The sequence below is a fragment of the Lotus japonicus genome, chromosome 3 (genome assembly GCF_012489685.1).
Source record: "Lotus japonicus ecotype B-129 chromosome 3, LjGifu_v1.2".
Taxonomy (NCBI): domain Eukaryota; kingdom Viridiplantae; phylum Streptophyta; class Magnoliopsida; order Fabales; family Fabaceae; genus Lotus; species Lotus japonicus.
In genome coordinates, this window is record NC_080043.1 from 79,005,670 (window position 1) to 79,149,221 (window position 143,552).

The window sequence follows — 143,552 nt, forward strand, 5'->3', positions numbered from 1 at the left end:
TTCCCAACACTCCACATCATCTTCTCTCTCCAATTCAACACACTTTCAACAAATACCCACTCCAATGGTTTTCTCTCTCAACACCCTACCCCACCACTCACCCTACCCCACCACTTTTTATTTCATATTTTTATTTAATTTTATGTTTTTGTTTTTTTTATTTACATAAAATTACAATTATTATTTTAAATTAAATTAAATAATAAACACTTAACGAATTAATTTTTTTTAATATAGATAATAATTTATTTTATTTCCTTAACTAAAAAATGGAAGACGATAAACGAAGCACACAATAATTTATTTTATTTTCTTAACTTAAAATGCAAGACAACAAACTAAGCACACAACACACAAATAACGTAATTAGTACGATACAAATCATCTTCCATCACGAAGCATTTGCAAACTTTGTCCATATGTGCTTCACTAGATCTGCTTGCAGTTCGTGATGAACGTTCGAATCACGCAACTCGGATCTAGCACGCACATGATTTGCAAAAGCGGGTAACACCTCGGTCGAGTATGGTTGCGGTGTACTAGATCCACCTTCCCCAGATTGCTCAAAATCGGTCCAACGTTGAGCAAATGTATCTCGTTCATCCTCAACAATCATATTATGTAATATGATGCATGACCTCATAATGATACCCAAATCAGCTATGTCCCACAAACGAGCTGGTTCACGGATGATTTTAAAACGAGCTTGAAGAACTCCAAATGCACGTTCGATGTCCTTCCGACATCTCTCCTGAACTTGTGCAAACAACTTATCCGGTTCACTTTGAGGAAGTCTGATCGATTTGACGAAAGTTGGATAAGAAGGGTAGATACCATCAACTAGATAGTATGCCATATTATAGGGACGTTGATTCACAATGAAACTCACAGTTGGAGCCTTTCCCTGTTCCACATCATCAAACACTGGTGATCGATCTAGAACGTTTATGTCGTTCAACGTTCCCGGACATCCAAAAAAGGCATGCCAGATCCATAGATCATGAGATGCAACTGCTTCAAGAATAACTGTAGTGGTTCCCTTATCCCCTCTAGTAAATTGACCTTCCCATGCTTTAGGACAATTTTTCCACTCCCAGTGCATGCAGTCAATACTCCCGATCATGCCTGGGAACCCCCTTTGTTCACTAACCTGTAGTATTCTTTGCAGGTCCTCTTGAGTTGGTGCTCTCAGGTACTCGTGCTCATACAATCGTATGATTCCATTACAGAATCTACGTAAACACTCCAGTGCTGTAGTACCTCCTATTTTGATGTACTCATCGACTGCATCTGCTGCCACACCATATGCTAACATTCGCATTGCTGTGGTACATTTTGCTAAGGGTGATATACCTTCTTTCTTGGCTGCATCAACTCGCTGGGTGAAGTAGTTATCACTACTTGAAAGGTCCCCAACGATTCGAAGGAAAACGTGTTTTTGCATCCGGTACCGACGACGAAACATTGAATCGTCATATGTAGGCTCATTGGCAAAGTAGTCGTCAATTAGCCTTCGGTTTGCTGCTGCATGATCTCTACGGACATACTTTCTACGAGGTGCACTATCTTCCAAATTTTGGTTTGGACCCAACCCTAATTGGTTGAGTATAAAAGCTTCTTCAAGTTGAGAATTTTGAAGGTATGTTGCAATATCAAAAGGATTTTCACAAGGATTCTCAAAAGGATCAAAAGGATCCATTTGTTGTGAAATTCGAAGTAGAAAGTAAGAGGTTTTGGATAATGGTACAGACTTGCCATCACTGACAAATTATTAAAGCAAACACAACATACTTGACGACAACACTGACAAATGGTTAAAGCAAACACCACAGACTTGACACCACTGGCGGGTTTGACCGAATACAGACAAATACTCGATTGAAATTAATTACCAAATAGGTCTTGGGCCAACTTACTCAACAGCTCTTTCTTACGGTCATCGAGATCCTCTTCAGAACTTAGCTTGAGATACAAATTGGTTTTCATCAATTGGTTAGTTTGTTCTTGCACCATTGTTAGCTTATCAATTCGTGCAATCTCTTGAGCCTTCAAATCTTTGTATTCAACCCAAACTTTCCCCTTTCTCCTCAACGACAGGTTCTTTACTTTTCTTTTTATTCTTTCTTTTAGCTGCCTCCCTACCCATTGGACGAGGAATTGATCCTATAGTGGTTGAGCCACATGCATCACTGTCGTGAGATCTCTTAGATCCACTACTTGCTGAGCCACCATTTCCTCCTACTTGACTACAAAAACGTGGTAGATCACGGAGAGCGATCCATTCTTCCATCAAAGTAAATTGAATATTCTTCCCACATGCGAATAATTCCTGCGCTTTTGCCAAAACATCATTATCCGACCAACCGCTTCCTTGTTGACGCTTAGCGGCATCATAAGCGCCAATCCATTTACCCAGTATTTTGTTCATATAATTCCAACGGTTTCGACATGCAATTCCATCACGCGGAGGATCGAATGAGCAATGCTCATTACAATACTCAGCAATATCTCTCCAAAATGTTTCTCCTTTCTGGTTTTTCCCCACAACACTGCTTGTTCCACAGTTAATCCACCCACTAATTAGCACCATATTTTGTGCAGTGTTCCATGCGGGTGCATGCGTTTTTTTGCTCTTAGGAGTGACTTCATTGACTTCATTATCAGCTGACCCGTCACCAAGATTGACTTGTGTTGAAAATTCCGGAAATTCCGGTCCATCAACACTAGGAAAATTTGCACGAACCATTGGCATATAACCACTAGACTGGGGTGTTTGAGATGGATATCTCACAGATCCATAAGATGGATGAAAGTTTGGAACAAATGATGACTGGTTCGAATACTGATTTGGATCTGGATAATAGTTTGGATTTTGAGGATGTTGGTTGGAGAATTGATGTGGGACTTGAAAATAGTTTGGATTTTGAGGACGTTGGTTGGAGAATTGATGTGGGACTTGATAATTGGTGGGATTTTGAGGACGTGGGTAAGAAAATTGATTTGGATCTTCATAGTTGTTGGGATTTTGGTTGGAAATTGGGTAGCTTGAAGAATTCTGGGTGTTGTAATGGTGATTGTTGGGATCCATTTCAAAACAAATGCTAATAGAAGGATAATAAGATGGTGAGAGAGATAATAAAGATGAGGAAAAACTTGGTTTTTTTTTCTGTGTCCAAATCTATCAAACCAAGTCTCTATTTATAGAGAAAAAAAAGTTATGAATTTTGGTAAAAAAAAAAAAAAAAAAAAAATTTCAACAAGATAATTCACTTTAAAGTTTTTTAAAAAAAAAAATCCGGCTGGCCAATGGGACGCTGCCACGCGTCCCATCCTCACCCACTCGGTCTTCTCTCTCCTCTCCCACTGACACGCCACGCGCGTTGTCGGCGCGTGTCCTGCACGCGCCTAGCGTTCTCCAATCCGGAGCTGCCACGTGGCTCCGGATGCTCCTCTCAACAATGTTGAACGGTTTCAACATTTTCCCAACTTCAACAACATTCAACAGACCAATGCAAGGGCTAAACATGTTTCAAAAACATTCAGCATCATTTTGAACAGACCATTGTACATGGTCTAAGTGAAACAAGGAAAAGGGAAAACACGGTTTCAACAAAAAGAAAAAAAAAAAAAAATGAGCAAACCAGCTATAGAGGCCGAAAGGAGAAATTGTGTGTGAGACAAGGATGATGGAGCAGTGGTTGGCAGTGTGGGAGATCTGAACGCAGATCTTGGTGGTGAATAGCTTTGAAGGAGGTCTGTAGCTAGGGTGGATCATATGTTGATGCTGCCATGGTTGAAGGATGCTAGAAGAAGTGTGATGAGATGAAAGAGTTATTGAAATTGAGGAGGAAAATTGTGTGTTCTTCTGTTCTGTTCTGGTTCCCCTGTTTTTCTCTCTTTCACTCTGTTTTTTCCTCTTTCTCCTTATCTATTCACTCTTCTCTTTTTCCTAAAATCCCCTCTCTTCTGGCTCTATTTCTGATTATTGCTCTCTGTAAAAAAGAATTGGAGGAAGAAGATCCTCTTTCTTTGTGCTTGGTTCCCCCCTTTTATAGACTCATAGTGATGGGAAATTTGTCAAGTTCCCTAAGCAAAGTCCTGCAAGTTTTTGTCTTCAAATTTTTCAAAAGTTTCGGCTACCCCATTCCCTGCTTCTCTCTTTTTTTAATCATCATGTCATGTGCCCTGTTTTTACTGCCACTGCAAGTGGCTTGCTTTTCCCCTTCTCTTCTTTCTTTTAATGTTTCTTGTTTGTACAATTGTACTATAAGAAGATGAAGGTGGTGAAAATTAATTGATCACACAGCTTACTCATGATGAGCCCCTAGGATGAGAGTCTTCCAACTTGCAGCATCATCTTCTGTACTGTCTAATTTCCACAATATGTCCCCTTTTTCTATGACATGCCACCGCCACTGCCATTAATTATTTCTCCCCAATTTCAACATTGTATTTCCTTGCTCTTAAGCTTTCCTTGCTACTCCTTTTCTTTCTTTCTTTTTGCTTTTTTTTAGTCACTTACGTGACTTCATTTTCTTCTTCTTTTTGTATTATATTTTTTTTTTGTATTTTTAACAACTAAAAACAAGTAATAATAACAATGATTATAATAATACTAATACTAATAATATAATTAACATAAATAAATGAAGGATAAAATTGAGTGCTGACAATATTTATATTTAATTTAAAATATTAGAAATTGAAAAATTTAACCATTACTAATTAATAAAATGAATAATAAAGTAAATGCATTTTTTTTGTAAGTTTTTATATTTATTATTTAATGTATTTAATACAAAGGATTTCCTTTATTGCATAATGCATTTAATACTATGGTTCAAGCCTTCTTTACATACGAGTGTTCTTTACCCGTGCGTTGCACGGCGATGCGTTGCACGGCGATTAATTTTATTGTAAAGATAAATCAGTAGTAATGCGTTTTTAATTTAGTTTAGACTCTTTTCAGTAAGTATATATAAAATATATGGAATAGAACATATGTTACAAACATGTAGATGAATTGACCACAGTAAATATATTTATTCGATGAGGTTGTAGATACCTCACATGGACTACACTTGAATAGTAATAAAAACCACGTTTTTAAGTAATGCATTACATGAAAATTGAAATAAGATAAAAATAACAATGACAACAACATGAACCTTTATTCAAAATTGTAGTCCATGATTAACGATAAAGACTTCATAACCGAGCTTGTTGTCAATCAAACATATTTGTGCTATAGAACCTAGAAAGGAAGGAAAAATTATTAGTATAATAATCAGTAACTAATACGAATATAATTATTAGTATTATTAGATGATCAATAACTTGCTTGATATCTTTTTATGCTGTAAAACAATAAAAAGAATAACCATATCAGTATTTCTATTTCTACCATTTAAATTGAAAAAAACATTGATAAATAAACACTTACATGTCAAATATTATCGAAGACTTCTTGATACACTACGTTGCGTCTAGTGTTAGTTACAACTCCTTCGTCATCTATGATGAGCATCTTCAACCCTTTTCTAGATTTAACTCTAGAAAGTGCAACATATAACTGCCCGTGAGTCAGATCAACAAATTTGAAAGTGCAACATATAACTGCCTGTGAGCCGGAGAAACAACGTGACGATTACATGGCTCACAGAAATACATACCGTCGGCAGGATATACCTTCTTGCTACACTTGCACGCAGGGTAGTACCAATCCATACCCTCTGCAATATACTTAACAGTACTAAGAACAACATAATAGGACTTCTGAAAAATTAAAAACAATAATATATTTTAGAATGTGTGATATATGTTGCATTTAAATAGTGTAGGCATGCTAAAGAACTTAGATTGTATGGATTTCAATTCATACACATGGTATATGTATTCAAATTTGAACTCTGAATCACATTAACACCATTTAAAATGCCTGAATTAATTCAATCAATCATGAATTCTAAAGGGGCTTACTCAATAAAATGACTACCACTTCACAAACATTTTCAATGCCGTAAAAGTCATATATAGATTAGTTTTTTGGTTCATAGCAAAGAAAGCATCAGTGATTGGTTTTAGTAGACCCTAAATCTCATAAACTTTAACGTGGTTTATTTTCTGAAGTTGGCATCAATGATTCATTTTTAATGCTGTTTATGATTTATTTTCTGAAGTCAAATATAGGTTATAAATTTAAAGTGATATACCTTAAGACTTATTAATTTTTTAATCGGTAAAGATTTTGAAATTTCTAAAATTTCATGAACCCTCTGAAAATACAGTGGGTGGTTATTGCAGGCAGCATTGATTCCAGGGAAAAATTAAGTTTAAAAATAAAAACATATGAACCCATATACATACCTATGCAAGATCTTTTAGTTGCTCGATGGTTTTCCCATCATTCTGCTTTAGAAAATCATCTTCAAGGGTAGATTTCTTTGCAGAATCTTGCAGAGGACTAATGACATGCACCGTATTATCATGTGATTCCAAAAACCTAGAAGATAGACGATTAAATAATTTGATATCAATAAAAAAGGAGAGTAATTTAAACAACAGAACTGAACTCACCGAGTTCGGAGGGGAGCAGCTTCTTCTATGAGATGATTAAAAAGAACATTTGTAGCTCCATAAACATTTTGGAGACTTGTCTTACCTGTAAAATAAAAATTATGAATGTTTTCAAAAAAATTGTCACTGCACTTTAATTATTTGACACCAGATGAAGCTTTAAAATACCTTTAAAGGGCTTTACTTTGACACAACTCACAACAACAACGGTATTGGTTGCATCAGCAGATCCAAGGTAACCAACGACCTCATCAACATACTTTCCAAAAAAGGCGCATTCAACCCGAGCCCTATTATGACGAATGAGAAATTATAAAACCATAAAAACTTAATAATCAAAGATGTACAAAATTTGAAATAAGGTATGAAATTTGGGTGTACCCGTCTTGGTCAAGTTCAATAGTAATTCTTTTCTGCTTCCCGCCATCTTTTTCGAATTCTTGTTCAGCACTTGCACCAGTGAGAGTTCCAATGACATCTGCAAAATCATAGCAATATTAATCCAAATCCCAGAATAGTAATTTAAAAATCAAAAGGGCCAAAAAGAATATATACCTATAAGAAAAGACGTATCAAGATCCTTGAACATTATATCAGATATCGGCACAAAATTGTACGGGCTTAAATCGATGGCCCTGTTGGGAACCAAGCGCACAGATGTATGAATATCAAAGTTGATCTTGAATGGATGCCCGGTTGGTCGGAAATCACGTCCGCTTTCACCAACGCCAAAGAACGAAATCTGATATACACGACCCTCACTTATCAAAGATTGGAATCGGTATATCAGAGTCTTCCTAACGGTCACATGAATCTTACAACCCTAAAATTCATTAAAATGAGAACATTAGAGATTTATAGTTTAAGCAAAAAAGGACGTAAAACATGATGTTTATGTGAAAAGTGATTTACCTTGTCATCCATAAGAATCATGTCCATGGAAAATGGAAGCTTGGATCCATATAAGCTCGGACTAAGCCACAAACGGTTCACCTTTGCGACAATAGACCAGTTTTCTTTTGAGGCATCGATGGTGGCGAGATCGTCGATTGCCATTCGAACAAAGTATATTTCAAAACCAATAGTTGGTGGGAAAAAAATGATGAAATTGAAGAATACCATGAGGTGATTTATATAGGAATTTGAGAATTAGGGTTACTGGTATATTCATCTTAAAAAAGGATTAAAAAAAAAGTAACGAAGAGATTAGTTTGTAACGAAAAAATAATTATATGCGGAATTGAAACTCCATATTCATTCTTGACTTTTGCTTGTCACGATTAAACGCAGAGCATTAAATGTATATTTGACAGAATTCAAATTTTCTATGTAATTTTCATTAATTCCACCATTTTAAATAAGGAATGATTTAAATATGAATAGCATATCGGGGCATTTTGGTCAATGAAATTATTCTCTTTACACAATATGCCTTCAATTTTTTTATTTAATGTTATGCGTACACCACCACTTAATTTTATTGTAATAATGATTTGGTCAATGCATTTACACATTTTGCATTCAATTTCATTTAAAACATATTAGGAAAATTATTCAGTTTTTATTGGTTGCAAAAGAAGTCAAGTAATTCGAATTTTCCATGCTTACACATTGCTGGAATTATTTTGAATGCAATAAATTAAGAGTCATAAACCATAAAAACAAAATCATTAAGATTTGATTATTGGGCCTCCATTAAAAAACTGAAATTAAATTGGGCTTCTATTATTTTGGTCCAAAATAATCAGAAGGTGACACTTGTCATGTAAAGAGGGGGGGGTGTTGGAGAGTAATTCTTGAAGTGCCAAGTCATGGAGGTGGGGCTCACAGCCTTCCTCTTTTCTAAAGTATATAGATATAGATGTATATAGAAGATTTATTTCTTATTCACTCTTTTTCACAAGAGAACACTCCTTAAATATGAAAAGGACTTTTATCCTTAAGACCTTAACCTACAATACAATCACTCACCACAAGGAAAAAAAAATTACAATAGAGAGAAAGGGGTTCCACTTGTGCCAATTTGGATCCTCTACTGTTGCAGATATTCTTTACCACTCCCTCTGCATAATTATAGGCCCTTGATTTTTACAATCAATGGCTAGGATTATTGTAAATAATAAATAGCTTATTTATTTAAGGATTTTATAATGATTTATTTGGACTGTTTTTTTCATAAGCGATTTATTTGGACTATAGTAGAGGCAGCAGACAATCTGAATGGAAGCATAATTAGTATGTTCCAGAATGTCCCAACAAAGAAGTTGTATGTTCTTGTACCAATTTCCATGCCATAATCACATGGTGTTCCTCTGTTAAGGTGCCACCAATTTAACACCTGATGAAGAAAGCTCCTTCAACCTTACCTTGAGTCATGTATGCCTTGCCTGAACTATTAATTGAATCCAGCAATTTCTGATTGATTTCATTCACCAAATCTTCAGTGATCATAATTTCCCCATTGTACTGAGAATTTGTACCATTGGACCTCCAATTAGCAACTGCTACTGGTGAAATCCTAAAGCAAACCAGAGAGAAACTTCTGGGGGCAACAATTTCAAACCTTGCATCCATTTTCACTAGCTTATCAAAGGTTTTGGCAGTTTGCACATGATTTCTAAAGAAGTTCCTCAGATTTTCGATGCCGTAGCTTCGAAGAACAAACCACAATTTGAGAGCATTGAACTTCCTGCTTAAGGTTACCTGCCAATCTTTGTAGTCAATCACTTGCTTTGATTCAGAAGCCTTGTTCCTCAAGAATTCAGGAGTTGTTGTCAAAGATTTGTTCAAGGCAGTGTGATCTTTCACCCAAAGACAACAACATGATAAACCAGTTAGAAACCACTTGTGAGCATTGAAGCTGAACGAGTCTGTCTTTTCAACTCCATCAATGCAATGGCGAAACTCAGGGCAAATGCAAGCAGGACCTGCATAAGCAGCATCAACATGGACCCAGATTCCATACTCTTTTGCCACATCACATAATGGTCCTATAGGATCAATGGTTGTTGTTGCAGTTGTGCCCATATTGGCACATAAGAAACAAGGAATCAACCCATTTTCCAGATCCTGAAGAATAGCAGAGAGCAAAGAGTCAGTGGTCAAAGCAAATGCACTTGACCTCTTTGTTTTAATGGCTCTGAAGTTTTGGGGATGAATTCCAGCAATTTGAGCTGCTTTCTGAAGTGCACTGTGTGTTTGGTCAGAGCCATACACAACAAGTTTTGAAATATTTTCCTTCCCAACTTGGGAAAGCTTTTGGTCTCTTGCAGCAACTAGTGTGCACAAAATGGCCTCACATGTTGTCCCTAGCAAAACACCACCACCACCATTCTTTTCAGAGAAAAGAAAGGTTTTTGGGAGGTTTAGAGCCTGTCCAAGCCAATCCATGACTATAGTTTCAAGCTCAGTTGCAGCTGGTGATGACACCCAATTGAATCCAACAGCATTGAATCCAGTACTTAGAATCTCTCCCATTAACCCTGCTATGCTACTAGTGCTGGGGAAGTAGGCATAAAAGTTGGGACTCAACCAGTGTGTGATGCCAGGGAGGATATGCTGTTGCACATCTTCCAGTATGGATTCAACTGATTCTGGGTGTGATGGGGCAGAAGTTGGCAATCTTTTTTGAAGATAACCAGGTTCCACGTTACTTAGAACGGGATAGCTATTGATATTTCGATAGTAATCAGCAAGAAAGTCAATCATCATGTAACCTTGCCTCTTGAACTCTTCAGGGTCGAGAAGATTCATATTCTTTGGTGAATCACTTTGAGGTTTAAGATTTGTTGTGTTCATCATTTCCATCTGGATATATGTAAAACCAATAATGCTCACAGGGTATTTCTGGTTTTTATGAAACAAAGGTATGCAACATATGTCAATACTTGACAGTATATATAGGTGTAGGAACATATAACTTTTTAGAATTGGGTGTTGGTTGGTTACCCATCTAATATGTATTAACACTTAAAACGTACTCACAAATAGAGATAAGAAAAGGAAAAAAATGAGTAATATGATCAATGATATGATAGGAAGTGAAGAGAAAGATAGAAAGAAAAAAATGAGATTCATTGTTTTCACAATTGCTAGGTTGAGGAGAAGATGCTTTCGTAAAAAAAAATCTCTTATAACATATAACACTCATCTTTATGCAAAATGACTTTCATTTTTAAATTTTTAGATTTAGAAAACTTGTTTATTTTTTACTTCCTAGTTTCATTTTCACAGCTACCATTATCGTCATTACCACCACCGCAACCACTACCACCAACATCCATGACCATCGTTTTTCATCGCCCAACTTTTAATTTTTTTCTTTTTCTCCGAAAATGAAAATGTCCTTTTTATTTTATTTTTAGCTCATACTTTAGAAAGTTTTTTAAAAAGAAAATGTTTTCTAAATATTAACCAAATATTTGATAATGAAAATAGAAAATGGACAAACCAAACAACCCTAATACATATAAATGATCATTATTAACCTTCATGATAACATTAAATTTTTATTTATTTTATTTCTTCCTCTTTACTTTAGTACATGAGAAAATAAAGACAAGCAAACGCAAACTTGCATCCCCGAATGATAGTTTAAGTGAGGTAAGAGTTAACGAATACATAAGTTGGGTGAAGGGTCCAGGGATCAATCCCTGAAGGTGTAATTTATTTTTCCAATATAAAAATAAAAACGCAAACTCCTGCTCCTGCAAATGGATACTAATTAAATTCATATAAATGAGCAAATATTATTGTTATACTTTCTAAGTTGTAGCTAAGGGGAACCACCACACAATATGGAGACTCATTAATCACTAGAATTGAAAGATTTGGCCGCCACTAAACATATTTTTATAGAGTATGACACAAATGAATAAAAATTGACATGGCCCTTCGCATTAGTTGCCACGTCAACTAATGAGTAATCATGTGAGCCATATGAACTCATACTAAAATCTTATGTCTGAATACAATGTCATCAATCTTGTCTCACGAATCATATTTTGTCACTTCAATTAAAATTGGCACACCAACCTCCTCAAAGGTTGAATAATCAATGCCCTACCTCCATTTTCACCAAATCGATCCATGAGATCATGCAAGAACTGCATTGAAGTAGCGATGTCATGACAAAGAACTGCATTGAAGTAGCGATGTCATGACAAAGAATCCTATCAATCTCAGAATGCCACTCGCGGCGAGTTCCGACAGACTCAACTTCTCGTAGGCTTAAGAAGGGAAAGAAAACTGATAGAATAGGAATATGTCAATTATTCCATATTTGTTTACCTGTAATTACTCTGTAATTAGGCTTAGCATTTATGTATTAGTCAATTATGCTTTGTATAAATATTGTAACATTTCATCAATAATATTCACCAATTCATATTGTCTTACATGGTATCAGCCTAATTCAGATCCAATACTGCTTCCGCTATCTCTTTCACCTTGCCGCCGCCGTCTTGCATTCCTTTCCTCCCTGCTTGCCGGCCGCCGCCTCTTATTCTTCTCCCTTCACAGAATTGGTCCTCCATTCTCCTCTTCTGTTCGTTGCTTCTGTTTTGGACACGCCCGCGCCCACCGGCCACATCCAGCCTCCAACCACCCTCCAGCGCTGCTGCCTGTCACCTTCCGGCCGCCGCTCGCCCAGCCAGCCGCCGCCAACAACCTCCAAATCTCCTTCCTCTGCACTCAGGTCCTCAAACCCGTCACGGATCCGCTTCCTGTGCAGCTCAACGTGACAGCCTAGTCACGTGTTTTTTTTTGCCACACCCGGTTCACCCGAATCGGCCCCTGTCTCCGGTTTAGCTTTCAATTTCTGGTTTAACCGGACCAGTAACCTTAAAAAAACCCTATTTTCCTTTAATCTCAGCCAAACTCCTCATCGCCATGTCTTCTCAAGCCTCCTCGGACAACACACATGTGACTGTCACCACTCCTACGGCAGTCACCCCGGTGGCCCCTCCTGTCCCACCGGCCAAACATGATTTCCACCCTGCGCTTGTGGTTACGAATATTAGGAATCACATTTCTATTATGCTTGACGTTGAGACTGATCGCTATGACACTTGGGCGGAGCTTTTCCGCATTCATGCTCGTTCCCACCGGGTTCTGCACCACATTGTCCCTGTTGCCGACAAGCCTGCTCCGCTTGTCACTGACCCTACTTACGAGTTATGGACCACTTTGGATGCCATAGTCCTTCAGTGGATTTATGCCACCATCTCTGTTGATCTGATGACTAGCATCATGGAGCCTGACTCTACTGCTTGGACGCGTTTGGCGAATTTATTTCAGGATCTCGTGCTGTCACCCTGGAGCAGGAGTTCTCTACTGTTCGCATGGAGGCATTTCCGACTGTTTCCGCCTACTGTCAGCGTCTGAAGACGCTTTCTAACCAGCTCCGTGATGTCGGGTCTCTTGTGAACAATCATCGTCTGGTATTGCAGCTCATCTCCGACCTCACTGATGCATACAAGGGTGTTGCCACTTTGATTCGCCAGAGAAATCCGCTCCCCTCGTTTCATCAGGCTCGCTCCATGCTTACCTTGGAGGAAGCTGGCATGGCTAAATTGAAACCTGTTGAACCTCCTGCTGCCTATGTTGCTACTCAGCCGCGTCCTTCTGATGCATCTTCTCATAGTCCTGATCGTCGGTCCTCCAACCATTCTCAATCCCACAACTCTAAGGGTCGTGGTGGGAATCGTGGCAACGGTGGTGGATCCCGCAGTGGCACCTCTCAGAGATCCTCTCCTCCGCTGCCACATCGGTCGCAGTACTTTCCGTACCAGCATTGGGGATGGGCCCCGCCTCCATGGGCCATGCCTCCGTGCCCATACCCTACCTCTCAGTGGACTCGTCCGTCTACTCCTCCTCAGCAGCCTGGCATTCTGGGCCAACGCCCCCAAGCTTATGCTGCTTCAGCCTCACCCGTGCCGACTGACATTGCCACTACCATGCACACCATGACACTTGCTCCTCCGGACAGCACCTGGTACATGGACACTGGAGCATCATCTCATGTGACATTATCACAAGGTAATCTCAAGTCTTATTCTAATTTAAGTCATCTTTATCAGAAACTGTATGTTGGTAGTGGACAGAGTATTCCAATTCAGGGTTCTGGACACACAACCCTCCCCACCTCCCATAAAACAAGCCTTTGACCCTTTCCCATGTTTTGCACACACCAAATATTGTTAAAACTTTGATTTTTGTGCGACAACTTGTGACGCCCTGAGCTGAGAAGGGCGAGGATTGATCGCCTTCTATGTGGAGGGACGCACCACACCCGAACAAGAGGTATTCCGAGACTGTGTAGGGATGGACTATACAGTTGAGGAAGGCATATATGATTTGATTGTACTACCCATAACAACAAGTTGCAACTTCTTTTCGGGAGCCCAACTCATAACAAGTTGCAACTTCATGGTTAAGTGTGCTAGCCTTGGAGCAATATTATGATGGGTGACCTCCTGGGAAGTTTTCCCAGGAAGCGCGCGAGTGAGGACAAAGCGCGCTGAAAAGACTCGTGTTGTTACCGTGAGGCCAGTTGTCAGATCAGGATGTTACAATTGGTATCAGAGCCAACCTCTCCCAGTACGGTGTGGTTTGGGGACGAACCAAGCGGAAGCTGGTGGGCCTGTGACGCCCGGGGCTGACGAGGGCGGGGAGTGATCGCCGGTGCAATGAGGCACGTACAAGGAGCGGCTCCTGGTAGGCTTCTAGGAGGAGGGGCACATGAAAGAACCGATCTCACACCCGAACAAGAGGTATTCCGAGACAGTATAGGGATGGACTATCCAGTTGAGTAGGGCATAAAAGATTTGATTGGTACTAGTCATGACAACAAGTTGCAACTTCTTTTCGGGAGCCCAACTCATAAGAACTCCATGGTTAAGTGTGCTAGCCTTGGAGCAATATTATGATGGGTGACCTCCTGGGAAGTTTTCCCGGGAAGCGCGCGAGTGAGGACAAAGTGCGCTGAAAAGACTCGTGTTGTTACCGTGAGGCCAGTCGTCAAGTCAGGATGTTACACAACTCACTACTGATAACAATGTTTCTGTTTGTTTTGACCCATATGGTTTTTCGGTTCATGATTTTCAGACGGGGATTCCACTCATGAGATGTAATAGTTCGGGCGATCTCTACCCAGTCACTCCGTCCTTTCCATTTGTTGGTCTAGCTCAGAGTCTCTGGCACAGTCGTCTTGGTCATCCCAGTTCTTCTGCCTTGCAGTCTCTTCGTAGTAATAAGTTCATTAGTTTTGAGCATTTAAATTCTAGCACAGTTTGTGAGTCTTATGTGTTTGGAAAACATGTTAGGTTGCCATTTGTTTCTTCTAATAATGCTACTGTGATGCCTTTTGACATTTTACACATTGATTTATGGACTTCACCTGTTTTATCTTCCGTCGGTCATCGATATTATGTTTTATTTTTGGATGATTTTACAGATTTCCTGTGGACGTTCCCTTTAAGTAATAAATCTCAAGTTTTTGAAATGTTCACTTCTCTGAAAAATGTCTTCAATGTGATAATGGGCGAGAATTTGACAATAAATCTTTTCATGCTCATTGTGTTGCTAATGGTCTTATTTTCCGCTTCTCCTGCCCACATACATCATCTCAAAATGGCAAGGCGGAGCGCAAAATACGCACCATTAACAACATGATTCGCACTCATCTCGCTCATGCGTCTGTTCCTCCGTCTTTTTGGCATCATGCTCTTCAAATGGTTACCTATCTACTTAATATCACTCCTCGGAAAGCTCTGTCTCATCTCTCTCCCACTCAACTTCTGTATCGTCATGACCCATCTTACACACATCGTCGCGTTTTTGGTTGTCTTTGTTACCCTTTAGTTCCCTCCACTACCATTAACAAATTACAACCCCGCTCCTCCCCGTGTGTCTTCCTTGGGTACCCACTTCATCACAGAGGTTATAAGTGTTTTGATTTGTCGCACAGAAAAATCATTATTTCCCGACATGTCATCTTCGATGAGACTCAGTTTCCCTTTGCCACCATGACTAATCCTCCTCCCTCCACATATGATTGTTTCTCCGATACTATACATCCCTCTATCCTTCACCAGTTGACTAGTCCTGACCCTAGCCCTACTCCCGTGGTGCCTCCAGCCCTGCCCACACCACAACTCCCCATGACCCCTTCCTCCTCTTCTAACTCCCTACCATCTTCTCCTTCACCGACTCAGCATGTACCTCATATTCGTACCATGGCCACTCGCAACATGCGTGGTATCTACAAACCCAGAAAGCTCTTCAACCTTTCTGTCACCATTGATGATCCCACCATCTCACCTATTCCCAAAAACCCAAAGCTAGCTTTTTCATATCTCAATTGGAAATCTGCAATGCAGTCTGAATTTGATGCTTTAATTAGAAATAAAACTTGGGATTTGGTTCCTCGTCCTAGTGATCATAATATCATTCGCTGCATGTGGATTATTCGTCATAAGACGAAAGCTAATGGTTGTTTTGAGCGTTATAAAGCTCGTCTTGTAGGTGATGGCAGGTCACATATTGCATGTGTTGATTGTGATGAGACCTTCAGTCCTGTGGTGAAACCAGCGACCATTCGCACAGTTCTTACCATTGCTCTCTCCAGGTCTTGGCTCATTCATCAGCTAGATGTTCAGAATGCTTTCCTCCATGGTGATCTGCATGAGACAATCTACATGCATCAGCCCCTGGGTTTCCGTGACCGTACTCATCCTGATTATGTGTGTCGCTTGCGAAAATCTCTATATGGGTTGAAGCAAGCGCCTCGCGCTTGGTACCAACGTTTTGCCGACTATGTCTCCACCATTGGGTTTCAACATAGCACCTCTGATCACTCTCTTTTCATTTATAAACGAGGCTCTGACATGGCTTACCTCCTGCTTTATGTTGATGACATCATCCTCATCAGCTCCTCTCATGACCTTCGCAAATCTATCATGGCCCTTCTTGCCTCAGAGTTTGCTATGAAGGATTTGGGACCGTTGAGCTACTTTCTTGGCATTGTCGTCACCAGACATGCAGGTGGACTTTTTCTCAGTCAGAGTACCTATGCACGTGACATTATTGCTCGAGCCGGTATGACATCGTGCAATCCTTCTGCCACTCTAGTTGACACCAAGCAGAAACTCAGTACTTTTGCTGGTACTCCGTGTGATGATCCTACTTTATATCGGAGTCTTGCTGGTGCTTTGCAGTATATCACATTTACCCGTCCTGACATCTCTTATGTTGTTCAGCAGGTGTGTCATCACATGCATGCCTTCTGCACAGAGCATATGCTTGCACTGAAGCGCATCTTGCGTTTTGTTCAGGGCACTTTACAGGTTGGTTTGCATCTCTATTCTTCTCCTATCGAGAAGATTATTTCTTACACTGATGCCGATTGGGGTGGATGTCCTGACACTCGTCCGTCTACTTCTGGCTATTGTGTGTTTCTCGGCGACAACCTCATTTCTTAGTCGTCCAAGAGACAACCCACGCTTTCCCGGTTCAGTGCTGAGGCTGAGTACCGAGGCGTTGCTAATGTGGTTTTCGAATCATGTTGGCTACGCAACCTGCTTTTGGAGCTTCACTTTCCTCCTTCTTATGCTACTTTAGTCTATGGTGATAATGTTAGTGCCATCTACTTATCCGGCAATCCTGTCCAACATCAGCGCACTAAACACATTGAGATGGACATTCACTTTGTTTGAGAGAAGGTCGTCCGTGGTCAGGCACGCATCCTTCATGTTCCTTCACGCCACCAGATTGCAGACATCTTCACTAAAGGCCTCCCTCGAGTTCTCTTTGATGATTTTCGGTCCAGTCTCAGCGTTAGTGAACCTCCCGCTTCGACTGCGGGGGTGTGATAGAATAGGAATATGTCAATTATTCCATATTTGTTTACCTGTAATTACTCTGTAATTAGGCTTAGCATTTATGTATTTGTCAGCTTTGTATAAATATTGTAACATTTCATCAATAATATTCACCAATTCATATTCTCTTACAAAAACAACTACAAAAGGTGGAATTTACAGCACTACTGCCGCAATTGGTCTTGTGAGAGGTCACGGGAGGACCAAATATATATGCCGCAATTGGTCATGTGTTGGTTTTGGCGATTATGTATGTTTACGCAGCTATACATATGGCAATTCTTTTAGTGGACATGGTCTCCTAAGCGCTCTTAATATCATGTTGAATTTCGGTAATTGTTAAAAATGTCATTAATGAAATAGCAAAACTACTAAAATGTCATTAATGAAGAAAAAACAACATAACAACTCTCCACCCTCATCCGCACATCATTTCTCGTCTTCTTCTTCCTCTTCCTCACCAACACCACTCATCTTCATTATATCCTCATACTCATCTCCAAACACAATCTTCATCTTCTCGTCTCTCTCATTTTTCGCCGCCCCCGTTGTTGGCCGTCGCCATTCTGAATTTTTTCTACAACTAATTAAGTGCACTTTAAAGTGCGTAGTTAACGCGCTACGCGCTTTAAGGGGCGTTTAGCTGCAAACAAAAATGTTTAGCTGCAAATTTCTACAAAATTGATATTAGATGATTTTTAAAAATTATGAGACCACCACAATAAATTAAGATAGAATATTTGGAGATTTATGGTGGAATAAAAAAAATTGAAATTCAAAAAAAAATTACCAGATGAAGAAATTTGGCTAAATTCCACAAATCTTACTTTATTTTTCTCTTCAACTTTTAGTTCACTACGTTTTGACCTGAGACTGAAAAAATTCAGTTTTTGGGATTGAAACGCTTAAATTTTCAATTTTCACACTTTAAAGTGCGTTACCTACGTACTATAAAGTGTGACCCTAACGCACTTTAAAGTGTGAGCGAAAAAAATTTAAAGGCATTTTCAAATTTTACATATTTAAGGAAGCTGGTACTAGATGTTGGGGGTGAGAATAACAATTACCTTGAATTTCATATATAAAAAAAGGGCAAACAAGTTCATAGTAGTTTTGATGGAACAAGTCGGTAGTTTTTTTTTTTTGAAATTGGCATGCATATAAATTAAATCAAAGTAGGCGAAGACGCCAATACATCATTGATCACCAAGTGATCTACATCATGATGAACCTCCTCCACCCAAATAGAGTTGGGGAAATCAGAAGCGTTCCTTTCCAGAAAAAAATAAAAAGAATGTAGGCAGTTGTTATGAAAAGGTAGGTAGATGTTGATTTCACGTATTTATTCTTTTTTTTTTTTGCTACAATGAAGGGAAAGAAAACCCCAAAACAACAAAGCTAAGAGAGATCCACAGAAGGATCAGCAGTTGGACAATTATCCTAGCTCAGAATGGAATGACATTCCCCAAAAGGAGACTCAAAATAATAGAGACCATGCTGGAGATCAAGGCTGACCTTAGCTAGATAGTCTGCAAGAGAATTGGCTCTCCTCAGTGTATGCTGGAAAACAACGTTCCCATGGTCCTGCTGCAGTTGGAGGATGCGCGAGGCCACCTGCCCGTAGTGGTGAGAGGCCAACTCTGTAGGCGAGCTTAACAGGCTGATAACCTTTAGAGATTCTGACTCAACAATCACCTGAGGTAGCTCCATGCCCATGGCTAGCTCCAAACCCGTCACTCTGTGTAAAAGACGGTAGCAGTACCAAGGATGCCAAGATGACGACCAAAACGCTTTAGCCAACGGCCCTCACCGTTGCGAACCACACCACCACGTATTTATTCTAAGGTATAAATGAAAAATCTAACAGTTGTCTATTGAATTTAATGTATAGCACTGCTACATGGCACGATGCCAAGGAGTGCAAGAGACCACGGTATTTGCATTGGTTTAAGATTTAAATTTTATAATTTTTAGCTGTTTAAAAAATATATTATTTTGTTAAAAACACTAGTCGTAACCCTATCGTGCCTTCAATCTCGTGCACAATAGCATTTGTGTTTAATGTATTATTAGAAAAAATGTGACTTTAACACATCAACTTCAACGTAGATCCACGTTAAGTTCACACATTGCATAGTTTATGTATTTTTATATTTAATTATTTAGAGATGTTGGTTCTAAATAGAATATTAGGCGTATTTATATTATTAAATATTTAAATATCTTTTATAAATTTTTGAACTTGGTCATTAAATTGAAAGTTCTAATAAAGTTTCGTACATACAAATTAATAGGTAATTTTATCATTATGATTTAACATTTTACTAATATGTTGCCTTGTATTGTACGAGTGCTATTAATATTTATTAGTACACAAATGCTTAATGGTACGAGATGAATGTGCCTTATATTTTTTGATCGGTTGGTTTAATGATAGGAAAATGTTGTGTGGCACGACGTGGGTTCTCGTGCACCACGCACGAAGCATTTTCTGGCGGTTTGAAACCGCCAGAAACTGTAGCTGTTCTTTTTTTTTGCAGTTATAATTTTGTGGCGGTTTTTTCAACCGTCATTAAATGAGTCTCGTGCACCTCTCGTATTTCTTTTGTCGTGCCACGTAGCATTGCTCTTAATGATATCCCTCTTTCTATCCCCTGGATCCACTTGTGGTTTAAGCAATGTCATTGGCTAATTTAAAATTTGTTACATTCGTAACATTAAAACTGTCAAGCCAAAAATCATTACTCTTTAAAATTATATGTTATAGTAATACTTAAGTACTTAACTAGTCAAGTGGTTTTCATTTAAAAAAAATTAAGTTCGAGTCATGTGTATTGTGAAAATCTCAATCAATGCTAGAGGTAAGTTCTTAAGCTAAACACAAAGAATCAAGTTTTTAAGCATCGAAAATGATTGATGTGGAGAAGAACTAAGAACCTAGCAATGGAGATTCTCATATTTCTTAGTTCTTAGCACTATTTATATGAGTCTTAGTTCTTAGCACTATTCATGTGGGTCCGTACTGTCACATGTGTTTAAGCAACTTTTTGCAGATTTTGCTATAACCATGAGTTTTTAGTTCTCACAATACCATTATATTAGTGATATTTTTTATTTTCATATAATTTTGATTTAATTTTAAATGTTAATTCAATACTTAAATTAAATGAGTTGATGAATGAGAAAAAAAAAAATTAATGTTTCATGCTAAGAACTCAAAAAGTAAAACTCCTTATATAAGAACTAGTTCTTATTTTAAGAACTAACAACTTCACATCAACCCCCTCCAATGATTTAGAACTCAGTTCTTAATTCTTGGCTTAGAAATAAGAACTAAAAACCTTACATTGGAGATGCTATTAGGCGAATTAACTTTACATGAATGAAATTATTTAAGTCTGATCAATACCTCGTGGAGAGAAAACCTATTTTAGATTAAAAAAAATCATTTTATCAGACATATTTATATTATTAAATATCTTTTATATAAATTTAGAATTTGGTCATTAAATCGAAAGTTCTTATGAAGTTCCGTACATAAAAATTGATGGGTATTTAATTATGATTTAACATTTTACTAGTATGTCTCTTTGTCTTGTACGAGTTCTATTTATATTTATTACATAGTACTTACAATTTAAAATCTTATACCATAATTTATTTTCTATTTTTAAAACTAAACACAAACAACATTTCTATATGTTATTCTTTTATGGCTCGTTTGGTATGACGTATCAGGCATGATAGTATAAACTTATATAATATATTATGAACTTAACCACCGCCACCTCCACCACTACTGCCGCCGCCACCACTATCGTCGTCACCACCACCACACTCCACCACTGATATCATCATCGTTACTGTCACCACTACCACGCTCCACCAGTGATATCGTCATCGTTACTGTCACCACCGTCGTCTCCGCCACCCTCCACCACCGCCGCCATCACCACTGTCATCACCACCCTCCACCACTACCATCATCGCCGCTACCGCCACTACTACCACCACCGTCGTCACCACTACCATCCATCATCACCGTCATCATCATCACCATCCAATACCACCACTACCACTACCACCATTGTCGCCATCAAATTACACAATGTGTGACCAAACGCGGTATAATATTAAAATTTTATCAAGTCTAATAGAATCAAACTTTATACTATCATACATTATACTATACAACATACCAAATGTGCCACCAAATTTCATGCATATTTTTTATTTGATAAAAATTATTCTGAAATATTATTTATGTCATAAATATTTTGAAAATGATAATATCCTAAAATGACGACAACAAATTGATATAAATTAGGGTTAAAATATATAACAGTCCCTGAACTTTGAACGAAATCTGAAAACCGTCCCTCGCCGAAAAATTATCTGAAATCCGTCATAGTACTATCAAAAACAAATTTGACCCATCCCTCCGGCCGCCTTAGCTCCGGCAAGAGTCCTTTTTTTATTTTTACCCATCCCTGAACTTGGAGCCAAATCTGAAAATCGTCCATTTTTATTTTTATTTTTTAAAATTAAAATTCCCTAATTTCTAAGAATTAAATCTACCTAATTTGAAAATTCCCTAATTTGAAATCTAAACTTTGAGCGAAATCTGAAAATTCCCGAATTTCTAAGAATTAAAATTGCAAATTTTTTCTAACAACAAGAAGAAGACGATGTTGTTGTTGGTGGAGGAAATGAGATGAAGATTAAGATGAAGAAAGAAGAAGAGAAGAGAAACAGGATCTGAAGGAGAGAGAACTTGGGAATTGTGGTTAAATTGGGATGAGTTAGGGTTAGATTAAGGGATTTGTGGTTAAATTGGGAATTCAGGCTTAGATTAAAAGGGTATTAGATTTAATTCTTAGAAATTAGGGAATTTTAATTAAAAAATAAAAATAAAAAAGTACGGTTTTCAGATTTCGCTCAAAGTTCAGGGATGGGTAAAAATAAAAAATGGATCCCTCCGGAGCTAAGGCGGCCGGAGGGATGGGTCAAATTTGTTTTTGATAGTACGAGGACGGATTTCAGATAATTTTCCGGCGAGGGACGGTTTTCATATTTCGCTCAAAGTTCAGGGACGGTTATATATTTTAAGCCTATAAATTAATGCAACTACAAAATCATTGATCTCAATTTTTGTTATTATAGATACCTAAAATTTTGGTTCTTTTATAATCTGGTCATTAAAATTATTAAGTTTTCTAACATCATTCAATCTTATTTATAAATCAAGACAAACTCAAATTGATTTTTATAATCATTATTGAGATTAATGTTTATACACAAAATCATTGATCTCAATTTTTGTTATTATAGATACCTAAAAATTTGGTTCTTATAATCTCGTCGTTAAAATTATTAAATTTCCTAACATCATTCAATCTTATGTATAAATCAAGGCAAATTCAAATTTGTTTTTTATAATCATTAATGAGATTAATTTTTATACACTCACGGTGTAGAAAAATTCACACTGGTTATAGACAAACTAATTTTTATGCACTGACGATATAAAAAAATTTATACGCTAACGGTGTAAAAAGTTTCCTAACATCATTTACTCTCAGGTACCCACTAGGGTGGGCAACCTTTTTTCTCACCCTAGTGGGCACCTCAATCTCATTGTCACTAGGAAAATCACGGGTTATAGAGAAACTAGTTTTCCTGATCGAGGTGTTAACCTGTAAAGTCTATACGAAACCAAACTTTATAAACATAACCAAATTCTTCACCACCAAAAAGATTCTCATAGGAGCAAGTTGCATTTACACCAAATGAGACGCAAACCTAATTGCCAAACTCATAATCTCCTTATTGAATATGGGAACTTTGGTCCGATCAAAAGTATGTAATGTTGGAACTTGGAAGTTACTGAGAGCAACAGAGTTTGGAGAAAATGGAAATATGTTTATTGAATTAAAGATCTCAGTATTTTTGGAAAAGTATATTTGTTTTTTTTGAACTCAACAAAAACCTTATATAAAATCAAATCAGATCCGGTATAGAAGCCAATACATCAGAAAGCATAAAGCTAGTAAGCTCCGGCGGACCTTCCTCTAACCAGACAACATCCTGAAAGGTAGAGGCGTGTCAGGCAAGATAATCAGCACAAGAGTTCCCTTGGCGACGAACAAAAGAAAAATCAACATAGTCAAAAGCTGAAATTAAACTACGACAATCATAAATAATTGAAAATAAATAAGAAGTTCCATTCGCCTTCTTCCAAGCCTGAAAGAGGCGTAAGCAATCCGTCTCAAACTGAACGCGTCTGAACCCAAGATCCACAGACAACTCCATAGCCTACCTAAGACTCAAAGCTTCAGCCACCGTTGGATAAAGAGCAAGTGTTGGAAATTTTGCAGCAGCCGCGAGCACCTCCCCGGCGTTGTCCCTCGCCACCATACCAAACCCCGCCATCTTGTCCCTCCCCACCGCAGCATGATCGTTGACCTTCACCACATCAACCGCAGGCCGGACCCATTTCCCTGGCCCTTGACCCCGCCCACCATGCGCCAAGGAGAATGACGCTGATGGGGGGCACACTAGTGTAGCAACACGAGCCAAAATCGAAGCCACAGACCAAGGTTTCTCCACAAAGATCAGTTTATTCCTTGCCTCCCACCATACCAAACCTCCGTCAGCAGTACCCAACCAGAAAAGACAATCAAACGAATCCTGATGTCGAATAGATATAGACAAAATTCTAGCAGCTGTGGTAGGACAAAATGTCCACTCAACTAAAGGAATATTCCAACCGCCATGGTTCGGAAGGAGGAGTTCAGCCACCTTAACCAACTGTTGCTCATCGATAATCTCTTGACGAAAATTAATGGGAGGGCCGCTAGGGAGCCAATTATCATCCCATATTCTAACATGTTTGCTGTAAGACCCGGATAATTTATACGATTATTAACTAGTTATTTATCGGTTTAAAGACGATAAGCGCTATTAAGTTTAAGTTGATGTATTTATTGTGCCTTATGTGTTTATGTAAAAATTATTGTATAATTAAGTATTATTATTTTCTTACTTGAATTGAAATAAAAGAAAATTTAAAATTTAGTTAAAAGAAAAAAAAATGAAAGAAAGAAAGTCACGAAAGTGACTTAAATGGAAAGAAAAAAAAAATAAAGAAGAAAGTAACGAATTGAAGAAAATGTTTATGTGATTCGTATATGTGTATATATAACTTGTTAATACCTTGTCTCTTGATCACTTAAACTTGCTCAAAGTGATCTTAAATTATATCATAGAGTTCCTAATCATTTTTAGGATAATGTTTCATCTTTCGCGGTTGTCTAAATGACCCTTGATTAAAAATGGGTTAAATCACCCTTTAATAAGGTGTTCCAAAGATATTGTAATATGTGTTTTTACAAATTCCAACTCATTTCAATATTCTTTTTCTTTTATATTTTTATAATACTCATTTTATTAAATAATCTATTTGCACAATAAACCAATTAATTAAGATAATAACACATAACTCCTTTTCCCTAAAGAAACAATTGAGAACCCTAATCCCTAATTCTTCCATGTGATCTATTATATTTTTATTAATTAAGATAATAACACATAACTCCTTTTCCCTAAAGAAACAATTGAGAACCCTAATCCCTAATTCTTCCATGTGATCTGAATACGTTTTGCCCGCTCTTCTTCTTGGCCTCCTTGCTTAAGGAATTGATCACGAGATCTGGCAAAGAAAATCAATAAGGCTTGCCGGAATTAATCTTGTGTGCAAAACTCAACCAACAAGGATATGATTGATACCAGATTCAATTATTGTTGCAGTGCTACAACATTGCAAAGCGGTGATCATGGTCAGATGAAAATTAGCTAGACACAACATAGTTTTACTATTATTTTCTTAAACTTAAAAAATTGATTTAATTGTTGTTCCATACGACAATTATTCTTATATTTTAAAACCATTAGTGCTGTTGCGGCTATGGCAGGTTAGAAAAAAATGGCAGGGCTTGGAGAGCTTCATAAATTTAGTAAGGATTCTTAGGGTTTTTTCTTTAAAAGGAGTTATGTGTTAAATAATCTTAATTGATTGGTTTATTGTGCAAATAGATTATTTAATAAAATAAGTATTATGAAAAAATAAAAGAAAAAGAATATTGAAATGAGTTGGAATTTATAAAAACACATGTTACAATATTATTGGAACACCTCATCAAAGGGTGATTTAACCCAATTTTAATCAATGGTCATTTAGACAGCCCCTCATCTTTCTAATATTTATTTCTATAACTCTATGAGTTAAATCCTACACTATCCAATTAACAATAACACTTTACTTTATCCTATAAGTCTAACCATTCTGATTCCAACTTTGTTTTAGTATTCATTTACCATTCTTTTGTCAGAATTCTCGTGGCCTTTGGGGGAGTACCACGTGCCCAACTCCCCACTCAAATCTTGACACAACACACACTACAACCCATGACTACTCGACACCTAGACCAAGGACAACAGTTCACCCTCTCATAAACCTCTAATTAAGAAAAAGAAACTGGACAGATCATGCTTCTTTGCATGTTCCCTCCTTGTCTTCCACCACATGCAACCACCACATGCTTCTTGCATGCACACCTCATGCTTGTGCCTTACACCTCCTACTTTGCTGCATGTTAGACGTGTTACATGCTGCTCACTTTCCTTCACTCTTAAGTTTGGATGGAGGCCTATAAATAGCTTGCAATGTGGGTGGCTTTAGTGGAGAAACACAAAAAGAAATATAAACATGAGAGGTTGCAAAGAAACCTAAGCATAGAAAATTGTTGTGTCATTAGCTTTGGTGCAATTTCTCTAGTTTTGGGAGCGGATATTAGAATCTTGAAGCTTAGCATTTTTGAAAGCGATTAATTTTCTAAGGATACGAAGTGCGATAATGTGTTCGTGTCGGAGCTAAAGAATGGAAGTAAAGCTAGACGGTACGAGGAGCGATGACTTGATTGGATCGAAGTCGCAACTTAGGAAAGAAAGTGGCTAAGGTAAGGGTAACTCAGTTTTAGCGCGTCTTTGAGTCTTGCATGCTTTTATCGCACTGCATGCGTTTGAGATGAAGGTGTTTAATTTGATTGGCAATTAATTGAAATATTGGTATGCTTGCTATGTTGTATACTTGCTTATTTGGAATGCTTTCTGAGACTTGTGTCAAATGTTTTCTGAGGTTAAGGCCGTTGTTAAACAATAGAGGCATGCGTCTCCGTTTTCTGGGCTTCGGCCATTGGTTATTGTTGAAATTATGAATAACATGTGGTTATTCTGAGTTGATTATTGGTTTGGAAATTGTCGTTGACTGACTTGGCATATAGGGAAAGTGACAATGAGGTGGGTGTGGTCCCACGTGATTGTCCCGTCTTTCGAGGCGTTATAAAGTGGCAATGAGGTGGGTGTGGTCCCGTGGGATTGTCCCATCTTTCGAGATGTTCTAAAGTGGCGATGAGGTGGGTGTGGTCCCACGCGATTGTCCCGTCCGTAGTGGCGCTAAGTGGCGATGAGGTGGGTGTGGTCCCGCGTGATTGTCTCATCTTGTGAGACGTTATTGATCGATCCATTTTGGTAGCAGCATATAGTTGCATTATAGGGAACTAACATCTGACCCTATGTTGTTGGATTTTAGTTATTGGTTTATTGATATCTGATTTGATGTTATATTGTTGAGGTTATTATTATTTGGGCTAATCTATGTTAAGTTGTTGATATATGAGTTTAGTTATATTGCTGGTTTTGTTGATATCTGGATTAACTTAAGTTGCTAGTTTATTTACCATGCTAGGTAATTAAATTTGAATAGCATGATTTTCTCCTTTATATGTGGTAGTTGCATGGAGTTAACCCTTTCTGTTTGCTACATGTTGTTTGGGCGCTTAACGCTATTAGGCGATGAAGAGCCTTCTGGCGATGCTTAGCCATGCTGAGATGGAGGAGGGATAGTAACCGGCGGAGCAAGGATGGAAGAAGCTGTATAGTTTTCCTCTTAGTAGTTTATGCTTGAGTCTTCTTTGTTATCTAAAAACTCTGTTACTAAAACCCTGTTTTCGCCATTGTTTAAGAGTGCGTACTTATTTTGGAAACTTGCTTATGCTATTGTAAGACACTATTATTATATGTCGGGAACGGGTTGTTTAATTAAGACTATGTTATGTATTAAACTGTGTTTAGTTGTTTTGAAAAGAAAAAAAATTATCGTGTTTTCTTAGGATTATGAAATAGTCCTTAGACTTTGTTAGGAGCTTTTACCTTTCGAAACTCCCTTTGAAGAAAGGAGCTTTTAAAATCCCTTTTTTACCCCAAGGTGTGCGCCTGTGTGCGCCAATGCTGCTCGTGAAAAAGAAGGATGGATGATCGCGGCTATGCGTTGACTATCGACAATTTCACAATTAAGAACTGGTATCCCTTGCCAAGGATCGACGACTTAATAGCTCAATTGAGAGGTGCTATTGTTTTCTCGAAGATTGACTTGAGGTCAGGATATCATCAGATAAGAGTCAAAGATGAGAACATTCAAAAGACCGCGTTTAGGACGCGCTATGGACACTACGAGTACTTGGTGATGTCTTATGGAGTTACGAATGACCCTGCTGTATTCATGGATTACATGAATAGGACCTTCAATTCATTTTTGGATCGTTTCGTGGTGGTGTTCATCGACGACATTCTAATCTACTCAAAGGATCACAAGGAGCATGAGGAGCACTTACGACAGGTTCTTAAAGTTCTCTGGGAGAAGGTCTTATACGCGAATGCAGCGAAGTGTGAGTTTTGGTTGGAGGAAGGGAAGTTTCTAGGGCATGTTATCTCAAAGGAAGGTATTGTTGTGGATCCTAGTAAGGTGGAAGCTGTCACTGCTTGGGACCGTCCAAAAAGTGCAACTGATATAAGAAGTTTCGTGGGATTGGCTGGTTACTATCGACGATTCATCGAAGGCTTTGCTAAGATTGTGGGGCCAATGACGAAGCTAACTCGTAAGAACCAACCTTTTGCATGGACCGAGGAGTGCGAGGAAAGTTTCCAAGAAATGAAGAAGCATTTGACGACCGCGTCAGTTTTAACCTTACCACATGAAGAAGAACCTTATGAAGTGTATTGCGATGCGTCATATCAAGGTTTGGGTTGTGTGTTGATGCAACACCAGAAGGCTGTGGCGTATGCATCAAGACAATTGAAGACGCATGAGCAAAAGTACCCTAAGCATGACCTGTAGTTGGCCGCTATAGTTTTTGCACTCAAGATTTGGAGGCATTACCTGTATGGATGTACATTCACTGTGTTTAGTGATCATAAGAGTTTGAAGTACCTGTTCGATCAGAAAGATCTGAATATGAAACAAGGACGTTGGATGAATTTCATCAAAGACTATGATTTTAGTCTGTTATATCATCCCGGAAAAGAAACTATGGTGGCCGATGCCTTAAGTCGCCAGACAATTCATGTGTTGTCCCTAATGATTAAGGAGTTGGAAATGATTGAGACTTTTCGCGATTTCAGCCTAGGCGTAGAGGTGACGCCTGGAAGACTAAGTTGTATGGTGACGGTAACAAGTGATTTGCTAGGAGAGATCAAGCAAAAGCAATTGTTGGATGAAGAGTTGGTCGAGAAACGAAGTATGATTTTCTTGGGGAAAGCACCGGATTTCGAAGTAGGAACTGATGACATCTTACGCTGCAAAGGAAGGGTATGTGTGCCACGTGACGAAGAGTTGAGGAAGTTGATTCTCAATGAGGGTCACAAGATTCGTTTAAGTATTCATCCCGGAGCAACTAAGATGTACCAAGATCTAAAGTCGAATTCCTGGTGGTCAGGCATGAAAAGGAATGTAGCAGAGTTTGTGGCGGCATGTCTGACGTGTCAGAAGGCGAAAGTAGAACACCAAAAAAACTACGGGTATGTTACAATCACTTGATGTGCCGGAGTGGAAATGAGACAGTATCTCTATTAGATTTTGGTAGCATTACCAACTATGAGGAAGATATTTGATTCCATCTGGGTCATTGTAGATCGTTTGACAAAATCAGCATATTTCATACCGGTAAAGACAACATATAATGTGGAGAACCTTGAAAAGGTGTATGTTGCTGAGATTGTACGACTTCATGGGGTACCTTCGAGCATTGTTTCTGACAGAGATCCGAAATTTACTTCGCATTTCTGGAAGGCATTGCACGAGGCTCTGGGCACAAAATTGAGGTTGAGTTATGCTTATCAACCTCAAACGGATGGGCATACAGAAAGAACGATACAGTCATTGGAAGACCTGGTGAGAGCTTGTGTTTTAGATAGTCAAGAGAGCGGGGATGAGCTGTTGCCTTTTTCGAGTTTACTTATAACAATAGTTTTCATTCCAGTATTAGAATGACACCTTATGAGGCTTTGTACGGAAGAAGATGTAGAACTCCTTTATGTTTGTTCCAAGATGGCGAACACCTTCTTGTTGGCCCTGAATTGGTGCAACAAACAACCGAGAAGGTGAAACAAATACAAGCGAAGATGAGGCCGTCACAGAGTAGGCAAAAGAGTTATGCCGACACACGGCAGAGAGAGTTAGAGTTTGAGGCGGGAGACCATGTGTTTCTTTGCGTGACACCAAGTACCGGAGTGGGAAGAGCGATGAAGTGAAGGAAGCTGACACCGAAGTTCATTTGACCGTACTAGATCATCGAGTGAGTCGGTAACGTAGCTTATTGTATTGTGTTGCCATCTTTTCTATCCAAGATTCATGACGTGCTACACGTGTCACAATTGAGGAAGTACATCCCTGATCCCTCTCATATTATCAAGGAAGACGATATTCAGCTTAGAGACAACCTGCCTTTTGAAGTGACGCCAATAAAGATTGAAGAACGTATAAGGAACTCTTCGTTGAGGCTTAAGTTTCGAGGGCGAAACTTTCTTTTTGGGGGGTAGTAATGTAAGACCCGGATAATTTATACGATTATTAACTAGTTATTTATCGGTTTAAAGACGATAAGCGCTATTAAGTTTAAGTTGATGTATTTATTGTGCCTTCTGTGTTTATGTAAAAATTATTGTATAATTAAGGATTATTATTTTCTTACTTGAATTGAAATAAAAGAAAATTTAAAATTTAGTTAAAAGAAAAAAAAAATGAAAGAAAGAAAGTCACGAAAGTGACTTAAATGGAAAGAAAAAAAAAAGATAAAGAAGAAAGTAACGAATTGAAGAAAATGTTTATGTGATTCGTATATGTGTATATATAACTTGTTAATATCTTGTCTCTTGATCACTTAAACTTGCTCAAAGTGATCTTAAATTATATCATAGAGTTCCTAATCATTTTTAGGATAATGTTTCATCTTTCTAATATTTATTTCTATAACTCTATGAGTTAAATCCTACACTATCCAATTAACACTAACACTTTACTTTATCCTATAAAGTCTAACCATTCTGATTCCAACTTTGTTTTAGTATTCATTTACCATTCTTTTGTCAGAATTCTCGTGGCCTTTGGGGGAGTACCACGTGCCCAACTCCCCACTCAAATCTTGACACAACACACACTACAACCCATGACTACTCGACACCTAGACCAAGGACAACAGTTCACCCTCTCATAAACCTCTAATTAAGAAAAAGAAACTGGACAGATCATGCTTCTTTGCATGTTCCCTCCTTGTCTTCCACCACATGCAACCACCACATGCTTCTTGCATGCACACCTCATGCTTGTGCCTTACACCTCCTCCTTTGCTGCATGTTAGACGTGTTACATGCTGCTCACTTTCCTTCACTCTTAAGTTTGGATGGAGGCCTATAAATAGCTTGCAATGTGGGTGGCTTTAGTGGAGAAACACAAAAAGAAATATAAACATGAGAGGTTGCAAAGAAACCTAAGCATAGAAAATTGTTGTGTCATTAGCTTTGGTGCAATTTCTCTAGTTTTGGGAGCGGATATTAGAATCTTGAAGCTTAGCATTTTTGAAAGCGATTAATTTTCTAAGGATACGAAGTGCGATAATGTGTTCGTGTCGGAGCTAAAGAATGGAAGTAAAGCTAGACGGTACGAGGAGCGATGACTTGATTGGATCGAAGTCGCAACTTAGGAAAGAAAGTGGCTAAGGTAAGGGTAACTCAGTTTTAGCGCGTCTTTGAGTCTTGCATGCTTTTATCGCACTGCATGCGTTTGAGATGAAGGTGTTTAATTTGATTGGCAATTAATTGAAATATTGGTATGCTTGCTATGTTGTATACTTGCTTATTTGGAATGCTTTCTGTTGGTAAATCCGCAAGTGTACGAATCCACCCGGTTTTAAATATCGAACCACAGGGATTGTGAGTGAATGGATTCGGTTCAAGCTTTGAGTTTGAAGGTTTGTTTTATTGAGGGAAACATATGTCGAAGTAGTAATAAGGAAAAAGAAAATATAAATTCAGAAATGAAACAGAAAATGAAAAGAAAGAGTGATTTACTTTGGGTTCTTGCTCAACTAATCAATTCAAGCACATCATTCTAAGCACATGTTCTCATGAATCTCTCCTTGATGTTATAGCCTAAGCAACTACCTATCGATGCCACGCATAGATAATTCTTTCAAACCAAAAGATAAGTCCAATTCCTTGTGTACTTAAACATTTGTTTGAAGCATAAAGATTATAAAGTTCAGGCCAACAAACCCCAACCCTTCCTCTATTCCTAGTAGCAAGTATAGAAGAGGTAATCCCATAACAAATCCCTAATCTATAACAAACTTCCGTTCTATTATAGAAAAGCATAAAGCTAGCACATGTTCTAACTTGAAACATAAAGCATGGATATGGGATTCAAGGAAAGAAGAAGAACATTTGGGAAAGAACTTAAGATTATAACTTAAAAGGAAAAGTCTTACAAGAAATCCAAAGTAAAGAAGAGAGATTAGCCAAGCATGGCAAGAGCCATGCTTGGCTAAGAACCTGAATTACAAGCTTGGAAGCCCTCTCTCACTCTCCTAGATGATCCTCTACCTCTGAATTTACAAAGTATCAAAAGATTCCAAAAGAAAATGACTAAAATCCTATTTATAGGCAAAATAAACGAGGCTGGGCTGTTCTGGGCGCTCAGGCGCCAATTCAGAGCGCATGAGCGCCAATTGCATGCCCAAAACATGCTCTCTGGAGCTAATTGGCGCCTACCCAGCGCCTGCCAACGCCTAGGCGCTCCAGCTCGCTTGGAAAAGACTCTTTGGCTTCTGTAACTCCTCTTTCAATCCTCTTTAAGTCCTCCTTCAATTCCATGCTTCTTGGCCTTCTATTACCTTCAGTTTCTGCTCTCCAAACCTAACCAACAAGTCAAGGAAGAATCTAGAAGCTCAAAGAGCTCATTAGCACAAGAGGTCCTTCATAAAACAAAAGAAAATCATGCAAGTCCTAAACTTAACTTAAAATGCAAGAAAACTCCCTATAAAACTACAAAATTACCAAAACAAAACAAAGACTCAAGAAAAGATAAAAATGCATGAGAATGCATGAAACACTACATGAGACACAAGAAAAAGACTCAAAACCTACAAAGAAATGACCCTAAAAACACTACTAAATCCGGGTCATCACTTTCTGAGACTTGTGTCAAATGTTTTCTGAGGTTAAGGTCGTTGTTAAACAATAGAGACATGCGTCTCCGTTTTCTGGGCTTCGGCCATTGGTTATTGTTGAAATTATGAATAACATGTGGTTATTCTGAGTTGATTATTGGTTTGGAAATTGTCGTTGACTGACTTGGCATATAGGGAAAGTGACAATGAGGTGGGTGTGGTCCCACGTGATTGTCCCGTCTTTCGAGGCGTTATAAAGTGGCAATGAGGTGGGTGTGGTCCCGCGGGATTGTCCCATCTTTCGAGATGTTCTAAAGTGGCGATGAGGTGGGTGTGGTCCCACGCGATTGTCCCGTCCGTAGTGGCGCTAAGTGGCGATGAGGTGGGTGTGGTCCCGCGTGATTGTCCCGTCTTGTGAGACGTTATTGATCGATCCATTTTGGTAGCAGCATATAGTTGCATTATAGGGAACTAACATCTGACCCGATGTTGTTGGATTTTAGTTATTGGTTTATTGATATCTGATTTGATGTTATATTGTTGAGGTTATTATTATTTGGGCTAATCTATGTTAAGTTGTTGATATATGAGTTTAGTTATATTGCTGGTTTTGTTGATATCTGGATTAACTTAAGTTGCTAGTTTATTTACCATGCTAGGTAATTAAATTTGAATAGCATGATTTTCTCCTTTATATGTGGTAGTTGCATGGAGTTAACCCTTTCTGTTTGCTACTTGTTGTTTGGGCGCTTAACGCTATTAGGCGATGAAGAGCCTTCTGGCGATGCTTAGCCATGCTGAGATGGAGGAGGGATAGTAACCGGCGGAGCAAGGATGGAAGAAGCTGTATAGTTTTCCTCTTAGTAGTTTATGCTTGAGTCTTCTTTGTTATCTGAAAACTCTGTTACTAAAACCCTGTTTTCGCCACTGTTTAAGTGTGCGTACTTATTTTGGAAACTTGCTTATGCTATTGTAAGACACTATTATTATATGTCGGGAACGGGTTGTTTAATTAAGACTATGTTATGTATTAAACTGTGTTTAGTTGTTTGGAAAAGAAAAAAATTATCGTGTTTTCTTAGGATTATGAAATAGTCCTTAGACTTTGTTAGGTTACTAATGTGATTCCTCAGTCGAGAAATTGGGGCGTTACATTTGCCATCACCAATCCTCCAACAACTACCTTTCTGGACCATGGATGAAGTTTTAAGGATGCTACTCGAGGCATAACTCGGGCGATAACCCTTCTTAGCATCAATTAAGTTACTAGAAGGAAAATAAACGGCTTTAAAGACCCGCCCCAAAAGTGATTCCGGGTAATTCTGAATGCGCCACTAATTTTTAGCCACAAGAGCCATATTAAAATATTTAAAATCTCTAAAGCCAAGACCCCCCATCCGCTTGGGCTGGCACATAGTTTTCCAATTATTCCAATTGATACAACGACGAGTAACATCCCCCCAATAAAAGCGAGATACCATACTCTCAATCTCCTCACACAAGCCATCCGACAAGATAAAACAGGACATAACATAAGATGGGATGGCCTGGGCCACTGCCTTAATTAACACCTCCCGACCTGCACGAGACAAAGTTTTTTCTTTCCACGCATTAAGTTTTTTTCACACTCGTTCCTTCACAAAACTGAAAATCCTACTCTTTGACTTCCCAATAATAGTGGGTAATCCCAGATACTTGTCATAGTTATCTACCACTTTTACTCCCAACATCTGTTGCAATTCAATAAAACAATTCTCTAGCATATTCCGGCTAACTGACAGCATAGACTTATCTAAATTGATTACCTGCCTAGAAGCTCGTTCGTAGGTCGCCAGAATCGATTTGATACATTCTGCTTCCTGAACATTAACCCGGGCAAAAATAACACTATCATCTGCAAACAAAAGATGAGAAATTACAGGTGCTGAACGGGCAACTTTAATCCCATGCAAGGAAGAACTCAAAATGGATTTTTGGATCAAAGCTGAAAAAGCTTCTCCACAAAGAATAAATAAATAAGGAGAGAGACGATCTCCTTGTCACAAACCCCGCTGGGGTGCGAAAGTCGGTTGCGGTTACCCATTTAACATAATAGAAAAATGAACAGAACTCACACAATCCATAATTAAATTAACCCAATGTGTAGGGAAGCCCATATGAGTGACGATACTCCTAGAAAAAGGTCACTCAACTCGATCATAAGCCTTTGATATATCTAGCTTAAGAGCCATCATACCACTTCTACCTGAAATACGCTTCCTCATGTAGTGAAAACACTCAAAGGCTATCAAGGCGTTATCAGATATTAACCTACCTGGGACAAAAGCACTCTGAGCCTCACAAATTAAATCATGCAAAATCAATTTCATTCTGTTTGCAATGGTCTTAGTAATAATCTTGAAAATAACATTGCAAAGACTTATCGACCTATATTGATTTGCAAGTATTGAATTCTTAACCTTTGGAATAAGGACAAGTAGAGTTTGGTTCACCATACCTGGCGACGTCTCCCCATTAAGCACCCGGAGACAGAAATCAGAAACATCGTCACCAAGGATATGCCAGAACTTCTGATAAAAAAGCGCAGGAAATCCATCAACTCCCGGAACCTTGGTAGGGTGCATCTGAAACAACGCTTCCTCCACCTCATCCCTAGAGAACGGTAGAGAGAGAATTCTCCTATGAGCATCAGTTACCCTCCCAGCCACCAGAGTGGCAACATCCTCAACCCCAACAGGATCAGAGGTTGAAAAAATATTTTTAAAATACCCCTTCAACACGCGAGCAATATCCGCATCCTCACAAATTTCCTTCCCTGATCATCATGAATTTCCTCGATCAGGTTTCGCTTCCTTCTTTAGGTAGCTTTTGTATGGAAGAACCTTGTATTCCTATCCCCATGCTTCAACCAATTAGCTCTCGATCTCTGGCTCCAAGCTATCTTCTCCTGTTTTAACAAGTCATCTAACGCTTTCTCTGCCTCCTTGTAAACCAAAACCACTTGCTCAGTTTGGACCTGCCTTTGCAGCCGTTGGAGAAGGGCCTTAGCATCTGCAGTTTTCTTTGGCAAATCTCCAAATTTTTCTCTACCCCATGCATCAAGGGAGCGGCCAACCAGCTCAATTTTCGAGAGAACTGATAAATCTTGGTTGTCCCACCCTTCTGTAACAATTTACGTACACTCATCGCCGCTCTCAAGCCAAACCTTCTCAAATCTAAACATCCTCGTTCGGTGTCTATGAATCTCAGAGCTGCGAGATCCACAATGAAACACAATTGGGCTATGATCAGATTGGTGTCATATAAGATGAGACACTCTATTTATTGGCCACAAATCAGACCAAGCCTGGTTCACTAAAGCATAATCCAACCGCCCTCAACTCGTCCTGGTCCGACTCTGTTATTGGACCAAGTAAAAGTATAGCCCGAAGAGGGCACCTGATGAAGCCCAGAATCTGCACAAGCTTGGTTAGCAATCTGAAGCTGCCCCACATTAGGGGGATCCCCACCAAGTTTGTCAGACGGGGAAAGAATGTCATTAAAATCTCCAATACACAACCATGGTTGAAGACCCATGGGGTGTGCATGGCGAACCAACTCCCACGTTCTTGGTTTGTTAACAGTCTCAGGAAAACCATAAATAGCATAAACCTGCATAGGTACAGCCAAGTGGTCCGAATGGACAACAGTAAATAGAATATGATGTAAAGAAGCATTAATAATAGTTACCTCAACCTCCGAGCGCCATAAAATGCAAAGGCCTCCCGCTCTAGACCTTCCACGACCCCCACATTGAACCGGGAAAATGTTTGAAAGACCTCCAATCCCACGATGTCGTAACATCTCCGAAGTATACACTTTTGTTTCCATAAGAAACGTAATATCGGGAGCTTCTGAGTGGATGAGCTTGCGCAAAGCCCGTTCTGCCTCCAGGTTCCCAAGCCCGCGGCAGTTCCACGATAAGATCCTCATTGAGGTGGGCGGGACCGCTCCACGGTCTCCGCCAATCCCAATCCATCAGAGTTCAGTTTCTTCAAAGGGGGAGAGACCCATGTGTTACTCAAGCCAAGTGCTGAAGAAAAAACGCTGGCTCTCTTTCGCTGGTTCATCATCAAGGAATCATCATTCCTCTTATCAGAGGTTCTGGCACTTTTGAAAGCATCTCCCATCAGCTTCTATTTAGGTGTCTCCTCTTCCTTATTCCCATCTGAGTAGTACTCCTCATCCTCAAACCAATACTTCTCATTCTCCAACACGGCCTTCATCTTTTGATCAATAATTGGGACATATGTCGCCTCGGTTTCCATGGCCGGTTTCTGTGCATCATCCAAGCCTAGCACATCCCCACTGGGCTTGCTTCCTTCTTCACGATTCACTCTACTTGGTCCCCCAGCAGGCCTATTGCTTTTCCCTCGCGGTCTAACAATTTTTTCTGACGGAGCTCGTAGCCAAGCTCCAAAACGAGACGGGATACCACCCTCCGCACGCGGCACATCACAGTCATTGATAAGGTGGTCCAAATTGCCACATCGGAAGCAGAAGTCGTACAGTTTTTCATACTTAAAAATAGCTTTGTAAGGATCCCGGCCGGCAACCGCAACCATCTGTCCCTTACGTAAAGACTTTCCAACATTTACCCAAACTCGGACTCGAAGACATTCCTCATCCCGACGTCGGTTCTAGTCGAGGAAGCCTTCAAAGCCTTTTGCCAGTGATCGGGCCACTATTACTGTTCTGAATGTCGAAGGAAGACAGTGAACCTGTACCCAGAAAGGGACCTGGGTTATGGGAACCTCCAGCGGATTACTAGTAGCATCAAACTTGTTCAGCGCTAACATGTGTCTATTAAAGAACCATGGTCCAGATTTCAGGACCAGGTCACGATCCTTAGTGGATCTGAACCGGAAGGAGAACAAATTGGTGCCGACATGCCGCACCTCCAAGCAGTTATGAGAGTTCCATAAACCCAACATCATGGCTCTAAGAGGACCGAAACCAACACGGGAGCGGGTAAGGGCCTTGCCAAGGAGCCAGACGTCCTCACCCAGCAGAGGATCAACCACGATTTCACCAATATTAATCACCTCATTCTCGTCACCTTCAAGCACCACATCAAAGTCGTTCACCATCGAAACAAGAGCCGGAGGAACAACGCACAGCAGCAGTTGCTAAAACAGGGAGAAAAAACAGGGTATATGCTGCAGCCGAGTCGCAGCAAAGGAAAAGAAAGGAACTGGACGTGAAGACCCCAAACCCGTGGTGGAGAAGTAGTGTCGTTGACTCTGTAGATTGCGGCGGCACGACAAGGGAAGCCAGCGGCGGCGCATGCAACTCCTAGGCGTGGACCAGTGAGCAAACCCTAGCAGAGTCATAACGTTAATCCTTATTTAGCTTTTATTTCCATCCACAATCACTGCATCATGGTTCGCCATAGCCAACGGTAAGGGAAACATGATGCTTTGCCAGAAAAAGCAAGGTCCCGTTCAGGTAGCCGTTGACAGGGAAAGGATGTGGTGTCGTCTTGCGGAAAGTAGAGCCTGAAGACAAGAAGAGATGGTAAACGCGTGACTCTCGAGAGGAAAGCAGTCGTTAAGAGACAACCACCGTCACCGTCCGTGTGAGTCGGCGCCGCCAAAACTTCACGGAAACTTAGAAAAAACCTAAACGTTGACTAGCCGCCTGCAACCCTAGCAGAGCCACACGTAGGGAACTCTTTTCTTTTCACACTCCAGCGGGGTTTGCGGCAAGGAGATCCTCTCTCTCCTTATTTATTTATTCTTTGTGGAGAATCTTTTTGAGTGTCAACGGTGCGAAATTACATGTCAATCTAACTGACTAATTAGTAATTACCGAGCATTACTGACTGTGACTGAATAAGTATAGGTGAATTTTGTGGTACTAATTTTTATTGAGTTTAATGGATATGCACTGTCAGTGTAAAATAGTTTTACACTGACATCCAATCAATGTTTGCCACGTAGGAGAGAGAGTTGCATTCGTTTTTAATTTTAATTAAAACAAAAATATATTTGCTTATTCGACGGAATTCAATTGGATGTCAGTGTAAAACTATTTTACACTAACAGTGCATATCCATTAAATTCATTTTTATTTTATTTTGTGGTACCTCATGTAGTATTTTAATTTGAAATTTTGTTATTTTGTTGAAAAAAGACGGAGGATTTATTGTTGTAATTTTTTAAAATTTAAGTTCAATGACTCAATGAACTAGTAACATATTATTCTTAAGTTTATTTATGTTATTCAATGCACGATTGAAAAACTGGGGTTTTAAGTTTAACTTGCAACTCTAGGAGATCATCTAAATTCCTTTAATCCTTTCTTGCCAGGATCCTCTTCCTCCATACCCCATCCATGTTGAACTTTGTAAATCTTCCTCCATCTTCTTCCTCTAAGTTTAAATTGTATTTTTTTCTATTAATTTATATCATTTTAAGTACCACACTTTATTCTATCTTAAGGTACCACAACAAATACCATGAGTATATAGTTAGATTGATGTCCTGGAGAATTCTCGCTATAGAAGGGCACCTTCATCGTGTTGCTGCCTTTGCGTTAGAACCATCATTTGCTAGTTTTGTTGAAAAGTTTCCTCACGGACAACGCCAAATGTTTTTCTTAGAATCAAAATAGGAGGTTTTCCTCATCTTAGTGCGCAATGAGTGCATCGTGGAGAGCTTCTCCTATACCACAACGTGGCCTTGTGTGATGTACTTACAGAAGACTATTCGACGCTCAAGTCATTGTGAGTGCAATGAGGGAATCCACGAGTCTTAGAACAAGCCAAAGATATGCTAGAAAGTATAGTAGTTAAGTAAATGAATGAACACACTTGTATTTATAGGCTCTAACCTCTGTAAGTTCAAGGGAAGTCCTTATGAGAGAGCTTCTGAGATCATGGTTGGCCTTTGGCCACCTTGCGTTGCTCGCTGTATCTCGCCATGTGCATGACCGCTCGGACACTGGCTAGGATGAAATATTCCTTCATTAAGTCATCAAGTCCGCCCTTATGACACATACTTAAGAGCAAGTTCTTTGAGCCGACTGTGATACTATCGGGCCTTCTGGCTTAGAAGCCGACCGAAACACATGGAATTCATGTAGAATTGGGGTGCATCTACTAAGGAATCATCAAAGATCCCTACCTCAACCTCCATTAGTTTCCAGCCCTAACAACTCTTATGAATAAAAACTTCATTCATCTCGTCATTGAAGTTAAAAAGTAATAAAATTTGTAAGTTGCATGAAACACATTTCCTTTAAAAACATACTCTTATGATTATTTATTACTTGATACGTCTCGTACGGTTAATGGAAAAAAATCTATAAAATGCAGACAGGATAAACTTTTTTTAGTGTTTTTTATATCTCTTAAGGATGAAGTGTGTAATTTAGTGCACCGGAAAGAATCAACTATATAATTGCCAAGTGTGACCGTTTATAACTAAACTATATTTTATCCACTACTTTTCCACCTCCACTTTCGATAAATAGGAAGAAAATGTTTTTTTTTCATTTGGTTGAGCTAAGGGTAGAAATAGGTGTTGGAAATGGAGGTCTAGGGTTCGAACTCTGAGAATGAGCATTTATAATTACTAACAACTAACCACTAACATCTGCCTATAAAAAAAAGAATATTAAAAATGAGTGATATGATATGTCATATGACAGAAAATGTAGAAAGAAATAAAAAGAAAAATATGTAAAAATGAAATGAGAGAAAATAAAGTGTAAATGAATCATTACTTACTCCGCTTATAATTTGAAAAATATTCAGAACAAATTTATTAAAGCACACCACAGTAAGTGATAATGGTGAGGGTGCGATGTGATTGGTAGACCCCTAACATATTTCAAGTCTTTTTTTAATAGAAGATTGCTTCACCAACTCACTTATATGTTACAACAATCAATTTAGGATATGGTTCAAGTCCAAAAAACACCAAACTTAAAAACCTTTATACCCACAGTTTTAACACATAAGATGATGATGGATACGATCATATCAACATTAATGAATTGGATCCAGGGACGGATGTATGTTAGCAGTGGGTGGGGCATTTGCCCCACGTAATATTGACAAAATGTATCATAATATATACTCATGCATTGCATTTCTACTGTTCTCATAAAAATTCAGTGCAAAGAATTGCCCCCTATGCCCCCACCAAAATGTTATACTTGTGAGTTGTGATGCTATCTTTTTTTTTTTTCTTTCCCAAATGATTTATAATTTGGACACTAGACTACAATATGCTAGTTAGAGTAATAAACAAGAACACTGAGTTCAAAAAAAAAATAATAATAAACAAGAACACAACATTGGGCCTCTTTTTCTGATATCAATTCAGTAGTGGCGTGATGCTTCCCCCGTCCCTCTTTTTTCCTGTTCGTGTCTTTCATAGATTTCCCCTTAGGCCTCTTCTTTTGTTTTGTTTTTCTTTGCTTTGTTGGGTTCCTTTTCCTTGTAATGGTTTGGGGCACCCATTGTGCCCCTTATATATATATATATATATATATATATATATATATATATATATATCAATTAATTGGCTTTTCAAAAAAAACATATATATATATTATATCAATTAATTGGCTTTTCAAAATAAAAAACATAACATTGGACTAATGACTTGAGAAGGAACATATATAAAGAAAAAGAAATGGGAGAATCAATGATATAACCGCTTCAGCTCTTTACCACCAAAAACTCTAAAAAAATTATTTTAATGGAAAAATTTGTCAAGCACCAACACATGTATCAAATCACATATCTTTATTATTCATTTTAAATATTTTTAAATTCTAATTTAATTATCAGATAACGAATTGGTGAATTCTGATTGGAGTTGTGTAAAACCTTTTTATAATGTATGTGCATAGTAATAAAACTCAATTTTTAATAGTAATGTGTTATAGAAGTTGTTACAAATGTATGCTTTGAAAAAAAATATTTATACATATTCTACCCACAACATAAAATTTCTGAACCCGTCACTGATTGGATCCCATTAGAATTCTTAAATTAAGTGTGCTTGGGTGAGAATATTATTAAAATAGGTGATCTCATGGAAAGTCATAGTGCTGCTTCCCAAAACTGGTTTTTTTATATAAAAAACAAAAAAACCCATAAGATATTCTTTGAAATTCCTTCTAAACTTTTGAAATTATGGGTGAATATTGTTGTAACTTGTGTGTTGTTTCAAAAGTCAAACGTCCCACATTTCTCAAGTTAAGAACCTCCCAATAGTTTATGTAACAAATTTGAACTTAGAGGTGGAAAAATGCTAGTGAAAATATTGAAACCGTCCGATCATCCACATTAAACCACCACTGTCCAAACTTCATTAATACTAACATTTTTTCCCGACAAATAGTGACACACTTGAGTCTTCTAATCATCAATTAGAAATATATCTCCTTGCCTCTCTTCTTTTATTACTTCTTCTGGGTTACAATAGTTTCGAGTTCCAGATCAACGATCAAAATGAGCTGTTAAATTGTAAGGAGTCTTCATAATAGTGTCAAATGACAACCTAGGAGAATCCTACCTACATGATGTAATTAGAAGCTGTAAGCTCATAGCTGTGCATTTTAATTTGTTTTCTGTTTCACATGTCAAGGGGACTGGCAACAGAGTTGCTGATTTTCTAGCAAATTTAGCTTTTAGTTACCATGACCAATGTTGGATTGAAGAAGATCCCTTGGGGCTTCTAACTTGATTACTCTTGATGTATCTCCAGCAGTTTCATCTGCTTCTTCTTGAATGAGAAACAGAGGTTTGAACTTCAAAAAAAGTGTCAAATGAACTCCTGAGAAATAGTGAATCAAATTCATGTCTCACCCTATTGTTTCTCCACTACTTGAATCCTCTTCGTTGTTGTTTATCAACCAGGTTTCAACAGTATACTCATGCGACAATTCAAACACCTAATTTGATTTGAGAGTTGTGAACGAAAAGTGTCTTGATTTCTTTTCCTAAATAAGTTATATAGAGCTACAATGAATTATTGTACACGAATATCCTTAATAAAATTCTAATTTCTCCTTAGCTACATTTTGTTAATACACAAAGGTAGACTTTATAAAATGGGTACTCTTTTTCCTTTCTAGGTTTTTCCAAGGGGGTTTTATCCTAGTAAGGTTTTAATGAGGCCCATTTTATATTGTCTATTCTTAAGGAAGTGGGGGTGGGTAGTATTGGTCTTTGGGAGGCCTTTAACCTACACAAGTAAAAATTTGTGTATAGTTACACAAGCCCCTTTTTACCTGTTATGGGAGGTTTTCCGGTTTTTTTATAAAAAAATAATTCAAAATACTTATTTTCTTAATCAAACATTAATCCTAAAATTTTCAGAAAATTCCAAAAATATCTCTCTCACCATTCCCAGATCCCCCATTCACCTCACACTTCCAAAACCATTCCCAGATCTGATTCCACAACCCTTACCCTACCACTTTTGTTCTTCAACAGAAACCACCACCGCCACCGCAAGATCCATTTCAACACCAGCATCATCATCCAAAAAACTTCAACATCCCACGCATCAAAACATCACCGATTCAGAAGCAAGGGTTCAAGTTCAACCTCAAGAAAAATCTCATCTCAACACCATGATGCCCAATTTCTCTTCCGTCGCGTTCTCTCCACGCAAGGCAGCGCCGCCGCCGGAGAGGGTAAGGATCAAGGGTTTGGGATCAACGGTGGAGGGCGGGTGTTTGTGGAGGTTGCGGTGGGGATGGGTTGTGGTTTGCTGGTGTTGGTTGCGGTGGGGGTGGTTCTGGATTGTGGTGGGGATGGGGTGAGGTTCGGTGTGGGTTCGGTGGGGTTGGGTGGTTCTGGGTTGTTGGGAGGAGGGAAGTACGGCGCCGCCGCGACAGTTGGCCGGAGTTGATGAAGGCTCGATGGTGGGGGTTGCTGGGACGAGGACCTGACTCAGACGGGAATCGGCTTCCGAGTTCAGAGTGAGATGCATGCGCTTTTTGGCTGTTGGTTCTGGTAGCTTCTGGAAATGAGAAAGAGAGAACCAAGCCACCGTGGTGTCGCCGGAAATGATGGAGGTGCTACCGTGCTAGTGATTGTTGGTTCTGGTAGATAGATCTGTGAAGATTGAGAGGGAGGAGTTGGGGATGAGGATGAACCCAGATCTGATTAACCTAAACCCTTCATTAACTAATTCACTAATAAATGTTTTTTGAATTATTTTTTAAAACAAAATCTGGTTAACCCACAATAATAGGTCAAAAGTAGCTTGTGTAACTATACACAAGTTTTTACTTGTGCATATTAAAGATTTCCTGGTCTTTGTAGGGTTGTTGTCTTGTATTTTTTTCTTTTATCTAGCTTGTTGTTTTCTTTCTCTTTTATCTTGTATTGGGTTGAAGTACCTCTTGTACTTCTATTCAATATAATTTCATTGTTTATAAAAAAAGGCTTAATCCGGTTTTTGGTCCCCAATCTTTGTCATAAATATGGCTTTAGTCCCTCGCCGGAGTAAAGGTGAGGATTGGTCCCCAGTTTTTGGAAAAATGATTGGTTTTGGTCCTTCTGGCCGGTTGGGTCAACGCCGGAGCTCCGCCAGCTGATGTGGGCCCTTGCCACGTCAATTAATCAGCATCGTTGGATTTTTTTTTCTTTTTTCATTAAATTAAAATAAAATTAAGATACTACTAACTTCCTAATTATTTACATATTTTAATAAATAAAATGCAAATTAAATAGTTCTTGGGTTCCTCTTCATCTCTGTTCTTCACTTCTTCATCTTCATATTCATCATCTTCTCCAGCATTAAGAACATAAAATTCATAAAATAAAATAATTCATCATCACAACCCCTTCTTCCATTTAATTCACCAAAAACCTTAAAATCAATGCTCAGAACTAGATCTAGGGTTTCCTCATCCCAAATCACAACCCCCAATTCGTGGAACATGAACAGCAACAAAACATCCCAATTCGTGGAACACAATAAGCAGCAAGAAAAGCTAGCAATAAACTCAATGGTGGCCGGCGGCGTGATTTGGGGAAGAGGAGAAGGTCGTGATTTGAGCCGGAGGTGGTTGGGTGAGGTCTCAACGGCGCCGGATAGGGGAACACGGAGCGGCGGCGATGCGATTTGGACAGAGGACGTGGTTTTGGTGGTGGTTGTGGAGATTTGGGGGAGAGAGAAGTGGTGGTGGTTCCTGTTAGAAGAGGAGCATGAGCTTCAAAGGTTGGATTTTTTTTTGGCAAATCCAATTTCCTAGTCAATCTGATTTGTGATGTTAGAAGGTTGCTATAGGAGGAAGGAGAAGAGGACGTGGTGTGGTGGTTGAGGTTGGTGCATAAGATTTGGGATCTGGAGATGAGGTGGTGGCTCTTGAGAAATAGATTTTGGGTTTGGGACTTTTACGTTGTTGGGGATTTTGGGTGGGTTATGGTTTTTAGATTTTGTTCTTTTTGTTTCCCCCTTTTTCCTTTCTTTCTGGAAAATTGTTGAAGAAATTTTTTGAGAGTATGGAATGAAAATGAAGAACAGAGATGAAGAGATCTAAGAAAACTACATTGAAGAAAATATTTTTGACAAACAGAGATGCAGTCTAGTTTTCTATTTAATTTGCATTTTATTTATTAAAATATGTAAATGATTAGGAAGTTAATTAGTGTGTCTTAATTTTATTTTAATTTAATGAAAAAAGAAAAAAAAAATCCAGCGAGAGGCTCATTAATTGACGTGGCAAGGGTCACATCAGCCGGCGGAGCTCCGACGTTGACCCAACCGGTCGGAAGGACCAAAACCAATCATTTTGCCAAAAATTGGGGACCAATCCCCACCTTTACTCCGGTGAGGGACTAAAGCCATATTTATGACAAAGGTTGGGGACCAAAAACTGGATTAAGCCAAAAAAAAAACAAGGTATGCCCTTTAAATAATCCAAAACTTATTACTCAGTTAACATAAAATTATATCTGAAAACATTAAAACCATATACCTGTGTTGGGCTGTCCAACATTTTTTGAACCGACCGAATCCGACCAGCCCGTTACAAAAAAAGGCCTCCTCGGTTCGGGCGGGTCGGGTGGCGGGTTAAGGATTAAAAAAACCGGCTCTGGTTGGTTTGGTTCGGTCGGTTACGGTTTGGAGCCTAGTCCGACCGAACCTAATATAAAAAAAAATTCAACCGGCCCAAAAAAATTCAGCCCAACCGCAAAGCCCCAAACCCAAACCCTAGTATTAACATGACTCCTCTCTCTTTCACTTCTTCATTTCTTCTTCTTCCCTTACCCTAGTTCTCCCCGCCGCCACCACCTTTCTCCTCTTCTTCTTCTCTCCAAACCCTACCTTCTCACCGCTCCTCTGCTCCGCCACCACCCTTCTCCTCATGACCTCATCCTCTGCACCGCCACCACCCTTCTCCTCATCCTCTGCGCCGCCATCCACTGCGCCGCCACCACGCTTCTCCTCATCCTCCCGCCACCACCCTTCTCCTCCTCCTCTCTGCCGCCACTTCGACATCTCCATCACACATCTTAGAATCTCCTCACACATCTCAAACCCTAGCCACTCCACCACCACAGTGCATCTGCATGCTTCATCCTCCATGCTTCTCTGATCCGGAATAGTTTGTTCATCTTCGTTACCATCGATTCTGATGTGAAATCGCAAGGACGAAGTGAACAATCTATTTCGCATGAGGAAAGCAATGGAATCGTTCTCTCCGGATCTGATTTGACATCGATTTTGTTCTTGGTTTGGTTTATGTTCATCTTACTGAAAAATTAGGGTTCTATGTTCATCTTACTGAAAAATTAGGGTTCTGACTATGTTCATCTTACTGAAATTAGGGTTCTATGTTCATGAAATTAGGGTCTCTGCAAAACCCGGTGTAACCGACCCGACCCGCCCGTTACCCGACCAACCCGAAACCGATCCAAACCGACACATCTCATGGTCGGTTACGGGCCCAGTTTTATGTCATGCGGGTTCGGTCAGTGGAGCTTTTTGGGCCCGAAACCGACCAAACCCGACCGGTGGACAGCCCTATACCAGTGCATGGCACTACTGTATTTTCTATATCATCACTATTCACCAGTACAACTAGAGAGTATAATCATGAACAACACCTCCAAGTAAGTCTAGTTGACTACACGCTATACATCCTAAGCTGATTCAACTCATACTCAAGTAGTTTATTCTAATTTCTGTACAAAAGAATCTTACATAGAGCTTAACTAGGAAAAGTTTCTTACATGATATTTACATAATGATCTTTGTGGCCATCTTTCATGGTAATGATGATACTATCATCTTTGGTGCATGAAGGGTAAGTTCTCAGTTGCAAAAGAATACAATGTAATAGTATGACTTCTTTCAGGCTCGCACTCTTTTTCCAAGTTCAGAGACGGTTCGGTTGAAAGAGTGCTTTCCTTTATGATATCAATGACCCTCCTTCGAAATTGGCCACATGGAACTTGCAGCAACATGTCTTTACTTTGTATGCCTAAAAAAGGAAAAGAAATTTCTAGCCTAGTTTTCAGAAAGACAAAAAAAGCCTTTGGAATTAGGGGACCTCGCCAGCATAGAAGCAACAGCACCACTATGGTTAACAAGATATACAATAAATGCAATCCAGGCTGCAGCACCAAGGCAGACCAAAAAACCAAACAACAGTCCCTTCACTTCAGAGAGGAAGAAATCTAATAACATATATCCATAAAGCACAATTACCAGCACAGCCACAGTCCAAGACACCCTCTGGATCACAAAATTGACAGAGTTATAGATAAGTATTGAGACAACTATATCATTTGGAAGGTTTACTCTAAGTGAATGTCTTGATAAAGAATTTTGTAGGAAAATAGCACGAAGAGAAAAAAATTCATTTTCAAATTAAAAGTTATATGTATGTCAACGAAAGTGAACAAAAGTGCAATTAAAATGATGCCATGTAACTGAGGTCACAAGTTCAAGTCCTGGAAATAGTTGTGTAAAAAAAAAAGGTAAGACTGTGTACAATAGATCATGTGGTCAGACCCTTCCCCGTCCAGCGCATTACTAGAGCTTTAATGGACTGAGCTTCCCTTTAAATTAAAAGGGCTATATCTATGTAAATGTAATGAATAAAAGTGCAATTAAGCTAGAAAATAGACCAAAAATGCAATTAAGTCTAAAAATTACCCAGTAAAATAATTGAAACATCTTCATTAGCGTTTAAGTTAATCATAGATCATTTAATTCAGTCAGTATTAAAATTTTGGATAAGAAGTAACTGAAAGGTTATATGGATATAGCTTACCTCTACTATAGGCCCTATTCTGAAAGTCCCCATGACCTCCTCCTTGGACACCAAAGTAAGAAGGGGGATAAGTGCAAAAGGAATCTGTATTGATTGCAGCACATTAAGCCATTCATTCAAGGTATCCAATGAACCTTCTGATGTATTGAAAACAATTGACACTATCATAGTTGGAACAATTGCACAACTTCTAGTGATCAATGCCCTCAACCACTTCTTAATATTGAGCTTCAGAAATCCCTCTGTTATAAACTGTCCAGCATAAGTGCCAGTGATGGTGCTACTTTGTCCAGCTGCTAACAAACCAATACCCCATATATACAGAATTGGAAACAACCCTCCTCCATACCTCTCCTCAAGATATTGTCCTGCATTTACTAATCCTATGCCCTTGGCCTGTTCTGTACCATAGAACACCCGAGCAAAAACAGTTATCACACATAGATTGATCACCAAGGTGACTAAAAGTGCAGCTGAGGACTCAATTGAGTAGTAATTCAGAGCCTCTTGAACCTGGCTTTTGTTACGGATATCAACGTCCCTTGATTGTACCAAAGCAGAATGGAGGAATACATTATGTGGGGTTATGACACAACCCACAATTTCCACAGCCTGGCGAAGTGTCTTTGAGCTAACTCTTGGGATCAAAAGACCTGCAATAAGCATCCAAATCTGTCAAACAAAAAGGCACCAGTGTACAATTTTTTATCTTAAATCTTACAATCAAATGGATGTGCCTAAACTGCTGTTATGAGATAAGTCTGTACCCATCACAAGTTCTTCTTCACTTGGCTTTGTATCAAAGAACATCCATGCAAAAGAAAAGGCCATGGTTCCGATGAAAACCGCGAAAACTCCTTCCAACTTCCTCACTCCATAATTCTCGAGAAACAGAAAGAAGAAACTGTTCAACAAGAGACAAAACCAGGATCAAAATATCAGCTAACCATAACTTTCACTTAGTCACTTTCACAAACACAATGTGATCGCAAAACCATGATGAACAACAAAACCATATGATAAAATCAAAATCTATTTGGTTGGCTTACCAATCAAAGGCTGTGATGATCACACCAGCCCAAATGGGAAGAACCCCATGGCTAAGAATCTTGATAGCAATAGCACTGCCAATAACCTCTTGAATATCAGCAGCAATGAGAGCCACCTCAGCCAGGAACCACAGCACCAACCTAGCCCAATTGGAATACTCCTCCCTGCACAGCTCCGCCAGGTGCCGCCCCGTCGCCACGCCAAGCCTCGCCGACAGAAGCTGTATCAATAGCCCCATGATGGTCGACCACATCAACAGCCAAAGTAGCGAGTACCCTGCAATTGCACCAGCCTGCAGGTCCCCTTCCAGGTTCCCAGGGTCCAAGAACGCCACACTCATCAGCAGCCCCGGCCCCGTGAACAGCCACAGCTTCTTCCAAGAAAACGGCGGCACCGCCGTGGAGCTGGAGCCGCCGCCTCCGGCGGCGGACTCCAGGTCGAATATCCGGACCTTGTCCTTGTCCGCATAGACGAAATCCTCTGCATCTCCATCCTCCGGGGTTAATGGTGATGAGAGGGGAGAGGAGAGTGGGATTGTCTCGCATTCGGATTGTAGTAACCGGTTTTCTTCTTCCTCTTCTTCTTGTTCTTGTTCTAGTTTTTCGTGTTGGTCTTGAGTTTTGTGTGACTCTGTATTCATGGTTTGTGATTGTTTTCAAGAATGTAGAAGTGGAATGTCGTGGATCATGGTAATGGTGTTTGTTGGGGTTGATTGATATTATTCCGTTTGGTTTGGATTGTGTTGGTAGGAGAAGAAGATGGAGAAAATTTAGAGGAATTATCATGGCTGCGCAAGGGAATGGTGAGGTGAGGTGAGGTGAGCAAGGGAACGTTGCATGTTCACCGCATGCTATATTTGTAGTATTTCCCCTCTTTTAGGGACGCTATATTTATGCCAATTGCTAAAAGTGCTATATTTTGGATATAGTGAATTCATCTAATGTGATTAGAAATATTTTGAGGTTAGTGTAAGGTTAGAGCATTGAGCATCTCCATGCTGGTGTCTAAGATGAGACATTAAAATAATTCCTTAGAGTTGAAGAATGGAAGGAAAAGGGATGCTTTGACATAACACATGGTTAGGAAGTTAGAACAAAATTTAGCAATAATTTCCCCATGTTGTGAATATATAATGGGGTTAAATAATGTTTTGGTCCCTTATAATACAATAAGTTTGAAAAGGATCTCTCTTTGGAATAAAGTTTAAGTTCAGTCCCTAATGTTTGAGAAACTACTTAGTTTTGGGAATTTGGTCCATGTCAGAGGTGACGGTCCAGTGACCTTTGCCACTAACTAATTAACATAACCCGACAAGATTGGTGAAGTCATGTGGCAATTACGCGTAGGATCGATGAAGCCATGTGGCAAAGGTCATTGGACCACCACCTCTTGCAGGGACTAAAACTAGGTAATTTCTAAAACAATAGGGGCTGAATTCAAACTTTGCTCTGAGGAGGGATCATTTTCAAACTTAGCATATTATACAGGGACCAAAATCTTATTTAACCCTTTATAATTTTCTTGTTTATCATATTTGGTAAGAAATTTTCTTTTCCGCCATGTTTTCTCTTTCTCTGTTAAGATGTTTGAATCGACTTCTATTTTCTTATAATCTATTTTAGTACGCATAAACAATTTATCAAGGTTTCTTCCCAAAATTAATTTTTAGTTTATAATCAATTATAAAAAGTTTCTCAAGCATACTAAGTCTACACCAAGTAGCATTCTATTCGGCATGACTTATCAATAACATCATTGCACACGCATTCTCAACCCCTTCCACGAATAAAATCTAAAAAGAATGAAGCTTCATTCACACTTAAACTAACAGCAAGCATGAATAACTTCCAGTATGTTGGACAAACATTACCATAGAAAGCAGAAACTTCAAAATCACATAAACTAACCAACATAGCTTCTGCAAACCCTTTCAAAAATGAGGCCAAGATAGACTACTTTTCAGTTTCATATTAGCCTCTTCTATTCCTTGTCTACGCCAAATTCTAGCAAGACGACATCCAAATTATAATCCTTAGCATTGCACAATTGGAAACTCAGTCCTTAAAACTAATCCAGGAGACATAATCAACAAAACCAGATTCTGTGTACTGCAACATATCTTATTACATAGCATGATGCCACAATTTCCAATCATCATACAGTACAGTACACTAAGTAGAAACGAACATTTTCATATCAGCAATTAACTTAGCAATTAGCATTATTTAGTATTTACTAGACTAACGTTATAGGTTCATTTCTTGACACAAGAGTTTATTTACTAACTATAAAATCTCAGTCCAAATGTTCAACTATGCAATAGCAGAACACATGAGACTGGAAAATGCTAGTTTGTTGCTAAAGCAATGCACTTTCAACACCAAGTGTTTAAATATCAAGCATTCACATTTGAAATTCAAATGATATAATCTGACCATTCAGACATGAAGGAAGTATGATCCATGGACTCCCCAGGCACATCTTCATGCTTAGACGGCTTCTCCTTGCCACCAACCAACCTCGCCGGGTTCCCAACAGCAGTCGTCCGCGGCGGCACATCGATCAAAACCACCGAGCCAGCACCAATCTTGGCACCTTCCCCAATCTTAACATTCCCCAGAATGGTAGCACCAGCACCAATTAGCACCCCATCACCAATCTTCGGGTGGCGATCCCCACCAATCTTCCCAGTCCCACCCAGTGTGACGTGGTGCAGGATCGACACATTGTTCCCAATCACCGCCGTCTCCCCCACCACCACTCCAGTAGCATGGTCGAACAGAATCCCCTTCCCAATCGTCGCCGCCGGGTGAATGTCCACCGCGAAAACATCAGCAATTCGAGAATGCAACGCCAGAGCCAACGGCCGCCGCGACTGCCCCCACAGCAGGTGCGCCACGCGGTGAGCCTGCAACAATCAAACACACAAAATCACAAGCAGCTCGAGAAATCAAACAATTAGGATCGAAAACATATATACACCCCTAAAATCAAAGATTAAGCATGGAAAAATCAGCAAAATTGAAGAATTAGGGTTTGGTAAAGTGAAGAATTGAGGGAACCTGACAGGCGAGGAAACCCTTGTAATTGAGTAGGCAGTGGGAGTACGACACACAAGCGGGGTCGCGCTCCCGGGCGGCGCGGAGGTCAGCGACGGCGGCGGAGCTGAGAGAAGGGTCGGAGGAGAACGCGTTGAGGAAGAGGTCGTAGAGGAGCGTGGAGAGAAGAGTGGAGGAGCAGAGCTTGTTCCCGAGGTGGAACGACAGTGACCGTTCTAGAGACGAGTGTGAGAGAATCGTGGAGTAGAGGTAACTCGCGAGCGCTGGTTCAGACTCAGCGTCACGGCGTGCCTCCGCCTTGATCTGCGCCCACAGCCACCCCTCTTCTTCGAACCCGCCGCCGGAGGAGGAGTTAGACATCGCCGTCGGCGGCGGTGCGTAGCGGAGTTCGCCGGTTGGCATTAGTCGATGGGTGGCGATGATGAGAGTGTGGTTTAGAGAGACGGCGGCGAGACGGTTACTGCGGCAGTGACACGGTGGCGCGGTTGATAGGGTGGTGTGGAATTTCCAAGAAACCAGCATAAACTGAAGTTGTGTGTTTTCTGTTTGTTTTTTGGGGTGAGATTTGTTGTAATAACTGCTTTCTTTACTTGTGTTGTGTGTGTTGTGTGCGTATATTCGACAATGGAAGATCACAAAAGACAAAACTCACAAAACGTTTGGATGTCATGTTTATGTTAGTTGTTACCTATCTTATCCAAAAGTATTTCACTTTGGCTTCTCAAGAGTCAAGCCTTATATTTTACGGATAATAAAATTAAATAAACTGATTCACACGTTTGAGAAAATAATTTTTTAAGGTAAAAAGGGTTGAGTAGGTTTGTTTATCTATTAGTTTTTTTTTTTTACATTAAAAAGATAAATTGCATCCTGTCGAAATTGATTCCAGGACTCTCCACCCAATTCTTATGTCTTCTAACTCTTACCATTTGAGCTATCATTCGGGACATTTGTTTATCTATTAGATTGGATGTGCTGGTTTTTCTCAATTCAACAACTTAGCTCAATGGAAATAAATATTTAGGAAAGTAAAACATGTGATTTGTACACTCTTTACTTTTTCGATGTTAATTGAGGTATTTATACGGTGACGGCTGTGAGCCTATGAGACTTATCTTTCACCTCATTTTTAGCCCAACAAACGGTGAGATGATGGTCTTGTGTTATTACCCAACGAAAACATGAACCACTGTTAAATAATATTTAGTTTATGTATTTGTAACAGTTCAATTTCTATCCCTAACCTGAAACAATTTTGACTTTTGCCCACGTGTATACGGAAATGTTAAGACAAGTCCTCGTCAGAGTCAAGAGCTCAGGTGACTTGCTTGTGTGTTCGACTAGAGCTAGCATGACATGTCCACATGATGGGTGATCTATCAATAAAGGAGCTAAAACTGAAATTGAACATTGCTTATCGATATACTTTAATGATTAACATTGCTTGACCATGAGTTTAATTTACGGATTGAAAAGCTAATTAAGTATAAGAGAAATTACTCATATCAGTGCTATACTATGATGTGTACTATTAGGTTTTCCTATATATTCAATTAGGTTAATCTATTAATCAACTTCTCTACACTTTATGTTTTCTCAACTCTAACACTTATATAAGACCAACTTTACAACGGGTTTTGAGGAGAACTGTTACGCTTAGTTTGGTAAGAGAGAGTTGAACGAGAGAGAGATACGATAGATGGAGTTAGATGTAAGATTGTAATTCCACCCTCATTTAGTTCATCTAACACTATAGCAGAAAGAGAGAGAATTATGGTGGGTCACCCCACCTGTTAGCAATCTCTTCATTTTGAGAAGAAATGATGCATATGTTGCTTCACTTTTTTATTCTCTGATTTTGCCCCACTTACCATTTTGATCATTTATATAAATATTTAAAACACTTACGGGTAAAAATGTTTTTTAATATGAAAAGTATCACTCTCTTCTCTTTTTCTCATCTATATCCACCATACCAATCAACTCATAAAATTTACTTTATTTCTCACATATTTCTTTCTACTCATCTTTTATATCTCTTTATTCTCTACCAAACAAAACGTTAATACGCATGACCAACCTCATTAACAAGTTGAGAGGTAGAATTAGCAATCATAGAAGTTCAAAACTAAAGTAAAATTGTGAGGAATGATAATTACATACCATTGTAACCTAGTAATTCTTAACTTGCTTCTAATGTCTAATTTTATTTCATTTAAATTGTTTTCTTTCAATCCTTACATGACTCCCAAACCAAAATCTCATTTGCCCAATAGAATGTGGACTGGGCGGGCTAGTACAAGCTTATAGAACCCGCCCAGTAGGCCTGACACCTCATAAGTAGAGATGGGGTCCTCGTATGAAGATGTGGGTCCAGGTTACTTTGTCTTGTTTATAATAAAGATATAAGCATTTGTCTTATTCTACATAGGGATTTGAGCCTTGCATGTAAGACCCAAATCCATGAATATTCTAGATAAGGACCACCCCCACTATAAAAGGGGTGTCCTCACCTTGTACTAGACATCTTTTTTATCATTAATGAGATAATTTCCTTATTCATATATCACATATATTCTTTTAGCTCTGCTAGGGTTCATCAAGGACACTTTATATCCATTGTTAGACCTTAGACAAGAACATAATGAATAAGTCTCTAATTATTAGTGTTCATATTTTAGTCATTTGGTTTCGATAAATGAGATTCATCCCTATATTATTCTTGTGATAATGTGTTTGAAACGCAACAAATAATCTATTAATTAGTTCAAAAAATTAGAGCATGTTTTATTACCGTTGTTGAAAATTATTTTTTATTTTTAAAAGCTGAAAATTCAAAAACCTACTTGTTTTTAAAAACAAAAAATAGAACAGCTAAAAGTGGGTTTTCTGATTCAAATTATTTTTTTTAAATGTTGGAAAACAATCTCACTCAAACAGTTTTTTATTGAAAAAACAGTTTCTAAAAACAGATTTTAAATACAATTTTCAAATTAGGGTCTGCTTGATTCCAGTTTTAGTTTTCAGCTTTTAAAACAGTTTTTAGAAACAACTTTTAAAAACAGTTTTCAGAAGAAGAAAACGATTTAAATGACATGTTTTCTAACATTTAAAAAACTAATATCTGAAAATTAAAAACATTTTTTAGCTGTTTTAGTTTTTTAATTAAAAAACTAAAATGAGAACTGTTTCTAAAAACATGTTTTCAGTTTTTGAAAACGGTAAACATTACGAAGCTCTCTCTTAATTCTGGAAACAAATTTTTAGCATCAGACCCAATACCAGAATAATATCATATCACTGAAACATAGTTCTGGAAATTAACTTCCCGAGATATAAACAAATTTAAATCCCAAAATTTATAATCGGGAATTACATGAAATATTATTCCGCAATATATAATCCACACTTCCCTTGGTCATTCAAAATTTGCATAACGCATTACCTAAGGAAAACCAGATAGTATAACAGATTACAAAAGTTCTCAAGTTACAAGGTATTTATGAACTACAGTTCTTTATGCTTCTTTGGATCAAAAAGCAATTAAGAAAATCTCCCCCTTATTCAGAGTCTGTATCTGGGTCTGCATCCACAATAGCAGGAAAAGGATCATCCTCAGCCTCTGAGCTGCCATAATCTAATTTAAATGCAAATTCCCTGGTCCTTTTGGAGTCTGATGTTCCTATCAATGAACTGTTCCTATCAGGCATGGCACTGTCAGAAACAACCCTCTCAGATATCTCAGTAGCTACAGCACCGAAGTGAGCGTCAATGTCAGGGATGCTTGTGGTGCAAGAGACGGGTTCTTTAAATAGCACCGTAGAATCTCCGGGTTGACCTGACATGAAACTGAACGCACCCTCCTCGGTCCTCATTTCAACATCTTTGCCGGTGGCAGTCTCAGGTGCCATCTCACTCCTCTCTTGGATGATGGTGTCAGAGGACAGGTTTGCAGAAAGCACTTTGGGGTCATTATCTCTGCAAGCTTCAGAAGGCCTTTTGGTGTGTTCTGCCTCTTTAGCCAATGACATATCAGCTTCATTATTGCCATTTCCCAGCCAACTAGCATATAAATTATCTTCATAGTCTGGAGGTGCAGTTTGTGGTAAACCAAATGCGCCGCCGCTGTTCCAGCTAGTGTATTCATCTTGGAAATTGCGCTGAGCTTCATTGTTAATTGCACAGTCATAATTTAATAGTGGAAGTGCCCTAGGATGTATCAGCACTTCCAAGGTTAACAGAGCATGGGCACAGAACTCAGCAAGTTTAGTTCCTGTTTGTTGCCTTCCTACACGCACAGATTTCATAATTTTTAATCAAACAGGGAGGAAGATTAACATAATATAACATGAAATTGTGGGCAAGAGAAAGGTTTGAATTGCTATCAGAAAGTCACATCAGGAATCTAAAATGCTAATATTTATTAGATAATCATAATTCTACACGGAAGAAACATAATTTATTGATGCTAATTATGTTTTGCATATTTGTTGTTACCTTTTTTTTGAAGTAATATTTTCTGTTGCTAATAAAGACCTAATTTGAATCCTAGCTTCTAGGAATTAGATATAAATCATGTAATATATAATAATTATTATTTATTAACAGCAAGTATACAACACAAGACAGGAGATACTTTCCAACAACCGCAACACCAATTCTTCAAGTTATAAAACCTTAAACATCTTGTAACACTAATAACTATCATTGAAATGTCTTATTTACACCATCAATGAAACCCAATATTTTAGCACTCTATAGTACCAATAAGGATAGCAATATCAGTAAGAACGAAAGAAGGCCGTGTTGATTAAGAGAAGTACCTCTACGGAATAGTCCAAGGCCCTGGGATATATATGGAGGTCGCACCCGAGCAAACGAAAGAAAAGATGCCAAAAGAGCACGCAATGCAGCAAGCTGCAAATCTGCGGCAGTTGCAGCAGGATCCTTTTGCTGAAGCACACTTATTTCTTCACTAGATGGTCCTTCTTTGAAAGAATCATTTGCTATGTCCATCAAAAGACTATCAACTTTTTGTCTCCACCGTTCAGATCTTAAAGCACCAGCCTGTGAAAAATTATAAGACTTTCATACAGTTCCCTTAAGATTTTGAGAAGAAAATTTCAGGGATGGATTTAATGTGAAATTTTCATACCCGAACTTTTCAGGTAAATATTATGGGGATACAAAACTCCAGAGGTAGAAAACAAGGGACTTCTGTAAGCACTGTAATACTTACCCATTTAAAACAGAATATCTTTTCATCTTTTTTGGTTTTTGGCATGTCACTTTGTCTAACACATGTAAACTAGACAAGGGTGGCCTCACGCATAACAGTAGCATATAGTGAATCGAACTATGCAAACTACAAAGTATGAATAGCCATTGAAGGTAGGGTATGGTTGACGAAAGAACATCATTAGTTTTTTCATACAGAAGAGACATACCACAGTAACAAGAGCTTCTAATGCCTCGAGTGCAGCTATCCTCAGAGAAATTGGAGTTAGTGGACGGTTCTTGGGATCTTTCACTCCTAAACCAACACTTTCGACATGCTCCTGAAGAGACCCAGCATTACTGCTATGCTTCCTTTTTCTATGATTTGTTGGTGGTGGCACTCTAACAGAGACGTCTGAATTTGAACCATTCAATGTGACACTATTCTTATTCTTAATGGTGCTCAGATCAGCAATAGCATTGTTGACAACTTCCTGCTCGAGGTACATAGCTATTCCTGTTCAGGATGATTGATTAGTAAAAGCCATTATGTATGTCAAATTAAACATGGCTTATTCAAACAGGCTAGGAAAGGGAACAAATGAAATTGGAGCATAAAAAAAGTGACTGAAAAAGGAAAAAATCATCAATAGTCTATAAATAAAGTTGTTGAAACAGTCTATGGAAAAAAAGGAGAAAAAAAACATTATTACATGAAACGGTAGAAGTATGCCTTCAGTCCAGTGAAATTGTCAATACTTAGTTTTAGTCCCAATTGAAATGAATCATATTTCTAATAGAGAATATGATTGATCTGTACTATTATTACACATGACTTAAAAGTTAGAAGTACAATATATAGATTGTGCCCTAATCTATCTCAACATTTAGGGTTCCTATTCTATCTAAAATATTATCTACAAAATTAATCCCCACTGGTACATGATAGCATGATAGTAACTAACATAAATAATCGTATCATAACAAAACATGTCACAAATCTAATCTTATCTTTGTCATAATAACAACACTTCCCATAAAGCTGAGGAATGGATATCAATCATTCCAGCTTACAAGTGAGTTCTTGAAATGGCTTTATGGAAAGTTCCCTCGTAAACTCATCTGCCAACTTTAATTTTGAAGGGGACATATTCTCTTCCTTAGCAACTCCAAGTCATCCTCACCGTAGCAACGATCGAATCGTGGCCAGAGAACTAGTGTCAAATGGCTTACTCAAAACAAAGTGGCTTACTCAACGATAAAGTAGTATTCTTAAGAGTTGCAGGCACTTCAATTCATCCAAGCTAAGCATTCAGGCTTCCTCATCAGGTGGATCTGTCCTAACAACCTCATACCCGGTCTGGCTTTCCTGCCTTGGGTGAATACCCCTGAGTCCTCCCATTTGACTGAGAACATTGCCCTTCCCATGAAGTTTGAAGGTCTTCCTGTTATGGCTGGTCTTACAATACATGCACCACCTGTCTTCTCGGTTGAGCTTCCGAGGAGTCTTTTCATAAGAGAATGAACCTGCTCTAGGAGTTTTACCAGAGGCTAATGTCGATCTTTGAAGGTGTTTTTCATCCAACATGACCGTTCTACGACTTTCATCTCCTTGAACAGTGTAGAAAACCTTTTGGTTTTCATTTTCATGATAAGTATATTAATTCCCGGCACAACGATTCCCAGTGCCTAAAGGGTGGCAGACTTTGTTAATGTATCTGTTAGGACCCCATTGCAAGGTATGGGACTTGAGTCCCACATTGGAAGTATGAGATTCTAATGTGGGGTTTATAAGGCCTTGGGCTCTCCAACTACAACAGCTAGCTTTTGTGGTGTGGTTCTCCCAAGGTTCTTATCAATGGTATCAGAGCCTTCCACCATGTCTCTAAGCTGCAAACGAGCGGCGCGGGTGGTGACGCCGGCATTGCAGTGTTCGCCCGGGACTAGTCGTGGGGCTAGTGCACAGCCAGCCCGCGTGGGCGTCGGGGCTGCGGAGCGTGGTGGGATGTTAGGACCCCATTGCAAGGTATGGGACTTGAGTCCCACATTGGAAGTATGAGATTCTAATGTGGGGTTTATAAGGCCTTGGGCTCTCCAACTACAACAGCTAGCTTTTGTGGTGTGGTTCTCCCAAGGTTCTTATCAGTATCTTTTATGAGTAATGGAAGCTTCTCTTTGCCAAAAAAATTGACCTCGAATGGAATCATATTCAGAATTTTAGGCAGACAAAAACTTCAAAATGTGTGCCCTCGCAATGAACTGGCTAAGGGTTGCAGTTCATCTTCAAATTCTGATACAGGCCTAAGTCAATCGATAAGACATTTAGAACCTCATAGTAATCAGTCGCCGAGAAAGAACTCAATGTTCAGTATAAAAGATCTTGTTTTCTAATTCATCATAGGTAGAGGTGTCCTATTTCATAGAGCAGGTCTGACTCAAGTATTCCCAAATTTCCTTTGCAGTAGCAAAGATCACGCAATTGAGGGGCTGATCTCCGGAGTCATCTAGTGCCATAGCCATGTCATAATGAGGGAGTCTTCATCATCCCAAGCCTCAAACTTCAAAGCAATACTTGTTAGGGGTTGTCCCTTCAAGGTGACTCGGCTTCTTAAATCTTAAGAGCCTTGAGAGTAGTCCGAACAAGGTTGGCTCATTGAAGGTAGTAGCCGCCGTCAAGGCGGTACCCCCTAGTCCGAACGTTGAATACTCTTAGCTACCCCAAAAGCTAGCTTGGGCCATATTTCTAGTCAATCAATAGGTTACCTTAACACACCACCTTCACACCTAGGGCTAGACATTTGAAGCGTGAAGTTTGCAGGACTGGACATCTGTGGTTTATGGGTGGCCCAATAAACAGATCTTGGATGGGCTCTGATATCATCTTAGAATTCGGATTAGGCTTAACTCTACTCCAGAAGCTAGCCCAAGGGTGAGGATTGCTTTAGCCTGTATAAGGACTTATTTGGTCACATCTGTACTCAATGTGGGACCTGATCTGAACAAATACGAAGAAAAGACGAAGAGAGCCGCAAAACCACCAAGGGTAAACGATTAGGGTTTCCAACAACTGCCAATCAGTCAGGCTGATGAGCCTACCGACCTCAAGAACGGAACTAAGGGAGGTCAGTGACCAAGTCTGCGGTGGTGCGGCCGCAAAAGCAGGGAGGGAGCACGTGAGATGCATGCACTAGAAACCTACCACCATAACTAATCTTATCATGACAAAACATATCTCAAATCTAATCCTATCTTATCATAATAACAACAGTCCCTACTTTTTAAAACGCCACGTTTGTTCTAATTTTTTGAAACACTTCAATCCTTGATTTGTTCATTACTATTAAATTTTGAGTTTTAGTGCGAACTGATATGTTTTGGACAACTATGATGGACAGTACCATACCACCTTTTTTTTATGGTTTGGCTCACTATTTTATTGAACTCTGAGTACAAGTGAGGTTATTTCACAAGAGAGAATAAATGGAACTAAAATTTAAGACACTTAGCCTCATGCATCTCTTTCCTCCCTTTCACTAGCCCTTTCTCTACCCGTAAATGTTTTTCTGTTTGATATAAAATAAAAGGGAAAGTTGCACAGGAGTTCTAGGTAAAAATAAAAATTCCACTTATGTTCAAAGTGGTTGATGAATAACCACCAACAGATATGAAATGCGACAAAGTATAATTAGGGGGAGAGTAAATATATCTCTAAAATAATAAAAAAAAAGAAGCAAAGAATATGAAAAGAATAAAAAAGAAAATGATTTTCCAATGCCCAAACTTTTTAACAAGATAATACGAATGTAAAAGAAACTTAATTTAGAAATTTCATATACCAACACCCATGGATATGAGCAGAGTCTTTGTCACTGAATAGACCTTAATCCTTAATTCAGGCAATGCACATGTCTTGAAGTACTGTGTGATGATACGCACAATAGAGGCAGCATGTGGTATTAGTTCACTGCAAGACAAATATGGGCGATAAGTAAAATTCTGCATTATTTCAAGAAATAAATACATAAAAGACATATATTAGAAAGAACATGGAAGCCGTGCATAGGAACAGGAATGAGACATCATAATCGTGCAAGACACGCTCTCTAGGTGATAGAAGACACATTAAGATAGAACCAGTCATAATGGCATTAAAATAAAAAGACCAAACCTACTATTCTATGGTGTCAAGGTTCCAGGAACTGTACATTTAATTTATAAAGACCCCTTTGTCATTTCATTTTCCCACTTAGCCCATTTTTCTTTTGAAAGGACAAGGTGAGGATATCATGCAGTCATACCTTCCACTGCCCTTTATGACAGCCATAAGCAATTCCATGCTACACAAGTGCAAAACTGGAAGTTCTGAACAGATGTTCTCTTGCTGCATCGAGGTCATGAATGGAAAAGACATTTGTGGCAAAGAGCCATTTACACTCAAAATTCTCTCAACAAGGGCCAATAGCGAGCGTACAGGTACGTTTACCTGACATTTCATGTCATATTACTTTTCATCATTCTTATCCCAAATTAAGAAGCACACAGAACTGACTATTGAAGGAACATAAATTGGGTAAAATAAACTGTACCTTAACAGGATATGAATTTGTAAGCATTGTGCAACAGCCAAACATAAGCACTGAGACATTAGACATTAGAGATTGTTCAGACCTCTTTGCTTCTTTGTTACTAGCTTCTGCCAAAATATGTCCTCCTAAAGGTGGTGGAGGATGTGTTCCAGGGGGAACCAACAATCTACTAACCTCATTACGTTTGGTGTCTGCAATGCATAGAGAAAGATGGTCACCTACTATTAAGAGAGGCTTTTATGAGACAGAAAATACCAGCATCTACCTTCTTCTAAACCTTGAAATGCCAAATTTAATTGATCATTTATTAAAATCAAAACCTTCTGCATCATCAAAGACCAGCTTTCTTCATCTCCTCTTGATTTTGGAAGTAATGCAAGGCAGTGTACAAGATTCTGGATGCGCCATACCAACCACATTAGAGAACATGTCAGAATAAGACTATGTGCATATTTATTTATATTTATCAGACAAATTTTCCACGCAGCATGAGAATTCAGTCTTAAGGATGAGGCATACTTCTAAACTATAAAAAGAAAATAGAAGAAAAATCCATGTGCTCTCAGCATTTTGATATTGACTAAGGGAACTCACTAAAGCCATCAAATGCTGAAACCAACATTAAAGACAAGATTTCCGCCAAACAGTTGATGAATGTGTGATGATGCGTTTTAAAGTTCACCTCAAATAATTTTCTCCCCATGGTTCACACACAATGTTTACCTGCTTATCCGATGAATGTCACATCGGTTTCCCCCATATCAGTAGGTTTTGTAACTCATCTTTCTTTGAATTTTCAGTATCTTTTATTTCTTTCTGTTTTTGTTATGAGAAATATCACAGAACAAATGGAAAGTAGGAACATAAATTTCATATTGAATACATTACAGATCAAATTAATACAATAATACATGAATAATTTCCAACTCTTTATACTAATGAATCTATTCTGGATCATGAAATACTCTGTCTCTCTTTTAGGAACTATTTCACTTTCTTGGTCCACAAACTAATTTGGCCCTAAATAAACAATTGGATCACAATTAATTTTGTTTCAAATTCAGAGACATTGATTAAAAACCATTATTGGCTTGTATGTCCATTGTGTTTCAGAAGTTCCGACGGTGTGGGTTATTTATTTTAACACTACCTAGTAGCACGATGTAATACTATCTTTGGAAGTTTAGGTCAAAATGGAATGAGGGATTTCATAAGAGAATCAAATGAAAGGGAGTTGGGAAAAATTACATGGAACTGTTTTTCCTCGACTTAGTTGACTGGAAGTTGAATAAAAATGTTATGAAGGATGGAATGGAATGGAATGATTAGAATTGTAAATTAAGAGCTACAATATAATCCCTATCTGATAAAATGCACAAACCAACCATAGAAGAGAGGCTCTTTGAAATTTGATAATCACATTACCTTCAGCATATCAGGACTGAATCCTCCGGACAAAAGTTTTGAAGCAATAGCAGATTCAACCTGCATAAATTCAAAACACTAATCAAATCTGACAAATCGTGAATACAGCAGCAAGTAAACTCTAATCCTCTCCAGCACATATTTCCTCATAAAAACAAAAGGCAAAGTTGGTAACAATCACATGCAAATATGCAATGGCAACTTTGCAGTTCTTTTTTAATCATGAAAGACATAGAGTAAGAGTAGAGTCTTGGACTAGAATAAGATAATCAGTATCAATATATGCGCATTTTCCGGTACAAGCTGCAAAAGCATCAACGTCGCAAGAGTAACTACACTCGTGCATCTCTTGTTTGTATTAAAATTCTTTTTTTTGATCTAAAGATATACTTGTCACTTGTTAAAGCCTTTATAAGCTCTACTTGGGTCATATCTCTAGTCGATTTGGAATCTCAACACTTATCTTGAAGCAAAGATAAATAAAATACTAGAAAACAGCTATTTAGAAAAGTTAAATACTCTGAAATGATAGTATATTTGTCTTGTATTGATGTAATCAAATTCATCTGTAAAACTATATACAAGGGAGGTATAATTGGAACCCCTACAAAATTAGGAACAAAATCAGTAACAACTAGCTTTCTATTGAAAGTATATTAAGAATAAAGGAAATAATATAATACAATTACAATCAATACTACCCCTTTAGCTGGAGTGTGTGTGTGTGTGTCTATATATATATATATATATATACCATGCATCTAGGTTGTGACATATATAAGCTATCCAAGGTCTCCCATAAGGATATAGAAAAGATATCAGCTTTTTGATCCTTTGAGCTCAAAGAAGATGTCTTGATGACACCTGAGAGAATCTTTTCTCTGATGAAATGATAGTCAAGTTTCATGTGTTTAGTCCACTCATGAAAGTTTGGATTTGAAGAAAGATACAAAGTGAGGGGGGCAACATTAGGCCAATCCAAATTGTCTTTGGCCTTTACCACTGCTAACCACTATCATACTATTTATAGGGGGCCAACATAACCATTGGCTTTGATACAATCTTGAATTCAGGTCTTGACCTAACCCAGAAGCTAGGTTTCCAAAGTGAGGATAAATGAAGATTTTATGAGGACTATGTTGGTCATGTCTATTGTCTATGTGAGATCTTAACACACCCCTCGCAACCAGAACTGGACATTTGCAGTGTCAAGTACTAGAGTGTGTAAAATTGACGGCTGCAATCAAGGCAAACTAGGGTGGTCACAATAAAGGCGGCAAAGGCTCCAGAATGAAGGAGGGACTTTGGTTCACTATCAGAGCTATGATAGGCTCTAATACCATCTTGAAATTCGAGCTAGCTCTTAGGGTTTACTTAGGCCTAGCAAAATTTACGAGAAAGGCTGTGTTTATGGATTTGCTTTAATGTTCAACCAATGGTTGCATCAAGGGATTTGCCATTTCTAGTATGCCGGGAGATTGAGGCATGATAGGAACTTTATAGTACCAAGTTGCCCTTTTAAAAGACTGCGGCAGACTTTCAACATCTTTGGTTTTGAATGCTCGCGTTCACTTTTAGAATTTTCTGTTTTAAAAAATATCTAATTTTCCATCCTGTTGTACTTTACCTCTTTCCTTTCTAATAAATTATATTTCCGATCAAAATCTGAACCAGGTACTTATAAAAAGTTGCACCTCATATTGGTTGAGCTGCTCTATGGGATGCTTTGCATCTAGTTGAATGCCTAGGTGGCCTTTAGTAGTTTTGACATGCCCCACTGATAGGAACCTTATCTCTAGTAAGAGCAAGGATTACTCTAAGGTTTACAAGCGTAGGGGTAAAGTGGGGATAAACATTAGTCCCACTACCTTAGGAGAGTAGGGTAACTAATTGTGAGCTGGCAGATTCCCTTTGCAGAGAATCAGGCCAGGTGGTGTGTATAAACACCAAAGGAAGAGAGAGAGAGAGTAGGCTAGAATTGGATTAGTCTTGGACTAGGAGAGAATTGAAGCACACTCGAATTTGCTTCTGCTATCACTGTTATTTCCTTTCTTTCTGTACTGTTTCTACACTGATTCTTGGTGATTTCACCAGAATCCTAGTAAATAATACAAGTTTCCTTCTGTTCATTCTTCATCTTTCTCTGAATACCTATCATTGGTATCAGAGCTCCCGATCCAAAGGGAGCTTTGTATGACCTTCACCCGCGCACAAATGGAGAACCGTATGGAGAGCGTTGAGAAGAACGTCTCTGAGATGATGACTGTTGTCGACGAGCTCCGACAGCTGATGCTCCAACAGACGCGACGCCGGAGCAGGGGTAGATCTAGAACGCCCCGTCGCCGTCACCGCTCTGGAAGTCAGCACTCGTCGATCTCCGGCGATGACTCTCGTAGCTCCCGATCTGTTTCGCTGCGACACGAGGATGCTTCCCCGAGGAGGCATATTCGCACTGGAAGGAAGATCGATCTCCCTGTGTTCAATGGGGATGATGCTTACGGGTGGATTGTTCGGGTCGAGCGATTCTTCCGACTCAACGAAGTTGACGATACTGAGAAAGTGCGACTCCTGGTGGTAGCTATGGAGGAACGTGCTCTGAACTGGTTCCAATGGTGGGAAGAACAAACCCCGGAACGCACTTGGGAAGCGTTCAAGGAGGCTCTGGTTCGAAGGTTCCAACCCGGGTTAGTGCAGAACCCGTTTGGACCATTGTTGAGCATCAAACAATCCGGAAGTGTGATGGAGTACCGCGAACGATTCGAGATGGTCGCAGCACCGCTGCGTCACACCGACCGAGATATCATCAAGGGAATCTTCCTTAATGGCCTCAAGGAAGAAATCAGGGCCGAGCTGAAGTTGTACAGATCTGGAAAACTGGAGGAGATCATGGACCGCGCGCTGTTATTGGAAGAGAAAAATCTGGCTATGCGCAACAGCAAGGGTGGAGATGAGGACAAGCGAGGATGGAAGGAAAAGGGAGCATCCTCGAGCAAAGCACATCAGACTTGGATAGATGGAAACAAGTGGAAGAGCCAAATTGCAGGATCTACAACTGCAGAGAAAGCAAGTGCAGATAAAAGCTCTACTGAAGCTAAAACAGGGGAGAATAAGGGACAAGAGAAGAAGTGGACGGGGGGCCAGAGGTTGTCTCAATCCGAGCTCCAGGATCGTAGCAGGAAGGGCCTATGCTTCAAGTGTGGAGAAAAATGGAACAGGGAGCATGTATGCAAAATGAAGCACTACTAATTCGTGTTGATGGAGACGGTAGATGAAGAGGAAGAAGAAGAAGATGGACAATTCTTTGAAGCAGAATCTGAACTTGCTGTAGAACACAAAACCTTACTCTTATCCCTCAAGAGCAAGGAAGGCATCACCACCAGTAGATCCTTCAAGCTACGAGGTCAACTGGGTCAGAGGGAAAAAGCAAGGTCAATCCTCATACTCATAGACTGTGGTGCCACAAGCAATTTCATATCACAGGGACTGGTCAAAGAGATGATGTTACCCATCACTGAGACTGTGACCTATGAAGTGGAGATTGGCAATGGAGATAAGATTCAGAATCAGGGGGTTTGCAAGGACCTACAATTGCTAGTGCAAGGGTTGAGTTTGACCCAACAATTCTATGTCCTGGAACTGGGTGGAACAGATTTAGTATTGGGCATGGAATGGTTATCCAGTCTAGGGGATATAAAGGCAAATTTCAGAGAATTAACCTTGCAATGGCAGGTTGAAGGACAGAAAATGATGCTAAGAGGGGACCCCTCTTTAAGCTGTACTCCAACTTCACTGAAGGCTTTATGCAAAGCCTTGCAAAACAAGGGAGAAGGGTTCTATGTGACATGTGAAAATCCACTAATGGATACAGAAGATGAGCAGGGAATCTCAGATGACATGGCTGCCATTCTAGCAGAATTCCCAGAGGTTTTTCAGGGGTCTCAAGGACTGCCACCAAGAAGGGATTGTGACCATGCTATAACCTTAAAAGAAGGGGCTACCATCCCTAATATCAGGCCTTACAGATACCCTTATTATCAAAAGAATGAGATAGAGAAATTGGTAAAAGACATGCTGAATTCTGGAGTCATCAGAACTAGCAACAGTCCCTATAGCAGCCCTGTAATTTTGGTGAAGAAAAAGGATGGGGGCTGGAGGTTCTGTGTAGATTATAGGGCTCTGAACAAAATGACAATCCCAAACAAATTCCCAATCCCTGTTATTGAGGAGCTACTTGATGAGTTGGGAACAGCTCAAGTATTCTCCAAGCTGGACCTTAAGTCTGGAACTCTGGATATCACCAAGTAAGGATGCAAGACCAAGACATTCCTAAAACTGCATTCAGGACACATGAGGGCCATTATGAGTATGTGGTCATGCCCTTCGGGCTAACCAATGCACCATCCACCTTCCAAGCTTTGATGAATCAGGTGCTCAAGCCATACTTAAGGAGGTTTGCCCTTGTCTTCTTCGATGACATTCTCATCTATAGCCAAGATGAAGAAGCACACAAAGAGCATTTGAGACAAGTCTTGCAAGTGCTCAAGGAAAACCAGCTAGTAGTAAATCAGAAGAAATGCTCCTTTGGGAATAAACAATTAGGATATCTAGGCCACATAATTTCTGGTCAAGGAGTAGCTGCAGATCCAAGCAAAATCAAAGACATGATTGATTGGCCCACACCTAAGGATTTGAAAAGTCTTAGGGGATTTCTTGGACTGACAGGTTATTACAGAAAATTTGTCAGGGGATACAGCAAGATGGCACTACCTCTTACTCAACTCTTGAAAAAGGATAACTTCAAGTGGGACCAAGCAGCCACTGAAGCATTTGAGAAGCTGAAGGTGGCCATGACTACCTTACCTGTACTGGCAGCTCCAAATTTTGACAAACAATTTGTGATAGAGGCTGATGCATCAGGCAAGAGCATTGGGGCTGTACTTATGCAAGAAGGAAGGCCAGTAGCTTACATGAGTAAGGTTCTCTCTGATAGGAATCAGAACAAGTCTGTATATGAAAGGGAACTAATGGCCATTGTGATAGCTGTACAGAAGTGGAGACCCTATCTATTAGGTAGGAGCTTTGTGATACACACAGACCAAAAGAGCCTCAAATACTTGACTGAACAGAGGATAATGGGTGAGGATCAACAGAAGTGGATCACCAAGTTGATGGGATACAATTTCACAATTAAATATAAACCTGGGATAGAGAACAAGGCTGCTGATGCTCTATCCAGGAAATTTAACTTTTCTGCTCTATCTACTGCACAGTGCCAAGAGTGGGAAGGGTTAGAGGAAGAATTACTCCAAGATGCCAAGTACAGCACTATTATCCAAACTCTGCTCACTAATCCAGAGTCACAAGGAGACTTTGAGTATAGAAAGGGACTCTTATACTTTAAGGGAAGAATGGTGATTCCCAAAACATCCTCAAGGATACCTAAGATATTAGAAGAATTTCACAATTCTGCAGTGGGAGGGCATGCTGGCAATTTCAGAACCATGAAGAGAATTTCTTCTCTATTTTACTGGGAAAATATGAGGTCAGAAATTCAGCATTATGTCCAGAGTTGTGAGGTATGCCAGAGGAACAAGTACCAAGCTCTAAGTCCTGCAGGCCTACTTCAACCCTTGCCTATTCCTTCACAAATCTGGGCAGATATTAGCATGGATTTTATAGGTGGCCTACCTAGGTCCATGGGAAAGGATACCATACTAGTGGTGGTTGACAGGCTCACCAAGTTTGCCCACTTCATAGCCCTGTCACACCCTTATTCTGCCAAAACTGTGGCAGAAAGTTTCACTCAAGAGGTGGTCAGGTTACACGGCTTTCCTAAAACTATTGTGTCAGATAGGGATAGTGTGTTCCTAAGCTCATTCTGGTCAGAACTCTTCAAGCTAGCAGGAACCAAATTAAAATATAGCACGGCCTACCATCCACAAACAGATGGTCAGACTGAAGTGGTCAACAGATGTGTGGAAACTTATTTGAGGTGTCTCACAGGGAGTAAACCGAAGCTGTGGTCTAAGTGGTTAGGATGGGCTGAGTATTGGTACAATACCAATTACCACTCTTCACTCAAATCTACTCCTTACAAGGCTCTTTATGGCCAGGACCCTCCTGCTATAGTTAGAGGTGATGTGACCTCCACAGCTGTAGCAGAGGTTACCAGATTAACTGCTGAAAGGAACAACATGCTAGAGGAGCTGAAAGCAAACATGGCACAAGCTCAGAATCTAATGAAGCAACAAGCCAATAAGCATAGAAGGAATGTCCAGTTTGAATTAGGGGATCAAGTCTATCTGAAGATACAGCCCTACAAACTCCAGACCCTAGCTAAAAGAACCAATCAAAAACTCAGTCCTAGGTATTATGGCCCATTTGAAGTGGTTGGAAAGATCAGCCCTGTGGCCTACAAATTGCAGCTACCAGAAGGGTGTTTGATTCATCCAGTCTTCCACATATCTCTATTGAAGAAATCCTTGGCTCCTACAGTTCAGGTGCAACCTTTACCCCATTGTTTATCTGAAGAGTGGGAGCTACAAGTCGAGCCAGCAGCTGTTCTGGACTCCAGACTTAACCCCTTTGGGGAAACTGAACTCTTAGTCAGTTGGAAGAACCTCCCTGATTCTGAGAATTCCTGGGAGTCACTGCAGCAGTTCCAGAACCAGTTCCCAACATTCCACCTTGAGGACAAGGTGTTTTTCCCAGGGGGGAGTGATGATAGGAACCTTATCTCTAGTAAGAGCAAGGATTACTCTAAGGTTTACAAGCGTAGGGGTAAAGTGGGGATAAACATTAGTCCCACTACCTTAGGAGAGTAGGGTAACTAATTGTGAGCTGGCAGATTCCCTTTGCAGAGAATCAGGCCAGGTGGTGTGTATAAACACCAAAGGAAGAGAGAGAGAGAGAGTAGGCTAGAATTGGATTACTCTTGGACTAGGAGAGAATTGAAGCACTCTCGAATTTGCTTCTGCTATCACTGTTATTTCCTTTCTTTCTGTACTGTTTCTACACTGATTCTTGGTGATTTCACCAGAATCCTAGTAAATAATACAAGTTTCCTTCTGTTCATTCTTCATCTTTCTCTGAATACCTATCACCCACACAGGTTGTCAAATAAATTATATGGATTTTTTCCAGCTAAATATTAAGAAATGTTTTATCACATTAATTATCTGGCTTCTAGCTGAGATGTTGTTCTCATATACCATTTACAATTAAGTTTGAAGCTCTTCTTCGGGTAAATTGGGTATTAAAGGAAGAAGTGTATTTCATCACAGAAACAAAATTCTAAGTATACATACAGGAATTCAGCAAGTAACAAATGTAACAACAAGGGAAGAAGAAGCTTACAGCTTTATCATTATCATGATGTTGAATAGAAGATCGAAATGAAGTTAATATGGTACATAACACATGAACTGCAGCTTCCTGCATTCACCACAATTTGAAAAATGAAAAAGTCATAAGTAAATAAAGTAGATAGTTCATTTCGAAAGAATAAGCAGGTAGTCAAATGACAGAGAAAAGTAGGGTCCATTATCAAAAGCATGTAAGGAATATTAAATATCCTACACTCAAAGATTTGTCTGCATTAGTGCATTCAGAAAGTATGGGCAAATAATAAACATTTTTCTCTTCCACATGTGCTAAGTGCAAATAATAAACGTTTATAAGAACTATTTTGACCATATCTCTAGTCAATGTGAGACCTTATCACACTCATCACGCCCAAGGTTGGACATCTACATCATGGAGTTTGCAGGACAGGACATCTGAGGGTGGCCCATTTATGGATTGCTCAATAAACGAATCTAGGATAGGCTCTGATACCATATTAAATTTAGGTTAAGTCTGATTCTACCCCAAAAGCTAACTCAGAGGTGGGGGTTTTCCTATTTATAAGGACTTATTTAGTCATATCTCAAGTCAATTTGAGTTCATAGCACACCCCCTCACGCCCAGTGATGCAGATGACCCATTTATAGGTGGTCCAATGAACAGATCTAAGGCTCCCATACCATCTTAGATTTTGGTTATTCCTAACTCTACTCCAAAAGCTAAAGGTAAGGATTGTTCTACTCTCTATAAGGATTATTTTGGTTATATCTCTAGTCAACGTGGGACATTAACATTCTGAAATGTTTCCATTCTTGAATTTGGATCAAAATTCAGAAAGGTAAAAGCCCAGGTGTTGTATGATACTTTTGGCCATTGGTTTCATAGTTTTCCCCATCTTCATTATGCTTAAATTTATATTGGTTTTGACACTCATGCCTTAGTTGCATCTCCCCTTTGTGCACTTTGTTTATTACACCTCAATGAGTTTTTGTGACTCACCCCGATATTTTCTGTCATTCAGTTCGCAGGTTGTTGAGTAAAAGATTCAGAGGCTTTGCTGATATACCCAGGAGTTGTTGATTATTTTAGGTAGATTTCCATTATGCAATAGCAAGTATAGTTTTTTTGTTGACTCCAGTATAATACAGCTCTAGGAACAGAGAGCCATTTTCTAACTTTTGAGTCGATTAAGACCCTATGAGGGACATTATCTTTAACTGGTGTAAATATGGCTGGTGGATATTGGATACATATTTTGACAGGTATTCCTTATTTAGGAAATGTTGAAAATACAGAGGAAACTTGGCCAATTCTTCAGTAGCTCTTTTTATTTCGAATTGTGTATCCTTAGTGTGATTCTATCACTAGGCTTGTCAGGCTAGCTGAGGGCTAGATCGATGCTAGTTTGTGTGCTGGTCACGAACCTAGAGTAGGTCGTGACACTTCCCCTCAATTATTTCACTTTCAACAATGAAGATTGGAGAATACTTTGCTAAAGAAACGATTCATATTGTTAAGCAAATACCTGAATTCTAAGATGATACAAAAGCATGACCTAGATCCATTATTAGGCCACTCATAGCTGAGCAACCAGTAAATGTCTAGTCCCACAAACTTCATGCTCCAAATGTCCAGCCCTGAGCGTGAAGGATGTGGTAAAGTCCAACATTGACTAGAGATATGGCTAAAATAGTCATTAACTTCTTATAAAGGGTAAACCAGCTCTAAGCTAGACTTTGAGGCAGAGTTGAGTCAAGGCCCGAATTCTAAGACATACTTGCATAAATTTTTTTCTCATTACTACATTGACGCATTGTGTGATGAACCAAATGATTTCCATCTATCAGCATAAATTGCAGATGTATAATGCTTTAAAGTTTAGATATATGATGTATCGATATTCGATATTCAAATGCAGTTCTAAGCACAACTGTACAGCCCAACCTCAACACAAGAACTTATCCCTCAACTATTATTGCAAGAATCTAGAGTTTTCCCCTTTTGTTTACAACTTAAAAAACTATGTAAGCGCTAAAAACTATACACACAACTCTATCCAATGCATGTCAAGAGCATTTTCATTCTCTAAGTTGAAATAGAAGCAAAAATTCAATAATTTCCAAACTAAGCCCTTACCAAAATTGCCTCTGAGTTGTCATCTTGTAACATCCTCAAAACAGGCTGAACGACTTTCACAACACAGTCTTTCTTGAGCTTAGGAAATCCACTTAACCTATTTCATAAAAGAGTTAATACATGCGGCTGCCGAATATTTTTATAGAGACAAAGCTTACCAGGGAATAAGACTTAGAAAATGGTTGGGAGGTTGTACAAATGCGGATTCATAAAACCATTAAGTGACAAAATAGTCCACATAAAATGTTGGATTCATTAAGACTAAATGCATGGCTACAGTAATTTGGTTTCAAAAGATATCCTATGACCTACATATAATACAGAAATTTAGCTTGCAGTTCAGTACATGAAAAGTCAAAATTAAACAGACCATCTTTGGTAATAGTTAATAGAATATTAAAGATCCACATTTCAGTATAAACAAATACTCTTCTACAAACATCCTCAGTGTGGATAATGCTTTCAATCCGGGCATACAAATGGCAACCACACAAGAGCTTGCACACAGAGATTTCTAGTATGGGATACAGTTAAGAAGCACCAAATGAGAATTCTGCATTGCAAAAGAATAATTGCAGTAATCAACATAAATATCTATCAGTAGGAGAAGAAATATCTAACCTTGCAAATAGATCAGATATTGAAGCGCAACAAGCCACCCTCACTAGATCCGAATCTGCTGGTGGCTGTTTTAAATAAAGATCATGGAACATATCAAAATTGTGTATAACATATGTGAAAATTTTATTTTAGAAATGTGAACATAAATCATCAAAGATCCACGGAAACAAAGGATATCTACATTTTAGTGCACATGTACTCTAAAAGACTCAATGAGCTGTTCAACCACATAATGACAACATATATGGTACCCATTGACGAAGAGAGATAGAGTTATTGGCAATGTATCAGATAAATAATGTTTACCATTATTAAATAACATAGCATTGAACAACAACAACAACAACAACAAGAAGTAAAAACTTTTTCCCACTAAATGGATCAATATGACTCTATAATGTCCTATTATATATCAAGAATTCTATAACACAGCATTAGGGAATAAAACTATGGTCCTTCCCCACTACATGTAAGGAGACTTCATGAACTCTTGATTGGCTTAGAGGAAGAATAAGCATGTTTAGTAATTCCAGAATTCATCAGCCAAAGATAGAATGATGTGTTAAGAAGAACCTGGCCGCCTTAAATCTTAGATTCTCATACAAATTGAGCAGTAACATTAACTATAAGACATTGTTATTTGTATTGCTCTTTTGGGAGTATCAGATTTGACTTGTGTGTTAAAGGTGCGTCGAAAAAAAAAATTGAACATAGTAGCTAGGGTATATCAAATTTAGAGCATTACTCAGGTCTAAGTTCAGATATAGCCCAAAGCAACAGCAAACCAGTGAGCAGCATTTGATACCCCAAAAGGGAAAACAAAGAAAACTTGAAAGAGAATTATGTGCACTGGCAAAACAACTTATAACCTGTAGTTTTTTCTTCAACTTATCGAACCACGAAGAGTAAGAGTCTACGAAACGATCATCGCTGCACAGCTCGCAAGTAACCCCCAGCAAAGATATACCTGCCCAACATTTATCTAGCTGGAAAAGGAAAATTAAGCCATGTCAATTAACCAACTCTGTGAACGCAGATAACAAAAAATGAACTTCAATCTTCAAGTGTAAACTAATCTGTATCAAAAAGCTGAGTATACAAAAAAGAACTCCAATCTTCAAGTGTAAACCAAAATGGTTTTCACACAGATAAAAACATCAATAAATTCATTCAAAACAACAATCCAATAGAGTAATGAAATTTACCGTGGAGCTCTCAAGGAGGGTCTCAATGCGTTCGACCCATGATGTAACAGCGGATTTCCATTCTTCAACAAGCTCGGGGGCCATGGATTCTGTAAAAGACTCAGATAAAAGAGAATGTGTTCTGATCAGAGAGATGACCTTGGATAACGCAGAGGGGTTGAAAGAGGGTCGCTTCTTGTCACGGAGGTGGTCACTGATAAGGGTGCGAAGCAAGCGGGGTTTGAGTTCAACATCGTCCATGCCCCCGAAGTGATCAAAGGCCGCCATTGTTGGCAGCAATAACAAGCTTCCAACGTGCAATGAAAAACACTTTCTGAGACAGAGAGAGGAGAAGAAGAAGAAGAAAAGGGAGAGGAGAACACGGTTGCGGCGGAGGAGGGACAAGGTGGCCTTATGCGGTGTAGGGGTTTTAGCTTTGGTCAAGTGAGGAACTACAGTTATAGTATTAAATACTAGAATGTTTTTAGCCCCTCATTTTTAAAGAGAAATCTAAATTGATCCCTATGAAAAAATTATTGTGTTAGATCGCTGAGAAAAAATATTTTAAATCAGTCCAATTGATGTCTAGTCACTGCCTACATGTTGTGAATATTGTCAGTCACCAGCCGACGGTGTGAGCTGGCAACGGAGGGGTAATCGCATGGTCGGGCCAACCAGAACGTGACATGGCGACCTAAATGGGTTAGGTTGTCCTAGAGGGGTCAAAATTATATGAACTATGCGGGTTGATCCGGTTCCCCGACTCGAACCTGCTTAGATTGGAGAGCTGACCTATTCCCTAAGCTCTTTACCTTAAACTCTAAACTCGACCTAAACAAGTCGGACCAACCGAAATAAGCTAGGTCGACATGAATTGGCTAGGATGACCTAAACCGACCGAGATGACTTAAACAAGCCAAGCCAAGAAAGTGGTGACGGTGTCGGTTTAGGTGATACGATGTCAATTCAAGTAAGTTGGCGGTGGGTTGGGCTGTGGGCATGTCAACATTAGTCGAATTGGTAAGTGCCAAGTCGAGCAGATTAGAGGGTGGGTAGGCGCAGGTGGGGCAAGTTGGTGTCAATTCAAGCATGTAGGCGTCAAGTTAGGCATGTAAATTATATGAGTCGGATATAGGGTTATGGTTGATTTTAGAGTTCAGGTCGGATATAGGGTTTAGGGTCGATTTAAGGGTTTATGGCGGGTCGGGTGTTTCTAGCTAATCGAGCGGTTCGGTTTCGGTTTGTGCGAGTCAGAGACTGGTCGAGTGGGTGGGTATCGAGTCAGGCGGGTCTACGACAATCCGGGCTTGCTGACGACGAATCGGCCAGGCAAAATGAGCGAGCTCATGATGGCCATCAAGGACGGACCCAGGTGTAGCTGGTTTGGGGCATTCGCCCCCTACAATTCAAAAAAAATTACAATACGTGGTATTGAGAAAATTTTGTTCACCCCTGTTCCCAAGCAGCAAGCTAAGTAGCTGAGTAAAATGTCCTCTCATAGCCTATCTTTTTGCTTGACAGGCCTATAGCTAGGCTTTAATACTAGTCTATTTCTATTTCAAGTCTAGCTAACCTCCTCACACACAACTAACCTTTCCTATATTCATTAATAAAAATATTTGATAATTATTAATAGTATTTTATATTATTCTTTATATTAATTACTAATTGTAAAAAACTTCAATTGCTCATAATTACAATTAAATATTAATATTATTTAGAATTTAATTATTAAACACAAGTAAAAATAAATTAAATATAATAATAAAAGTGAAGTTGACTTGACCTTTACATTAATAACAATATTAATTAGTTAATAATATTTTTTATATTTATTACTAATTTTTTCTCATATATTAAAATTAAAATTAAAATCATTTTTATATTTACTACTTATCACAAGTTGAGGATTTTTCAACTTCTTAGACAAATAAATAATTTATTAAGTATTAATTAAAAATAAATTTTTACATATAGTTATTAGCAAATAGTACTGTTTTTTTTTTAAAATGAAAATATTATTGATAAATATTGAAACATGAGATAAAAGTTCTCATGACAGAGTACAAGAAGTGTTTCCCAGACATCAAATAGAAACAACACCCAAGAGTTTCCTCACAAAAATTACTAAAAACAAAATCCTAAGAGTATGCCTTAGTAAAACCTTGATAGGAAAAATTCATTGAGATAAAAACCAAGCAAGGAAAAATAGTACAACGCCCTTAACTAATTTTAGAATTTAATATATTTTTATATATAAATTTTCTCTTAAATTGGGGTTTATAATCAACATTATCAATGTGAAGGATTTTCCACTTGCACCTGAATGTAACACAAACCCTAAAATAGAAGCACCTGGTCAAGGATGATGTAATGACCTTCGTGTCAATTTCTTCTTTTTAATTTATGCAATTGGCTTTAAAAAAAGAACTTGGTCATGCATTGCGCCAATCTCATCATGCTTAACCTAAGACCTTGGCTTATGCTTGCACGTAAGGATTAACATGTTTGTGATTAATATGCATGTGACAAATTATGAACATGTGACATTTATGTATATATACCTAAGGCATCCTAGATGGTATGGAGGAGGAGATGAGCATTGCAGAGAATGCACATGGCCTTTGAAGAGTTGCGACCCATTTGTGAGACCAAACATAGTGCCTAGGTGAACCAATGGGTTATAGAGTTGGTGGAAAACACTCTCATCATATTGGGAATGATCAACCCATGTAATCTGCATGCAACAATGAAACAAACTAATTAAGTGAAAAATATAAAGTATTTAATTAGAACAATTAGCTTAGAGCATATGAAACACTTGCCTTGGACAAACCATTGGATATGTCATGCACACCACATCCATAATGAAGTCTCTTAAAGCTTATGAATGGATTTCCATTGTCAACTAGTACAACAACAACAACCCACAACCTTCGACATGATGCTTGCAAAACCTTAGGATATTCATCTACTGAAGTAGGACAAATGGAGAAGGCAATTGAACCTCGCCATGCATCTGAAAATTAGTAATCAATCCTAATAATTTCCAGCAAAATATATAAAGTTTACCAAACCCATAGATATAAACACACCATTAACAAAGCTCCACTTCTAGATTCATTCATTCCAATAGATATCACATCCACAATGATAGCTATAGCAGTAATGGAAACATTTATAACCATCAACCCTAAAGATATAATAAGTGGTTCTTTAAATAAATTTTACTATTATCCAAGAGAAAAATGATCATCATATGAAAGAGTATAAGAAGTTGGATATCACACGACACCATCAATGTCTCCATGAGGGCCAAACTAACTAGCTAAATGTTTCTTGAAGTTTCAGTTACATAACTAATGGGCTTTGGGTCGATACAAGGAGGAAGAGGTTCTTGTGCATTCAGTACTTACTTCTCCTCATTTGAACTCTTAATCCAAAGAAGGCTATCTGGATAAGCCATCTTAATTAACTCATTCACAAAAGCTAATGCAAGATCCACAAGCATGAATCTCTCCAAAGGAACTGCATTACCCATCATCAACGCCATTGGTTATCTAGTCCCAAAATGTGAAGGGGGTTTATTTCCCAAAACTCCATCTACCACATGAAGTCCCATTAGTAAGAGCATGCTAAAACTGCTCGAACCACCATCCCATTTATTCTAGTGCTAGAATTTAGGGTTCGAAGAGCCTTCATGGGACTAGCAGATGTGAAGATACATATGTATTTCACTTCATCCATTAGTCGATCATTCTCAATTCATATTTACTTCATCTTCAATAATTTTTTACATACAAGGGTCGAGTCACCATAATTGTTACATATTGCATTTCTCATAACTACCTTCATCACACTGTTCTTTACCCGAAGCTTCTCATCTTTCTTCATGATGATTGATGGAAATCAATTCAATTAATAAATCAAAAAATAAGTGTTTGAATACTATTATATTCCAATTTACCTTTAATTAGGTTCTTCTAACAAAACATGACATTATTTCTCTTCAAGTCAAGCTTTTACTAAGATATTTTTGCCCTTGATCAGGGTGATGGGTCTCCTAGGGCAGACTAAAACATCTAAGATTAAAAGAAAAAATAAAAAGAAAATCACCTCTACCAAGCATGTCAATCAAAGTTGTAAAAAATATTGCACATGTTCACAAAGTCATACGCTTCAAAAATACATAAAAATACTACAATTCTCACTGCCCGAAATCCTCACTAACAAAAAATACAGATCCATAATAGCTACCAAAAGTCGCCAATTGGAAAATTGAGAGGGAAAAATGACAAAAACATAAATAAGCACTAAATGTTATGGAACCCTCTCGTACCTGCGATAGAGATCAAAGGATGTGAAACCCTCTCGGCTCTCGCACCTACTTTCTTGGAATCATCAACATGAATGTGATATGGCTACAACGTAAAATGAGAAGATGAAATCCACGAAGTCAAAGTGATACGGGTGTAAAGGAAGTGGTGAATGTGAAACAAATGACCTCAATGGCATAGTCACAACCCCTCGCTTGTTCCTCAGAGATAGTGGTTGGGTGGCTCGCACGAGCGGCAGTTGGATAAAGTGGCTTAGGGTTTTAGTGAGTGGAGAAAGGAGAAGGGACAAAGGGTGGCTTGTGATTGGAAAATGAAACTTAAAACTTTGCTCATGCCTCGTAAGGGCCAAGCCCAAAAGAATTTGCGTCAGCATGAATAATATTCGGGTCTAAGTTGGTTCAAGTTCTAAGTTTTCGAACCGAGACCCGAACCAATGGCATTGTGTTTGCATAAAAACTCCAAACTGCATTTTAGATGTAGGATCGAGTCAAGTCATTCAAGATGATCGGGTAGGACCCATACCATGCACACCCTTACCTTGATATCAGATTGACTTGAATATTATACATTAGCAAAGTTACAATATATAATAGCATGAGGTTTACAAAAATAATAATATTAATTAGCTAATGAAGATACTTTATGTTATTACTTAAATTAAATATCAATTGAAAAACATATGATATTATAGCCATCAAAGAAATTTTACAATATTAATTTATATTAACTATTGATAGTAAAACATTTAATGCCTATTACCTATTAAAATTATTTAAAATATTAATTATCATTCACAACTTCGAAAAGCTTTCAAAATAGTTAAATGACACTAAGTAATGTTTATTATTCAAAAATAATAAAAAATAGTAAAATTGAATTAAAATATGACTCGAAGGAAAGAACAAGGTCAATGACCTAAAATGAAAAAAAAAAAAAAGTTATTGTGAGAAAAATACTCTTTAAATTGAATATCTCAGATTAGATTTCCCTCATCTTGCTTCGTAGGTCTCATCTCCACCACACCAAGAACTCACCTCCTTTCTCCGACCTCCTCAAAACCCATCCCTGATTGTCACTTGAGATGCAGACCTGAATCATTTTCTGAGACATCGAATTCCTCTGCCAGAGGAACATGCTTCAGTGTTCTATGGCATTCACGAATCGATTGTCCTTGCAACATGCCCCCTCTCTGATAAACACATTATTCATTTTGTGTATTTTGATTTCTTCCTGCTTTCATCCATGATCCATGTCTTCTTTTTTTATTTTGATTGTTTGGTTGCAGGTCTTCTCAATGATGGGATGATCACAAAGGGTTTGGTTGTTTCTCTACTTCTGATTAGGCAGTCAATGACCATTTCAGTTTAATATTAATTTTCAGAGTTTGTTACAAGTTTTATATAGGTTCATCAGTTTGATAAGCAAGGTTGGATGAAATAAACAATTTAAAGCCTATAAGTTAACAATGTGCTATACTGATGCAGGGTTGGAGAAAAATCTAACTGAGGTTGAGTTGTTGCGGATGAGAAGAGAGAGAGTATATGAGGTTCAAAGGAAAATGGACCAATCGGAACTTGAACACGACTTGAGTGGCTTGGATGTAAGTAATTGTTAGTCTCCATCAAAATGCTGCAATTACATTTAAATATGTTTTTCCACTCATGTGCACTTTATGTAAAAACTTTTTGGACTTACCATGTAATACCCATCTAGGTAACCAGCCCAGTTTAATAAATGTTATGGCTTTTGATTCAGTTTTGTTTTGAGAGTGAAAGTCACAATTTGAGTTTTCCATTTAGTTTTGGTCAGTTCTAATTTTGAAAGCTTAATTTCCTTTGTTTTTGGTGAATGTCTCAAGGTCATTGTATAGTTAGTTGTTTTAATTCATATTGTTACTTTTGAACAGGAAAACTTATGATCACATGATTTTGTATCTGTTTTTTTTATAGTAATTAGCATGTTATTCTATAGATAACACTTCACTCTTTTGGTACAATTCGAAGGGGAATTTCTAACACTAGTGAGTTATTTTGATGATGGTTTTTGCACATTACTCATGGAAATAAATGGTGTGGACTTCTTCTGTTAATACCAAGTTAGCAGAGCCGCTTGCCCATAAAAAAAGTTGGTAACCCTTTTTTTTAATAGTATTTTGAGCATGTTTGGAAATTCTTCTGTAATTGATTCTGGAGAAAAAATTGAGGAAGAAGCTTAGTGAGCAGCTTCTCCTTGTGCCAGAATTGATTCTAGAGAAAAAATAAGTTGATCCAAGCATGCTATAAAAGTATATATGGAGCCCAAGGAAGAAAATTGATGGACATTGCTTCCAGTTTTTAATGCATTGTTTGCGAAAGGTGATGTTAATGGATTGTTGTGTTTGAGGAGCTCCATTGAAATTAAGGTTGAAGATTTAAATTTTGTGAGTTAAGGTGCTTCCACAAAGTTTCAAGCTGTCCTGGGTTGGGGCGAAATTGAGGAAGCTGTATTTGGGAGTGGGGTTTAACGTAAGTGAATGATTTTTCCTCTTTTCCAAGATTGATATCGTTTTGGGTACTTCATGCACTGGGTGTTGAGTACAGGTCTTACTATTGCAAACAGATTGCTAAACATAGTGAAGGATTATTATTTTCTACTTGGCTTTGGGTCAAAGTTTTAGCGAGGTAAGGTTTATTTTACCCATTGTTTGGCTTCTTACTGCAGTTGACAATTTATAGCTTTCATTGAAGAAAAGATGGTCTTTGGCATTGTGAATTCATGTTTAATGGGCTTTCTGCAGTTTTGTTTGTGTGAGTGCCTTTCTTTTTAGGAAAATGTGTCTTTTGGCAAAATATATTGGTGTTTTCTGTGGATCAAGATCTATGCATGTCCGATATTTGTTGGACTACATTGCTTTATTATCCGATATTTTGATTGTTTGATTGATTGAATGGAAGAATTACAATTAATTTTTCATGTCCCTTTGTGAATGGAAGCATCGCTCAATTAAGCTTGAAAGCATTACTTTTGCCATTATATAATGCTTCTACTAATAAGAAGGCTGATTCAATTCCAAAGATGAAGAAGAAAATGATAATGAGCTAAAAAAGAAAGGCATCTCAAACAAGAAAAAGTTGTGACAATATGTAACATGCTTATTTTATTTTTGCTGCTTATCCATTTTTTACTGCCGTCTTCCTTTTGAGAACTGTACTGAAAGGTTTAATTTGGTTTCAGCTTCTTTCTATTAATTTGGCATCATGGCCATTTTGGAAATGCTTGGTAGTTTCTTTTTCATTTTCCAGGTGTGGGATGCTACTGCATCAGACCCAAAGTTGCTGGGGTTTTTGAAATCTTATAGCAATACCGTACCTATGCCTAGGCATTGGAGTCAGAAGAGAGTTTTTGCAGGTTAGTCATCATTCTAAACCGATAGTTATGGGTTAATTATGCAAGCATGCCTGATAGCTGTGGCTTTCTCTTATATATATGTATGTTGTGCTTCCAGGGGAGAGGCTGTGGCAATTACCAAGCCTGGACCTGTAGGTGTTTGGCAATGGGCATCCTTGAGTTATTTGTCTTTTATTATCTGTTGTATTGAACTGGCATATTATGTGATATAATGGGGATATATAATCATGTGATATTTTTGCATAATATTATTGGGCATTGATTTATGATAAAGGTGCTAATAGTTCTGCTTTGAATTTTCATTTTCCTTTCCATAGTGCTTAATGCTCAGGCTGAATTCCTCTTATGTGAAATTTGTTTAATGTTGATGTTACTTAACGAACTTATCCCAAATTCCATTTGAGCAGCACATAGCAAATGCTTTTGGTAAAACTAATGAAGATATATCTAATAATGATTCTGGAAGATTTATGGTAAAACTGGAAGATTATGGGACCTAGATACAAAGAGAATCAGACTCTTTAGTCACATGGTGGGACCTTAAGCACTAACTTATCTTTTAAAAAAACTCCAATGAAGAAGTTAGTCTGAGTGGATGCTAAAATAGTAGTATTATTGAATTTTTTATCTATCCTCTTTTTGTGGACCAAGTAATTATAGTCCGGGTAATTATAATGCCTTATACGAATAACATAGGAACTTGGTAAGAAAAATAGATGATTTGCTTCTTGAGCATTGTGCGCTATTTAAGTGGACGTTAAAACATGTAGGAATATAGTTACAATTATTTATGTTTAATTACATGAGGCAGAATATTTGACATGTAGGAATTAAAACACTTTTAATGCAGGCTAAGGATATCTTTGGATGATTTTACAGGCTAAAAATCTTCTACGGGGAGAACATTCTATAGTTTTAGGCCTTTTTTCATAATTTAAAAAAATTAAAGAATAGAAATACATAAAATTATAAAAATTAGATAGTTAAAATATGCCGTGCTGAGATTATAAAACAATAAAATTTTGAAATATTTTTCTTAATTATCTAAGAAAATTTATTTTGTTTCAGTTTTAGTATCTCATTTTTTTATAATCAAAGTATTGATTGATGTCTAAAAACACTGAACGTAAATAAATTATTTCACTACTTTTTCTTAAGTCTTAAAAATAAATTTTAGATATAATTATAGATACATCATATTAAAATTAATAAAAAAGTTAATTTTAATATTACTTGAGTACTTTTTCTTAGTTTTTAAAAGTAATTTTAAATGTAAATATAAATACCAATATGATAATTTCATGATGAAAAATTTCATGCGGAGATTAGAAAACATTAGTACATATATATTTTGTATTTATTTATGTTTAAATCACAAAGTTACAAGTTTCCACAAGGAGGAACGAGCATGAAAATACTTGGTAAAAATTACAAGGTAAAAAATCACTTATGGGAAAGAACATTTTACATGAAAACACTTTCATGTTAATTTAAGTGCATATTGTTCATAATTTTTAAAGTAATTTTAATAATAAATATATTTTATATTGATACATGTTTAAAATATACAAGAGGAATACCCTCGCTGCATAATGAACATGTAAGTAAAGATTCTGGCCAATTAATTCCCTTTTCTAGAATATTTATATTATTAAATGTGTGTATGATTACAAAAGACAATAATTGAGTTTCTCAATTTCTGTTTTTGAATATGACTCAGTATAATATCGAATTTCATCGAAATTAACGTTTGTTGGTAATGTTTGTTGTATTTTTTGTTGGTGCATTGAACAATTAACGTTTATTGTATTGAACGAACATGTACTTACTTATTCTATTTTACTAAGTAAATTATCCAGTTTACGCAAGATATATGCTATCACATTTTCTTGAATAACAAAAAAAGATACACACTATCACAATTTAAATAAATTTAAATTAATTCATTATGTTCCGGTATAGAACTGAAGTATCAGGCTAACAAACTCAGAGCAAGAGAGACAAGAGAAAACTAGGAAAAATGCATAAAAGATTAGGTCCCCCGCCGCTGGGGTGGCGCCTGTAAATTTATACTTGGATTTGGACCTGTTCGGATCATGTGTTGCCTGACCCATTATTTACATAATATTGGTTAGCCCAAAGTCTTGAATAATCGAAGCGCCTATATCATCAGACCACATTCATATATAAAAAAAAATGAACAACCTAAAATTTCCGTGCAACACACGGGTCATCACACTAGTTGTACTAACAAATTTTAGTAAAATAATATTTTTCTAAATAATATCCTTTTTTAATTTATGCATTTTTTGAATAAAATATATCATCTTTAATTATAATCCCTCAAATTTAAAATGGGTGAATTTCATCCCTTTAGTTCACAACCCGCATAACATTAAGTGATAATAAATTATAACTATTTATATGTATATATAATTTAAAATTTAAAGGAAAAGTAATTTTATTCAAATTTAGTAATTTTATAGTTAAATATTTTATTTAATTAAGAATTTTATACATATTTAAATATGTGTTTTTAAATAACGTGTTGATGATTTAATATCATAAAATAAATTTATTACTACATTTTAAACTTTTTTTGAGAAATTTTAATAACGTATAAATATAATAGAAAAATATCACCAATTAGATTTAAATGTATAAGTTAAGTCATACTTAGTTTTCCTATTAATCTTCCTTTTTTTTTCGAAAGCAAAATAATATTAATGAGGAAATAGTCAAGAGATGTATAAGTTAAGTCATACTTAGTTGTCCTATTAATCTTCCTTAGGACAATTTTATTCGTGCATACAAATAAATTTATAATAAAAAAATTTGAAATAAATTTTCTAAGGAGAATCACAGGTCACAAAAATAGGTTGAATTGTGTTTGTATAATTAGGGGTAAATGGTCAATTTGGCTCGTGTCAGTTGCACTCGCTGATAAGTAGGTTCCTCGATGATCAAAATAACTCTCGTGGTCCCTGAATGTCGGAGACATCGGTCAAGTTACTCCCTCCATCAGTCAACGGAAGGGACATGACTGTTAAATGATGACATGGAAAACGTTGGTCAATTTAATCCAGAGAGTGGGAAGTTGTAAGGCCCAAGATTTTAGAATTAAAATAAATAATTAATTTCCAACTCACGCATAGGATTTTGTTTCCGCGTGAGAGGAACTTGACTTTCGTTTGATGATCGTGAAGGGAAACCTGAACAAGAGTTTACTAAATGAAATAAATTTATGAAGGAGAAAGTTCAGGAAAATGCTAAGGATTGTATCAAAATCGATAAAAGGTATAGCACGATCGATTCGCTTAAACCTAGGACAAGAACCTTAGGAAAAGATTAATTCCAAAGATCTTCCACCCTTGGAACACTATAGGAATAAATTCCAAAGATCTTCCACCCTTGGAACACTATAGGAATAAATTCCAAAGATCTTCCACCCTTGGAACACTATAGGAATAAATTCCAAAAAATCTTCAGAGAAATGTTAGAACTTCTCTTAATCCTTATATAACAAGCGTTTCAAGGTGAAACCCTAGGATCTACGAACGTCCGACTCCAATCATCGGAAGTTTGCCGAAACTAAAACCCTGATAGTTCAAAACCCTAGAATCAACCGACGATGAGGACTTTTTCTATTCGGAGCTTCAAATGAAGATTCCACACGCGTACACCCATTTCTCTTGATGTTTTCAATCTTTCTTCAGAAGGAAGTTCTCTATTCCGACATTCAATGCAAAAAGTAACTTATCGGGTAAAATAGTTTTACACCGACTTTGTATTAGTCACCTAAAATACAAGGAAACCTCTTCTTAGTTTTGGAATTATGTCGCCAAAACCTATCTTAGAATTCACGGAGAACAAAGCCGGAAAAATCAGAATCGCGAAACTTTCATTTTCCCGCGTTTTTCCATCCTCTATAAAACAAGCCTCGAAAACCAAAAATCATGCTGATATTTCTTTGAAGAATTAGAAGATTCAGCGGGGTGAATATCGTGTCTAAAATACGTTGGAATCAGTAGGAAGAAATCGTGATCGCTCTTATATTTTTATCTTAACTCTATGAGTTAAATCCTCCGATATCTAAACTAATCTGTACCGGTTTACAAAATATCTATTCATCTTTATCCAATCTTTGATAAATATCTATCCATCTTTATCCAATCTTTGGTAAATATCTATTCATCTTTATCCAATCTTTGATAAATATCTATTCATCATTATCCGATCTTTGATAAATATCTTCCATTTCATTCCCTATATATATGTTGAAGCTTGAAACAAAATCTCACCCAACACACCCACCCAAACCCGCGGCCACTAGAGGAGAAGGAGGAGAAGAGATTTTCTTCATTTCTTGCTTGATCGTTGATTCAACAGTTGCTGCTTGAAGGTATCGAGGTTCACAACTTCCATGCCCAACTTCTACTCACGAAGGTAAGGGTAACTCAGTTTTAGCGCGTCTTTGAGTCCTGCCTGCTTTTATCGCACTGCATGCGTTTGAGATGAAGATGTTTATATTGATTGGCATTGGATTATGATTATTATGCTTGCTTATATTGACTGTTTCTGAGGCTTGTGCCAAATGTTTTCTGAAGGCTTCGGCCGAGTAAACTTATTGAGACGTGTGTCTCCGTTTTCTGAGAAGGCTTCGGCCGTTTACTGGTTTCTGTCATTGAACTGAGTTGGTATGCATTGAATTGATTTATGTTCGTTGAGGTTATGAATAACATGTGGTTACCTTGATTTGATTGTTGGACTTGGGACTGTTGTTCGAGTGATTACTGAGGTTGAGGATTGTTGTTGACTAACTCGACATTTAGGGCTTGAACTTGAAGTGGCAATGTGGTGGTGATTGTCCCGTCTTTTAAGGCGTTATAAAGTGGCGGTGTGGTGGTGATTGTCCCACGTGATCGTCCCATCTTTCGAGATGTCCTAAAGTGGCAGTGTGGTGGTGATTGTCCCACGTGATTGTCCCGTCCGTAGTGGCGTTAAGTGGCGGTGTGGTGGTGATTGTCCCACGTGATCGTCCCGTCTTGAGAGACGTTGCTGATCGATCCATTTTGGTAGAAGCATATAGTTGCATTATAGGGAACTAACACCTAACCCTATGTTGTTGGATTTTAGTTATTAGTTTATTGATATCTGATTTGATGTTATAAGTTAGGTTGTCGATATCTGAATTGATGTTATATGTTAGGTTGTCGATATCTGAATTGATGTTATATGTTAGGTTGTCGATATTTGAATTGATGTTATATGTTAGGTTGTCGATATCTGAATTGATGTTATATGTTAGGTTGTTGATATATGAGTTTAGTTATGTTGTTGGTTTATTTACCATGATAGGTAGTTAAATTTGAATAGCATAATTTTCTCTTTCATACATGGTAATTGTATGGAGTTAACCCTTTCTATTTGCTACTTGTTGTTTGGGCGCTTAACGCTATTAGGCGATAGAGAGCCTTCCGCTGAAGCTTAGCTGTTCGAGTTGGAGACCGTGATCGTGGGCGGTCGAGTAGAGGTGGATGAAGCAGTTGCTTCTCCTTTTTGGTGGACTATGTCTGAGTTTCTTTTTCCTTCTGAAAACTCTATTGTTTAAACCTTATATTCGCCACTTGTCTAAGTGAGCGTACTTATTTTAGAAACTTGTTCATGATGATGTAAGACACTATTACTATTATGTCGGGAATGGGTTGTTGAATAAAGTCTATGTTATATATTCAATTATGTTCAGCTGTTTCGAAAAGGAAAGAAAAAAAATATATTGTGTTTTCTTAGGATTAAGAAATAGTCCTTAGACTTGTTAGGTTACTAATGTGACTCCTCAGTTGAGAAATTGGGGCGTTACAATTGTGGTATCAGAGCTTTGGTCTAGAAAACCAGAGCTTTTGGGTAGAGTGTCTGCTTAAGATGTTTGAACTCTGAGACCGATTGATGGGGTGTCAATCGGGGGAAGAGTGTGCTTGATTACTGTTTATATAGATTATTTTGAAGGTTGTTCGTAGGTGAATAACCTTATGCTAGTTATCGTTAATCATACATTTGATATAAGTATATACCTAGTTAGTTATTATAGAACTTCGTGTTGTTCTGGCCTGAGTATCTGTTGTGGTCTTTGACTGTTCATGAAAACAGGAACAGGAGGTTTCCACAACTGGACGAGACTCAAGGTTCAGACAACATGAATCCGATGGAGCAAGCTATTGCTAATCTAATTGCCCTTATGGCACAACAAGTTACTAACACTGCGGCACGGGAGGAAGCTGAAGCTCAACGTGCTGCTACTGCGGTTTTGGTGGCTGCCCAAAACCAAGCTGAAGAGAATGCTCGCCGTGTTCAGCATGAGGAACGTGAACTAGCTGCTGCTCAGACCAGGGGTCTGAATGATTTCAAGCGTCAGGATCCACCGAAGTACGCTGGGGGCTTCGACCCGGAAGAGGCAGACTTATGGCTCAAAGAGTTGGAGAAGATCTTTACCTTCTTGCGTACAACTGCAGAGATGAAAGTTGATTATGCAACCTACCTGCTAACGGGTGAAGCTGAGTATTGGTGGCGTGGGGCTAGGGCTATGATGGAGGCTGACCATCAAGCTATCACTTGGGAGTGCTTCCGGGGAGCTTTCCTGGACAAGTACTTTCCTAATAGTGCTAGAGCCGCTAAGGAAGCACAATTTCTGAGACTCCGTCAAGGAGGCATGACCGTAGCTGAGTATGCTTCTAAGTTGGAGTCGTTGGCGAAACATTTCCGCTACTTTAGAGGACAGATAGATGAAGGCTATATGTGCGAGCGCTTCATTGATGGGCTGAGCTATGAGCTTCAGAGGACGGTGCAACCACTAGGACTGAATCGCTACCAAGTGCTGGTAGAGAAGACCAAGGGGATTGAGGCCATTGATAATGCAAGGGGCAAATTCCAAGGTCTGAACAAGCCTTACCAAGGAAGTGGAGGTCCGGCTAGGACTAACCAAGGAAGAGGTGACAAGGGTAGGCATTTCCAGAAGAAGCCGTATGTTCGTCCTCAGGGTGAGGGGACAGCTTCTGGTTCCTTTTATCCTACGGGTGGGAATGCTATTGCACCGAGACCTCTAGCAGTGAGTTTAGAGGATGTGACTTGCTTCAAGTGCAACAAAGCGGGGCATTTTGCAAATCGTTGTCCTGAGAGCATGAGGATCTGTTGGAACTGCAAGAAGCCTGGTCACACTGCTGTAGAGTGTAGGGCTCCTAAGGTTGAGGTTGCTGCGAATGTGGCTGGGACAAGGAGGCCTACTGTTGGTGGAAGAGTCTACTCGATTACTGGAACTGAAGCTGATGAAGACGATGGTTTGATCCGCGGTAACCGCGAGATCCCGGGTAATTCCCTTATCGTACTATTTAATTGTGATGCTACACATTCTGTTATAGACTTAGCTTGTGTGACGTGGTTAAAACTAGATGTGACAGAATTACCGTTCGACCTGATAGTATCTATCCTTGTTTCATAAGGATGTAACGGTAGAAGGAATATAAGTTAAGAGACGAATCCTGATGAGAGGTCGTATGAGTTCCAGGAGTAGGGTAGTATCTTTTGCAAGGAGGAGTGTGAGAGAGCGAAAGGATAATAGAGGTCCAAACTTATTAAAGGTGTAGTAGACTTTAAGTCTGAGAATTCTTGTCCTAAGTGGATAAAATCTGGAGACTGTCAAACTTTGGATAGTAAACTAAGGATTTGATTGACATGGGAGTGACAAGGTTAAGGACGGAAAGTTCTAGCCTTGAGTTGCAGACTGAAGGTTGTTATTTGTGAGAGAGTCACCAAGAACCTAAGGGCAAACGAGACCTAGAGGATAGCTTATGTGAGGGAATGGCACTCCCGAGTTCCTCTGACACCAAGTTTCGAGGACGAAACTTTCTTTTTGGGGGGTAGTATTGTAAGACCCAGGATTTTAGAATTAAAATAAATAATTAATTTCCAACTCACGCATAGGATTTTGTGTCCGCGTGAGAGGAACTTGACTTTCGTTTGATGATCGTGAAGGGAAACCTGAACAAGAGTTTACTAAATGAAATAAATTTACGAAGGAGAAAGTTCAGGAAAAGTCTAAGGATTGTATCAAAATCGATAAAAGGTATAGCACGATCGATTCGCTTAAACCTAGGTCAACAACCTTAGGAAAAGATTAATTCCAAAGATCTTCCACCCTTGGAACACTATAGGAATAAATTCCAAAGATCTTCCACCCTTGGAACACTATAGGAATAAATTCCAAAGATCTTCCACCATTGGAACACTATAGGAATAAATTCCAAAAAATCTTCAGAGAAATGTTAGAACTTCTCTTAATCCTTATATAACAAGCGTTTCAAGGTGAAACCCTAGGATCTACGAACGTCCGACTCCAATCATCGGAAGTTTGCCGAAACTAAAACCCTGATAGTTAAAAACCCTAGAATCAACAGACGATGAGGACTTTTTCTATTCGGAGCTTCAAATGAAGATTCCACACGCGTACACCCATTTCTCTTGATGTTTTCAATCTTTCTTCAGAAGGAAGTTTTCTATTTCGACATTCAATGCAAAAAGTAACTTATCGGGTAAAATAGTTTTACACCGACTTTGTATTAGTCACCTAAAATACAAGGAAACCTCTTCTTAGTTTTGGAATTATGTCGCCAAAACCTATCTTAGAATTCACGGAGAACAAAGCCGGAAAAATCAGAATCGCGAAACTTTCATTTTCCCGCGTTTTTCCATCCTCTATAAAATAAGCCTCGAAAACCAAAAATCATGCTGATATTTCTTTGAAGAATTAGAAGATTCAGCGGGGTGAATATCGTGTCTAAAATACGTTGGAATCAGTAGGAAGAAATCGGGATCGCTCTTATATTTTTATCTTAACTCTATGAGTTAAATCCTCCGATATCTAAACTAATCTGTACCGGTTTACAAAATATCTATTCATCTTTATCCAATCTTTGATAAATATCTATCCATCTTTATCCAATCTTTGGTAAATATCTATTCATCTTTATGCAATCTTTGATAAATATCTATTCATCCTTATCCGATCTTTGATAAATATCTTCCATTTCATTCCCTATATATATGTTGAAGCTTGAAACAAAATCTCACCCAACACACCCACCCAAACGCGCGGCCACTAGAGGAGAAGGAGGAGAAGAGATTTTCTTCATTTCTTGCTTGATCGTTGATTCAACAGTTGCTGCTTGAAGGTATCGAGGTTCACAACTTCCATGCCCAACTTCTACTCACGAAGGTAAGGGTAACTCAGTTTTAGCGCGTCTTTGAGTCCTGCCTGCTTTTATCGCACTGCATGCGTTTGAGATGAAGATGTTTATATTGATTGGCATTGGATTATGATTATTATGCTTGCTTATATTGACTGTTTCTGAGGCTTGTGCCAAATGTTTTCTGAAGGCTTCGGCCGAGTAAACTTATTGAGACGTGTGTCTCCGTTTTCTGAGAAGGCTTCGGCCGTTTACTGGTTTCTGTCATTGAACTGAGTTGGCATGCATTGAATTGATTTATGTTCGTTGAGGTTATGAATAACATGTGGTTACCTTGATTTGATTGTTGGACTTGGGACTGTTGTTCGAGTGATTACTGAGGTTGAGGATTGTTGTTGACTAACTCGACATTTAGGGCTTGAACTTGAAGTGGCAATGTGGTGGTGATTGTCCCACGTGATTGTCCCGTCTTTTAAGGCGTTATAAAGTGGCGGTGTGGTGGTGATTGTCCCACGTGATCGTCCCATCTTTCGAGATGTCCTAAAGTGGCAGTGTGGTGGTGATTGTCCCACGTGATTGTCCCGTCCGTAGTGGCGTTAAGTGGCGGTGTGGTGGTGATTGTCCCACGTGATCGTCCCGTCTTGAGAGACGTTGCTGATCGATCCATTTTGGTAGAAGCATATAGTTGCATTATAGGGAACTAACACCTAACCCTATGTTGTTGGATTTTAGTTATTAGTTTATTGATATCTGATTTGATGTTATAAGTTAGGTTGTCGATATCTGAATTGATGTTATATGTTAGGTTGTCGATATTTGAATTGATGTTATATGTTAGGTTGTCGATATCTGAATTGATGTTATATGTTAGGTTGTTGATATATGAGTTTAGTTATGTTGTTGGTTTATTTACCATGATAGGTAGTTAAATTTGAATAGCATGATTTTCTCTTTCATACATGGTAATTGTATGGAGTTAACCCTTTCTATTTGCTACTTGTTGTTTGGGCGCTTAACGCTATTAGGCGATAGAGAGCCTTCCGCTGAAGCTTAGCTGTTCGAGTTGGAGACCGTGATCGTGGGCGGTCGAGTAGAGGTGGATGAAGCAGTTGCTTCTCCCTTTTTGGTGGACTATGTCTTAGTTTCTTTTTCCTTCTGAAAACTCTGTTGTTTAAACCTTATATTCGCCACTTGTCTAAGTGAGCGTACTTATTTTAGAAACTTGTTCATGATGATGTAAGACACTATTATTATTATGTCGGGAATGGGTTGTTGAATAAAGTCTATGTTATATATTCAATTATGTTCAGCTGTTTCGAAAAGGAAAGAAAAAAAATATATTGTGTTTTCTTAGGATTAAGAAATAGTCCTTAGACTTGTTAGGTTACTAATGTGACTCCTCAGTTGAGAAATTGGGGCGTTACAGAAGTATTCACCTAGAAATTGGGAGTGCCAAAGCAAGCATTTTGCCAATTGAGCCAAGTAGTCTAATAATTATAATGTGAACTCACATATATTTATTTAATTCCTAGATGTTAAATTAAATTTAAACATTAAATTCAACCTTTAACAAAACAAAGGAGTGCCATCAGAAACAAGCATAGCAGCCATGTTACCTCCGTCAATTGACCAAAATTAATATAGTAACTAAGTTGACTGACATCTACCAGTTTTAGAAACTACGGAAGCTATTTTATTCATCCAGGGTAGCGCTTTTTACCAACTTATCGATGTGGAAAAAATTATTAGTTATGTTAAATTTTGATTGTAAATTATCTCAAAAATCCGTCTATAGACAATATTAATTATTTATTGAGATAATATTTTTTATAATTAATTAGATTAACTAGTAGTGGCAAACTATCTCAGTTTTTATATGAACTCTTTTTATATATAAAATTAAATTATTAAATATTAAAAATAAATATTTTCCATTAATGACACTATTGACTAATTATTCATTCTCTTATATATTAATAATTTTTTGAATTAATAATTATAAAACATTCCAATTTCTCATGTATAGAGTAAAGTATTAGATATCTAATAATTGTTGATAATCAATCATTAATTGAGAAATTAAGAAATTTTTAAAAACAATAAATTAACTAATTATATTTATAATTATATGTTTTTTATACATACAATATATTGATTATTAAAATATATATAGAAGTAAAATTATTATACCTTTGCATTAATAATAATACTAATTCCTTCTTAATAATTTTATATTAATAATTATATAAATTATTAATCATTAAATATACTAATTTATCAGCTTTGAAAATGAAATATTAAATATATAAAATTTAATTGACCTTTACATTAATGAAATTATTAATTATTTAATAATAAATTTGCATATTAATAATTATACTAACTTATAATTTTGTAAAGAAAACATTAAAAATGTTATGATATTTGAAATTGAAATTGAAATGTTAAAAATAATATCTATCTATATCTCTTTGTAAAAGTCTTTTTTTTAAAATGTATTTGTAAAAGTCACTTGACAAAAAGTTAATGATAATATTAATTATTTTTTAATAATTTAAATATAACTAATGGTTTTTGATAAATAGTAGTAAGATTAGCACAAAATTAAATATAATAAAGCGTGTCAGGTTGACTAGAAATAATTGTAAAATTTCCTTCATCTATTTTTTTTTTATAAAATGATAATAATTTTTATATCGTAATATTATATACAATTTTAAATTAATTAAAACTATTACAATATCCATAATCTAAAACTTGACTTTAACGCGCTAGACCGACTAAAATGATTATGGTCGACTTGAATCAACTCAACTAACATAAACCGACTGAGCTGACCTGAATGGGTCAGGCCAAACTAAGTGGGTCACGTCAACTTGAATTAATCAGTCCGACTTGAACATGTTGAGCCTGAGTGAAACACGAAACCTGAATCCTTACACATTAAACACTAAGTCCAATATGAAACTGTCGGGCCAACTCGAACATGACGAGGCGAACTAAATAGGGTAGGCCGACCTGGAGGAGCCATGCTTACTTGAACTGTATGGTTATACTCGATCTCGTTCATTTCGACCAAACCCGAGTTGGACATATGCATACTAGAGAGCTGACCTACACCCTAAAACTCTAAGATCTAGGTCTAGACAAGTCTTATCAGCCGAAATGAGCTATATTGACATGAATTGCCTAGGATGACTTAAACCGACTGAGTTGACTTAAACGAGTGTCGATTCAAGCTGTAAAGTGTCGATTCGAGCGAGTCAGTGAAGGGTAGGCACCGAGTGGAGTAGGTAGGAGAGAGGTTGGGCTAGTCAGCACCCATAAGGGCAGGTAAGTGTCAATTCGGGCGTGTCTGCGCCGAGTTGGGCATGCAAAGTAGGTGGGTTGGTTATAGGGTTTAGGAAGATTTTAGAGCTCAGGTCTGATATAAGGTTTATGATTGACTTTAGGGTTCATAGCGGTTCGGGTATTTTTGCGTCTAGTCGGGCGGGTCAATGTCACTTTGAGTGAGTCATAGACAAGTCGAGTTAGGCAGGTCAAAATTGGGCGTGCTAGCAGCGAATCGACTAGGAAAAACAAACGAGTCGAGTTTAGGTTTTAGGGTTCAAGTTGTGTTTATAATGAATTTTAGGGTTTAGGGTCAATTTTGGGGTTCAAGGCGTGTGTGCGCCGGGTCAGTAGGTTCAGGTGGGTCGGATGTGGGTTGACGCAGAGTTAGGCGTGTCAGCACCCATTTAGGTGGGTCAGATTTAAGGTTTATGGCAATTTTACGGTTCATATTAAGTTTAGTGTTTTGGACTGATTTTATGATTCATAGTTGATTTTAGGGTGTGTCGGGTCAAGTGTTGGATCGGGAAGGTGAGATTTAATGTTTAGGGTTGATTTTAGGGTTCATGGTGTGTTAGCTTCGAGTCGGGCGAGTGGACATCAAGTCAGGTTTAAGGTTTAGGAATTACAATTTATGGTTGATTTTAGGGTTCAATAATGTGTCGGCGTCGAGTCAATTAGTGGGTTGTTGTCGGGATGTTAAGGATAGTCTTAGGGTTAAGGGTTTTGGAATTAAGGTATATGGTTAATTTTAGAGTTTAGGTCTACATGAGTTGGTTCTTTTAAGATTTTATTCCTAGATTGGCTAGTATACCACAAATCCTTACCAATGAATGCTCTTCAGTTTCAATGACATATAGAAGCTTTAACCACTTGTAGTAGGTGAAATTTGTATTCTAAGACAACCCTATATTGTGTGCGCTACTGCTTCTAAGCCAGATAAGTTTGGTTGCGACTGGGTCTTAGGGTAGGCCATGAGACATTCTCTTTGATGGATGCCCCTGCCTGGATTTAGGCTTTGGTGCATAAAGATGAGTCAAAGACAAAAACTCCTTGAGGGCTTTGTGGTGTGCTCGGAACTCATTTTTCTTTGATCATCGGCTTGTGCACGATGATGCGGTTTTAGCAGCCATCGTGGCAAGGAAACAAAGTTGTCGAATCGCGTGCCCGACTTCAGCACCTACTCCCCAAGAGCGGCAGGTGTCATGGACTCTTCCTATGGAAAATACTGTCATTGTCAACAGTAAGTGTAGGTAATCACCTGCGACGTGTTGGCTTCAGCGAGTGGCTAGTGGGTTTTTTGGGAGCTGGTGGAGAGAGGGACATCCTCGACATTGAGCTTCGTGATATCTACCATGGGTTATAGGTGTCTTAGGATCATGGGCATAAGCGAATTATTTACTTTTATGGCTCCTCTCACATCATGACGTTGATTGGTCACCCCCTTTTGATTTCCATGTGCATGTTGTCCTTATTGCTAACATTTGAGATTTGTTGTTGGGAGACTCGGGGTTTTCATTCGTTGAGGGAAAGTAATGCGTGTGAAGACTTTCTTGCTAAGGCCAAAGCTCATTTAGACAATGACTTTGTTCTTATTCAGGATTCTCCGGCTAATTTGGCCCCTTTGCTCTTAGCAGATGCTTTAGGGGCTAGCTTTCCTCGAGCTTAGTCGCCTCGACGTCTTTTTGTGTTTTGTTTTGTTTTTTTGCTTTGTTTTTTCCTCTTAAACCAAAAAACTACATCTAATTAATAAAATTATTAACGTAAGCTAACATATATTTTATTTAAAACAAAAAAAAAAAACATTGTGACATGCTAAATTTTTTTAAAAAATTCAAAAAATATTTCAAACTAATTACTCATATAATTGGGCCCATAATAATTAAACATGATCTTTCCTATTCGGGTCACACGTGTTCGCTGATTTGGAATGCAAAAAAGTGACTCGTTGGCTCAAATTCTTATTATATATGTGACGTTTTGCAGTCGAGCTAGGTCTTTATTTTGTCCCCATTCTGAATTGGGAGGCATAGATACAACGCTTGTGCATATAAAGCGCATCCTCCGTCTTCGATTTGTTCTACCCACTTTCGCATAAGTTATTGAAAGTAAAAATTTTGGTACAATTCTTGGTTTCATGTCATGATGAGCGAAATATCGTCTTGATTCATTTCACTTCTCATCCGCTTGTGCATATAAAGCGCATCCTCCGTCTTCGATTTGTTCTACCCACTTTCGCATAAGTTATTGAAAGTAAAAATTTTGGTACAATTCTTGGTTTCATTTTTGTTTCATGTCATGATGAGCGAAATATCGTCTTGGTTCATTTCACTTCTCATCCATCTCTGCTTGATTTGTTCCTATCCGATCTATATTGTACATACCCATGGTCCATCTCATCAAATGATAACAATGAGATTTCAAGCAACGAGAAATGGCGACGACAAGACTATGACTCTCAACAATGTCATCAAGGTATTACGAGATCCATTTCATATAAATTATTGTTGATTTTTTGCAAACATAAACTGTGATTTCAAAACCTAGTTTTGCAGATTGTTGATTTCATGATTTTTTTTTACAGAAATTGTGGATCTAATGACTCAAACAGAACTGATCCGATCCGATTTTTTCTTTTGTGATTGAACCAAACAATTTGGGTTTAAACTACATGGTAACATTTTCCGAGACAATCTTGTTCAAATCGGATAGAAAAATTGTGGGCGGCGACACTCTTCCTACCTTATTGTATTGATTTGATTCAAATTTACAATTTGTTTGCAAAATTGAAACAATTAATTTTGATTTCTCTTTTTTCCCCCAACATGCAATCAACTTCACAAATCCAGAATCCAATTCATAATTACTTCAAGCCTGTTGCTTTAAAACAAATCTTTTTTTCCACAAAATTTAGGGTTTCAAAGCAAAATCCACTCCCAATTTTTCTAGAAGAACACTAAAAAGTAGAAAGTGCCTTTCTAGTATACTTGCCAACTTATTCTCTAGATTCTATCTTGTTTGGTTATGTACCTTGTCTCAAATGTGGTCTCTTTGTTGTACTTCATTCAATCAAACTTGAGCAAAAGAAAGCCCCAATTTTCAATTGCCTACTCCAAAAAAAATTCAAAACAAAAAGTAGAATTTTTCTTGCAATTCCACTTTTGTCCAAACTAGTCCACCATTTGCCATTGGTGAAATTGACACTTGATCCAATAGCAATTGCACTAGCAAAGGGTAAAACAGAAAATTTGGTGGAAGATTAGAGCTAAATATAAATGAGAGGTGGCAGCAATCATGGGCAAAAACTTGGGAACATAAGGGAATTTTGGGTTTTTGCTCTCTGTTGTTGAGACTGAAACAAGAGAAAGCACAGAACTTTACCCCAAAGATCTTCCCTTTTTATTCTCCTCTGAGAAACCCCTCAATCTTGTTCTTGTTCCAGTGTTTGGATCTGCACTTTTTGCAGGTTTCATTCTCGGGAACGAAGGTCAATACCAATTTTTCTCTCGCTGCTTCCTCTGGTTTTTCCCGCACAAATATACCAAAAGCTTCGTTTTTTCTCAGATTCTCGAGTACCCTTTTGCGGATTTTGGCTGTTTTCGCTGGAAGGATATCTATTGAGCAGAACTTTTGCAGAATTGTTGGGTGGTTGAAGGTTTGGAAGTTTCTCGATTGGGGTAGCTTTTGGGTTCGTGATAGTTTGAAGGGGATTTGTCAGCTTGCTTGGAAACTCAGAATTTAGCATTCCCCAGGTGGGTTTTCTTTTCTTCACTGTTTTGTTGATTCCTGTAGAAGTTGATAGTTTTTAGGGTGTTTCATTCATGGAGCTATTCTGGTGAATTAAGGTTTTTTTGTTGTTTTGTTTTTGTGGGTGTGTGACTCTGTGTTGTGCAGACTTTGAGTAATTTGCTCCTAGAATCTTTTTTGAAAAGCTGTTAATTTTTTCTTGAACGTTACGTTTGAATTCTTGATAATCTGAAAGGTGAAAAGTGAAAAATCATGTAACAATTGTTAGCTGAAACCATGCAAGTAATTGGAAACGGTTTGAAATTAGAGTATTTGCAAACTTATGGGTGTTTGGTAGTTGCACTGTTTTTTCACTTAGTTTCCCCCCTTTTCTGTTGAAAGCTGAAAATTCAATCTTTTTGAAGCTGAATCAATCTTGTTCTTGTCATCCCTTCTGAAAATAAAAGGGGAAAACTTTTGTTTTTGTTCCTTTTGGAATTGAATTATATGAAATTATGAATTCAATTATATGACCCATAGTATCCATGTGAGTGTTTCTCAACTCTGATAATGTAAATTTTGTGTTTTGAGTTTATATCTGCTTACACAAGCTATATCTTTTGTAGTTTTGCACTTATGCTTGTGTCTTTGCGTTTCCTAGTTGTTTAAATTTATTAATCAACTGCATTATTTGAATGGCATTTCGTAAGTGATTTTATGGCCTCTGGTATTTAATAATGTTATGACCTTTGGTATTTTACCGCCTGCAATGATGTCGTGTGACCCAGATAGCCAACCTCATTTAGTGGGATAAGCTTTTGTTGTTGTTGGTTGTATTTAGAGTTTGATAATTGAAAATTCAAAAATATGGAAGAGAACAGATTTTATGGGTGCATTTTCTCCTTGCATATTATTGGCTGTGGGCATAAAGTAATCTGTTCTGTTGGCCTTATGCTGGGAACATATTCTGTTAATTGGTCTTGTACTCTTATTTTAGTGTTTGTAACTATTGATGTTTTGTTGGAATTCTTTGGGAATTCTTTGGCTTCTTAATATCTTGCTAGCCTCCTTCAAAGTTTTAGCTGTACACAAATGATTGTGGGATAGAATAACCTTTCCTGTTAGACAAACTGAGAACAATTTTTGACAGCTAGTGTTTTTAAGTTATTAGGGTTGTGACACAAGTAAAATGATGTTTTGTCGGAATGCTATAGTTTTCGTAAGTGTCTTGGAAGCTTCCTTCACAGTAATTTAAGAGGATAACTAGAGGAAAAGAGTGATTTATTTAACTTTGGGCGGTTTTTGTATGATAAATAATGACTTGTGGTGAGATATGTGGGCATCATACTATCATCCGCTACATTGTGAGCCCCTAATGAGTTTTTGAGGCTTCTTCTGTTACTGTATGGTAAGTGGCAGCACTTATTATACCAATATCTGTTCTAGAGTGCTGTGGTGCTTCGCGGTAACTAGCAGGATTGATGGTTTTTTTCACCTGTACAGTTGATACATAATTTTTTTTTCTGTCAAAACATGAAAAATAGGTTCTATCAGAGGTTGAATTGTTCTGGGACTGCATGGAGTGATAATTGAACAGTGTAATAGGTTTGTTTTTTGCCATGAAGAGTAACTTTGGATATACCAAAGAATAGTGTGTCTGATAACTGGCCACTTTAACAGGTTCTGTGGACCTTATTTGTTATTTCAAATTATAGCCTCACCAAGTTTTTCTGCAAGAGGCCTCTTCCTGTTACAAATTCAAGATTACACAGAGTACTCCTTGTTAGTTTAGAGATGAAGCAGCTTTGTTGCATTGTTATTTTCTAAGTGTTGCATTGTTATTTTTAAGTGTTTTTTTTGTGGATAACTTTTCCTAACTCACATTGTATTTTCCTTATATTTTCTTTACATAACTTTTAAGTAGCAAAAATCTCTACCCCTGTATGCTAAACTGACTACTGATCTCAGATGAACACAGAATCATGAATTTCTACCATTGGATGCAGAACCTACATTAGTAATATCTTGCATTTGAAACCTCATTTGACATTGATGGATGAGATTCATTATTTTTCATATTCTAAAATGCAGTTGATAATGGTTCAAGAACTCATGAAAGCTTAGCTCATGGATCCTGAAGTCAAAAAGTTTGGAGGAGGTAAAAGTTTTATGCTAGTGCCCTTCGTTGTCTATGCTATTGTACAAATATTTGTTTGTTGTCTAACTATTCTAGTATTTGACATGGCAGTCCTGATTTTCTATCTGCATGGCATTGACTGTACCTGTTATCCAATTCACATTTCTTAGTTAAATTTCCAATCAGTTGGTATTCTTGACCTGAATACAATCTCCATTTGCCTTTTTGGCAGCAGATTTTAAACTTGCTCAATTAGAGCCTGTTGAAATTTTTGGAATAGATAGAAGAGAAAATATATTTAAGTAATGAGACTTCTAATGATTGTCATTTTATGATATAAATGGCTATCCTTATACTCCAATTGTAGTAATTATTGGCTAGCAAGATGAAGTGTTTTCAGATTCAATTTTTGTAACATTGGTGTTTCATTTTCTTTATTGGTGTTTACTATTTGAAAATTGAAATAGACATAGATATGCCATTAATCTGCAATAGTGGGCTGATAATGAAAAGGTTATAGGCATCTCTTGGTATATCACCCCAGCTAACTAATTGTAATAGTTACAACTTTAGATGTTAGCATTTTCCGTTATTAGAGTAGAGGGAGGGTGGGAAGATAGGATAGGGAAAATTTGGATTGGAGTTGGAAGCGTTCAGGGTCTCTTGAAAACCCTGAGGAGTAATTGCTGATCAGTGGAGGATTTGCTGAATAATGCAGTCTCTTGCTTTCTTTCTGGTTATCATCATGTTTTTCTTTTTGGTTACAAGTTTTTACCTTCAGGTCATATTCTTGAATGGGCTTAAAGTTATGGTGAGAGCAGAGTAGAACTAAAGTTACATTCAGCCGAGTCTTTATCGCAAATAATGGATGTGGAAAAATTAAGAAGAATTTGATCATTCGCAAAGGGAGGTGATGTTAGTAATGTTGGGAGGTACAGAAAAAACAACTACAGGGTTAACAGAGTGTGGAGAAAGTCAGTTAATGGGATCGGTAAGAGCATGAATGGCGACCCTGGTTGTTGGGCCATGATATGGACCCAGTTGCTAGTAATAGGCACAATACTAGAGCCTATGAAAGCAGGAGGAAGAGGTGCGATGCATCGGATCAGTCCCTGTGAGAGGAATAACCGCCTGCTGAGGTGGTAGGGGCGTGGGATCCATGTGGGTTAGATCTGGAAAATGTGTGTGAAGGGTATAACAAGTGAAACACGGGAAGGGGAGAGGTAGGCTGTTATTTTCTTTGGGCTTAGACTGGGAGAGACAAAGGCACTCTCTAATTTGCCTCTGTTATTGTTTATCATCTTCTTTCTTTAAACACTGTTATACAGGATTCCGGTGCATTTCTTAAGTCCTTAATATACTCTACAAATACAAGTGCATTTCCTTCTAGATTGTTTTCTTGCATTTCTGGTACCTAACAGGTCTAACACTAGATCTAGTCAGAGAGTGATCTGGTGGAGGATCTTTTAACAAACATACGACGGTGATGGAGGAAAGTAGCAGAGGAAAACAGCTATCAGATTCTGAGTACCAAGAATAGAGGAGGAAAGGATTATGTTTCAAGTGTAACAAAACAATTTCACTTGGAACATATCGGCAATAATAAACACACCTTAGGGTCATGTTTTATAGGATTCTAAGGAGAAGGAAATCATAGAATGGGAGGGAACTTGATCATATATTTGTTTATGAGGAAGATCTTACACTGTATTTTGCTTTTCAAATATGGTATGAAACAACTTTATGTGTCAACCTAATGGCAAAAATAATAGGGTTTTTTCAGGATCTCATAATTTACTAATGTTTTTTTGTGTTTAATCATGATTCTTACTTGGTAGTTGATTGAATTTATTGGATGAAAAGAAATGGGAAAATATAGATCTATAATGCTCTAAGCATCTTTATAGATTTTGAGTCATGTAAAAAATTATCCTGCAATCATCCCTTTTAAAACATTTTTACTACAAGTTTTCGTGTGGTTATTTTATTTCTAAGAGAGTACTTTCTCATTGAAGACATCTGTGTTCTTTGAATCCCCAGGACCAAGGGAGTTGACAGGTGCTGTGGATCTTATAAGTCATTTCAAATTACTACCCCACTATGAGTTTTTCTGCAAGAGGCCGCTTCCTGTGTCAGTTGCAGACACACACTATCTTCATAATGTAGTTGGGGACACAGAAGTACGAAAAGGAGATGGGATGCAACTAGATCAACTTATTCAGAACGCATCTTCCTCCAGAGATACAAATGCCCGTATACAGCCTTTTGACTTGGATGTTCTCAAGGAGGCTTTCCAACTAAGGGAAACAGCTCCTGTTGATTTGCCTGCTGTAAGATATTCTGTGATTATGGTTGCCCTTAATTTGCTGTTCTTGCGGAAATCAATTGACATGCTATTTTGATTTTTTAAACTAAACACTATAGTTTAATAATGTGTTCTTTTTGGACTGATATATGTGCTTACTCCTTGTTTTGCACCTAATAGGCGGACAAAGGGATTCCAACTATTGCAGGAAAATCAAAAAGTGAAAATAAAGACAAGGAGAAGAAGCATAAGAAGCACAAAGACAGGGGGGACAAGGACAAGGACAAGGATAAGGAGCATAAGAAGCACAAACATCGTCATAAAGATCGAAGCAAAGACAAAGATAAGGACAAGGACAAAAAGAAAGATAAAAGTGGGCATCGTGATTCCAGTGCTGATCACTCCAAGAAACACCATGATAAGGTTTATAAATTTTAATTTTCTGCATCTGTATTGTTCACACCGAGAAAAATGTTCTAAAGTCATTTCATGCCATAACATACAAATTAATTTAATATATTGGCTTCATGAAATTTTACTGTGTTGTGCTGATGGTGCGGGTGACCCTCAATTACTTGTGATTTAGGATCCCATGACCCCGATATCACCACTTTAGAGGGGCTTTGCTTCACATACTATCAGGACATGTTGCAGATATTTATTTCTGTTTATTGATCTATTTTAAAATATTTTTATTTCAGAAAAGGAAGCATGATGGAGACGATGATGTTAATGATATGCACAAACACAAAAGGAGTAAGGTAATAAAGAATCTCGGGATGAGTTTTCAACCATTTTTTCTATCTCTTTCTTTTCTACATTTCTGCTATCTATTTCTTTGTGGTTGTTGTTGACCGTGTCTAATGAACTTCTGTTCAATTTCTTAATTTCCTTGTAGCATAAGAGTTCAAAAATTGATGAATTGGGGGCAATAAAGATTGCAGTCTAATACAGTTACATACTTTAGTTCACTTCTTTTCCTCAATTGGTTATTGTCATTTGTTTGGAGGAGTCTTTGACTTGGATCATCAGATTTCTTGAGGTACTTCATTATATTTGCCACAAATTTTAATATTCCTCTGCTGTTTATGTGCTTCATTCTTTCTTGAAATTTTATTTTATTTTATTTTATAAATGGTTGATGGTGCACCTTTAATTCTAGCTAAATTGTGTCAGTCATCTTTTTGAGTCCAAGTTATGAGACTCAGATCGCTATCGTGCACTATAGATCTGACAAAATTACTAAATTGAGCGAGAAATCTCTTGTCTCGTTCAAATGTAGTTGTTGGGGAGTAGAGGGAGAGTGAAGATAGTTGTTTTTTTAATCTGTTATGAAGAATGTATTTGTTTTTTAATCTCTTTTAAGTTTTAGAAACGAAAAACCTTAGATATTGGTTTTATACATAATCTGGTTTAAAACCAGAACCAAACTAAACTGATTTTGATACAAAATTAACTAGTCCAGTTTTAAAATCCAAACCATATTATTAGTTTATATTTGGTTTGGTTTTTTATTTAAATCCAAACTCTTCCGACCCCTGTTTTTGATAGCTCGAAAGCTTATCTCATGGCTTAGTATATATGATGTGTTCCATTTTATTTTTTGCAGAGTAGCTAGTGTTCTGACTAAAGTGTATCATGAAGGTGAATTCACCTGATGAAGGGAAAGGATGAAAGGTAAAATTTGCAGAAGGAAACTGTTATTTGTACAATAACAATTATCTTTTTTATGACTGCTAGTAATTTGCAAAACTTTGGTGGTTTTCCTTTTCCCCAGTTTTTTGGCGCACCGGATATCTCAACTTGTATGATTATTTGGATTTCTTTTAAAAACATTCCGTAGTCTGTTTATAAACTAATCAAGTTTAAACTAGAGCTAGCATTCTTGTTTAGAGTAACCGAATTAACTATGGGGGTTATGTATATCGATAACGTCCCCCCATATCGTCATGTATCTAACACCGCGTATTGAATGTATGGCTATGTATATCAGTATGGTATAACCCTTAACAACAAATGTACAGGAGTATCTATCTCCTTTTGATGAGATAGATGGAAGGGCCTCTCCAAGGAATGACCTTTGTTTCCCCCCCCTTTCTGTGCATCGTTTCTGAATGTGTTTGTATGATCTAGTTAGAGCCGGTTTGGATATTAATTTGGAAGTATGAAAACGGAAAAATGAGATGTGTTAGCCTGTTTGATTACAATTTTTAAAAACTATTTTTTGTTTTTAAAAACTGAATTTAAAAACATGTTTGTTTTCTAAAACTGTTTTTGAAAACAGTTCTCAATTTCTGCTTTTAAAACTAAAATACTAGAACAACTAAAATATGTTTTCTGTTTTAGTTTTTAGTTTTCATATTACAGATTTTTTAATGTTGGAAAACATTCAAACAGTTTTTTCTTGAAAAACAATTTTTAACAATAGTTTTTAAAAATGTGAAAACTGCAATAAAACATGCCCTTAATTTTCCGTTTTCGTACTTTGTGATTGATATCCACATAGGCTCAGTGTTTTATACCGAAGTAGCATTTAGTATGGTAGGAGCCCTGATAAGGTTTTTTTAACATCGAGAGAGTTGGACGCATAAAATTTTTGTGCTAGCATATATCTTTTTAGCGAGAATCTAAATTATGTTGTAAAACACAGTATGTAACTCAAATTGCTTTAAATATTAAAACCAATGCTATAAAAAAACTATTTTATTCTTCCTCTTTTAAACACCCTCCTACTTGTAGTGTCTCGATTGGCTTGCCAATGTTGTAACCTTGTAAGTTTTATTGCTACTAGGTCAGAAATATGTAGAAAATGTAGGCTGAATCATGAGAAGGAGGAAGGGCAACTAGTAGCACAAAAAGAAAGAAATAAATATAGGGCACAAGAGAGATAGATAGAGAGGAGACAAATTAGAGATGGTTACGAGAAAGAGAAAGGGGAGTTGGAAGGAGAAGGAGGGGAAAGGTGCTGGTAGCGGTGAAAAGGTGAAAATATAGGGTCAAAATAGGTGGAAGAAACAAAATGTAACAGAGGGTGAAAGCAGGGAATGGGACAGAAAGGAGAAGATATGGTGGCGATTGATAGTAGGGTTGTTAAGGAAGGGGGCGTAATCTCTTCTTAGAAAGGAGAGGAAATGACCCGCCAAATATGGTCCTATATAACTCAGGTTACTTTAAAAGGATTATGAATATATTAACCAAGAGTTTATAGGTATTTTTTAAGGCTTATGTGTTGTTATTATAGTACCTAGTACATAACACTGTTGACAACTTGACATACATCCAAAAGTATGTTGCATGTATTTAAAATAGTGAAAATACACACTAGATTGAGATCTTCAAATCTCCACGTACGTACTAGGTGCAATGATATTTTACAATCGAGTTGGGGTTGGAGGTGTTTTGTCATAAAAACTTGACTTATTGGTGCTCGAAACGTAGTTCATTAGTACTATAAAACAAATACATAGCTTATGATATCAGTAGTATACATACATCATTTTCTTAGTACATTAGACCTGACTATTTCACAGTTTAGGAATGTTAACCATAATCCAAATGGTTTCAATAGTGAATTGCTCCGCAAGTATCATGGGAAACATTTTGCACCATACATAAAAGAATTGGTCGTTGTGAACTTATGATGAGTTTTTATTGTTACAATTGTATACTCATAAATTCATTCCACGCTCATATTGTAAAGCTAGCCTTTTATGTGGTCACTGGATGATGTTGCGCCATAATAGAATATTCGGTGGATTATGTGCTTTTTCATACACTACTAAGTGTCTTTAATTTGCTTTTCTTCTCCTTTACTAACAAGTTTTGATAACATTGAATAAATTTTCTTCCGCATTTTCTTTACCGTTATGACTGTGATATCCATATTTTGTTAATTAACAACCAATAACTTGGTCCCTACTCCCTAGTGTGCTGGGTGTAGCTTAGATTTAAGTTTTAGTCTTACTTAACAAAGTGATTTTTATTTCTTGATAAAAGTAAGAAAATGGATTAAAACAAAAATATAGACATAAAATTAAACGAATATAATGACTTGGTGTGGGAATGAATTATGAACCAACACCCAAAAATAATGATAATAACTGATCTGATCCTAATTTCAAAAGTGTTGGCTCTATTTGAATTTGTGTCGGGTGAATGGAATGTGAAAATACATTCGCTCAATCTAACAAATTCATTTCGTTAAAGTAATGTATGTGCATTAGAAATTGTAATTTCAGTTTATGAAGTACCAAATGCTATTTTAAACTTAAAACTAAACCGGCAATGATTCAACTGCTTGGAATGGTCTTTTTTCGACAAATCATTCCAAGCAAAAACATAAACACAACAGCTAGAAGATATCTACTGTAAATACTAAACAGGGATAGACAATTATTTTCAGCTTTTTTTTTTCTCCTTTTCCTTTTCCCTTCCTCTTTCATTTTTGATTTCTTTTCTTTTTCAACTTTTGGGGTTATCCTAGAAAGTTTGTTCTTTCAGGAGCTCAGGGAAAGCTAATAGATTCCCTATTTCCATGCACTAAAGTAGCAACTAGCAAGCAAAATAAGAAATGTCTGTGGTCGTCTATACTAGCTAACAATCACAAATGTTTCATTTTTTATTATTTTTTAATCATTTGAGTGGCTTATAGTTTGTGCAAGCATTCATGTTGGCAATCATATAAATATTTAAATGACCATATGAGTATATTATTATGAATCTATTGTTGGTGCCATTCACGAGAATTAGTGTAACATAGACCGGTTATATTTGACGTGAGGAAGTATAAGAACATGACTTAATAAGGGAAAAAAGATAGTGATATCTCGACTTGGGAATTTAGCATATCCCATCAATTACGTTCTGTCTCAAAAAGTTGTGTTCGATAGTGACTTCAATATTGGGCACTATATACCAGTTGATTTTTATACAAATATACAGTAACAATGACTTTGTTAAAATTTATTCAACTTTAAAATACTTTAGTGTGGGTTTGGATGGAGCAATCTAGAAATTAAAAGAATTTTAAATATTAAGGAATTCAATTTATATAAATTTCCAAATTCCCTTGTTTGGTTAAAATGATTGAAATTCCTTCAATTGTAAATTTCTTTGTTTGTATGATATCATTGAATTTTCATCGTCTAATTTTTTATTTTAAAAAAATAATGATACTTTTTAATAACATAAAAGATATCCATTTTTAACTTAATTAATATTATTACACTAATCATAATGTGAAATTCAACTTAAATAGACTGGACCGACCTAAATGGTCATTGTCGAAACTTGATTGGCCTAATTAAACCAGTCGAGTTGGCTTGAACAAGTCAGACCAAACAGAGCGGACCAGGTCGACCTGAACGGGTTGGTCGAGCTAAACACAAAACCAACCCTAAACTTCTATGTCATCCTTAAACCTTAAAATTGACCCAAAACCTAAAACCGACCTAAACCCTAAAATTGGCCATAAACCCTAAACTTGACCTGAACCCTGAAATTGATCTAAACCCCACAAGGGTGAACTAAACGAGTTTGGTTGACACGGAAGGTCTGAGTCTACATGGACCGACCTAACTCGACGCTGACACGTCTTGCACCCTAAATTCGACCATATATAAACTCTAAAATCGGCCGAACCCTAAATCGGTGCGACAAATTTGAAAAGAGACGTGTTGCATGCTCATTCTAGCTACCGTAATAAACAAGTCATATTATGCGGAAGCATATGCAGTTTTTATTTTATTTTTACATAGGGACAAAACATATACATTTTAAAAGTGATATTAAATCAAAACATATAAATCATACGACAATGACACACAATAAAAACAAAGTTCAGCCTTAAAATAGTAATTAGTGACGGGTTCACGTTAAGAAGTCAATAATAAATGGCACAAAATAAACCCTAACGGGTTTCGTATAAGGTGCATTATGTGCAAAGTCTTGCACCGGTGCATGAATGGTTTTTGGCCATAGAAACCGCATATTCTGTCAAGATCCCTTTAATTTTAAATTTATACTTAATTATAATTATTTTGATTTTTACATTAATGCCCTTGTCTCCTTCCTCTTGCTTTCCCCTGATGATGACGCTGCTCAGCCACTAAGCTGTCGTCGCCGACGACAGCCGTCCACCGTCACGCCACCGTGGGTATTTCCGGCCTACCTCCTTGCCACTGTCGGTTCCAAAAACAGTTCGAGTCAATAAATCGAAAATCGCAACCACTCTTCGCCACCCACAACACCAACGTATTTGACAACTATGTCCAGATCTAAATTCCATAACCCTTTGCAGAAGAAGAAAACCCATAACCCTCTGCAAAAGTTATTGCAATGAAAAACACTATTCAAGAGGAAAAGAGGGATAAATCATGAAACGAAATTCACAAGGTTGCTTCACTGTACATATACATACAATGATACAATTTGGGCAAAGTAAAATCAACAGGAGTAGCAGTAAGAAAATTGACATAGTTGAAAGAAGAAGAAGAGGGATGGGAGAGAAATAATTGAGAGGGTCGAAATTAAGGTCAATGAAGATGGCTCAATCACTGTGAATGGGTCTTGCGGCAGCGGAGGACAATAGCTCAGTCCCTGTAAATCCCTATGAATGGGTCGATGAAGATCTTGGCGATTTCGGAGGTTGGTGATGATGGAAGAAGGTGGGAAATTGGTGGTGGTGGTGGTTCTCACCCAGATGTGCAACACCCCTTGTCTCACCTTCTCTAAATTGGTGTCAGCGATGATGACGGAGATGAGATGTCGCAGTACTCGCCGTTGAGGAGGACGTCTTGCGGCGACGGCACGGCGACAGAAAAGTTCTGGGACGAAAGGGCCTTGCGGCATGTTGTGCCATCAACAAGGAGAGGGAGAGAGAAAAGAGAAGATTGAAGGGCTGTTTTCATAACTTTACTCTTTTTTTATTTTTTTTTGGGTGCTCTTGCACCGTGCAAGACATTGAATGCAAGTGCACCCTATAAGCCACAATATTAGTATTGGCACGCCTGAAAAAGCAAGTTTTCTATCTACCGCTTGTTTATATTACTATTTTAGTATTATAATTCACGTAACAACAAGGCATGATGAATATTACATGAAATGATGTTCTAACGGCCTGTTTTGTTCAACCCCGCAATCAAATCTAAGTTACAGTTTACTTTTTAATTGGAGACTCCAATGCTCCTTAATCATCATTTTCAATAATTAGGTTATATTGTGCACAATCTTGCTCTCAATAATGAATGTTATCATGTTTTCTTCGTCGATACTCGATCGTTCTACTGTTTTACTTATGGTTGTTTATATTATGAGAATGTCATCATAGTTCTTACTGTAATCATAATTGTCCTGTGCTTTTTTTTTTTCTGTTGGAAATATTTTTACATAGTGTTTTACTGTATCAATTATTCTTCATGGTCTTCTTTCATTATTCTTCATTATCTTTATTTGGTTGATGAGTACCGTTGATAAGAAAAAGATTGAGGTGAGATTTTCTCACTTTTTAACTTCTTCCCATTTTGCTAAGAAATGACGTAATTATTCTTCATGATCTTCTTTCACCTCATTATTTCTATTATTTCTCTCATTTATCTCTACTATACCAAATAAATTATAAATTTACCATATTTCTGACATTTTTCTCTCTACTCATCTTCTTTATTTCCACTTTTTCTTTTCAACCAAACATAGTAATAGCTAATAGGGATATAGAAAATCTTTTTATTTTATAATAATGATCTAGAGAATTTAAAGAGTTCTCACTTAAAAAAAACATATTAAAAAATAATAATAAAATCATTGGTGTACCGTGTACCTTACTCAAGAGTACGTACTCATATAAAAAGACCAGCAAAGTTATTTCGTAACGCTAATCAATGCTGCAAAAGCTTAGAAGACGGTGTCTTGCGACGGGTGATGGGTTGGTGGGTGAAACACGCCGTTTTGATCAGTACCGACATCCGCATCTAAGACTATCACCGGCCCATGTGTTTGTTCATACTGCTTCTTCCTCCTTTTGCTGCTGCTTTCATTCTTCATATATTTATACTAGTATTTTCGATCCCCCTTCTATTTCTTTCATCTATCTGCTTCTATATTTTCCAATTCCTTTGCACTTTGCCAAAAGTTTGAATAATGTAACAAACAATTAATAAGCAAGAAAAGAAATACTCCCTCCGTTCCTTATTATAAGTCACATTTTTTGAAAAAATTTTGTTACAAAATATAAGTCACTTTCTAATATATAGGAAGCATTAAATAAATTTTTCCAAGTTCACCCTCATATTTAATATGAAAGAGATGATAAACTTTAGAAGTATTAACTTGGATAGAGAAAATCATAAGAAAGTAAATATGGGTAATCTAGGAAAGTAAATCATTTTTTTTACAAATTTATTACTAGTAACTACTTTTCTTATTCTAAGAGATTTAGTTATTTGTGACTTATATATAGGAACGGAGGGAGTACTAATTAAAAGGCACGTTTGTTTGTGTGTTTTCTTTTGCCTAATCTTATATTTGTTCTTTATGGTTAGTGGTTAATTTCCTTTCTTCATTCTTTCCTCCATCTTTATGACATTAATAGTTTTCTTCTTTTCTTGTTGTCTATTGTCAAACTGAACATAATGTTATGGTGCAACGTGTCCTTACACGAACCTAACCTTCTCAGACCTAGGGTTTAGAACCGTCAAGACAATCAATTCTGTAAAAGTAAAATGAGTGAACCTGTCTTATTGAATGAACGACTTAGTCTTTTATAGTGGGGGGCTAAACCCTAATCCTAAATCTATTACATTTGAGCTTCAGTCTCTACATCTGGGCTTTGAAGCGGACCGAACCAAATTCTAAGTGCCTATACACACCTTAAGGAGTTGTGTTCATGTCGCCGACCCCTTCAGGTAGAGGTTGTACCGCCCTTGACAAGGCGGATCTAGTCCACATGCCCGCAAGATGTCGAGACCGAGAGCTCTTAGGTTGAAGCATGTATTTTAATCTTAACTGCATGGTGAAGTCTCGCCCTAAGTTCGGAGCACCCCTTATGCATGGTGGGGGTCCTCTTGTACTCGAGCGGGACCAGTCGACAATGGAGGAGTGAAAATGAGAGAAATTAATACTCACTCCGTCCCTAATTATAAGCTAAAGTTGTAAAAATCACACTTATTAAGAAAGCCTTAATTGATGCATTGGTTTTCAAAAAAAATGTACAACTTTCTATGTTTACCCCTATTTATGATAACACTTTTTCATCATTGTACTACTAATGGTGGTGCTCCACTACCAATAAATGCAAGGGTGAATATGGAAAGAAATATTAACTTTTGCAAGGTTAGCTTATATTTAGTGACACAAAAAAAGTCTCAATGTTAGCTTATAATTAGGGACGGAGGGAGTATAAAAGAAAAAAATTGCTATGATTCCAAGTCGATTTTATTGTGTTATTCTTCAAGTGTTTCAGTTTTGTTTCAATGAATTTGAATAACAAATTTCAATTTGAAAAAAATGGGAGGATATAATTTTGCAAGAATTTTACTCAAACTTGAAGATAAATCCATAGGAAAATATTGGTGAAATAAATTAGTAACAAAATTTGCAGGTAATAAATAGTGGGTAGGGTGGAGACGTGGAGTGCAAAATTTGAGTAAGTTTGGTGTTTAGTGTCATGTAGGCAAACCTCAATGTAGTTGAGTGTAATTTACTCAAAATGAAAAGAAAATGAGAATAATGTTTACATAATTATTATATTACCCTTTTTATATAATTTTTTTTAAATTACAACTACTCCTAAGTAGAAGCGCCACATGATGTTTGTGAGGAGAGTTACAAACTAACTATGATTTTAGTGGATAGGAAGAGATTTAAACTCAACCTATGAAAATACGAGAGTTAAATTCAAAACTTGTGTTTAGTTATGCTGACTCAAGTTGGCATTTTGATTCGTGTTTTCGTTGGCACGAATTATTTTTGAAGCATATACTAGTATGGAGAATAAAGGAAAGTAGTGTTTACACATCTTTTCACCTTTAGAGAGATATAGAAATAGAAGAAAGTAGTGTTTATAATTTATACACCTCTCCACCTTTAGTGATATGATAAATGATGTGATAAAATATATGAAAGAGATAAAAAGAAAAATAGGTGGAAATGATATGGAAAAAAAAATAGAAATGTAAGAATATGAAAGCTCCATAATAAAACCATATTAAGACCCTCAACGACTCAATATAATGAAAACATGCAATAATTGGGAGTAAAGTATTTTCATACTGCACTAGTGCACATAGTGTGAGTTGAGGGAGTATTGTAGCAAAACACAAGGAAAAGTAGAATCTTAGCTGGATCCACCACTACCCAAAATTTCCCCTTTTTTTTTTGTCCATTTTCTCTCCCCACATCTTATTCAACCTTTTCACACTATTCTTCATCTTTTCTCTCACTCCAACAAAACAATCTCCCACAAATCTTCTTCCTCTCCAATTCCCTCACTTCCCTCATTCTCTCTCTCAAGTCTCAACCCTTCCCTCACTCACACTCTCACTCTCACTCCCATTTTAGAAACAAGAGAGAGAAACAAAAGTACCACAATGTCCATGTCCACCTTCACCTTGTTTTGCATCTTTCTCATCTTTGCACCTCTTCAGCTACTCTCATCAGAACCCATCATCAACAGGAGGATCCTCCACCAACCCTTCACACAAGGCTCCCTTCCACCCTCTCAACCCCCAAACCCACCACCACCATCACCATCTCCCTCACCTCCAAACCCAAAATACCCATTTTCCTCCACCCCCACAACCACCACCACCCAAAATGCCTCCACACCTTTCTTCCCCACATACCCATCTCCACCACCACCTCCTTCTCCCTCCTCCTTCGCCTCCTTCCCCGCCAACATCTCCTCCCTCATCCTCCCTCAAACCTCCAAACCCAAATCCTCCCACAAGCTCCTCGGCGTCGCCATTGCCGCCGTCGCCTGCGCCATCGCCGTCGTCTCTGTCTCCGCCTTCGTCTACTGCCGACGCCGCCGCAAAAACTACTCCGCCGACGAGAAGACTCTCAGATCCGACAGCAGCATCCGCCTCTTCCCCCGTGAAGCTCCCGGAACCGCCGGCAGCCGCAAGACGAGAAACGTCTCTTCCACCAGCTCAGATTTTCTCTACCTCGGCACCATTGTTAACTCCCGCGGCGATGAACTCCCAGATCCTCGCTCCGGCGGTGGCGGAGCTAGCTTGAATCCCAGGAAAATGGACTCGCCGGACCTTCAGCCTCTCCCGCCGCTAGCGCGGCAAGCTTCCAGACTCCGCGATGAAACGGCGTCGGCGGACGATGAAGAAGAGTTCTACTCGCCGAAGGGGTCTCTGGGTGGTCGTGAAAGCTCCAACGGAGCTGGATCGGGTTCTCGGAGAATGTTCAACGCCATTGCCGCTGAGAACTTCGTCGGTCGCAGCAGCACTGAGTCGTCTTCTTCTACCTACTCCTCTTCCAACTCTGCTTCACCCGATCGCTCTCACTCCATTAGCCTCTCTCCGCCGGTGAGCATAAGCCCCAGAAGATCACTACCCAAGTCGCCGGAAACCGAACTGACCCACCATTCTTCTCCTCGTATTACTCCGCTGCCGACGCCGCCACTCGCCAGAAGCGACGGTAGGAGCTCGCTGTCATCATCCACGCTCTCATCGCCGGAAGCTTTGTCAAACCCGCACGTGCAGTCTTCAATGTCTTCAACGCCGGAGCGAGCCGTCACCGGGAAGTGTCAGTCTCCGTCGCTGTCACCGCTCTGCCGGTCGCCGGAGAGTAACCCAGATGGGTCTAGTGTTGTCCTCGGAAAGTCTCAGTCCTATCACTCATCGCCGGAGAAAAACAAAGACGCTTCACCCAGGTTGTCCAATGCTTCTTCCGGTGGCAAGTCTGTCTCTTCGTCTTCGGCGTTTTCTCTACCGTCGCCGGAGAAAATGATGGCGATGCATCACCGTCATGGGTTGGATCAGTCTCCGACTATATCAGATGTATCAGATCGGTATAGGCATTCCCCACTTTCCTCACTTCCGTTGTCACCGACACTGCTTTCATCGCCGGAGAGAGAGGTGAACCATCAATCAGCACCTTCTCGGAAGCATTGGGAGATTCCAGACCTCTTAACACCACCCATTGTTGAATCACCAGCTGTTCCAACGGTTTTGATTCAACCAGGGGTGTCTCAGAGGAAACAGTGGGAAATACCAGTTCTTTCAACACCCAATATTGCTCCTTCTGTTATAGTTTCAGCCCCTCCTCCTGCTCCGCCACCACCGCCACCGCCACCACTGTCTAGGCAGCGTAAACAGTGGGAAGTACCTGTTCCTTCAACCCCTGTGGGACAAACCATTTCGAGGCCGCCGCAACTGTCGCCTCCTTCTAGGCCTTTTGTGTTGCAAACCCCAACTACAAAGCTTTCTCCGGTTGAGTTGCCACCGAGTTCTCAGAATCTGGGCGTGGTTGAGGAGTGTTCAGAGGAGGCATCAAAACCCAAGTTGAAGCCCTTGCATTGGGACAAAGTGAGGGCCAGCTCTGATCGTGAAATGGTTTGGGATCAGTTGAGGTCCAGCTCTTTTAAGTAAGATCTTCAATACTCATCGCCATGCTACTGTCTTGTTCTGTTGTTGTAGTTTTTTGCTTTCTTTAGATAGATAACTTTGATTGTTACTTACTACTTTTGGAGATGGCAGTTTTGATTATTCATATTTGTATGTTGCAATCTGTGTTTTTAAACTTAGGTGCTTTTGATTGTGTTGGCTGCAGGTTGAATGAGGAAATGATCGAAACGTTGTTTATAGTGAACACGCCAAACTCAAAACCCAAGGATTCTACCCCACGTTCATCTCTTGCCCCGCAAAATCTGGAGGATAGGGTATTGGATCCTAAGAAGTCTCAGAATATTGCTATCTTGCTCAGAGCACTTAATGTGACTATAGATGAAGTGTGTGATGCACTGTTGGAAGGTAATTTCCTTGGTTTATAGGCTTGAAGTTATGACTTAGATTTCATAGGTTTTGTGATGAACTGATGATGATTATTGACTGGAACCATCATTGGACAACTTTTCGTTTAAGTGTTGTGGTCATGCTGTTTAAATTCTTGCTCGAGGTTTTTCTGGTCTCTGGTTATTCAAAGCATGGGTTTGCATCTTAAATCTAGCCCTCGTGCATAATCTGTATTACTTGAATGGTGATTATGTAACTAAATCAATTCACCTGTTAACAGGTGTTACTGATACACTTGGAACTGAACTACTTGAAAACTTGTTAAAAATGGCACCAAGCAAGGAAGAAGAACGTAAATTGAAGGAACATAAAGATGACTCTCCAACCAAGCTTGGTCCTGCTGAGAAATTTCTGAAGGCGGTGCTTGGTGTACCTTTCGCATTTAAAAGGGTTGAAGCAATGCTTTACATAGCCAATTTTGAGTCAGAAGTGGAATATCTTAGGAAATCCTTTCAAACTCTAGAGGTAATGGAGTATATATTTATCTTCTTTCTCTTGCTTTCTGTCTCTTCTTTCCATTCTTCCCACATACTCTATTGTGGTAGAGGTCTAGCAGAATCGGTTAATGATGGCTGCATGTAGTTCTCAACATGTACAAGTCATGAGCTCTAGTTTTTTTGCCTTTTCTGATTGATGCATTTGCAGGTTGCCTGTGAAGAGTTGCGAAACAGTAGAATGTTTTTGAAGCTTCTAGAAGCTGTGCTTAAAACCGGGAACCGCATGAATGTGGGGACAAACCGTGGTGATGCTCACGCATTCAAGCTCGATACACTTCTCAAGCTGGTTGATGTCAAAGGCGCGGATGGGAAAACCACTCTACTGCACTTTGTTGTGCAAGAAATCATTAGAACTGAAGGCGCTCGTCCCTCCAGCACCAATACTAATCAAACCCCAACCACGAATGATGATGTCAAGTGTAGGAGGCTTGGCTTGCAGGTTGTGTCAAGTCTAAGTTCCGATCTAGCAAATGTTAAGAAGTCGGCTGCTATGGATTCTGAAGTTCTCAGCAGTGAAGTCTCTAAACTTTCCCAAGGAATTGCGCGAATCGCGGAGGTCGTGAAGCTGAATGAAACGGCGGGGTCAGGCGAAAGCAGGCAGAAATTTTCAGAATCAATGAACAAGTTCATGAGAATGGCTGAGGAAGAGATTCTGAGAATTCAAGCCCAGGAAAGCGTTGCATTGTCCCTTGTGAAGGAGATTACAGAGTATTTCCATGGGAACTTGTCCAAGGAAGAAGCTCATCCATTTAGAATCTTCATGGTAGTGAGAGACTTCTTAACAGTTCTCGATCGGGTTTGCAAAGAAGTCGGCATGATAAACGAGCGAACCATGGTGAGTTCTGCACACAGATTCCCTGTTCCAGTGAACCCTATGCTTCCACAACCACTTCCTGGACTAGTCCAATTAAAGCGACCTCACAGCTCCTCAGATGACGATAGTTCATCTCCTTAGCTGTGTTGTGACATCTTGGCTGCATCTTCTGTTAGGAACAACCTGAAACCAACCTCAGGTGATTTTGATGGGTCATCATAGGTGCATTATGGTCTGGCCCTTATGATTTTTTACCTTTTCTAGCTAAATTGTAAAAATCCTTGTAAAAGATTCGAGCTATAATGTTATAGATTATATATATAGAGTAGAAGATTTTCTTTTGGAAAAATAAGCTTTGTCTTACATGTATGAGTAGGACATGTATTATAACTTTATGTACAAAGCTATTCAATTGGAGACACTTGGTTGCAAACTTTTTTAGGTGATACATTTAAGTCCAGATTTAAATATGATTTACTATGATTTAATTGAAACCCATATATTGAAGGTATCTTATGTGGGTAGTGAGGGGTCAAATTTGGGAAGAGCAAAGCACTATATTTTATACAAGGGAAAAGAAGTTTTTTTTTTTTTTTTTTTCTATTTTAAACCACATATATGGGAGACAATTATGTTCGAACTTGAACACAATAGGAATTGTATGCGATTAAAGTCTCTCTATCAAGTATTTAACATAATTTGCAACCACAAAAATTCAAATTCGAAACCTTAACAACCACCTACGTGCTAAGTGGTTATGGGAGAAATGAAGTTTACCAAGGTTGTAAAACCGACCAAATATGTTATAAAAAGGGAAAGGATTTGTTTTTTTCTGCTAGATTTTTTAAAGTTCTTTGATTGAAGGCATATTGCATGTTATGAACAATTGCCAACACGTGATACCTTGGTCACTGGGCTCAGAAGAGTGTTTAGTTGACATGTGATGAGCACCAAAGCATGGAAGATACATAAAATCCAAACCGACATTGGTCTTCCTTGTCTATTGACCTGAGCTGTTGTCTGTTGAAAACAGGTTCATGTACAAGTTATCTAAGCACCAGTTGTGCTTACTATGCGTTGGATAAGTAATAATTGACAAAAAATAAAAGACCAATGGTAGAAAACTAGAAGCAATGAAGTCAAACAAGTACAATTAGTAAATGTGCTGCCAATTGCCAAGTGTTCATCCAATCAAATAGAAACTAAAATTTTTAGTCATGCACGTACACAAGTTGCATATCATATGGTTAATGAACCTAAAATTTCTTGATACTAAAATGCTGAGCCACAATAAAAAATGATTGAAAAGTACTTACAAAGTTGAGAAAATGATACCCTTGTAATTAATTTAAGGTGGATATTAGGCATTTTGTTAGGCACCAGTTGTACTTACAAATTTGTTAAGCATTTTTTGTAAAGTAATATAAGTTTACATAATATGAATCTAAAAAATTTCAAATTTAGACCCTTATTTTTTATCGGTTGAAAGGTTAATTCTCCACCACCCACCATAACTCCCCTAGTTGAAACCGCTTCATCGCCCCTCTGCAGTGGCCCTTATTTTGGAGCCTCCATTGCCTCTGAGTTCGAACCTTCATCGAAGCCACCACGAGCTCCAGCTCACAGAATAACGCCCAAACCTCTTCCTCTGATTTCTTCTTCTGTTTCATACGACGAGTTTACTTCTTTCTTATCTCCGAGGAGGAGTGAATGGAGGAGGCAAGAGGCAATGACCCTTTGCAATTAGATCAAAAATTTAGATTAACAACGTCAGGGTAAATGAATCGGGGCCGAGAGACAAAGCGGGTTTCAATGGAGAAGGTTGCCTTATTGGAGAGCAACAATGGGCCAAGAGAGGGAGGTCAGCAGTGGTTCATGTCTAGAGTAGGTGGCTAGGTTTTTGCGAGTAGTAGACCAATGTTTGGGTTTGGCCACACTTAATATATAATATCATTTTGGGAATTGTTATTCAGACCCCCCCAGCTATTAAGACCCCTCAAAATTGTTGAATTGTCCAAAATGCCCCTGTTTAAAAAAAAAAACTTCCCACTTTCCCCACTAACTCCCCCCCCACCCACTTCTCCCACTTCTTCAAACTTTCGAACCCCCCCCCCTCCCCCAAACACATTTCATTCATTTAAATCTTCCTCATTCAAAATCTCCCTCCCTCTCTCACGCATCCTCCTCCACTGCCTCTGCCATCGGTTCCGCCAGCGACACCGCAACCGAGTGGAGTCGTCGCCACCCCCATCGCCACCTTCTGCTGCCAACCACCCAAGATTCTTCCCGAAACCCAGGTTCGTTACGCGACCCGATCCATTATGTTATGGTTTTTATCGCACTTTGTAGATGCGTCTGTGTCGCAGCTTGAAGGTGCGTGTTCAGAATACACGCACCTTAAGGGTGCGCTTGATACGCACCTTAAAGGTGCGACCAAGACGCACCCTGAGAGTGCGTCTTAGACCCTTATTTGTCAAAGCTTCAATGCCTTTATGTTTTTGTTATGTTTTGAGTCTTATGTTTCCAATGTTGGTTCAGATATGCCAAGAACAAAGAATTTGAATCTGCCCCCGACCAACCGTTCTAGCCATGGTAGTAGAATCCCCCCCCCACGACACCGGTACGTAAGGAGTGTGAAGCCGCCGCCCTACGAAAGAAAGAAGAAGAGAGATTTTGTGTGAAAATGAAGGATTGGGAAGCCCTTTTTATAGAGCTGCGGTGCCCTAGGTTGTAACGACGCACTTAATGACTCATTTAACGAGTTTTACCGGTTGTTGACTCATGGTCAATGGCCGGTGCGTTTTTAACGCACTCTCAGTGTGCATTCGTGTCGCACTCGGAACATGAGGTTCAAACTGCGGCTGTCACGCAATTTAAAGGTGCGTTCGAAATGGGTAATTTCAGGTTTCAGAAAATTCCTTCGATCTGAATAACTGTGGGCGGGGTTTGAATAACAATTCCCTATTATTTTTAGGAATGACATTTTCAAGAGTATTACTAGAAGTTTAAAAATGTGTGCGGTTAGCCTTTCGTGTTTAAAGAAATATTTTTCAAATTACAAATGGCGAAAATTAAAGAAGAAATGGTTTATAAATTAAGCATGTCATGGGAAAAGAAAAAAGAAATTAAAATGAAATTCCCGACCTCACTTCAAAGAACTAGAAATTAAATTTAACACATGAGTGCCATTTTATAATGAATCAATAAAACGTTTTTAAAGCTTGTAACGAACACGTATGTATTTGATATTTCCATTTTCACTTTTTCATGAATCACTTACCAGTCTTGAAACAACTACACTTAAACAAGCATACTTTAAATAACATAGATTAGGATCTTTTCCAGTTTTTGAATAATAGATCGAACACATGGTGGTCATGTTGGAAAAAGAAAGTCAGTTTTTTAATAAAGCTTATAACCAGTTTCAGGAAGTTCTCATGTCATTAAATTTAATCTTTCTATTTATGAGTATAGATATAAATAATGATTCAGCATCAGCAAGAGTTTGGTAAATTAATAATGGAACTATACAATAACAGGAAGGATTCTGGAAACACGTTATACCCAAAGAATGTGACACTACTACGTACCCGGATCCGTGCCATGAAGAATATCGTGTCATTGCAACATGACAGCACATTCGTAGCACGGTTGTCTAGGAATAAGTTAGCAAACAAGGCAATAATGACATAATAACTACGGGTAAATGCTACCATACCACAGTTGTATCATATATGAGTGATGTGGAACAATAAGAGTTGCTTTGACTCTAAACTTTGACTTCTTTATTTATTTCTTTAAAAATAACGAAAAACAAAAAAAAAAGATTTGTATTAATTATGTTATGGTCCTAACATTTTTGTAATTTCGTTAAGTGGTAACCCAATTTCATGAAACTTTTTTTTGTGCATTTTAGAGTTTTCACATTAAGGAAAAGAGATTAAACTTCATCTTAACCCAGAAATACTTCATCTTCTTCATCACCCAGAAATCCTTCAATAAAACAACTGGTATATAAAATTGGTTAATCCAATCACCAACAAAAATAAAAGCACCCTTCCCAGCAGCCCTTGACGAACAGATTGATAAACAAGGGTAGATGACCACGCATGAATAGTGAATAAGATCATAATTTAACTTAGCTTCTCACAAATTATGCAGATAGCAATGTTATGAACAAATGGAAGCATGTGTATCTAGATGGATATTATTGTGAACCAACAAATCAACAGGAAAAAGCAAGAATAATAGATCTTAAATCACAACTCTGTGCAGCTTTTAATGTGCAAAAAAATTGATTAAACAAATAACAAAGTGGACACCAAAAATTTCAACCATGCCAAAGGCTTCAGAAGAAAAAGACAGATCTGAAACCATCGATCCCTTTCCACACCAGATGGAGCACGAAGCCGTTCCCGGGTCGGGTTGAGAAAAACGGGGCGTACACCATGTCGCGGTTTGACGAGTTTTGCGAGGCGGTGAAGGCGTGCGCATCAACGATCTGAAGCCATCGAAGCTGGAGGGCGATCTCTCGAAGGTGGCCCTGTTCAGGAACAGAACGACCTGGCCAAGCAGATCTGGAACCGTCGTTTCTCTTGCGTCCTTTGTCTCCTTCATGCGTAGTGTGATTTGCATCAGAGTGGAAGGGAGATGAGATTTTGCTTTCTGATTGGGGTTTGCATCTGGTTAGTTCCATTCCTTTCTTTCTCTCATTGGATTTGGGAGTTTAGGGTTGAAGATGTGCTGAGGAGGAGGAGGGTCATTTTCAATTGATACATTAATTGAGGACTACTAAGTAAATAATGACATTAATAATAACTTTTATTTTAAAAATAATAAAAAGAGAAAAAAGTTTTTTTTAATTACACTGTGGATTTATATGATTGGTACACATCATCTCATGTATCATACTCAAACTAAGTGTTGTGGTATGGTAGTAAGCACCAATAACTATACATTGCACTTACACTTACGTTGTTTTGCTGTGTATATATATGTTTAGATTTTTGTTGAACTTAAAGGTGTATTAACATCAAAGTTAACATGTGAAAGTTTTTACTTATGTGATTTATGTTAATTTTAATAAGGTTGTGGACACTCAGAAATTTGTAATGCCTACTACGATAGTAAAAGATACTTGCGAGTTGACAAGACAAACTAGCTGTTAGAAATGTTAGTCGAGGGACTAAGATCGACCAATGACATGTTAAGGTGAAACAACTAGATGAAAGAGTTATGAATGTGGACAAAATTTGAGAAAAGGTACAAGGGCTCAAATGCAGAGTTGAAGATATTTTGCGAGCTTCTACGTGTGAAAAATACCAATAAGTTTACTCACTTTAATCTAGGGAAAACGGTTATTACTATTGAACCATTGATACAAGGAAGATTTACTCAAAACAAGCTTCCAGATTGACTAGGAGAAGCAAGACAAAACACCCACGATCGGTAAATACTTGTTAACACTGGGAAATGCGAGGTGATTAATAATTGTCGTACGATAGCCGAATTTACCTCTACAAATATAGAAAAAGTCATTTGTATAAACACAACTCAAACAATCAATCACATCTATAAATTTCCCGCATTTAGCTTTTGCCTTTACTTTCCTGCCTTTACCTTTCTTCCTTTTCATTCATTTCTAGTTTTTCAGCTCTCTACATTTCATCGGATTACTTCAGCATTTACTTTTATTGTTTTTAAGTCTTTTATCCATTAAGTTGTTCACTTAATTTATAGTTTTACCTAAACCAAAAGTTCTCAATAGCGATCACTAATAGCTTTTTGGAGTGTCTTAAAAATCTGTATTGAAGAACATTGTCTCTTTATCAAGCATTCAAGCACTCACTTAATTAAGGAATCGTTACGTTGGTTTTTCAGTCAACCCACACGACTGGCTACCTTGTCTAAAACTATTTATATTTATAAACCAATTCAGTGGTAAATTCTCTATTTTCCAATAGTGCAATGAGATAGTAAGATCACGTTAGCAAATGCTGTTACTCCAAATTAAAAATGCACACTGTCGGTGGCAGACACTTAAAAATCAATCTTATATCAGCTAATTGATGTTTCTCTTTCTCCTCCTCTGATGCTCTAAAATACTCGTGCTATATCTGGATTATTCTTTTACTGCAAATTGTCAGCTTCCAATTAGCCCTCTTATACATGCTCAGTTCAGTTATTCTTCCTCTGTTGGTGGCAAAGTTCAGCAGTATACTATTACCACCGGAACAGTACATGTGTTCAGTTCAGTGGCTCATAGTCTTATAATATTTTTAGGGAGAAGTCTTAAAAAAATGCTTTTAATGTCACTGTGCTTTAGTTAAATTATGTGTCCGCCGTTGATTAAAAAATGTTAGAAGGATTGTGAAAAATAAACAAAATATTGATTATACCTTCAACATATAATACAAGAGCATAGGCAATGTTTACTACTTATATTCTTAACCACTAGTATTATGTTTGGTTTTCTATTGGGAGGTCCCAAACCACATTTCCCTACAAACTACTCTCTTATGCAAAGTGTCTTGTATTAGACGCTAGATCTTATTTTTAAGAATCAAGAACTTCACCTCAACGTTCTCCAATGGGGAAAAAGCTAAGAATGATAAGTTCTTAGTTAAGAACCCAAAATAAGAACTTGGGGAAAGAGATGCTCTAACATGATCAATTAGTCTCAGGTATGGATTGTGAAGTAATTAATCACTGCATTATGCACTAAACACATAAACCTGATAATGGTTCCTCTTCTTTGAGATATATAGAAGTATGGACACAAGGCAATTGTAAGATTTTCATTATGACAGATCCCAGGTAAAACAAGTGCACAATTGCACAAATCCCAACTAACTATGACAGATGAAGAATTGGGTGGTCCCCAACTACAAGTCTAGGACCACAGAACTCAATATTGCACTAAGGTGCAGGTGCAAAATTCATAGCTTGCAGAGACATTAGCATCTTCAATATTCGTGAGAACATGGGAGAGTACCGAGACGAGGAGATAAAATCTTAAAATCAATCATAAGAGAAAAGGAAGAAAAAATAATGCTATGTCAGCTCATGATCCATTAGAAATAACAAAGTCTAATAAAATATTGTGTACACCTCTTTCTTATGAACACTGATACATTCATGCACCACATTCATGCATGCACCTTTTTAGAAAAGACATCTTAAAGTGCAGGTTCGCTCTTTCCTTTGATGAGTTTTGCAAAGGACTGGACTACTTACCAATTCTCATTTATTGCACCAACTTTTTCAATTTTAGTTATGTTCCCTGTACGTAGCCTCTTACTTTGCCTAATTCTGGGAAAGGAAAATTCTACAGTCAGAATTTTGGCTACAGTATCAGCAAGGAGTTAGTAAGTAACTAGAAATACCGCGAACAATCGAAAAATATAAATCAAATTATGCAACATGATTCGCTGCAAAAACCCCACCACAGAAGAACAACACTGCTGAGAATGTCATATAGATAAAATTCAAGTAAAAATGTCAATCTTAATCAAAAACCATAAGTTAGAGAAAAGCTACTTCTTATCAAAGTAGGCTCAAAATAGAAACTGTTACTGAGCAATGTTCTCCTCCAATGATTTCTGAGTCTTTAGATGCAAAAACATGCATAGACAAAGCATTTTAAAATTGAACATTAAGGAAAGGGGAAACAAAGAGTGCCTTATTTTTAATCATTGTCCAAGAAAGTATACTAGAAAGCTCCCATATCTTGGTGTATGTGTTTGAGTTCCTTCCAAGATGACTAGCAAATAAAAGAAAAAATAAGAAGAAAAGATTCAGATAAATATCTTTCTTGTTACAGTTTTGGACATTCATGAATGAGAAGACCATACCAAATATCTTTCTTGTTATCATAGTAGAGATCAGAAGTCACGAGATGTTGAACATTGAGTTCTCTTTTCTGATAACTAATTTGTTCACCATGCTTTTCCAGTGCATATGGAATGCCTGTTGGCTTACAACTATATTTGAATGGACATTTCTTGATGACCCTCTTATTGATCTGATCCTTATGGATCCTGGAGCCTGTCAATGGCAATAAAAGATTTATCTAATCAACCATAATCCAATTTTCTTTTGTACTTTGTATGTTTGTCTTCAACTTAATTACCTGAATAAATACACAAATTTAAGAATGGGTAGATTATTCCATATATCTTCTCCACGTATGCAGTTAAATGTTGCTTAAATAGAATAGCCAGGTATTTCATATTTGAATAATCCAGATTGAATTCTGAGCGGTACCTAACAATTGTCATTATCAATCATGCACTTCCACCAATGTGGTCTGTGGAAGAGAAGTAAGCATCAAGCACATATACAAATGTCTTGATATCTTAGCCCCATAAGCATCGAGCAGAGGTAGAAAGTAGAAACAGAGTTACACCAAAGTCTCCTCATTAAGTTGGCTATTAAATTTGATACACATAGGTGCATATCAGAAACTTGTGAAATGGGTAAAATGGAAAAGAACCAGAAAGATATTTACATTCAAGTTATAACCTTCAGTGACGTCTCAGTGAATCAACAAAAAAGATAGAGAAGCCATTTTCACCTTCAATCAACTAAAATGATCACAGTGAATCAGCAATTAGGGAATCCCAAACAACATTACAACAGAATTAACCAAATGACTGAATGCCATAAACTTGCAATTTCCCCCCTTTTTTTCTAATGTTATCCAAACATGGAAAACATAATTTTCCCATATTTTTCCACCCTTTAGTTTTCCATCCACCCACTTTCAACATAAACAAATTAATGACTCAAGGGTGAAAAATTCTGCTCAATAGAAAACCGCCCACCCACTTTCTTAGAAATAATTCATCTGATAAGTTTCTTATTCTTTCATTTTTCAACATACATGTCATGTTATAATTGGACTGGACAATAGTAAAAACCAATGTTTAGAAAACCGGACCGGTCATTGAACCGGTGAAGGTACTGATTTAAGGTTTAAAGGTCCAACCGAGATCGAACCAGGGTCGAATCGGGGTCGAACCGTTAGTAATAAAATAATATTTAAAATATCATTTAACACTAATACTTATCTTATTACTCTTAAATTTAGACCCAAATTGAAGTTAATTACATGTAACACTTAAAATGCCTATAAAAAACATGTAATAATATTATAGAGAATATCAAGAAAACATAATAATGTTAAAGTTTTACAAAGTTAATAAATATTATATGTTTTAGGGTGTATTTAAAAAAATAAAAATGAAACAGGTTCTTTTTCTATTTTGAAACAAACAACCGTATATATATTGGAAACAGGTTGGTAGCCTCCTAAACTTAATTTGGACAAGAAAAAAAACTGGCAACGTATATATGAGAGAGACAAAGATTTTTGAAAATATTTAATATTTCCCATTTTCAAGATTAGATTAATAATGAGAGGAAAGATTGACCTTTGACAGTGAACTTTTCTGAAAAGATGACATGTGCCACACGGAAATCTAGACTGGGAGAGAGAAAAGTTAATGGGACAGAGAAAAAAAGCATATTTTAGACCTGAACCGGTTTAACCGTTGGACAACGATTTTGACCGGTTTTACCGGTTTCAGACCGGTTTGAACGGTCCAATTCCGGTCTCATGTTCCAGCGGTTTCTGCAGTGTTCCGGACCGGTGCCATGCCCGGTTCCCGGTTGAACCGGTCGAACCGGCCGGTTCGGTCCGATTTTCAGAACATTGGTAAAAACAACATCCTTAAAGGTGTGGCTAAGTTCTGTCTTTTTATCATGGTGATTCTGCATGAGTCGCTCAAAAAAGTGACTCATATTATTAATTAGTCTGATAACTTCTTTAACTTTTCATTTTTTAAAATACGTATCATGTTATAATTGAGCAACAATAAAAACTGCATCCCTAAAGTTATGCATGAATCTTGTCTTATTGTGATGGTGAGTGCGATAATAGTCACTCAAAAAAAGTGACTCATGTTATTCTAATAAATAGTAAATGTTAGTATTGTAACTCTACCAACATTCAAAGTTTTCAACTTTTCAAATAAGCTCATATACTTGAAGTAATGGTAGGTATTTGCTACTGCCCACCCCTCCCACCATTCGCGGCTCCACATCCGGCCACCACCTACCTCTAATCCACCGCCCCCACCTCTACCTCACTCTCTATCCAAACTACTCATATCCTGTCAATATCATATAGTTTTCATCTCTACTCGCGATAAACAAAGTACATGTATTCTTTTTTATCTCTAGAGATTTCATAAAATGAACTTCTATGGATCCCAACGACAACCCTCGCATGAATTTTTAAAAGATTCAATAAGTCTAACATTGATTCCCTCATATGTATCAATTGGACAAATGCGTCTAAAGTGACTAAAATTGATATCTCGTATTTGAAAACTAGCAATTTGCCCCGTCAATCCTTCAGGACCGAAATATATGAACTACTTGGGTCAATGGATTGGTTTGATCTAAAACAACATTGTAGGTCTCGATACGCACAACGTCTAGTATCTATTATTTGCGGCTAAGACTACTAGGGTATCTAATCTCATTCGCTTTACTAGCTTTCGTCTCTTAGAGTTAGTGTTGGCTTAACATAATCCTTTCACTGTTGTTCTTCCCTCGATATCTACGCATATAAATGTTTAGGGTTCAAACATGATTACGTGTGGAAGAGAATACACTAGAATTTTTTTTTATTAAAAATATATAAAAAAATTCTGTTTCATAAAAATAATAGTTTATTGTAGATTTAAATGCGTGTAGGTGGCGGCGGCCATGGAACAAAGCAATGTCGTGGCTACACTTTTTGCCTCAGACGTGGACAGACAATTGCTCTGAAGCTAATTCAATAAAATAGAAAAATTCTTAAATTGTGACCATAAAAATTACAACAAATATCTTCCTTAGACAGACAACCAAACCCAAGTTTTGCTTTCATCTGAATTCAACTATTTATTGGTTTCATGCTACATTTGCTTGTCAGTGTTTTGGCCTAGATATTTTCCCCTCCAAATCCAAACAACCTCTAGTTACTGGTTGAGGTAGCTCTTGTTCTTCACCACTTTATCTTTTTCTTTCTGTTATCTGATCTCTTAGGTGCTAGCTCCTTTGTTCATTGCTATTATATGTTGTTGCTTTCACCTTCTAAACAGTGCATGTGAGCAAAATGGTTGATCTCATCTGTTGTCATCCAACATGCCCATTTTGTTTTTTGTTGTGAAGATAATAACTTTGATACAACCTTGTAAAGTTTCAGAGAGAATAAGGATATTCTGCTCCCCATTTGCATTGTCTGATAATAGTGGAGTCCAGTGTTCCCTTATGTTGTCCAAAATATTGCAGTTGAAAGGTTTGCATACTTCTCTTTTCTGTTATGTCTTTGATTTTCAGTTATATTCATAATTTATCACTTTATGTTGAGGGTTTTGTTTGTTGTAAACTTGTAGCTCTTAATTTGACTGAAGGAACTGCATTTGGATTGCATAAATTGACTAACCACAGTAAGATATGAATGCAAATGGTGGAAATGGGACTGAGGAGCGCAAGAGGAAACCTAATGATCCTTTTCTCAAGCCTGGGGGGAACCAAAGTATGCCAATTTCCCCAAGACTGGGCCCACCTATTTGGAAGGACTGGCCAGAGAGTTTGCCAATTGACAATGTGGTTGGTAATCAGGGTAATGGTTTAAGTAGATATATTACTTCAGTTGCTGGATCTGAACTTCCTAGTACTAGTTTTTGTTCCACCTCAGATTCTAAGCACATTGTTGATAAGTTAATTGTCAAGAATAATAAGAATCAGAATATAGCTTTTGTTAGCCACCCACAGAGTTCAAGACAGCCTCAAAGGAATCAATTAGCTATTGACTCTAAGTATAATAGCTTGAGTAGAGAAATTGCACCTAAGGTTGAAGAACAGTCACCACTCAGATTAAGCAAAGGACTCAAGGGAATTTATACTGAACTTCGGGGTCTGAAATCTCTGTCTAGCAGGAATGTGAATCATGACCCACAGAAAGTCTTTGCAAATATCAGCAATATAGATGAGACTTTCGCCTCAAGTAATGCACAACTAGTTAGCAGGATTAGGCAGAGTACTTCATCTACATATAATTATCCTCAATTGTTTGTGGAGAAAACAGTAAAGGGAAAGGAAGTTGTTTGCAAAGATTTAGACCAAAGCTTCAGTCTTGGAGGAGCACTTATGAGCCGGGAGGATGAGAAGACTTCTCTTGCAACTAAGTTTCAATCTGATACACTGCTGATATCAAATGATGACACTAACACGCCTTCCTTGCGAGGAACTACCGTTTCTGGTGCAGAAACTTTTAACAATGGAGTCAACTTGAGAGAGTGGCTTAAGTGTGAAGGTCAGAAGGTGAAGAAAACAGAAAGGCTACATTTATTTAAACAGATCTTGGAATTGGTTGATGTTGCACACTCGCAAAGAGTTTTGTTGCAAGACTTACGACCATCGTGTTTCACCTTATTGCCTTCGAGTAAAATTAAATACATTGGTTCATCACATCAACAAGAGTTGGTTAATAAAGCCATGACCTGCAATGTGACTGGGAAAAGGTCGCTGGAACTGGATATCCGTGCTTGCCAAAGTTTGAGTGCAAAGCAGCAAAAGCTTAGTGAGGAGACTGGATCGTTTAGGCAGCCCCACAACTTCGCCTTCATTCATGGTGGCAGAAGCAGAACTACAACTGTTCAAACTGGGTCTAACTTAAACAGGCTCGCTGAACCGAGGAGTAAAGAAAGTCTGTGCCAAGATGGTTCCAGTTGTCAACATACTTCTACTGAAGATGATAAGTTTGTGTCTGTAGCAATTCAATTAGAAAAGAAGTGGTATTGTAGTCCAGAAGTGCTCAATGATGGAGCTTGCACATTTTCATCAAATATTTATAGCCTAGGAGTTCTTCTTTTTGAGGTAAGCTAGTATTTTGTCTCACTCTTTGCTTATTTTCACAAAGGGTTACCTTGTAGTATTTCTTCTAGGTAGTCAAATTGTTCTTTTGAATTTCATGAATTAGACTAAGCATAGAGCTTTTATATACACCACTTATTTGTTTCTCCAGTATGTTGAGAAAGATGATATGAGATTATGGTTGCTGCCTCCTAGCAAGAGGTTCCAAGCTACACATATTTGTTTGACATGATGCACCTAACCTTTATAAATGATATAAAAACATATATTGTTGTTATGGAGTTTTATTCAAACTCTGGATTTCAGTAGTTAGATATGTTGATCTTGTTAACCATTTAAGTTGCTTCTCACTCATATTGAATGGTTTTTCTCCTAGCCAAATTTTTTACTCTTCAATTTATTAGTTATTCAGAATACATTTATTAACATTTAAGTGGATACTTCTGACAGTTGCTGTGCAATATTGAGCCATATGAAGCGCATTCATCCGTGATGTTGGATTTGTGCCACAGAATTTTGCCACCAAAATTTCTGTCAGAAAATCCGAAGGAAGCTGGTTTTTGCCTTTGGCTTTTGCATCCTGAACCATCTTCTCGCCCCAATACCAGGTAATATAATATGCTGCGGCACTTATACTTGATGCTATTTATCTATCTCATTTGAATCTTTATAGTTTTTCATACTCAGAAGGTGCATTCCAACTGTATAATGTTTAATGGCTTTATGATGACTATGATAGTAGTGATATTGACTATTGAGAGGAATTTAGGATAACATGTGGAAAGTTAGAGTTTGTATCATGCTTTTGACTGACCATACATATGATTGAGTGAACTTTGCAGCTACCTATACATGTCTCTCTCTATCTTAGTTTAACGGGCAATCTATGCATAAGTGCAAAATTGTGTGATAACATGTGGAAACTTAGAGTTTAGGATAACATGCAGAAAGTAACATTAGTTCTTTGCTTTCCTTTTAAATATGTTTCAATAATCATATGTCTGAAAGAATATTGATGTTGTTGTGAAGGAGCATCCTGTTTCATTTATAATTTTGTACTTCTCCTTTTATACATAACAGGACTATTTTAGAATCTGAATTTATACGTGAATTGGAGGAATCAAGTTCTGGAGATGATTTTGTAGTACCTGAAGAAGAAGTAGCAGAATCAGAGCAGTTAACATATTTTTTAATTTCACTTAAAGAAGAAAAGAAAAAGGAGGAAGCCAAATTGGCAGAAGAGCTTAGTTTCCTGGATGAAGATATTAAGGAGGTAGAAAGAAGTTATGCATACGGAATAGATTCAGCATTTCCTTTGGCACAAATGAACTATTCTGAATTGAGAGGAGCCAATTTACATTTTCAATATCCTTCCAGCTCAGATATTATTAGATCAGTTCCAAGGTCATTTGTTGATGAAGCGAGGTTTATGAGTCATATAAACCAGCTAGAGAATTCTTACTTCTCCATGAGATTCCAAGTCCTGAAGGAGGCATCTGCTATTGCAAACAGTGAAAAAAATGTGATAGAAAGTAGATGGAGATTTCCTTACATAGGGAATGCTAGTAAGGAGCCAAGAACAGTTCAGAGTTCTGTCAGTTCTCTCGGATCATTCTTTGAAGGTATATGCAAGTTTGCTCGTTATAGCAAGTTCGAAGAGCGTGGAACATTAAGAAATAAAGACCTTCTTAGTTCTGCCAATGTAATATGTGCTTTAAGTTTCGACCGTGATGAGGATTACATTGCAGCAGGTGGAGTTTCAAAGAAAATTAAGATTTTTGACCTCAATTCTATCTCTGATGATTCTATAGACATCCAGTGCCCTGTTGTTGAGATGTCGAATAAATCAAAGCTTAGCTGCGTTTGTTGGAACAGTTATATAAAAAATCATCTGGCTTCTACTGATTATGATGGTGTAGTTCAGGTGTGTAATCAATCCTTATAACATCAAAACTCTAATTAATACAAATCAATTTTGGTCAAGTCATTTCCCCCATGTCAACCAAGCTATCATTGCTTTTGCTGTTGATTATTTCTCAGTTTCCACTAACACTAATCATATAAAATGTATGGATCCAGATGTGGGATGCAAGCAGTGGTCAACCATTGTCTCAATACATGGAGCACCAAAAGAGAGCTTGGTCTGTTCACTTTTCTCTGTCTGACCCGAAAATGTTTGCTAGCGGAAGCGATGATTGTTCTGTCAAACTGTGGAATATCAGCGAGGCATGCTTTCTTTAATGAATTTTAATAGCAAACCATTACTAATGCAATATATTGGATTTATACTATTTGAAATACATTATGTGATAAGAAAATTAACTCTGACAAGAAAGACAATTATTTTTCTTAACAGCACAACATAGTAATTGTCTCAGCTGTTGTTTTGTGCAGAAAAATTCTCTAGGAACCATTTGGAGCCCTGCAAATGTATGTTGTGTTCAGTTCTCTGCTTACTCAACACATCTTTTATTTTTTGGATCAGCTGATTACAAGGTGTATGGTTACGATCTTCGTCACACCAGAACACCTTGGTGCACATTTTCTGGTCATGGAAAAGCTGTTAGCTATGTAAAATTTCTAGATGCTGAAACAGTTGTCTCTGCTTCCACTGACAACACTTTGAAGCTCTGGGACATGAAGAAAACCAGCTCTTCTGGGTTGTCATCTGATGCTTGTGACATAACCTTTAAAGGTCATAGTAATGAGAAGGTTGGTTTATCTACTCATTTCATCTCACTTTTTTCCTTCTTTTGTTTTCTTCTAATTGTTTATGTCCAATTTCTTCCTCTTTTTCAGAATTTTGTAGGTTTATCTGTTTTGGATGGATATATTGCATGTGGCTCAGAGTCTAATGAGGTATAGTTTTTATTTTATTGTAGCCTTGGCTTTTTATTATGATATATTAGTCCGTGTCCCTGATGCTGATTGTGTTATGAAGCCAGGAAAATATTTCACATTCCACAAGGTTTAATTTCTGGAAAATTATCTCTTTTAGGTTACTCTATTTTTAAAGGATCCTGATCATGTATATAGGATAATCTCACTTAACATTTGTTCTTCTATCATTCAAGATTAGATGTTCTTAGGTTATCATGGTGTCAATGAAATTTCTTTGCAAATACAGCTTAAAGTTTCATGTCCAGTAATTAGTTGATAGGTTTAACATCAAGCCAGGGGTAAGAATAATGGATGTAGGAGGCTATAATTTTATCTGTTCCAGAACACCACTGCATAGAAGATGCTTGGAGTTCATAGGTTCTGTACCTTAATGTGTACAGAAAAATGCTATAAATATCATCCATTCTCACAAATTTATGACAGATAAAAAGGTGATCCATATTTAAATCATGCCTATGATATTGATGGGAGCTTTCTTCTCTAAAATGATCTTTCCATCAAATGAGGGATAAAAGGATACAAATTATAATTATAATTCATTCTAAACATTTCCACCTTTCAGGTTTTCTGTTACCACAAATCTCTGCCAGTGCCAATTGCTTCTCACAAATTTGAGTCAATGGATCCCATTTCTGGTCATTCAAATAGTGGCGATAACACTGGACAGTTTGTTTCTAGTGTCTGCTGGAGAAAGAAGTCTAACATGCTAGTTGCTGCCAACTCAGTGGGAATTGTGAAACTATTGCAGATGGTCTGACAAGATGGAGAAAATATTTGGTTAACACCAAAACCTGAGTAGCTATTCCTCAGTCCTTGAAACGATGATATTTAAAGTGGAGCACTATTTTCTTAAAATCTGAAGCAAAAAAAGCCGAACAAGAAATGTACTAATCATGTACAAATGTAGGCTTTTGAACTGAAGCAATGGTGAAGCTGGAGCATACAAGTCTCTTTAAAATACAAGTAGTCACCATTACTGTTGCTGAATATAGCACACCCTCCAAAGTTCAATATAGAAGATTTTCCTTCAAAAACTTCTCATCTTTGCATCTCCAATCAACTGGCTAGGGGCACCAGACAGAAGTGGAAGTTTGACTGAACTCGAAACTAAGCCGAATTTATCCTTTTACAGCAAAGCTTCTTGCTCCTGTATAACCCTGCTCCCGAGACTGCAGTCTGTTAAGGAAGTGAGGGACATATTACTAAAGCAGATCTTGAAGTAGCCCAGAGATATACTAATTACCTTAACTTCCAAAGCACTTGTTGTCTATCAAAATTACAGGCGATAATCCATGCTTTGCATTTACTTGTACAAACTAACTTTAGCTGATATAATGGTTAAAATATCAATTGTACACCATCATTTGAAATTATGCAGAAGTTGCGTGTTTATTTTTGTTGAGAAGTCTCACATTGACTAGAGATATGGCAAAATAAGCTTTTATGGACTAGAATGTGATCATATATAGAACTGCTGAAACTTTTTTCTTTTTTTCTATGTTTTGTTTTATTTTTCTGTTATGTTTGAAAGCTTTTTCCATTACCATAGTGTTCAATTCTCCAGGTTCTATTTCCACCCTGTCAGTAATGATAAGAAAATGGTGGAAGAAAACTTATCATGCATTGAAGACTTAGAGACTCACTGTAGCATGAATACATGGAGTCAGTCACTGTACCTTTTGCTGTTCCTAAGCTTTTTTACAAACTACTCATGTTAAGAATAAACAACTTGTGTTAATTTTGTTAATCTTTCCTTTCTAATGAGAAGAATCTTGAGTTTACAATTGCTCAAGTTTTCTACTCAGTTTCTGTAAAAGCCATATTTTATGTTGAAAATCTGATGATCTAAGAAAGCTCAGAGTCTGAGACATGACCAGAAGATGCTCTTCTTATTGTTCTTGGACTTGATATTTGGTGGTTCTCCAAATTAGCCCTTAGACCTCTTGTACGAGGGGACATTTGTGGAGGTCTAGCTATTCTCCCTCTTGGGGTACCTGCATTGACCCAATACATGAAGAAAGTCAAGACACAATTAGCATTCATTTTAATATTGATCTTAACATAACTTTGTACCTCAGAAATAAATAATAAATAGAAAGGAAAGGAAACCTTTGCTACATTAAATTGTTGCTTCTGTCACTGAAATATAGGCTATGTTTTTTCTTAGCCCATGAGTGACAACTAACTGAAACTATCTATTTCCGAAGCATCTATGATATTTTCTCAGAAATTCATGTTCTCATGAGTCATTCCACTCAATCTTAATTGTCCTTGATCAACAAACTCCTAACATCATTCATGCGATATTAGATGATATGTTCGAGGAAATTTTCAATACAATGAAGGCAAAGCAAGCCTGATAGATTCTTCAAAGTGCTCACAAATGATTGCATGCTCAAACTTTGAGAGGTGAGTGTGAATCCTTCCAAATGAAGGAGTTCAAATCCATTCATGATTGTTTAACAAGAGTCTTGACAACTACTCATGAAATGGAGGATATAGTAAGAATTTAAAAGATGCTATAGTGGTGGAAAATTACCTGTACTCTGGATTCAAAATTTGATCTTGTTGGAGGCTATTGGACAATCTCAAGAGTTGGTGGCCATAAACAATGATAAACTACAAGGATCGTTGCAAGCTTATGAAGAAAGATTAAAGAAGAAGAAGCCACTAGTTCAAGCCTTCCAAGAAAATGTCTCTTCGAAAGATAAAGAGTAAGGGTCCACTAATTCCCAAGGAAAAGAATGAGGAAAAGGTCGAAGTCAAGGTTATGAAAGAGGTGGACTGGTGGAAGTCTTGTTGTCGCGATTACAGTCATGGTCAAGCAAGAGAAAGAGCGAGAAGCCAAGAGTCATGCTAACATTCACAAAACTCAAAAGGTCACGCAAGTACTTCTTTTAGTGTGCTGCCTTCTACTGCTATCTCCTTATTTACTTCATGTGGAAGTACTTTTTTTGGTCTGGCTAAGTTCCTTGTACATATGCACGGATGCACCTAATTATGATAACTTCAGGTAACTTTATAAGGGACATGTGATTTTCTGTTTTCATAAATCTATGATGACAGCTTGAAATACCCAAAAAGTTTAAAGCTAAAATACTTGTGATGTAATTTTATTAGGCTCTTCCTATCAGGCATGGTAGCATCCTTAGGTTGATGGAATTTGTAACGATATAGCGGCAGAAAACATTTTGATAAGAAAAATATAAACATTTTGGGCCCAGGAATACTAAATGATATTAAAACATTCGCTAACTTGCCATAATTGAATTTCTATAGTTCAAGCATTAGCTTCTTAAAGAATCATTCATTGCTGTATTGAAGAATTTCATGAATTAAAAAGGTTAGAAGGTAACCTGGCAGTTTGGTCCTGGAATCTAGAGATTTCCTGGACAGTGTGAGCCTCCTGCTCATAGTTTCAGATCCAAGTAAAGTTTTCTTATCAGTTGTAGGTAGAAATGGCTCATCCCCAGAAGTAACGAGTTCTTCACCACAGGCTGAAGCATCACTTCCAGATTCAGAGTTATCCTTGGAGGATGTTCTTAATTTTTCGATCTCGATAACGCGGTAAGCAAACATTTGAAATGGGATATTTGATATTGGTGATGATGGTTCAGAGCTTCCCCAAGAAGGAAACTTCCTCAAAAGTGCAGACTCCATATCACAGTAATCTAGTGGTGGCACTGGTGGATCTGGCTGGCTGCTGTAACCAGGATTCAATGCAAGAAATCTCTTTATATAACGAAGAACTCTACATATGGAGGAGAAGCTCGGGCGTTGATTGGGATCAATGTGCCAACATCTCTTTGTCAAGTTGACAACATATTTTGGTGAATGGAGAGGGAAAAGAGGCCTCTCACCTGCCCTTATGTTTCTGCTCATTTTTTCCCCTTGAAGATGGCTATCTTCAAAAGGGACTTTACCTGTTAGAAGCTCAAAGCAAAGCATTCCAAAACTGTACACATCAGATTTCTCTGTGTGCTTGGAGTTTGATGCACATGAACCCCCTGATTGTTCTTGCTCTTCAAGTACTTCAGGAGAGTACCAGATGAATGGGAAAGTTCCATTCTGATTTGTGTTTCCTTTCTGGTTTAAGTCCTTGACAGAAGACAGGCCAAACCCTGATACCTTGGCATGCAAGTAACCTTCTGGGGAGGTACCTCTTGGCTTAACAAGAATGTTTGAAGGTTGCAGTTCACCATGATATAATTTCTTTGAATGCAGATACTCCATTCCTCTAGCAATCTGAAGCATGAGATCAACTGCCACATGAAGCAAGAACTGTGTTCTCTTCCTTGGGCCATGGACCTCATTGATGTGGTTGCTTAAGGTTTTGCTCATCAATTCCATCAACAAAAAGCATTCTTTCTTCTCCCCATCAGTGAACCCACAAAGACAATCCATTATATTTGGATGGGAAAGAGATAAAAGTTCATTGATCTCAGGCTCCAAAGCATTGACTTCCCCAGAGAAATGTCTTAATACAAAACTTTCACCTAACCAATGAATCTCCTTGTAGTGACTTCCATTCCCCATTCTTCTCCTCACCTGATAGTCCTTGGACCCAACCAATATTGAGCTTGGGAGGAGCTTCCCTTCTTCAAGTGAATCTGATTTTTCTAGATTCCTCAAAAGCAGATCTATTAATTTCTTCTCATGGTTTGTTGTGCCTGACTCTTTCTTCTCATGAATTTTGTTTAAAAGAAACCACCTATCTTCCTTCCAAACGTGTCATAACGGTTGCAAAACTCCTGAGTAATGAGGTACTGCTTCCCAAATTTCCATTGAAAAAGCTTCATGTCTCTATATTCTTTCCTGTACTTGTTGGAGTTGATGAGCCTCTTCCTTTGCATCTCATCCAGATCCCACCCCGAGGTTTCTCCTGCAGTTTCAACGGCTTCAATCACAACGGGCATGCAACAAAGCAAGTTGTGTATGTGAAACTCAACACAGTCTGTGTTGTGGCACAAGGTGATGGCTTTAGCCCACCAGTTCTTGGTTTCCAAGCAATTCTTGATGTAAACTTCTCCTTCTCTGAAAATCTTGTGGATCTCTCTCAAGGGCTGTTCAAGAACCTTCCACTTGCCATTCTTCTCTTCAAATTTCAGGTTCTGTGTGATCTCATCTGCAATGGACTCATATGCAAAGGTGAAGACATCAAGCAATAGACAACATTGCCTCTGATTGATTTGAATGTTTTCGCGGAACACCATCACAGCCTTCAAACTCCCAAGTGCCTCCCCAATCTGTCTGAATTGTTCCATAACTCTGGTTTTGATCTAAAAGAATCCCTGTAAAAAAAATAAAAAAAAATTCACAAAGGGTAACAAAATGCATGTCATCAAACAGTTCAGATGCTAACCAGACAAGAATGGTGGTTACCACTTACCAATCAGAAAATGAAAGCATAGAAGGAGATTGGGATCAAGCTCCTTCTAGTGTAAAACTGATGCAGATTAAAGCACTCTCAATGTGGTAGGAAACTAATGCAAAAATGAGATCTGGGTTTTCTAAGCAAGATGTGATGCCATCAATTTTCCAAAAGAATCAAATCATAAGGAATGAATAATGTAAGGAACAAAAAAATCAAGAAGGAATGAAATTAACCAAAAAAATGAGCCTTTGATGAAATGTTTATATTTATATTATTAGCATAGGCATCAAATAAATTTCCGGGTTATGATTCAAGATTGGAATGTTTTCTGGAAACGTGGTGAGCTTGAGCTTGACCACCCAAACATTCTTTGTGAACTGTTCTGTGGGGAAGACAACATTCCCGCGAGTTTTAAGGATTTGTCCGGTAATCTGGTTTGTTAGAGAAGACCAATTCTTTCTACCTTGCTACTCCTGAGTTAATACGCGTAGAATCACAAGCAATCGACCGACAATCATGAGACTAAACTCTTTATAACCTTCTTACTTCAACAACTTATTTTGCCATGTCAACTTTATAGGTGGGGTGTTAATTTGAATAATAAAATATAATATTATCTACTATTAGTTTTAGAAAAATATTTTCTATTATATGATTGAAGCACCCAAGCTTGGGTGTGTTTAAATCTAGTGGAAATTAATCCTAATGTTCCACAACGGGTATATAACACACAAAATTGAGCAATATGTGAGGATGTGGTCATTAACAAATGAGTGATAATGGGCTCATCTGAACGAATACATGTTGGCTCAGTTGGTAAGGACTGAACACTTCACCTCAAAAGATTATTTGATTTCCGTTTGCGATATAATAATTGTGTTGGTGGAGGATCTATAAGTACATTTGTAAGCGACTTGTGGTCCCGGAGGCATGTTCTGTCTCGTAATGGTGACCGGAGCCGAATCCACCCAAACTTTTCATAACAATAATAGAAATGTTCATCCGACCATTTTGAAGGACGATTAAAATGCAAGAAATTCAAAGGTAATCAAAAAGTCATACATTTGAGAACCCTAGCAAAACCCTCAGAAAACTCACTCAGCAGAAACAACTGCAACTTTCCTTCTCCCTAGGGGAGGGTTCCTTCCCATTGGGATCTCTACCCTTTTTAGAGGGGTTTTCCACTCAATAGAAACAGCCGCCACCCTCTCCCCTAGAGGTGGGGGGTTCTCTTCATTAGGATCTTTACCATTTTCCAGGTTTTTTCTCTTCTGTGAGTTTCCTTTCTTATAAAACGTTTGTTTTTCAAGATTTATATGCTTTTCCCTGTTGGTCTTTTTTCTCCCTACCACCACCTGTGATCTCCTCCATTACCACCCACCACCACTGCTACCTGTGAGTAACTTCATTAGTGAACAAAAAAATCGCTAAAAAGAAGGGCTTAACAATGTTGCTAGAGCTACCTCGAGTTTGATTGGTAACTCCAATAGTAGTTTATCGTTAGTAATTTAATCTCCTCATCTATCCTGCAATCTCTAATTGAGATTGAAATCAATTGTTCCTTTTTTTCCCTCTTTCCAAATCGCGTCTAATAAGAATATAACATCAAAATTTCACCCAAAAAAATATAACATAAAAAGTTTCCCCTTTCTTTCATAGGTGTTAAATTTTTTCCACTGACATGTAGTAATATTTATTGAAGAGTCAGTAACGGAGAAAAGTGATTTTAATACTTCTAATTGACTATCGTAAGCGTAACAAACCTTCATGCATATGCCTCCATCCTACGAATTGAACCATTATCTATTCAATTACATTACAGCGAAACTAAAAGGTAACCATATCATATATTCTCATGGCAAAACCACAACATGAAGTAAAATAATATGATATTATTCATTGTATTAATGTCATCATCGAAACATGCACACATCAACGCAAATGTTGTAACACATTCATTCAATAGTCTTCTATGTATAGGGATAGAGTAGGTAAGAGCAAGCAAATATTGGTCACTGCAAACTTCACTAAGAAAAATGTTTTATTAACTAGTGCAGAACGCTAAGGCAGATATGTCCTTGCATTGTTTTGCCACAATAACACTTATTGACATACAAGATGAATAAGAAGCCAAAAACTAGGCACTTTCACAAGGAAAACAATAAGAACAAGGGAATAAATTTATAGACACTAGCTCTAGAGTTTCTAAACTCATCCTTGGAGAGATGAAAAACAAGAAAATAACTCTAAGTTACCATCTTGCATCCCCTTGCCTACCCAAAAAAGCCACACCAGGTAAATAAATATCATGTGGTTATCGAACTTTAGTCTGATATTCTGATCTCAACTCCTAAAATGTCCTTCACCACCTCATATGTTACAAATGCAAGTGCAATGGATGGGACCACCTGCAAAACATCAAGGTCAAAATTGGTGTAATTAAAGGAAACGTAAGGCTGTTAAATGATCATTTGAGGTGAACATATACTCAACAAAAAATGCTAGTTTGTTTTCCATGTGAATAAACCAACCCAAAATTTTGTGATCCAATGCACAAAGTCAGAGATATGTCAAGAATCCTGTTGGTTCAGTTCAGTGTGCATATGAATGTAGTTATCTTTATAATTTGATCTGGAACTGAGTAGCAAGCAATGAAGAATTCTAGCTCAAAATATCAATATTTGAGTTATAGACCATGAGTTTTGCAATGCTGGCTTTCGGCTAACTGGAAGGCTGATTACGTTTACATTTCTAATCAGAGGTAATGACAGTAGAGTAAGATTAACGGAATCCCGCACAGGAACCATCCATGTAACATGAAAGTAACCCTCAAAATTATCAAGTAAACAATAGATATAGTATCTTCTGAAGCGATGGAAGGAACAGCAAGCCTTCCTTTCCAGACAAGAAAAGGTCTACAATACAATTTTGCATGAAATAGATCATAAGCATTAAATGAAGACTGACCTTAACAGAATTGGGCACCAGACCCTTGTATAATGCACCAAATCCTTCATGCCTAACGGTTTTCCTAAATGCATCAACCATTCCAGTGTATTCAAGCGGGACTTTGCCTCTTCCATCTCCGGTAAGAACAGAAGCAGCATGGTTCCAACCAACCATCTGCATTCTTCGGCGAATGACATCAAGAGGATAAGCAACAGTTTGTCCAACAGTTCCAGCAGCAGCACCACAAGCCAGGCGTGTTGTCACACTCAACTCAGAATCTTGAACTAGACCAAATGGTTTGGATTCAATTAACCATTCTTTTAGAGACTCATAGACAGCAAAGTTGAGACCCACATAAGGAATCTGGAGGACAGAAAGAGAACATTAAAAAAAGATTTCTTTGCAAAATTACAATATAATTTACTCCATTGTAATTATGAAGAATGCAGAGAACATTGCAGAACATTGACCTTTCATATGATCATATCTAAAAAAATTCAATAGCACCAGTATTAGGTGTGACCTGACTCATAGATGTTGGTCCAATTTTTGTTCCAAACTATTTGTTACATAAAACTAAAAGTAATGCAGAAACAGATGAAATGATAGACATATGCCTAAATCTACTCCTTATGGGGTACACTATATCACCATAATTTATTATGATGAAGCGCGTTGAGAAAAGTGTAGAATACTAAGCCTTCATGTGGAGAACCTGTAATACATTAGCTTATCATTTTTTGACCTTCAGGGAATTATGCAATTTGCATTTCCTAAGTTGTAAATTGCCCAATGGTATTGCATGACTAAATGAATAGATGTAACTACCTACAGATCCTACTATAATTAATTAAAGTCTTATGGCCAAACAGAGAACCTAGTTGCAAACCCTTTCTGAAATCCTGAACCCGTAACAAAAGCAAAAAAAGGATTAGCGTTAAATAGCAGAGAGCCATATGTATCATTAGAAGTTCAAGTTCAACAGTTTGAAAAATTAATTAAATTGAAAAATGTCTCAGCCCACATAAGTCATTTAATAATAGTTTAATTAAATAATAATTAAATTAACATGCGATATTTTCAAATAAAAGGTAATGGAAGAGATATAAGATTCAAATCACAACACTTCCAAGGAACCTTGGCACTTGTTCAGCCTCTAATTTCACAATTTCTCTCTAATTCATAGGGAAGAAATCTATCTTTCCCACAACCGCAGGTTTTCTATGTTGCTTTTAAATGCAGGAAGAAGTAAGAAACCCCGTGAAGATTGAAACTTAACCATGTTCACAATTGTATAGATCCATCTAAACAATCATGACTAAAGAGAAGAGATGCAAAGGAAATATTTACTCACAACTCCAATTACTGAAGGCAGCCAGCCCTTATATAAAGCACGTGGACCTTCTTCTCTGAGCACAGTACTCAGAGCATGAAACATTCCCCTGTACTGATAAGGGGATTTCTCAGTCTGCAAATACAAGAAACTTTCTGTCAAATATTAAGACCACAAAAAGAATGTATACAATTAAAATAGTTTTACAAGTATCGTCTATATGCATTTTCAGCAACCATCATAACCCCAAACAAGCAAAGCAAGCATTTGGTGAAAAATAAAAATGAAGGAAAAAGGTACCTGCACAGTGATCCTGCCTCGAACCATATCCATTGGGTAGGTTGC

The 143,552-nt window shown here is 37.8% G+C and overlaps 11 protein-coding genes and 1 long non-coding RNA gene across 22 annotated transcripts in view; 5 read left to right on the forward strand and 7 right to left on the reverse strand.

Annotated features, from left to right (window-relative positions):
* Window positions 1-6,911: 6,911 nt before the first annotated feature.
* LOC130744789 (uncharacterized) lies at window positions 6,912-7,509 on the reverse strand. Its single transcript, XM_057596944.1, has 3 exons — window positions 7,489-7,509; window positions 7,132-7,399; window positions 6,912-7,054 (listed from the first exon to the last, which is right to left on the reverse strand). The coding sequence occupies exons 1-3, from the start codon at window positions 7,507-7,509 to the stop codon at window positions 6,912-6,914; spliced, it is 432 nt and encodes a 143-aa protein (XP_057452927.1).
* A 931-nt stretch (window positions 7,510-8,440) lies between these two features.
* Window positions 8,441-10,460, reverse strand: LOC130746221 (tyrosine decarboxylase 1-like). The gene has a single exon (XM_057598774.1). The coding sequence runs from the start codon at window positions 10,381-10,383 to the stop codon at window positions 8,908-8,910; it is 1,476 nt and encodes a 491-aa protein (XP_057454757.1). The 5' UTR covers window positions 10,384-10,460; the 3' UTR covers window positions 8,441-8,907.
* Window positions 10,461-25,622: 15,162 nt separating this feature from the next.
* On the forward strand, window positions 25,623-34,293 carry LOC130746222 (uncharacterized). The gene is made up of 3 exons (XR_009022055.1): window positions 25,623-26,473; window positions 27,366-31,566; window positions 33,777-34,293. It is a non-coding gene; the product is annotated as an uncharacterized LOC130746222 (long non-coding RNA).
* A 12,868-nt stretch (window positions 34,294-47,161) lies between these two features.
* Window positions 47,162-51,173, reverse strand: LOC130746224 (metal transporter Nramp3.2-like). The gene is made up of 4 exons (XM_057598776.1): window positions 49,360-51,173; window positions 49,078-49,214; window positions 48,311-48,963; window positions 47,162-47,769 (listed from the first exon to the last, which is right to left on the reverse strand). Exons 1-4 carry the CDS (start codon window positions 49,998-50,000, stop codon window positions 47,542-47,544), a joined length of 1,659 nt encoding a protein of 552 aa, XP_057454759.1. The 5' UTR covers window positions 50,001-51,173; the 3' UTR covers window positions 47,162-47,541.
* A 269-nt stretch (window positions 51,174-51,442) lies between these two features.
* On the reverse strand, window positions 51,443-53,066 carry LOC130746225 (serine acetyltransferase 5). The gene is made up of 2 exons (XM_057598778.1): window positions 52,423-53,066; window positions 51,443-52,268 (listed from the first exon to the last, which is right to left on the reverse strand). The coding sequence occupies exons 1-2, from the start codon at window positions 52,939-52,941 to the stop codon at window positions 51,777-51,779; spliced, it is 1,011 nt and encodes a 336-aa protein (XP_057454761.1). The 5' UTR covers window positions 52,942-53,066; the 3' UTR covers window positions 51,443-51,776.
* Window positions 53,067-55,679: 2,613 nt separating this feature from the next.
* LOC130746223 (uncharacterized) lies at window positions 55,680-75,383 on the reverse strand. The gene is made up of 13 exons (XM_057598775.1): window positions 74,954-75,383; window positions 74,618-74,734; window positions 73,749-73,813; window positions 73,128-73,224; window positions 71,004-71,081; window positions 63,648-63,707; window positions 62,488-62,617; window positions 62,223-62,413; window positions 61,935-62,119; window positions 61,473-61,600; window positions 57,867-58,153; window positions 57,243-57,486; window positions 55,680-56,707 (listed from the first exon to the last, which is right to left on the reverse strand). Exons 1-13 carry the CDS (start codon window positions 75,218-75,220, stop codon window positions 55,980-55,982), a joined length of 2,577 nt encoding a protein of 858 aa, XP_057454758.1. The 5' UTR covers window positions 75,221-75,383; the 3' UTR covers window positions 55,680-55,979.
* A 4,870-nt stretch (window positions 75,384-80,253) lies between these two features.
* On the forward strand, window positions 80,254-82,952 carry LOC130746226 (pre-mRNA-splicing factor sap145-like). 7 transcript variants are annotated; one of them, XR_009022056.1, is made up of 5 exons: window positions 80,254-80,869; window positions 81,699-81,773; window positions 81,868-81,929; window positions 82,551-82,656; window positions 82,754-82,952. XR_009022056.1 is itself a non-coding variant. In XM_057598779.1 (3 exons), exons 1-3 carry the CDS (start codon window positions 80,735-80,737, stop codon window positions 82,789-82,791), a joined length of 279 nt encoding a protein of 92 aa, XP_057454762.1. In that variant the 5' UTR covers window positions 80,254-80,734; the 3' UTR covers window positions 82,792-82,929. The 7 variants fall into 7 exon arrangements, 1 of the variants encoding a protein (XP_057454762.1); XR_009022061.1 differs by having other exon boundaries at window positions 80,254-81,773; window positions 81,849-81,929; window positions 82,754-82,929; XR_009022060.1 differs by having other exon boundaries at window positions 81,849-82,656; window positions 82,754-82,929.
* Window positions 82,953-98,511: 15,559 nt separating this feature from the next.
* On the forward strand, window positions 98,512-105,263 carry LOC130746227 (mediator of RNA polymerase II transcription subunit 19a). 2 transcript variants are annotated; one of them, XM_057598781.1, is made up of 8 exons: window positions 98,512-98,709; window positions 98,787-98,974; window positions 101,040-101,106; window positions 103,126-103,415; window positions 103,571-103,813; window positions 104,092-104,151; window positions 104,289-104,432; window positions 105,000-105,263. In XM_057598781.1, the coding sequence occupies exons 3-7, from the start codon at window positions 101,076-101,078 to the stop codon at window positions 104,337-104,339; spliced, it is 675 nt and encodes a 224-aa protein (XP_057454764.1). In that variant the 5' UTR covers window positions 98,512-98,709; window positions 98,787-98,974; window positions 101,040-101,075; the 3' UTR covers window positions 104,340-104,432; window positions 105,000-105,263. The 2 variants fall into 2 exon arrangements, with proteins under 2 accessions (XP_057454764.1, XP_057454763.1); XM_057598780.1 differs by having other exon boundaries at window positions 98,512-98,974.
* An 8,535-nt stretch (window positions 105,264-113,798) lies between these two features.
* LOC130746228 (formin-like protein 1) lies at window positions 113,799-118,168 on the forward strand. The gene is made up of 4 exons (XM_057598782.1): window positions 113,799-115,982; window positions 116,168-116,367; window positions 116,630-116,874; window positions 117,055-118,168. The coding sequence occupies exons 1-4, from the start codon at window positions 113,974-113,976 to the stop codon at window positions 117,859-117,861; spliced, it is 3,261 nt and encodes a 1,086-aa protein (XP_057454765.1). The 5' UTR covers window positions 113,799-113,973; the 3' UTR covers window positions 117,862-118,168.
* A 10,437-nt stretch (window positions 118,169-128,605) lies between these two features.
* On the forward strand, window positions 128,606-135,042 carry LOC130746229 (protein SUPPRESSOR OF PHYA-105 1-like). Of its 4 annotated transcripts, none has more exons than XM_057598784.1 (8): window positions 128,606-128,762; window positions 128,972-129,070; window positions 129,168-130,653; window positions 131,101-131,258; window positions 131,731-132,574; window positions 132,730-132,876; window positions 133,045-133,509; window positions 134,114-135,042. In XM_057598784.1, exons 3-8 carry the CDS (start codon window positions 129,229-129,231, stop codon window positions 134,306-134,308), a joined length of 3,234 nt encoding a protein of 1,077 aa, XP_057454767.1. In that variant the 5' UTR covers window positions 128,606-128,762; window positions 128,972-129,070; window positions 129,168-129,228; the 3' UTR covers window positions 134,309-135,042. The 4 variants fall into 4 exon arrangements, with proteins under 4 accessions (XP_057454767.1, XP_057454768.1, XP_057454766.1 ...); XM_057598785.1 differs by having other exon boundaries at window positions 128,616-128,762; window positions 128,978-129,070; XM_057598786.1 differs by having other exon boundaries at window positions 128,634-129,070; window positions 133,045-133,362; window positions 133,450-133,509.
* A 199-nt stretch (window positions 135,043-135,241) lies between these two features.
* On the reverse strand, window positions 135,242-139,312 carry LOC130746230 (uncharacterized). Its single transcript, XM_057598787.1, is given in 4 exon segments — window positions 135,242-135,545; window positions 136,908-138,281; window positions 138,284-138,842; window positions 138,941-139,312. Coding segments are annotated over 3 exon segments (2,055 nt in total). The 5' UTR covers window positions 138,816-138,842; window positions 138,941-139,312; the 3' UTR covers window positions 135,242-135,396.
* Window positions 139,313-140,933: 1,621 nt separating this feature from the next.
* The window catches only part of LOC130746232 (mitochondrial adenine nucleotide transporter ADNT1), a 5,798-nt gene continuing 3,179 nt past the window's right edge, over window positions 140,934-143,552 (reverse strand). The window contains exons 5-8 of the mRNA XM_057598789.1: window positions 143,508-143,552; window positions 143,229-143,342; window positions 141,893-142,237; window positions 140,934-141,333 (exon numbers count right to left, since the gene is read on the reverse strand). The exon at window positions 143,508-143,552 is cut by the window's right edge and continues 68 nt beyond it. Of these exons, the coding sequence (XP_057454772.1) occupies window positions 141,250-141,333; window positions 141,893-142,237; window positions 143,229-143,342; window positions 143,508-143,552 (588 nt within the window). The 3' untranslated portion in view covers window positions 140,934-141,249. The remainder of the gene's footprint in view (window positions 141,334-141,892; window positions 142,238-143,228; window positions 143,343-143,507) is intronic.

Bases quoted from the DNA above. Each gene is read 5' to 3' on its own strand.
- LOC130744789 (XM_057596944.1), bottom strand. From the start codon at position 7,509: ATGATTCTTATGGATGACAAG. The intron at 7,400-7,488 runs GTAAATCACTTT...AATGAATTTTAG, and splicing joins TGATTCTTATGGATGACAAG to GGTTGTAAGATTCATGTGAC. The intron at 7,055-7,131 runs GTATATATTCTT...ATGATTTTGCAG, and splicing joins TGATACGTCTTTTCTTATAG to ATGTCATTGGAACTCTCACT.
- LOC130746221 (XM_057598774.1), bottom strand. From the start codon at position 10,383: ATGGAAATGATGAACACAACAAATCTTAAACCTCAAAGTGATTCACCA.
- LOC130746224 (XM_057598776.1), bottom strand. From the start codon at position 50,000: ATGAATACAGAGTCACACAAAACTCAAGACCAACACGAAAAACTAGAA. The intron at 49,215-49,359 runs GTAAGCCAACCA...CTTGTTGAACAG, and splicing joins ATCATCACAGCCTTTGATTG to TTTCTTCTTTCTGTTTCTCG. The intron at 47,770-48,310 runs GTAAGCTATATC...TTTGTGATCCAG, and splicing joins GAATAGGGCCTATAGTAGAG to AGGGTGTCTTGGACTGTGGC.
- LOC130746225 (XM_057598778.1), bottom strand. From the start codon at position 52,941: ATGCTGGTTTCTTGGAAATTCCACACCACCCTATCAACCGCGCCACCG. The intron at 52,269-52,422 runs GTTCCCTCAATT...TGATTGTTGCAG, and splicing joins AGGGTTTCCTCGCCTGTCAG to GCTCACCGCGTGGCGCACCT.
- LOC130746223 (XM_057598775.1), bottom strand. From the start codon at position 75,220: ATGGCGGCCTTTGATCACTTCGGGGGCATGGACGATGTTGAACTCAAA. The intron at 74,735-74,953 runs GTAAATTTCATT...TTCCTTTTCCAG, and splicing joins CCCTCCTTGAGAGCTCCACG to CTAGATAAATGTTGGGCAGG. The intron at 58,154-61,472 runs GTATATGAAATT...CATCCTGAACAG, and splicing joins GCTCATATCCATGGGTGTTG to GAATAGCTATGTACCTCGAG.
- LOC130746226 (XM_057598779.1), top strand. From the start codon at position 80,735: ATGTGCTATACTGATGCAGGGTTGGAGAAAAATCTAACTGAGGTTGAG. The intron at 80,870-82,550 runs GTAAGTAATTGT...TTCATTTTCCAG, and splicing joins ACGACTTGAGTGGCTTGGAT to GTGTGGGATGCTACTGCATC. The intron at 82,657-82,753 runs GTTAGTCATCAT...TTGTGCTTCCAG, and splicing joins TCAGAAGAGAGTTTTTGCAG to GGGAGAGGCTGTGGCAATTA.
- LOC130746227 (XM_057598780.1), top strand. From the start codon at position 101,076: ATGGATCCTGAAGTCAAAAAGTTTGGAGGAG. The intron at 101,107-103,125 runs GTAAAAGTTTTA...TTGAATCCCCAG, and splicing joins AGTCAAAAAGTTTGGAGGAG to GACCAAGGGAGTTGACAGGT. The intron at 103,814-104,091 runs GTTTATAAATTT...TTTTTATTTCAG, and splicing joins CCAAGAAACACCATGATAAG to AAAAGGAAGCATGATGGAGA.
- LOC130746228 (XM_057598782.1), top strand. From the start codon at position 113,974: ATGTCCATGTCCACCTTCACCTTGTTTTGCATCTTTCTCATCTTTGCA. The intron at 116,368-116,629 runs GTAATTTCCTTG...ACCTGTTAACAG, and splicing joins GTGTGATGCACTGTTGGAAG to GTGTTACTGATACACTTGGA. The intron at 116,875-117,054 runs GTAATGGAGTAT...ATGCATTTGCAG, and splicing joins AATCCTTTCAAACTCTAGAG to GTTGCCTGTGAAGAGTTGCG.
- LOC130746229 (XM_057598784.1), top strand. From the start codon at position 129,229: ATGAATGCAAATGGTGGAAATGGGACTGAGGAGCGCAAGAGGAAACCT. The intron at 130,654-131,100 runs GTAAGCTAGTAT...TACTTCTGACAG, and splicing joins TAGGAGTTCTTCTTTTTGAG to TTGCTGTGCAATATTGAGCC. The intron at 133,510-134,113 runs GTATAGTTTTTA...TCCACCTTTCAG, and splicing joins GTGGCTCAGAGTCTAATGAG to GTTTTCTGTTACCACAAATC.